The sequence below is a fragment of the Suncus etruscus genome, chromosome 13, assembly GCF_024139225.1.
Source record: "Suncus etruscus isolate mSunEtr1 chromosome 13, mSunEtr1.pri.cur, whole genome shotgun sequence".
In the NCBI taxonomy this organism is placed as follows: domain Eukaryota; kingdom Metazoa; phylum Chordata; class Mammalia; order Eulipotyphla; family Soricidae; genus Suncus; species Suncus etruscus.
In genome coordinates, this window is record NC_064860.1 from 61,990,070 (window position 1) to 62,134,248 (window position 144,179).

The following is a 144,179-nucleotide window of genomic DNA, read 5'->3' on the forward strand; positions in this document are numbered from 1 at the left end:
CAGAACTATAGCTCTTGCTCAATAAAAATTGAAACTCCGACTATTATGGTTTTAATTTTTCTAAAAAGTGACCAGTTGCATGTGTGCCTCCCCCCATATCCCCCTTCCCAATAATATGAGACTATGGAGTTAACAATAAACGGATCTTTGTAATACAGAAAGGAAGTTAACAATTTATTTGCAGATTTATTGTAAGGAACATTAAGTTATTGGAACATTACTTGGGAGTAAACTACTGGGAATCAGCAAATTTGGGGGGAGGGGAATAGACTGGTAAGGAAAGAAAAACTGATAGTGAAGTTTGTGGCACATGGTGTACACATGAGGCATTTCTTTTTCTCCCCAAAGCTATGAGAAATGGAGTTACAAACCTTTCCACCTCTTTTTACTTACCTCATTAAAAATGCATAGAAATTTGAACTCCAAGGCATCAAAATTAGTGGTTCCCATTACATCAGAAGCTAGTCAAATTGGAATCATATTGGGAACACAAGGATGAATAGTTAAGGTTCAGTGCTTAATCTTTGTAGTGTGCTTTGGAGTTTGAATTGCCAAGAAAGTTCTAGATAAACGCCAGTGTTTGTAAAAAAAGCTGCATTTGATCTATTAAGAGTGAATCTATTCACTTGAATAACGTGAGGGAGACTCTTTGTCAGTTTAAATATATTTTAAAATTATTTCCCCACTCATTCATGTTTTAAGAAATTTTAAGAAAAATCTTTAATTTGCATGGGGAAAGAAGTTGCGATGGGAAAGTTCTTTGTCCTCTTTTCCTCCCTCTACATCACCCTCAAAACAGGATTAGGTGGTTTTGAGGGAGAACTCAAAGGAGTTCATAGTTAGCTCTGTTAGTGAAACCCTATTCTTAAAGTTTTACCTATCCTAGAAATCTTTGACCTGAATAAAAATAATGTTTTCATCCATGGATTTTTCCCACTTGTCTTTTTGTTTTGTTTTGTTTTGTTGGGGCCACACCCTGTGATGCTCAGGGGTTACTCCTGGCTATGCACTTAGAAATTGCTCCTGTCTTGGGGACAGGAGCATGCCAAATGGGATGTGGAGGGGGGAACGAACCTCGGTCTGTCCTAGGCTAGCGCTGGCAAGGCAGATGCCACTGCTCCGGCCCCTCCCACTTGTCTTTAACTTTGATTTCTATTGCATTGACTTTCACAAATTGAAGTCCTGAATCCTCAGATTTTCAGAACTGTAGAAAATTTGTTAAATGTTTTAAATGCACAGAATTATACCTACGTGTCTCTCATACTTCCTCATTTTTTTTCCTTTTATTTAACACAGTGATTAGAAAGTTGTTCATGATTGTGTTTCAGTCTTACTGTACATCACCCTTCATCAATGGACATTTCCTGCCACCAATGTCCCCAGTTTCTCTCCCGTTCTCCCCCTGTGTGCCTTTGGGGCAATCATTTTATACCCTTCCCCTTCCTCTTTCCCTTTTTTCCCTTTTAGACACTATGGTTTGCATTATTGTTAATGAAAGGGTACTGTGCATATCACTTTATTTCCATTCAACCCAAGATTCTGTCCAGAGTAATCAGTTCCAACTATCATTATCATACTTGTTCCTTCTCTACGCTAACTGCACTGCTCCACTATCTGTAGTAAGCTTCCTTCCATGGACTGGTCCTTCTAGCTCTCATCTCTCTTGTTTCTGATATTACCATGCTATCTTTTTCTTATAACCCACAAATGAATGAGATTATTATTTGCCTATCTCTCTTCCTTTGACTCATTTCACTCAGCACAATATAGTCTACATATCTACCTATGTATAAGAAAATTTCATGACTTCATTTTTCCTATTAGCTGCACAGTATTCTATTGTGTAGATCAGAGTTTCTTTCCTATTTATAAATACTTCCCCAATTTTCAAAAAGTCAGTTTATAGAGACAGCTTGCTTAATGTAAAAGCATATGACTTGCTGAATTTTCTAAATTTTATTTAAAACCTGATTACGGGGCCAGAATATAGTACAGACGGGAGTACACTTGCCTTGCACATGGCCAAACTGATGGGTTCAATCCTTGGCATCCCATCTGGTCACCCGAGCATTGCCAGGAGTAATTTCTGAGTCCAGAGCCAAGAGTAACCCCTACACATTGCCAGATGTGAGTGAAAAAAATAAGAAAATAATAATTGCTTCTTTAAACAATTGATTTACAAAATTATGGATAAATGTATTAAAACTTGATGGCTAGACATAGTAAAACCAGTTTTAGACATTCTAAATTCTAGTGAATTGGTCTGGTGCCAGTCTCACTACTAGTGTTAACTTTCTTTGACTCATGTTCCCAGATCCCCTTCCACCTGTCTAGTCTGCCACCTCCACAAGCACATTTTTGAGTGTTGTAACTTGGATCTTGTGTTTTTAAAGTGCTGTGGACTCCGGTTTGGGTTATAAGTGCTGATGTACACCAGGCCCTTGACCCCTCACATCCTCCTTCCTGCCTCTTGCTTCCCCTCCTTGATTTCTTTCCTTTGTCCTTATCCTTCCTATACTCTGGGGTCAAGGGACACCTAGATATCCTAAGTTTTTTATAGGTTGCATTCAGTAGTCCAGTTACTCTGTATATAACAGATAAAAGATCATCCCATGTTAGTCTTTCTTGTGACTTCACTTAACATGATATCTTTCAGTTCTACCCAAATTGCAGTCAATTGCATGATTTCATTGTTCCTTGCAACTGTATCATTTTCTGTGTGTATCTGTACCGCATCTTTTTAATCCATTCACTTTGTTGACTTTTTAAAACATTTATTGTCTACAATTTACAGAGGAGGATATTTGTCAGCTGGCAATTCAGAATGAGAAGTCATTTCACACTTTTTAAAAAAAATTTTTTTTTTGCTAAGGCATCTTTAGAAGCTTATATATGGAGTAGTTAAGAACTTTTGAAATACAATCTAACTCTAAGAAGGACCGATGATAACTAGAGACTATCTTGCTGAGCAGCCTAACAGTGGACCTAACAGAGGACCAACAGTGTATGTCTCTGTATTTGTAGCCCATCTCTTTATTTATCCAAGCTATTTAAATGTAGTATTCAATGTGATACCATTCTTAGGCACTTACCTGAAATATATGACAACACAAATTTTGGGGGTTGTTTTCTTTTCTTTTGGGGCTACACCCAGCGGCACTTGGGTTATTCTTGGCTCTGTGCTCAGAAATTGATCCTGGCTGTCTTGGGGGACCATATGGGGTGTCAGGGATCGAACCCAGGACAGTACCAGGTCAGCAGCTGCATGCAAGGCAAACACCCAACCACTGTGCAAACAATCTGGTCTTGAAAACACAAATTTGATAAGATGCTTGCTCTTCCGTGCTCATAGTAGTGTTATTCAGAAAGGCTCATTCACAGAATCAGTCTAAATACCCATTGATGAAAATTGTGTGCCTTCAACAAAATGGGTGAATCTTGAGGTAATTTTGCTAAGTGTATTAGATTAAGTGAGGGAATGACAATTACATGATGGTGTGACTCATGAGTAGGGTATAAACAATTGGAGAAAATGAATTGGCAACAAACAACACAACTAGAGTGGGTGAAAATTGTTACCTAAGGGAAGGGGAGTCAGGAGATAAAAGGGGTTAACAGAGGGATCTTTTGTGTTTGAGCACTTTGGTGGTGGAAATGCAGAAAACCACCCTCAGTGATGAGTAGATAACACCCTGAAATTGCACTATGTAAGCCTCCAGTAAATTAGGGAAAAATAGAAATTAGTAAATATATTATTCACAACAGTCCTGATTCATTTGATGAGTAATTGGAACAATTTCTGGGCTGAGAATTTTGCAAGAACTTTTTTTTTTTCAGCACAGGAGTGTATCTCTGTTGATTGTTTCTACACGTTTTTGTGCATGTCAAATTCTATGTACAAAGTCAGTAAAGGAACTTCTGTTTGTAAGCAGATACCTTTAATTCTCATCTAGTAAGATTAGAACAGTTATAAACAAGCTCTGAACTCAAGAGTCACTGTTCTGAAACTTTACAATGAGGCATTATTGAACATTTTGGTTCAACCAGCACATACAGTAGAGGTTATGAATCCCAATCCAGTATTAGACTGTGGGATGGCATAAAATAAGATCAGAGAACTCTGTGTGCACTCATGATGATAATGTACCCAGAACTAGGTACACCCTAATTCACCCCTCTAGAAAGCAAGAGAAGTAAAACTTATCCCCATGTGATTATGTGGGTAACAGACTGGCCATATTCTACTCAGGAGGCAGTCAACAATAGAGGGCAGCTAGATGCTTATTACAGTACCCCAGTCTCCAGCAAGACAAAAATTTTCAGCTCTCTTTCCCCATTGATTATAATAATTACACTTATTTCAAGTATGGCCTCCTCACTGGACAGTAAACCCTATGAATGGGAGTTTATTCATAAATGTATTTGCTGGTAGTCTAGATACCTTGAAAAGACTTTTACTCCAGTTCCAACTATTAGTAAAGTCTGCCTTTTGGGGGTCAGAAATAGAGATTTTGTTTTTATATGTAATAGCTAGTAATTAGTATGCATGACCTATGCAGAAAATGCTGTTATGCATTTTCCTCCTTTGTTTAAATTAGGACTTCTGAAAGAAAAAACTCCTTCCTCAAAATCCATCATCTTCTTTTCCAGTCATATTAATCATGAGGCAAAAAGTGAAATTGATTTTGACATAATTACTTTTCACTTAAAGTTATCTTATAATGACTTGTCTCCTAAAATCATACAAATCATGTATTAGAAGGTACTCAACAAAGATCATTGGGGTCACCTTTAATTTTTTTGTAAGGAAACCAAACAAACCGTTCTAGAGCCTTCCTTGTAGGCAGCTGCCAAACAGTCACAAGGACCCATCAGTTCACACATTGAAGTGCATTGGTTGACTACTTGGGTAGGTGGATCACATCAAAATTTCAAATTCGGAGTTAAATTTGGCACTCTGTCTTAAAAACTCGAGGGTATAAAAAATAACTCAATGACTCAAAAACCTATAAGTTACAGGACTTACAGTTATTATATGAAATTCTTTGGTTTCATTTAATAGCTTTGAATTTGCTTTTTACTACAGGTGAATCCTTTGACTGGGAGAATACTGTTGTGTTTGACTAAGTGAATAACATGAAATCAGTAAAGAAAAACAATTTAAAATAAATCTCGGAAGTTCCTATGTTAGCCAGTTAAGTTTCAAGTTATTTATATACACGTAATTAAGATGTGTATATTGACTATATTTGAAGTATTGAGATTTAACAGTTGCTCATTAATCTCTTGATAATGTATACCCAGTTTCTTGCTTTGTTACAAAATTTTTTAACTGCATCCTTGCCAGTATGTCTTCTAAACACAGAGAGCATCTCATAGTTGAGGTTTGTGTGTCTTCTAAACACAGAAAACACAGTTGATGTTTATGTAGTCACGTGATTATAAAGCATAGAAAAATTATGGAAGCTAATGGGCTTATTGTCCCAAGTAAAATAATAGAGAACTTAGCATATTTCCTGCTTTTATGATTTATTCTAGTTGGTGCTTTCAGCAACACTTAACCTGTGTATCTCCATGCGAATGGTTTTTTTGTTTTGTTGTTCATTAGTGTCAGTCTGTTGAGTGCATACATTCTGTTCTGTCAATTTCCTTGGATTTCTCAGCAAAGAGCTACATAAGCTTAGATTGTATTTTAGTGGATGGACTTGTAATTAGGAATGATGTCTCACTTAAACTAAAATTATTTTATTTTATTGTGGGTATGAAAAAAGATATAGACTCTGAATCATTTATTCTCTAGAATTGTCCAGCCTACAAGTATTTGCTTTTTTGGGGGGTTGGGGGTGGGAAGATGCACCCGATGGTGCTCAGGGCTTATTACTGGCTCTGCTCTCAAGGATCAACCTAGTGACACTTGGAGGATTATAAGGGGTGCCAGGAATCACAACCTGGTAGTCATATGCTGGGCAAGTGTCCTGCCCACGCTATCTCTCTGCATCTACAAGTACTTATTTTAGCATTGATTACTCATCTATACAGATATTTCATATTTATACTTATTTTGGCATATTACTCTTGATAACCTTAGGAGATAATTTTACTTAAAAGTAGAGTTTCTGCAAAGTGGGTACTACAGTCCCCTGTACAGTGCAGGAATGATTCAATTTGTGTGTGGAGAATTACACCTTGTGTGTGGCGTTGCACCTTATTCTCTGAGTTGCACTCAGTTGCACTGAGTGACTTTTTACTTTCCCTGAAAAGGAAGACATAGCCACGTAAGTTTTGGTAACCTCTGCTTTATGGGTAGGCATGGTTCTACTAATATAAATACATTCACCTTGAGTTTTCAGACTTGCATTGCATTCTTATTATCCCTTACACAGTAATAAAAATCTGTCATTGAAGATATTTATCACTTGTGCATAACTCTGAATGATGATTGTTATTGTTGAAAGTTTTAATTTAATGGCATAGTGTTTGTAAGGTTCCAGGATACTGAAGGCAAAATAATAAAAAAAAGACAGTAATGATAAATACCAAAAAATAATTTAAAATAAATAAAAAGATAAAATTTTATTATTTATATTTTTCTTAACATTTTATTAATTTACCATTGGGGTAAACTGCTATAACACATGGTGGTTCTCTTGAAAATGTGCTTTTTTTTTACCTGAATCATAGAAATATAAATTTTATTTTGTTATTCATCTTTAAATTATTATATTTGTCAAAGTGAGAGTAGTAAAAACAAAAACAATTGTGTGGCTAAAGTAAATGGAGTAATAACATCATGCTTGCACTAAAATATCCTTATGGTTATAGCATGTTTATGAATTTATTTTACAATAATTTTAAAGGGATATTTTAAATCTTGATAAATGTGACTAGCCATCTGTAAAAAAAAAAGGAGATTGAAATTAAAAAAAATTATATTTTAGTTTAGGCATCACAGTTATAAAAGAGTTAACATCTGCAGTTTTGATGTGCAAAGTACTTCACCAAGGAGGTGTTTTCAAGATTATGTGCTTTATTGAATACTTAATAAAACAGGAAGGGATTGTGCATTTTCAATGTTGCCTGGTGAATGCTGCAGAACTTGTCTTTCTCAATCACCATTGTTATTTTTAAAAAGAAGGGGACTGGAAAGATAGTACAGGGGGTTAGACACGTGTCTAGTATGCTGCTGACTCTGGTTTGATCTCTCGGCATCACATATGCTGTTCTGAGCATCTCCAGGACTGATCTCTGAACACAGATCCAGGAGTAGCTAATAGTAGTGCTGATGTCTCACCCTGTTCTAGACCATACTAGATATGGTCTAGAAAGTTTTGAAGAGGAAAGGAACAATTCTAAAATATGATTATAATGCCCAGTTTACTATGCTTCTTAAGCCCCTTTGTGTAATGTAATCTAGAGGCTGGTGAAAGGTCATAATCTGTTGTGAAAATGTCAATGTATTTGACACTGCTGAAAGGCTTAAATATTAATCAAAGATACCTTGGAGATTAAAGAACTAGACATTGAATAAGTATTAATGTCTGGCAGTGAAATGGGTGGTTTGTTTCATGTTTTCTGACCCTACTGTCCTTTGTAAAAAACCAGGGAGTTTGACCCCAATGATAATTTGGTTCTTGACTCTGAAATTCAGTATCACTTCAGTAGTGAGGTTTTACTATTGTGTCTGATGGGTAGCAGGACATATATAGAGCTAAGGGTTGAGATGATATTCTTACAATTTTTTGAGCTAGGCATTTAATATTTTACAGCAAAGTTTTTTGTTTAACATAATTGAACTTGTACTAGATAGGGTTAATAGGCTAGAACAAAAGGTCAAAGCATAAGGCATTAGGCTTAATTAAGGGAGAGCAGGAGTGGCAGGAGTGTGTGACAGTTAAATGGGTTTCCCACAGACTAATGTCGGTTACAGTGCAACCATGCCTCAACTTAAGTGGGTTATTTTGTGCAAAGGGCAGCAGTGATTAGCAGTTTGACATGCCAGACACTTCTGGCCAATCCCATCTGTTTTAGAGGTTAAAAAAGCACACCTTTATGAGCTGATGGATTGATTTGTGTGCCCGTCTGGTAAAGATTAAGAAGTCCAAGGCCAATGCAGTAAATGTCAGTTATAGAATATTGTACTTTCTTACTTGGCTCATTGTTTTAACCGTCAACTGTTTTATAATAGGGGATAACTGCTCTTTATGGAGTTGAATGCAGATGGGTGGGGAACAGGTGAGAGAGGAAGAGAAATGATCCTAGAGCGGAATTGTGAAGTAGAATGTTCTGTAGCAGGTGTTTCACGTGGAGAGACTGCCTGCTGTAGGTACTCTTGATTTTTATGGGTTATTTCGGCCTTTTCTCACAACCCAAGACACAGTATTCAATTACATGTTACTTAGCAGCCCATGCAGTCCAAGATTTCATTTTATATGCAGAATTTTAGGTTACTTTTATTAGTTCCTTTCTCAGACCAGTGGACAAGTGAGCATACACACACACACACACACACACACACACACACACACACACACACACACACACACACACTTTGCTTTATGATTAGAACTTTCCATGTGCACTTGATAGTGATTTATATTTTTAAAATGAAGTCTAAACGAGCCTGAGACTTAATTCTTTCTTTAACATTGTGAGCTGTAAAAATGATATCTTTAATAGTTCATTTTTTTGTCTTAAGGTTGTAACCTATTAAAATATACACAGCGGCTAATAAAAGTTATAAAAATTGACATTGATATTTAAGGAAAGGAAAATCCTAATTTTATGAACATAAAATTAGATAGTATCATACTCTAAGCTTACATTCCTAAAACATTAATCACAAGAAACCTAAAGCACTCAGCATTTGCTGGATGGAGGGGAATATCTGAGAAATAACAAAAAGTTTACTTTCGGGGAGCACCCCCCAGTGATGCTCAGACCTTACTTCTGGCTTTGGGCTCACAAAAAGGAGGGTTCACTCCTTATGCTGCCTGGGCCATATGCAAAATTGAGGATAAAACCTTGGGTCACCCACATGCAAAGCACCAACTTTGTCTATAGCCACTCAGAGATGACTTTTTTTTTTTGTTAGAAAATTACCATTAATGTGACCAAAAACAATGCTTATCATTGTGCATACGCAATTCTGATTGATTCCAGTCATTGTTAGAAAATGTGGTCCATGGATTGCTTATTATGTGGTTACACCAATTTTATGTGTCATTTTAGACTATATTTCTTGTATGAAGAAAGTAAAAAATATCTAAAAAGATTTGACTACTGAAATTTGCATATAGATCATAATAGTAGTAAGTACTTTTAAAATAATGTATGCATAGCATATATTTCTTTACTATGCTATTACTAGGTAATTTACTTGTAGGGAAATTAGATATTTCTCCTTTAGAAGGAACAAAATTATATCATGATATTGGAATTGATTTAGGAATATAGTATTGACATAGGTGTGGATACTTGCATTCTTTATAGAATAGCATTATTTGAAATAATTAGCACTAATTTAAACTTTTATGAAATAAGTCTTGCCCTTCTAAGTAGGGAGAAGTTGAAGAAGCATAAATTTTACACTATCATTGATTCTCTTTCACTAAATCATTTCCACATTGCCAAAGATCAACTAGAATAACATGAAGGTGCTTGGATAGTAAGTTAAAATACAAAAGATTTATCTAAAGAACAGAGTTTTGGCAGAGTTACATTAAACCTAAAACAAGTACTTGATTCTCTGCAGTTGGTTGAAATTTTTAAAACTTCAAGATACTATTTCTGTTCTCTAATTTTCTTCAGTAAATTCAAGTGCCATTGAGGTCCACTTGTATTAAAATTCTGTTAAAGGGAACCGCTTTGTAGTGACAGACAAGGATACAAATTTTTTAATGTACTTTTATATTTTTTAAAGTTTTGAAAATTCACATTTCCCTTGAAATCCATAGCAATATGTTTATTTCAACCCACAATACTTTTACTAATATGGTGTTATTGGCTTTCAGGCAAAGTTTGCTTTCTAAGCAGATTAATTTAGCACACTTTCATATCAAAAAATGAAGGCAGCAATTCTTAAGTTATTTTAAAAATTACGTTTATAGTACTTAGTATAAAAATGTTGACAATTTTGTAGACTGAATTTAGTTGTTAGAAATTTTTATGAGACAGTTAAAAAGATTACTGATTCATGTTTTGATTGTTATTTGTTTGGTGGCTTAATATTGCTCTCGTCTTTTCAGGCATATTAACTTAAATGAGAAAATCACGAAACATTATGAATTAATTTAGATATATATTTTAGTATATTAAATTATATTTATAAAATCAAAGTGTGTATATATAGTGTTCTGTATTCCAGATAGAGTATCTGCACCCAGTGGTGCAGATTTCATTAATGAAGGAGAAGGGAGTGTGCTACCACACCATCTCTTGTGGATCATTCTTCCTCCATAAATTGCTTACATTTTTACTTTTTTCTGTATTCTGTGACCTTGCATTCAGTAACTTCAGCTCAGAATAGTTTCAAAGTCATGTAAATGAATGCAATTAAGGTATTGCTTATCATCTTGCACAATTCAGATGCAACCTTATTGGGTAGACAGATTTGTTTGCATTATAAGAAAGGTCAGAAGAAGGTTAAATGTTATTACAATGAATTGGTAATATTTTTATTTAGCTACTGAAAACAAGGGCCATATAGGAGATGATTGCACTTTGATTTTTAATTGCTAGATCTTTGAAGGATTTTTTTTCTTTGCTTTGTTTGTTTTGGGTCCACACCCTGCTGTGCACAGGGTTTATTCATGGCTCTATGCTCAGGGCTACTGGCAGAGCTCTGGGGACCATATGTAGTAATGGTGTCTAGGATCAAAGGGTCCTATCATAGTTGGTAAGGCAAATGCCTTAGGCCTGCTTTCTCTCTGGTCCATTTGATTTAAATGTTGTAATATTTATAATTTGAGTGTAAAACAATGCCTTTGTATTCTTCTTCTATCTGGGAAATGTTCTGATTTTAGGTTATCTTTGACCTGAACATATAGCTGATTTTTCTTGCTGATGGAGAGTAGTTTGGAATTGCTAATGTATGTCAATAAAGTATTTGTAATAATTAATGGTCAGTTGTCAAGACACTTGGTGAAGGCTTTAGACCAGACTAGCGTCCCTCCATTATGACAATGATAGTTCAAAATGATAATTCTGAACAAGAACTGGGTGTTGAAAACAGATAAAGTGATATAGAAAAATGGGGGGGGGGGAGGATGATTTGAGGCAGGCTGGGGGGAGGGAAAAGGAATATTGGTAGCAGGAAGTGTGCTCTGGTGAAGGGTGTTGTACATTGTATGACTGAAAAATCAATCATGAACATCTTTGTAACTATCTCGTGGTTATTCAATTAAATAATTTATTTATTTAAAAACAAAGTAGGTTACCTCTGTAGAAAGGAGACCTGCTGTTTAAGTGGACTGTTAATCATTGTTACATTACTGAAGGAGCCTAGCTGATGAGAAATTGAGTTGTATGCGTGTGTGAAATCATTAAAAGAAAGGATTCTTCACTGCAGTTATTTCAAATATCTGCTTTTATTTGAGTAGTATTTTTACTGTATCATGCTATGCTGATAAAAGTATCTTTGAGTCACTGACCTATTTAGTGGACATTACTGACCATCAGTTTTGTGCCTTGTACTGTGCTCTATTTGGAACTGTTGGGAGATTTTTCCAATGACTTAAAGTCAGAAGGAGAATAACAATGACCAAGACAGATAAATGACCAAAAACAAAAAACAAAACAAAACAAAAAAACTGTCAGGCCAGAACTCTATTATAGCAATTCGGCTGTTTGTCTTGCACACAGTAGACCCTGTTTTGATAACAAGCTTCCCATTTGGTCCCCCCAAGCACTGTCTTTAGTAATTTGTGAGTACAGAACAATGAATAAGTGCTGAGCATAACCAGGCATGCCCTCCCCCCAAAAGGCACACTTGTCTAGAAACCTACTTCACTAGAATATAGAGGAAACATCTTTTGAAAGAAATATGGCCTCTTTCTCTTTGATTTTTAGATCAAAAATGAAGTGATAAAAATAGCTGCTTTAAATTTGAGGAGTTTAAAGCAAACTTATTGAGTATGGAGAGATGGCACAGAGGGTTGGGTGCTTGCCTTGCATGACTTTACCAACCTGGGTACGATCCCTGGAACACTACGTCCCTAATCTCTGCAGGGAGTGATATCAGAGTACAGAGCCATGAGTAAATTCTGAATACTGCCTGGTGGGGCCCCCAAACCAAAATAAAGTTTAGATTTGTGAATACAGTTTGGGGCTAAGTTATAAATTATTGAGAACAAATTGTGGGTAGTAATTAAGAATTCTAGAAATTTAAATCAGTAAGTGCAGTGGCTGCCATATAGTGTCATCATTTGCATCATCTGTTATTACCAATTGGGGTAGCCCTAACATTTATCAGCCTATTGATCAATATGTTTTCCAGCCAAATTAATTGGTTTAGAAATCGTACTTTCTTTACATTAAAGTTCAGGTATGTCTCTTGCTGGCCCCAAACTTTCCACCTACTTTATTCTGTACCCGAAAATACAAACTTTGCCACATGGTAATATCATTCTATATCTATTCTAAATTTTGACAGTTTTTGTTCATAGTGGTTTTGAATAAAAATAATATGTTTCAAACTCTGTTCATTTTGAAATAATTCTAATGCTTTTTCTCTTAGAATCCCTTTGATTAGAATTTCTCTTCATCTTTGATATTAAAGTCTCACATGTCTTAAAAAATTAGATACAATTTTTATATTGTATAAAGACAGATTGGCAGTGTATTAATTCTATAAAGGATTTTAAACCGCACAATTTTTTGTCGATGTAGAAAAGACCCAAGAAAAAAGCATGAATAATAAGGAATATTTTCTGGTTTACAGTACATTTATTTGGTTGGATTTTGACATGTTTTATTTTAGTCTAGTTAAAGTGTCCATTGTATAACATGCTATTGAAGTTATTTTAGATAAGATACACTTGAAGTAACACTTATTTCTTTTACTTTTCAGGAAGTGTTTGGATTGTGAGCTATTTCTGTACTCAGAACCCGTTATTTAAACATTTGCGAGAAACATATCCAGAAGGTATTGTAATTTGTCTTACTACATTTTTAAAAAATAAATTTAGCTATTTCTTTTCAGATAAGGAAAGGAGAAAATCATGTCATAATTTTATTATTTTTCTTTACATTTTCGATATTGACAATTTGTTTATTAATAGTTGTCATACCTTTGTAAGAAAGGTAAGGACCTAATATGCAGTGATAGAGCGCCTGCCTTGCATGCAGCCTGTCATATGATTCCTGGTATCTGTATGGTCCCTGAGCATAGAGCCAGGAGTAAGCCCTGAGCACAGCTGGGTGGGGCCCCAAAACAAAACAAGTCAAAACAAAGAAAGAAACGTATGGAATATATTTTAGTGTTAGTAAATTTTGAGTTTGCATAAATCAGAAATCTGACTTTAAATGGAACCATTTTTACCTATCAGGAACACTTGAAATATTTATCCTTTCAGGATAAAATCATCTTAAAGGATGTCTTATTGAATCTAAGATATTAAAGATTTCTATTTACCTAAGACAGTGTAAAATATATTAAGCAATCAAGCAGTCTTAAAGTCCTTCCTGCCTTTTCAGCTCTACTGTTGGGATGAGCTACCAACAGTGTGTCATCAGGATCCAAGGACATAGTCAGGACATAGTAAGCATAGTAACCTTATTGCCTGTAAATGCCAATCTTATAAATTCCCTCTTTGCATTATCACATGTAGTTGGATTGGTTTAAGGTAATTCATCTTCTTGTATATTCTGAATCTCAAGACATGTGATGCATTATGAGGACAGAGTGATATTAATATCATCAGTAGAAAAACTTATCTATGTGCTTTTTTTTATAATTCCAAGACTTTATTGAATGCATCAGCTGATGTGATGTATTAAATCAAGTACAAAAGTAAGCAGTAAACATAGTCCCAGTTAGTCATTATCTAAGATTTCCTTTCATTCCTTTCTTTTCTAAGTTTTGTGTTTTGTTCTTAAAATACTATTCTACTGTCCTCCTTTGAAGTAGAAATAGATACAGGAAAAATACACAAATATACTTACATAAAATATTTGTTGAAAGTTTCAATATACATACATACTTTATATAGCTGTACAGATATGAAATAATTTAAAAAGTCTTATTAAGGGCCCGGAGAGATAGCACAGCGGCGTTTGCCTTGCAAGCAGCCGATCCAGGACCAAAGGTGGTTGGATCGAATCCCGGTGTCCCATATGGTCCCTCCTGCCTGCCCGGAGCTATTTCTGAGCAGCCGGGAGTAACCCCTGAGCACTGCCGGGTGTGACCCAAAAACTAAAGAAAAAAAAAGTCTTATTAAAGTTTCTTTAAGAATAACTTGCCCAGTCTGAATTTTTTTAGGACTGCATGTATATAGTCTCATATTTCTGTATTGGATTACATTGAAATGTTGAAGTAGAAACTTAATGTTCTAGATAATTGACTGTTAGCATTTTCTCCTTCATCAGTGATCAGGGGGCACTTAGTTTTTTTTATAAAGAATTTGTAAGCAAGCCATCAGATATTGAAACTAATTTTTTTCTGTATATTTATTGGTGAAAAACTGACATGATGAAAAACTAGACGTTAATTATTTATTTTTTGGCTTTTGGACTATACCCATGGCACTCAGGGTTACTCCTGGCTTTGTGCTCAGAAAACAGTTCTGATTTCTGAGAGGGGACTATATGGAATACCAGGGACTGAACCTGTGTTGGCTATGTGCAAGGCAAATGCCTACCCACTATGCTATTGTTCAGGCCCCTAGAAGCTTTATAAAACTGCAGAGGCTTTTTGTTAATAACTGAGCTACTACTATATCAAGGGAAATTTTTTTCTTGTTTTTTTTCTTTACCTGAATCTGTTAAGTAAGATTATTTGTATTATTATTATTATTATTATTTGTATTTGTATTTGCTATTTAAAGATGAACTCTAAAAAGCTTTTAGAAAGTTATATTTTAGACTAAAAATAGGATTTATTATTACAATTAAATATTTGAAGACAGAGATTCAAATATCTTTAATCTATTAGTTATAAATAGGATTCACTTTAAAAACCCTGAACCATCTGACTGGCCTAGTTGGAGATTCTTGCCAGGAGTGGCCCCAAAGCTATTTGAGCACTACTTGGCAGGCCAAGAAAAAGAAATGAAAAGGAAAGATGCCATGTCAGTTGCTAATATACCACTGCTTAGTAGATCTCAAACAAGCTATTTTTTTCTTTAATGTTGGAATCAATGGCATTTTCTTTAGGTGAATACCTGATGAACCATTGTTTGGGGGCATTTGTATGAAAACATTTTAAAATGTAAAATCAAAATTTGTAAAACCAGAGATTCACATCCTCTGTCTTCCTCTGGGGTATGTGCTACACTGAATAGTTTTTGCTTTTTGTGTGGTTTCTTTTTCCCTTTTTCTAAAGGAATCAGATAAGTATAATTTTTAACATGAGCAGTTGTCCTAATATTCCACTACCTTTCAATCAGAGTTAGTTAAGAAAGTATTGTACAGATGCATATAATAAACACGATTTATAAGTAGGATAGTTAAAGATCACCTACATTTTTATGTATATATTAGCCATATGGGATAATTAAGAAAAACTACCTGCCGTCATCCATGAAATTGGGTCAGACTTTGCTAATAAATTGATTTTCTTGATACGTCTTGGTTAATAGAATTTGGAATATATTTAAAATATCACGGTTGTGAGGTGAATAGTGTTACAAGCAATATATAATAAGAGACATCATCAGATTTTATCTTTATTATAGATACAAAGTGATTGTTATTTTGTTTGTTTGTTTTTTGGGGGGGTCACATCTGGCAATGTTCAGGGGTTACTCCTGGCACTGTGCTCAGAAATCACTCCTGGCAGGCTTGGGGGACCATATGAGATGCCGGGATTCAAACCACCTTTGGTCCCTGGTTGGCTGCATGCACAGCAAATGCCCACTGCTGTGCTATCTCTCAGGCCCCTGAAGTAATTGTTTTATAACCCTCTGAGCTAACACATTTTTTGATACTTCTCCCATCCCCTTTGGGTGGTGGCTATACCTGACTATGCTCATGGCTTACTCCTAGTGATGCTTGGGATACTTGTGGGGTACCAGAGAATGAGTGAAGGTTGACTTCATGCAAGGTAGATTCCTTTACCCTTATTCATTCTCTCTAGGCTATACTGCTTCACTTTAATTCAGCTACGCTTTTTGAGTTCCAATACTACATCTTACGGTCTGTTTAAAAGATCATTTCCCTTGAAAGAAGCTTTTATGTGAGCTGCTCTAAAACAACTGGCGGTAGCTTAAAAGGCCATGATGCTTTCTGAGACCTAATCTGATAACCATGCAGAATGGAAGCCTCCTCTCACTTTCCTTAAGGGGCTAGAATGATAGCACAGCTAATGGGGCATTTACCTTAGATGCAGCAGTCAACCCAGATTCAATCCCTGGCTCCACATATGGCCACTGAGCTTGTCAGGAATGATCTATGAGTACAGAGCCTTGAGAAATACGGCTGGACCTTTTATGGTTTTTCCAAATCAAAAATTTAATTTTCCCAAAATTAAATAGAATGCCTATGACATTTTAGGGCTAGGAATATTATTCAGTGGGAAAGTGTTTGCCTTATGTATGTGAGGCCCCAAGATTGATGCCAGCACTGAAGTGAAGAAACTAGTCTGATGTTTAAAAAAAAATCACTAATCATTCTCCCTTTCTAAAATGAATGCTCCCTTAAAAAATAAAAATTATTATATTCATAACTAATATATCTGAGGAAATTGTAATAATGCTGGGTATCAGTTTGTACAACAGCTATGAGAAGCAGTGTGGATGTTTCTCAAAAAATTAAAGATGATGGGGCCAGAGCTGTGGTATGGAGCAGTAAGGCATCTAGCTTGCTGGTACTAGCCTAGGACAGACCATGGTTCGATCCCCCAGAGTCCCATATGGTTCCCCAAGCCAGGAACGATTTCTGAGTGCATAGCCAGGATTAACACCTGAGAATTACAAGTGTGGCCCCAAAAAAACAAAAACAAAAATTAAAGATGAAACCATAGTATGATCTAGGAATCCTGCTTCTACATTTTTGAAGTGAAGTCAGGATAAAAAGAAATAGCTACCGTATTTTTCTATGCTTAGTTAATGCTTGATTTATACTCACCAAGACTTGGTTGACTAACCCACAAGTTCATTAGTGCAGAGTTTAAGATCCTTGGTCTTTGTAATGTATGAATAGATGAAGAAAATGTGATATTTATATGCAAAGTTATATTACTCAAAGAATTCCTGTAGTTTTTTTTAACATGTGGATCAACCTATTGTTCATTATGGTTTATGAAATAAGCTAGATACAGAAAAGCAAAAGGTACTTAATCAAATATTGCACTATTCTTTTCAGATGAGGAATCTAAAATAGTTCAAATGATAGAAACTTAAAATAGACCCTAAAGGTCGTATGTATTTGTCTTATTTTGAAGAGCTATTGCTAGCGATGCTCAGGACTATTCCTGTCTCTGTCTTCAGGGATCCCTCCTGGTGGGGATTGAGTGCAGGTCAACTACATGCAAAGCCTGGTTCTAACTACTGTATTATTGCTCCTGCCTCAGATCTTGCATATTTAGATAATACAGAATTTAGTTTTCTATGATATATTTTGCAGGTCTCATGGTTTTGTTGGTGATGTAGAGACTACGTTCTTATGGAGGAAGCTATGATGTGCTGTGCAATTTACATAAATTCTTTTGAGGATAACTTTGGAGGTTTAACTTTATAGACCATTCAGATGTATTTAGGCACACAGCATACAAGGAGCCATTATTTTAGTACTGAGGCCAGCGTTTAGAAAATATTCTCTTTTTAATGATGGCTGAGACTTGTCCCTTTTGTTTTGTGTTGCAAACATTTTGAATGATAAGTGTTATCTATAATGTGACAGTGAATTTTATTATTATTATTATTATTATTAAAATATTATTAGTATCAATGAATTAAAATATATGCTTGGAATTTGTATTAAGACTTGAGTTCATGGGAGTTTGCCTTTTTCATAGTAATTAAAGAAAATAAGAAATTGGTAACATTTTTATTTAAGTGATCTCCAGAGTTTGTATAAGGATTGCATTTTTGCATTATTTGCTGAAAATTCACAAGTTAAACTTAGTTAGATGATCACAAAATGCTGGGGAAGGAGTTAACAATATAAGTCTTTAACAATAGTGTAGCACCTCCAAAATTTATTTTACCTACTGTCCTTTGATTTTTTTTCTGGTGGGGGTGGGTCAGCTCTCAGCCAGGCCTCCATTATTGAATTGTCTTTAGGAGGAGGCTGTCGTAATCACATGTTTTGTGAAACATTTCAGTAGTCTAACACTTTTTTTTCTTCATCTGAACTTTTTTAATTTAAAAGGAGCTCTGTCAGTTTTTATTTTAATTTATTCCAAAATTATATGAAGTAAATGTATTTAACTGAAGTTCAGAACACTCAAGCAGTTAGATTTGTTTCTAATAGACTTAACTCATCATCACTGGCATTAGATCAAAAACTTTGTATTTTAAGTATTTCCTTCTTCAGGGGTTCCTTTTTCTACTGAACAAGAGACAAAAGTAATGGTTTCATTGTTTCAGAATATGTTTTCTTTAACATTTTTGTAGACTAAGAAATAATAACATGAAACATGCAGATCTTATAATAGTACTTATTTAAGTCAAATCTCTATACATAGTTGAGTGGAACTTGAGTCTTAGTTTCTTGCTTGTTAAAATGAAGACAACATGTATCAAAGGAATTTTAGGCAAAGTCAATGGAAAATTAAGATTCACCAGTACAATGTTCTAGAATGTTAACATTGGCAGAGTTGTTCATAACATATTTTTCAAAAGGAACAAAACAGGTTTTTATATCACCACTATAACTCAACTGCAAACTCATTAAATGAAGAGTTGATGTACATTTTATTTTTACATCATCTTTTCGTTATACTATCCTTTAAGAATTTCACAAGCGATGGTTCTTGCTTTCAAACTCAAGTTTGAGTTGGTTGGCATGTGCCATCCACTGAACCATTTCTCTCCACCTTCTCATAACTCTGATATTGCATTTATATGTGTGCTTTCCTCTTCTGGTATAATGTTGAATTGGCCTTTACTTGATTTTTCCAAAAGTTTGGGTAAATCAGGATAAGAAAATTTAGTTTATGAATGCTTGTCGCTATATATAAAGCACATGCGTAGAAACCAATGATAATTCTAATTTTTTCCCAGTAGGGAACAGTTTTCAAAGAAATAATTATTAAATCTTATATTTGAAACCAGAGGTGTGCTCGAGTGGTGGAATAATGCCATGAATGTGTAAGACCTTGCATTAGATCCCCAGTACAACTAGACACTAACACGCCAGAAGAAAGACTCACTATTAAAAGACAAAGGAACCCTAACACATAAGTTTACTTTTTCTATCATTGAATAGTCATTAGAGTGTTTAAAAGTATATATTTTTTTTTGCCCAGGTATCCAGGTTACAAAAACTTTTCAGTTCTAACATATAAGTTTGTGAAATGACTCACCACATATGCAGTTATTTCAAAATGCATGCCCTTAACTACTATTTGAATTTTTATAGGTTTGTAGTTTTGCTGACTGTGAGAAAATATAAAAGGCCAAGTGCCAGTTCTTACTGGGTCAAGATTTATTTTAAAGTATCAACATTTCCTCAGCTTTTTGAAACTTAAAAAAGTCTTAGAGATTTTGTTACAAAATGGTTTAACCGGCTGAGTAAGGAAAATTCAGGTTGTTTATGTCATGGTGGTTAAGAAAAACATTTTTGAGAAGTTTGATCATAGAAATAAAAAAGAAACCAAATCAATTCTATAAACCTTAGAAATTGAAAAGAAACCAAACACTAGAGATCTTTTGGGGGTTTGTTTCTGTGTTTTGCATTTTGGGGCCACACCTGGCAGAGCTCTGTGCTTAAATCTTGGCTCTGTGCTCAAGGATCACTCCTGGCAGTGCTCAGGGGAAACAAAACCAGCCTGCTGCATCCTGCCAGGCAAGCACCCTGCCTGCTGTGCTATATATCTCTACTCTGTGGAAAAGTATTTTTATTTAAGGAGTCCAAACAAGACTAGATGGATTGGCAGTTATGTTTTAAACATACTTCTAGGCACAAACACTTATTAATTAAAAAAAATAAAAAGAAATAAATTAAAAACAAAACAAAACATAACAAAAACAAAAAACAAAACAAAACAAAAAAAATAAATAAAAATAAAATAAATTAGCGAAGTTTTTAAGGAACCAAAGTGGTGCAGAGGACTACCTTACATTTGGGGGAGAGCAGGTAAGAGGTGGTGTATTACAGGTTTTATGCCTATGTTGGAAGTACAGTTTTTCCCATTGTCTTTTGGGTTTTTCTTGTGGTGTGTGGGTTCCCAGGCATCTTCCTAACACATCCCCTGACCTTCTTCAGATTATTAAAATTTGCGGCAGGGAGGTCTTGGAAGAGTTCTTGCATTGGGGATACTTTTGGAGCTAGGCCCAGTTTCAAGGAACAGTCCGCGTTAGGGAGAGTTAGTAGGGAGGGCCTCGGCAGCATGAGTCTACAGGGGAGTTGGCTGTCTTTTCTTTCAGGAGACGAGGTGTGGGTTTATCTGGGTGTCCCCTCGCCTGGGTGCAGGGTACTGGATCGTTGAGTAGGAGGTCGATCTTGATGCCTAATAGAATAAGGACTGAGGGTGAAAAATTTTAATATGGTGGAAGTTCTGGATGGGATTGAGGGGTAAAGGGATATATTGCCTTTTGGTACCCAATATGATTCCCCCTAAAATTGTAATCAAATTCTTGTCGTTGATTTCTCCTTTCAGTTCATGATTGCCCCCAATTTAACGTTTTTTGCCTGTTTCACTAGTTTATCTCCCCCATTGTTTTACATTTGTTTCTTTAGTCCTAGTACCACTGTGTTTTGGTTGTTTTAATGCCTAAATTGACTGTTAGATCAAAAATTGCCTTATTACCTCTTAAATATAATCTTGTGTCTCTCCCCCGCTGCAGTACAAAAATCAAACACTGTCATCACCCTAGCCTTATTAAAAGGCCTAGGTGTTATTGGTGTAAGCACAAATATTTATTCATTGGTTCATACTCTAGAATCTGCTAATGCCTTATAACTGTTGCTAAAAATGTTTACAAACTTAAAGAAGTTTACACTATTGTTGATTTCCTAGCAAAGAGTGCAGAATAACCGCCGTGGTTCAAAATTAACATTTTTTTTGAGGGAGGGGGGAATTTGTGTCATCCTTAGAGTAAAATGTTGCTTTTTAAAATAAATTCGGCTTAGCTAGAGATAGCATTCAACACATAGAGGATAATTTAGTAAATAGATAAAAAGATATAGAGCAGAGTGAGAGCTGGTACAAAAATTGGTTTTCTACCACTCCATGGATAACAGTAGTGCTCCCAGCCTTTTTGGGGCCCTTCATTGGCTTTATGTTGCTTGTTTCCTTTGGTCCTTGGGCTTTTCGCAAACTCACCACCTTCGTAAAGAATCAAGTGGATGAAGCAACCAGAAAGGACTCAAAGGTTCTGTACCAACAACTATGCACCTCAGAAGACCAGCTGACACCTGACATCTCCCCTCCTGCCAACCCTCCGCCACTTAAGTTTGAAGTTATCGAGGAGCTGGTGCATAGACCTCAATCTGTGCGCTCGCGCCTTGCCAAGCTTTGGAAACGACTGAATCAAGGGTAGCAGATGCGGTGACTGGAAGCCCCACACCTCTTCACCCAGTGTGGCCAGTCCACCGATGCACGTCTGTCCCTTCCATATTGTATACTAAACAGGGGGAGATGTGGGAGATCGAGCACCCCACATATCAAAGGAACTCTGAATGAATTTTCCACTGCCTGCCTGATTCAAGCCACAAAAGTTTGCATAGCCCCGAACCGACAGAAAACTCTGCAAATAAATTTAGCTCAGCACAAAGAATCTGGCTTAACCAGATGCCTTAACCTTTCCATGGAACCTGTTTTTGTAACTGCTCTGAAGCATGTAGTTATAGATATGTTTTTGTAAAGTTTAAATTATGATCCTTATTGCTTGCACAAAAGATAGATCTAAATGGAAAATAGGCTAAACAAATAATTGTATTTGCGTAAATATCAATTAGCTATTTGTTTAAGAATTTGCTTCCCCTCCCCCCATCCTGCCAGGTTCCTCTTTATCCTTCCCGCCATCAAAATGTGTTTATGCTCCCATTGGTCAAAATTGTTGTACTTGTAAAAAAAAAAAAAAAAAAGAATTTCCATACAGTTTCCCCATGGAGTCTGAACCAGATAATATTGTCACTAATTGTGAAAAGGGTTACTTTTGTTACCATATTCCCACCAACATAGGTTGTTTTGTTTGTAATCATTTTTATTTATGCTATTGTCACTGGAGTGCTATGGTTTCTTGTTGTTTTGACTTGTATTTTCCTCATAATAAACAGCATGAACACGTAAAAAAAAAAATAAAATAAAATAAAAAGAGCCACACAGAACATAAAATAATCTGGAGGTGACTTGACCAAGGCAACATGCAGAGGTTTTTTGGGGTTATCATTGGGATGCTTCATGGGAGAACACACTGACTTGAATCTGAAATTTGATCTACCGCTTACTTCTGACTTTCACAAGTCAACTTACCATTCTGAATCTTTTAAAGTTTTTTTTTCACTGATAATACTGTGCACAGTTCATACAAAACATTATTTAAAGACAAGAGAATTCAGTTGTTTAGAAATTGGGATAAATTTAGGTGGATGATAGATGCAAACCAGAATAAATCTTAATTTTGCTACTTAGTGACTCTGGGATAATCATTTTAACTTTCATAAGCTCAGCATTTTCATCTGTAATAGGGGAAAATTTTTATAGTGCTGTTTTGAGAATTGAATAAAACCATAGCAAACACTTACTGTAATTTTTAGCAAACAGTACATATAGTGAATTTTAATTGTTTATTCTAATCTATAGATAAACCTTTGGGATATGGCCTGAGCTCTTGTTTTGGAATTTTTTTTAAGCTACTGGCTAATGTTGGAATGTCGGGATTAAATATCTTCTTAATTTACATGTAGAGAAAAAACAAAAATAGTACAAATATATTGTAGTAAAAACTGAATCTTTTGATATTTTGCAAAAACAGATTTTCTTTTTTTTTTTTTTTTTTTGTTTTTTTTTTTTTGTTTTTTTTTTTTTGTTTTTGGGCCACACCCAGTAACGCTCAGGGGTTACTCCTGGCTATGTGCTCAGAAGTTGCTCCTGGTTTGGGGGACCATATGGGACACCGGGGGATCGAACCGCGGTCCGTCCAAGCTAGCGCAGGCAAGGCAGGCACCTTACCTTTAGCGCCACCGCCCGGCCCCGCAAAAACAGATTTTCACATGGCACCTACTATCATGTCTCCTACATGTTTGTGTGACCTTGTGGAATGTATTTAAATCTCACTCCCTAAGTAAAGATATTAGGAGGGATGATTAACTTATAAATACAGAACATTAATAAACAGGATAAATACACTTATTAATCAAAAAGTCTGAGAAACTTCTTTCTTTCTCCACTGAATATAAAGTTTAGTGAAAAGGTGGCTATCTGTGAACTAGAACACCAGAATCTCAGTGTCTCAGAATGCAGTCTCTGCCCACAACTTGATTTTTAACTTCCTAGTCTTTAAAAATGTTGGAGAATTACTTCTGTTGTTTACAAGCCACCTGGTCCAGGCTATTCTAACAACCAAAACAGATCAAGACATTTTCTGTTTCCCCACTCTTTCTTTACATGCCTTTCTCTTGTAGAATAAATAGCCCTTATACCTGCTTTATCAACTGTTTCATTTCCTAGTCATGAGTGACTCTAGAAGCAGGGTAGAACAGGAGGCAAGGATTATGTCTGAGGTGAATGAAGTAATAAGCCTTATAAAAAGGCAAACTAATATCCACATGTAAGTTGATTCATGATACATATTAGAATCTTCTGAGTTTTAATTGCTTTTGCTCTACTATTATTCTAGAGTATTATGAAAAAATTATGATGGAGTCAGTGGCTTTTTAAAGTATTTGTCACAGTCATAAGTGAAAGCAGAGAAGGGAACGTTGAAGATCTGGTGATGGCAATGTGTGACGAAGGTGTCACCTTCAGAATGATAACTTGAGTAAAGGCCGAGTTGATGTGTGGCTGCCCAAGGAGAAAAGTATTCTAGTCAAAAGCATGCTGTCTAGACTGGGGTGAATAAGGATGAGTCATAGGAAGTGAGGTCAGAGGGCAAAGCCCTGGGACAATTTTGAGCAGAGGATATCCTAGTATGACATTTTCACAGGATCACTCTGGATTAGATTGACCAAACAGCATTGAAAACAGAAACATGGAAATGGGTTAAAAGGATATTTTTCAGAATCCAGTGAAGATATGGTGACTCGAATTACAGTGAGAAGTAAGTAGTTAGTGTGATTATTTCCAAGGTGAAGCCTATAGGATTTGCTGACAAATTGGATGTGGACTTTGAGAGGAAGAGACATCTAGGAAGGCAGCCAGGTTTTTGACCTAAACGATGAGAAGAATGGAATTGATATTATCTGAGATTAGAAAGGACAGGGACTCAGTTATTGACATGTTAAATTTGGAATGTCAAATAAGCAATTTATAGATGTCAGATGAAGCTGTCAAAGAAACAACTGGATGTGTCTTTAAGAAATAAAGACAGATCAATATGTTTTTAAGAAGGATGACATTGACCATTCATTATAGGATATGGCTTTTAAAGGAATATAGATTGAAAAAATGAAACAAAATGGAGCAGGTAAATCTAGAGAGGGGTATCTGTTTCATTGAATGAAATAGCAAAATACTGGAAGTAATTATAAAATAGAGTATTCAAAGAGTATTTATATACTCGACATTTAATGCATACCTTATTCTAATTTTTAAAGTTGCATCTTTAATAATGCCTGTTTTTTTAATCAGTGTCTTATTTTTGAAGCCACAGACCTTGTTAATAGTATACAAAGATAAATGCACAATAGAGATCCATAATATGAATTTAGTTATGTCTGCTTTCTATGTAACAAGATGCACTAATCCTAAAGAACAGACATTAACAAATAGATCATCTCCTCCTACCCTCAACTTGTGTAACCTATAATGAATGCTTAGATTTATTCAGTAGCTATCCAGGCCAGGAGAACCAATAGAGTATATCTATGGAATTTATCAAGATGCATGCCTTTTCTTTAAAGTATTAGTCCAAGATGCTTTTGAGTTAGGTTTTTACAAATGTTTACATTTCAAAAGACTGCAGCATAGATTCAGTCTGTGTATATTATATTAATGTTTAAAAGCACCTTTCATATCAGATATTTGAGAAATTATTTAATAGAAAATCTTGTTCAGAACATTGCTAACATTTCTAATCTACTTTTAAAATATTCTACATCAAGCACTATTGCTTGCTAATAGGTGTCTGTATATAATTCAAAAGTGTCGCAAAGTTTGAGGAACTATTTATTGAGGAAAGTGAATTAACTCTTTAAGATTGGGTTAGACTTCTATTGTCATACTTTTATTTAGTCTGGCTGAATATATACTACTGGCCTATCTGATCGGTGAGTGGGAATACCTGAATAGCTTCTAAAGTATGTAGAATTGCTATAGTGTCGTTCTTAATGTTAAGTAATTTTTACACACTCACTGGAACTATTTGAAAATTCTTCAGATTTTCAGTAATTCAGCAAACATTTGTACTTGCTTTATTTGAGAACAAATTAATGGTAGATATAAATAAACCTCATTTTTGATTCATCAAACTATTGGTTTCTATCTATAAGCTGCCTTTTCCTTTTTTTGCTAGTTATATATATATATACATATATTTATACATACACACCTTTTATGTTAATTTTCAGAAAAGTTATTTGTTTACTAGCAGTTAACATTTATTCTTATGTACAGATTATTAAAATGTTTATCTAATTATGATTCTTTTCAAAGTAAAGCTGTGGTTTTCAGTGTATAACGATTTATTTATAGGAAGCAAAAGGATTATATTTAAATTATGTAGCAGAGTATTAAGATCATTTCCCAGCACCTAGCAGCCAAAGTGGAATCAGAATATAAGTTACATTAATTAGCATGTGTGACTCCGTGCTTATAACTTTGCATATGGCTCTCTGTGACCCCCAGTGAGTCCTCTGTTTTATATTAATCGTTTCTTTTAAATACCAATGGTTTTTCTCACTTCAATTATTTAATACACTTTCATTTCTTGTTTAGTATAGACTTCTAAGACTTGATTTTTCAATTCCTTATTGTTTTGAAATTGTTTTTATAGTTAAATATATAATATAGTTCATTATTTTTACTATAACTGAATAATATTCCATTGTATATTTACTTATTTGGCTGTTTGATGGTTTTTGTTTTGTTTTGTTTGGGCCACACCCAGAAGCACTTAGGAGTTACTCCTGGCTCTGCACTCAGAATTTGCTACTGGCAGGCTCAGGGAACTATATGGGATGCCAGGGATCAAACCCAGTTCTGTTAAGAGTTGGCTGCATGCAGGGCCCTACTGCTGTGCTATCACTCTAGCTTCTGTTTGATGTTTTGTTGCCTTTTTTGTGGGGATGAATTTACTGATGTAATCTAACTATAGGTTTATGTGATATCAGTATTCTTTTATAGAGTTTCTGGCATACATGTATAAGGATATAATGTATATGTATATATATCTGAAAATAGAAATGTAGAATATTTTTGTTAGATGAGATACTGTTGAATTGTTTCCCAGTGTTACTGAGCCAGTTGACATTTCATTAGTAGTATAACAGATGTGCCATTGAACCAAATTATTGACAACATTTGAAAATAGCTGCCCTCCTAATTTTCTCTACTGAATTACTGCAAAATATATCATTGCATTCTTACTATGCTTTTTCCTTAAATAATCCCTAATGAGGTTGTTATTTTTCTTTCAAAGAATAACCATTTATGTCCTTTGTCCATTATGCACTTAAAACTGTTGTAAGTGCTCTTACAAATATTTTTACATTAGGAAAACGGCACACAGAAGTTTCAACTACAACAAAAACAAATTTTCCCACTGAAGATTTTATTTAAAATCTATTTGTTTTATAAATCACAGTAAAACCCATCAAAATCAAGACGTTTGCATTGATGCGTTACTATCAAGTAATTCTTACTTTTCACAAGTCTTCCAATTAGTATTTCCCAGTAATCTTTATTGCCAAAGAATGCCTTTTACAATTGTACTTTGCATTTTCCTGCTAAGTATCTTTGGTTTCTTTAGTGCAAAATAATCCTTAGTTTTGTGTGTGTGTGTGTGTGTGTGTGTGTGTGTGTGTGTGTGTGTGTTTAAAGCTCTGGCACTTTTAGATAAGACTGTAGACCAATTTCTGTTGTTGTTAAATGTCTCTTAAGTTTTTCATTTTCCTGATGTTAATGTATAAATAGTTGGCAGGAATATCATATTATTATAGCTTTTCTTTGTACTTTCTGGTAGCACGTTCATTCATTTTGATCCATTATTGTTGATGTTTACCTGGATTGCTTGACTGAGAAGGTGTCTGCCATGTTTCTTTACTGTGGAATTACTTATTTCTTCCTCTAATAAATAATTAATTAATTACTGTATTGAAGGAGGTTTTTGGAAACGGTAAATACCCCTTCCTGATCAATTTTTCTTTGACTAATGAATTTATATCTGAATGAGCTCATGATTCTGTATTTGATTCAGTGTGCTATCATCTATTACTGTCATTACTTTTAAAACTCATCTTGCCCCAAATTTAGCCTGTGGATTTTCTTCAAGTTGACCTCTGTGTCTTTTTGACATGCCATTAATCAATCATGTTTTTACCTCGAGTTTCATGCTCTCTTTATAGAGTCCGTCATTTTCATTGCATCCATCTCCACTTTTCAACTTGTAGCTGAGCTGTGAAACATTCATATGGAAACCCTTCACTCCCCACTTGCATTTTTTTTTTTGTTGTTGTTTTTGGGCCACACCCAGTATTGCTCAGGGGTTACTCCTGGCTGTCTGCTCAGAAATAGCTCCTGGCAGGCACAGAGGACCATATGGGACACCGGGATTCGAACCAACCACCTTTGGTCCTGGATCAGCTGCTTGCAAGGCAAACTCCGCTGTGCTATTTCTCTGCCCACTTGCATTTTTATATTACACAGTTTGCTTTCTTTCTTGTGGATTCCCCCCCGCCCCCCCAGTGTAATCATTGACCATTTAGTTTGGGGCCACCTCTGTACTGAGTCCCTTTCACCACACACCATCCTTACCTCCCACATTTCAACTCAGCTATGGCCACTTATCTCATCCAATTTGGATAGAGGTATCTTGTGGTGTACCCCAAGACCCACCCATATCTGGGAGGAGTTTTGGGAACCGGATAATAGGTGTAACTACCTGCAAGACCTCCCATTTCTGGGAGGGGTCTGGAAAAGGATAGATAAACCTCTGAGCCAGGGGATTCGGCCTTTTTGCCGTTTCTCTTTTGGCCCGGCTTGGCTTCCTGGCTTTTGGATCTTTGGGCCGCATGGAGCCCAAAGGGAAGATGGCTAACAGGAGATAAGATGCAGGGCTAGCAAAATATAGCTGTGCTTAAAAGGTTGACATAGGCCACACACCTGTGGTGGCAAGGGCATGAATAAAGATGATTCTTCCTGATGGCTGCGTGTGAGTGAGTAATTTCACCTGGGCCTGGAACTCGCCGGCTGCATGGAGGTTGCAGAGCCATGTGGGCTGGATGGCATCCTTCACCATCCAGCCCCATCCTTAATTATTTAATTCTACAGTATCTCTTTTTGCATTTTGATTATTTTAAGTTAAAATAGTAGAGGGTATATTATGGATGCCAAAATATTTTTTGGCACAACCATAGCTCAGTATTTTTGGTATTGCAGCCAAGTGTCATTTTTTTTTTCCCCTTTGTCTTTTGATATAAAGGTCTGTCAGTGCTCAGGAGGCCTAGGACCTCTGTCAAGATCAGCCCAGTGTACTACCAAAATGTTCACTAGGTGCTTGGGCCACCAGAGCCATAGGAACAATTCTGAAACAGTAAGAACACTGAAGTGCTGGGGATTGAATTCAGAGCCCTGCGTCATGCTAAACTTGTATTCTTCCACTTGAACTATCTCTCTGGCCAATTATTTCTTTGTGTTGTATTGGATGATGAATGGAAATTTACATTTACTTTTTATTGTTGTAATATATTTTAATTTGAGGTAGTATTGGTTTGAAAAATAGTTTTTTGGGTGAAAGGCACACCCAGCAGTATTCAGGACTTACTCCTGGTTCTGCTCTCGAAGACCACTCCTGAATAGGGCTTGGAATAATCTACTATCTATCTTTCCAGCCTCAAGTATGTCATTGAAAGTTTGGGGGCACCCTCCATCACCAAAGTGCCAATGACACACAATCACTATCTTATCCTCTTCCCTCCTTCCTCCTTGTATATAAAACTTCAGTTCTGTGGCCAAGGTCTAAGGTTTGTTTTCATTGACTATTGTGTAATATCTCACTTTAAACACCATATATTAATGAGATTACCCAGTGTTTGTCTTCTGCTTCTGACTTTTTATTTCACATTCTCTAATCAGTGTTATCCAAAGTGAGTGACATTGTCCCTATGGGGAGAGGTGTTGGAATATTGTAGTGTATAGTAATAGCCTGAGTGTAGTTAGGGTTCAGCTTGTTTGCTTAAAGATAGTAGGTTTCCAGGAGGTCACGGAATGTTTGTGGTTTTTTTTTTTTCTGAAAAGAATACAGCAGACCAGATAAATTTGGGGACCACTTCTACTTTAATTTATATTTCAAGGCTTCTTATTTTCCAATAAAGTTGAGTGCCATTCTACCAAATATATGTATACCGTGACTTGTTTATTCACTCGTCTTTGTTGGATTTTTTTTTTTTTCAGACGTTGACTATTGTAAAATAGTGGTGCTGCAGTGAACATAAGTATGAACAAATCTACAAATCTTTTCAGATCAGTGATTTTCTGTTCTTAAGATAGACACCTAGAAGTGGAATGAATACACAGGATCATATGATAGCTCTTTACATTTAATATTTGATAAATCTCCATGTTGATTCCATAAGAGGCTGGACCAAGTTTATATTTCCTGCAGTAAATGAGATTTTAATTACAATACAATTTATTATATTTTTTTGTGTCTTAAGAAAAATAGTCTCTTAATTCGTATTCTCAGATTATATTTTAAAAACATTAAAGACTTGTTTTAATGACTTGAAACTTTAATTTTCCTAGAACTTATTACCTAGTTTTATGTAATACAATTGAGATCGAACGTCTTTTCCTATAAAGAAATAATTGCTTTAGCACTATTGAATGTGCACTTTATATCTTTGTTTTTGGGTTTCAGTGAACAATGCTCAGGGCTTTCTCTTAACTATTTTCAAAAACTATTTCTAGCAAGGTTTGGGGGATAGATTGAGGGGGTCAAAGAATCAAACCTTGACTGGATGGAGTCCTTTTTGAATTTTTTCTTTCTTTATAATAATCTCTGATGTAACTTTTTTGTTGTTGTTGTTTTTATTTCTTGATTTATATATTTATATATTATATATATCATATATATTTATATTTATATCTTGATTACAAATGTATTGTTTTCATATTGTTATAAAACTAAGAGAACCATGAGTTCGGTCCTACAATTTCATTGCCAACATCTGATGTAACTTTTGACAAATCTGTGAAGAATTTCCTTCCCTGCAGTTTTTCTCTTTATTCACTAACACAAATGGTGTAGGTTTAGAATAAAATTTGGTAAAGGTAGAACAAGTTTCCTATCATAATTTTTCTCTTATGATTGTCTTTTATGGTTTTTTGCAGCTCCTTGTAAATTTTAGAATCAACTTATATAATCTTTGCATTTCAGTTGGCATTAAATAATGGGTTCAGTTTGGGTGAAAGGTTTGTTTTATTAATACTTGATGATACTAAGTTTGTTATGAATGTGGTTTGTCATCCCAGCTTTTAGATTACATTTATGTTGTGCATATATTGTATAATCATGATAAATTATGTTTCTTCTTAAAATATATTTGAGTGGCATATTTTAAAAATATTATGTTTGTTACTTGTGTGTAGAAATAGTTGATTCAAAAAATTGATAATATGCTTAGCTACAGTGAAATTAGTACACACCTGTGCAGATAAGTGTTGAGACATGCTGAAAAGCAAAAAACATTTGAACACTTGTTATCTTGAAGTTACTTTGGAAATATCAGCAAATTTTAGAAAAAAATAATTATTATAGTTTTATCGAGATATAGTCACTTACCATAAAAAATAATCATTTAAAATTTTCTTTATAGTCACATGAGTATCTAAACAAGATCACTGTTAAAAAATTAGTTTAACTTTGTGATCTTAGTAGTCACTCCTTAGTCTCATATCCCTGACACCTGCCTTAAATAAATACTAAACTATTCTGTCTCAGAATTTGCCTTCCTGGCCATTTTATATAAACAGAATCATATAACACATGGGTCTTTTGTGACTTGCTTTTTTCATTTAGCATAATTTTTAAGGTTGTTTTATACTTGAGATTCCCAAATGTACTTTGGACAAGACAGGCACAAAATCCCTGACCCTTTTCAGAAAACATAACAACAGGAAAACTGATCAACTCCTCATGGAAATTGACTTCTTTAAGTCACTAAAAAGAAGATATCCCCCAGTCTCGCCTGAGGCTACTAACATCTCCTATAATTCCAGCACTTTCTAGATGGAGAATACCCCACTTTGGAAGACAGCGATCTAGGTTGTAGTAGTTCATTTCTCATTATGGCTGAAACAGCATATTGATATCCATCTATTATATTGGATATATCACAGTTGTTATTTTTTTCATTGGTTGATAAACACAGCTTCTTTCTAATTTGGGGCTGTTAGTAATTGTATTGTTGAAGTTTGCATATGGATTTTTATGTGACATAAGTTTAAATTTTCCCCTTTTTTTGTACATTAATGTGTTTCTGGGTATGTGGAAACTATATTTTAAATATTTTAGGTACTGTCAACGTGTTTTTCTTAGTTTTGTTATTTTATGCTACCTCCAGATGTTTATGAGAAAAGTTTAAAGTTTGCTTTTGCATTCTCTTATTATATGGTATGCTATTTAATTTTGCCTTATGATTATTATTTTAGTAAAATAAAAATCTGATAATCAAATGCATTTTTAGATTTAGTTATAAATCAAATTTTTATACTTAATAAGAATTTAATAATATAATTTTAATATAATTTGTACTGAGGTACAAATTATCAACTATACAAATTCACCTAAGTCCATAAGTATTGCTTATTGCAGCCAGAGTCCAAGTTTTGTTTTTTTGTTTACTTACTGATTTTTTTTTTCTCCTTTGGACCACAATGGTTTGTTTTCAGTGTTCACTAGTTTTGTGCTCAGAGATCACTTGGGTTTTTTGTTTGTTTGTCTTGGTTTTGGGACCTTATCTGGCAGAACTCAAGGATTACTCCTGGAAAGCTCTGGGAACCATATGAGATGCTGGGGATTAAAACAAGGTTGGCCACATGCAAGCAAATACACTCCTTGCTGTGCTATTGCTCCAGCCCCTCAGGGGCCTCACTCTTGATGGGGTTAGGGACCAAATGCTGTACCCAGGAAATCATATATAGTATAAAACTGAACATATGTAGTATAGAATTGAACAGTTTTCACAGTTTCACCTTACTGGCTGTACTAATTCTCTAGTTTTCTAAAGTCCAATTTTAGAACATTTTTTGTCACACTAGAATGTTCCTTTATGCAAGTTTTCATCAACCTTTGCTCCCTCCTTCTATACCGGGAAATGATTTGTTTTTCTCCCTTAAAATTTTGTTTTTTTCCTAGACATTTCATATGTAACAGTCAGACAAATAAAGTTTAAAAAAAATCTACTTTCCTTATTAAACATTTTTCCAAATTTTATCTGCATTGCATAAGTTAGTTGTTTCCTCTTTTTGGTTACCACTTTATTCTTTTACTAGTTTGTATTGTTTATCATTTGGATATTTTGATTAATGCTTCTATGATCGTTTACCTACACATTTTGTGGAAGCATTTCTCTGTATTATGGTTAGATCACCTGAAGTGAGTTTGCTTGCTTCTTTGTTTAGCACATAAGTATCAATGTTTAATTTTTGAAAACTATTTTGTGTGTATTTTAATTTCTGTTTTATATGTTTAGTGTTTTAAGAAATTGCCCAACTTTTCCAGACTGAATTTTCCTTTTATTTGTTACTGACTCTAAGGTTGACGCTTAAAAACATTAAAGCTATTTTTGTGGACATATAGTGAAGTTTCATTGTGATTTTATTGACATTTCTCTCATAGCTAATGATGAACATAATTTTGTTTGCTAAACAATTATGTACCTTTGATGAAGTACTCTTTTTTTCATTTTCTATACATTTGTTTAGGGCCGGTGTTGGTTTTGTTGCTTTGGGACCACTTACAGTTGTGCTCAGGATATCCTTCTGTCTCTGTTCAGAGGTCACTTCTGACATTTCCAACAGAAAACCAAATGCAAGGCAGACACCTTATCCACTATACTATCTCTAATGCCCCTATCTTATTATTCTTAAAGTCTTAAGACAATTTTCTGGATGCCATTTTTACATAGGCGATTTTCAAATAGTTTTACTTTTGAATTTTTATATTATTTAAAAAAATGTTTATATTAAAACTAGGGGTCACATCCCAGGTGTGCTCAGGGACTGTTTTTTGGCTTCACTCTTAGGGATTACTCCTGGCTGATGGGGTTCTGGAGATCGAACCTGAGTTGACCAAATGCAAGCAAGAGCCTTACTCACTGTAATTTCTTTCCAGTCCCTCTAATTGTGTCTTTTAGAAAATTTGGGGAAGTGTGCTTTTCCAGCTTTTCAATAGATTAAACTTTTGTTATATTTGTTTTATTTATTTATTGTGACCTTAAGATAGAAAGGTCTGTTTTATTTTAGAAACTTCAAAGTTGTAAGTTTGTACATTCAAAGAAATGTGCATTTTACATTACTTTTTATATGTTGTGAGATAAGCTTGCATTTGAGTTTTGTCGTAGAATATCTATCTCCTCAGCACCATTGTCAAAAATTAAAATTTCAATCTATGAATTTGAGAGTTTATTCTGACCTTTCTGTTATATTTCATTTTGTATAGTCTATTTCTTTTTTGGGGGGGAGTCACACCCTGCAGTGCTCAGGGGTTACTCCTGACTGTCTGCTCAGAAATAGCTCCTGGCAGGCACGGGGGACCATATGGGACACAGGGATTCGAACCAACCACCTTTGGTCCTGGATCGGCTGCTTACAAGGCAAACACCGCTGTGCTATCTTTCCGGGCCCGTATACATCTATTTCTCTGCCTTATGTGTTGCCAACCCAGGTTCAGTGGGTTCAAAAGAACACCATATGTGGTCCCCTAATCACTGCCAGGACTGTTAAGACTGACTGATTTGCTAATATAAAAAAAATATTAGTCATTTACCTGTGAAAGCATTTTATATTTTATTGGAGATGCTTTGTTTATATTTATGGTCGTGGTTATATAGTTAGTTTAAAAGGGTTTTTTTTTTAATAAAAGAAAGCGCAATAATATAATATAAGAAAGCACAATGATCTAGACAAGTTTAGGCATTCAATCTAGGTGACCTTGGTTCAATCCCTGGTATCACATTAATCCCTTACATTGTTGAGAGTTACCCTCATGCACTTAGCTAAAAGGTATTCAGTGAGCACTAATGGATATGACTTACCCCACTTCAACCCCAGCAATATTTTTAAGAAAAACAAACAACTCTAAAATGTGGCACAATATAAGATATAAATTGTGGACTTTAATATTTTTCAGTATATACATGGAAAATACAGAATTGTGCACTTTAGGTAAACTACATGCAATTCATGTGTTAAGGCATTATTTGAATTGAGACCATTTTAAGTAGACAGTGCTAGAGAAAAATTAAGATTAATATTCAAATGGTAGAGTTTGAATTTTATTTTAATGTCTTTTTAGTTTTGTGATTTAGGTTTACTTAAAACTTCTTGGAGCAGGCTGATAGCTTTATACTAATACTTTGCATGTGAGAGCCCATGTTTAGATCATGCCCCCCTCCCTCCCAGACTGCCAGGAGTGTGACCCATGAGCAGTGAACTGAGGAGTGTTCCGAAGTGTTGCCAGGTGTGACCAAGAAGTAACCACCCACCCCCCCAGCAAGTTTCTACACGTCAATAAATTTAGATAATCATCATCATCTTAGAGGGTTATTTTAAAAATCCTGGGTGCATTCTCCTCCTTAAACATAGGACCTTGTCTGGACCTAAGATGTAAGATTCCTTTCTATTTTTTTTTTTTTGCGCCACACCCCTTGCCCTCAGAAATAGCTCCTGGTAGGTGTGAAGGACCATATGGGTTGCCAGGGATCCGGGCCCATGTGCAAGGCAAATGCCCTACCACAATACCATTGCTCCTGCCCACGATTCCCTTCTTTTAATATGTGCACTCAGAGACTTGTTGGCATTTTAAGCTAAGATGTCTACTTTGCTGTTCTTCTTTTGAAAAGTAGATGTTCCTCTTAAACTCCTCTCTCCCTCCCTTCCCCTCTACTATCTTTTCTTCCCGTCCCTCCACTCCAGTATTTAAGTAAATTTATTTATCATTGTTTGTTTCTGGACCACACTGTTTGGTACTAAGGTTTATTCCTTGCACTGCATTCAGAAATCACCCCTGGCTTGAAAAACAACAAAGGGTGCCTGGGATCAAACCCAGGGCAACCATGTGCAACACGAGTGTCCTACTCACTGTACTTTTGCTCTGGCCACTAAGTAAATTTCTTTTAATAAACTTGACTTTTAAAGCATCTTACATGTACAATTTCTGACAGAGTGATTGCTCAGTTAATGATTGATTGATTGATTTGGTCACCTTTTAGTTCTGATTTTCAGTTTTGGAATCAGTGTGCTGGGCTTTGTGCTTAGGGAACATTCCTGGTTGTGCTTCAGAGACCAAATGTGGTACTGAGTATCAAACCTAGGTTGTCCTCATACAAGTCAAGTGTGCTATCATAATGTACAGTTGCTCTAGTCTCTGGCATTAGATGCTTCAGGTTCTCATCTCAGATATATTCCTCATAATATTCCTCTGAAGACGTATTACATCCTTTTTAGGACTTAATAATTTTCTTCTAAGAGTATGACTGCATGTTATCTATCAGTGGTCTGTTTCTTATATCCACTTATGTCTAACTCAGATGGAAAGGTGATATTTTAAGTATGGTTGCATCAGACTATTTAACATCTGTTTGTAGCTTGCCCTTTGCATCATTCTTTAATTTAGTATATGGTTGCTTTATTTTTGTGCTTTAAAAGAAGAAGTAACTTTTTTTCTAAGAAAAGTGTATTTGAGAATGGACTCATTAAATTCTGGTTGAATTTTAGTGGTTTAGGTGATGATGTTCAAAGGACAAGATGGGGCTTGCTTTGAAAAAGGATTCTGAGCCTGCTTCTTAGGAGTCTGGGAAGTTTCCAGGACTTTTGGTCCATTCTTTGAGGGATAATAACATGATTTTAAATGCAATTATTTTTAAGTTCACGTGGAAGTCATTGCTTTCTTGTAATATATAATCATGAAACATGACTAATTGTCCCCTCCTCCTTGTGGAGTTCTTATCAGAATCCATAGTCAAGTTCCAGTTTTAATCCAAGATCTATTTTGGGGGGACATGATACCTAATTCGTCCCTTTCCTTCGTGACTTTTTCCCCTCTCTAAAATGGGATAGTGCCTTCTCTGCTTGTTTCCTTGAGTTACGAAGATCAAATGAGGTCATGTTTATGAAAGTGCTTTGTCACTGGTAAAGTATGTTTACTAATAATTACTCCAGTTCATCATGTCTGACCTGCCCTTTTCTCACTACTATTTGGTAGGTCACTGGCGGAGGTGACATGATAGCCCAGAATTTTGTAATGTGCACCACCTCTGAGGAGAGTTTTTTTTTTTTTATTTTATTTTTGTGCTAGGAATGGATAGTTGTAGACTGTCGTTATTTTTAATCCTTTAATTTGTTTTAATTACAAAAAAAGCAATACATGTTTATTGTCAAGAAGCTAGGAAATATAAATCGGCAAAATGGAAAAATAAAAATTACCTCCAAGTGCACAAAGGGTTACTTTTAATTTTTGTATAATTTAGAAATAATCCTGAATATACTGAACCTATTGTTTCTTATTATCACCCAGTAAATGTTACAAATGATTTCATAACTTTCTTCAGAATTTAATGGCTACATGGCATCCAGCCATAAACTGTAAGGCTCTATAATTTATATAAATCGTCCCCTTTTTTTGACATGCTTGGATGAGAGAGGCCTGAGCCACATCATCTTTGGGCTTAAAGTTTCAACTACTACAAGTATTTTACGCTTATGCTAATTTTTTTCACTTGGATAAATCTTAGAATTGCTATATCAAAGGGTATATTAATGCTTTCGGGTATGTGATTTTGTTTGCAGCTTTCTTAATATGGTTGGTTTATAAATAAATAACATGCAAGGTACACAGTTGAATTAGTGTTGACATATGTATTGGCCTATGAAACCACCACCACAATGAAGATCAAGCCCTTTTTGCTGCTCTTCCTGTCTCTAGGCAAACACTGTTTCCTTGCCCTATAGATTAATGTGCATTATCTTTAATTTTATGCAAATGGAGTCACACATTATACATTCCTTTTTTGTTTAATTTCTTGCATTCTGCATGGTTCTTAAAAATGTATTTATAACTTTTACTGTTGCATAGTAATTTATTATGCAGTGTCATTGCGGAGGGGAGGCTTTCCTACTTCTATCTCCATACACATGGTAAAAACTTAGCAAAAATGACTAATACAATAGACAGTCTAATGTCTACACCAAAAGTCCCTCTGCTAGAGATGAAGCAAGTTGGGAAGGGGGAAGCTCTGTCAGGAGAAGTCACCTGAAATGCGCCATGAGTAAGGCCATGGCTGTGTTTCCAGCTGTGCTTTCCTGTGATGTTTAAAAAGAGCTTGGGATTTCTACGTAAGGGAGCAGAGTTTGGAAGGGGAGATTGTCTTTATACATGTTAATTTCTCATTGATGGGCAATTTGTATAGTAGAGACCAACACAATTATCCTTTGCCAGAGATCTTTGTGGAGGGATGGTATATCTTAATTTTCTTATACTAGACACACCATAACTCACTTATTGTTGATGGCATTTGTGTTTCTAATTTTTGACTGTTAAAACTAAAATTAAAACAACTGGACCTCAAGAGATAGTAGAGTGAGGCACTTGCCTTTCATGTGGCAAATTTTGATTCAAGTCTCTGAATATTGTCTCCTGAACACTGACTAGAAATGATCCCTGAGAACAGAGCCAGTAGTAAGCCCAAAACAAAAAATGGAAAACTTCTTTGGACATTGGTATAAAATACTTTCTATGATTAAAAAAAAAAAAAAAAAACATTTGAAAGTTACTGGCAAAATTTGTGCTGGAAAGGTCACATGTATTTGAAGAAGGCAGGTTTTTTTGTTTGTTTGTTTTCTAAGTCATAGCAATTTTTCTTTTGGTAATAAACCTGTTGGAGGATCTACTTTTTTTTTTCTTTTTTGGACCACACCTGGCAGTGCTCTGGCTATTTCTGACACTGCACTCAGAAATTGTTCTAATCAGTGCACAGAGGGGCCATATGGGAAGCTGAGGATTGAGTCCATGTCAGTAGCCTTCAAGGCAAGTGCCCTGTGGTACTATTGCTCAGCCCCCAGATCTAGAAATTAATTAATATGATAGAATTCTATAACAAACAGAAATTATACTTCATCTGCTTTATTTTTATAAAACACCTACTTTTATTTATTGAGTAGACACATGATCTAGAAAGCCAGGATGCTTTTCTTGAACAGATTATGTACATTTCATTAGTGTTCCATTTTCTTTTGATGGTTACTTCAGTATTGGATTTGCACAGAAAAGGTACTAAAATTGTCTTCAGAACTTTACAAATAATATTTTAGAATCTGTATTGAAATAGGCAATCAGATGCTAACCTATCTTTTCATTTACTTCTTAAGATACACAATACACTGAAGAGTGGTGGAAGATCTGAAGACATCGCATGACATCAGAGTTCTCAAAACAAAGATTTTCTCAGTACTCTTCTCAAAAAGCAGATAGTCAAAAGCTGCATATAATGGTGAGAATGTTTTTTCCTGAGTTCTTACGATTTAATCATTGTGACTAATCTACTTCAGACAGTTCTGTCTTAGTTATATATTAGTTTATAATCACCATATATTTTGTGGTGGGTTATCTTCAAATTATTATCTCGGCACTGTTGTTTTCTAAAAACAAATGACTAAAATGCAGTCCTATAAAATATACTTGTAAGGAAAGAATGAATATAGATTTTAATATAATCAAATTGAGGGAAGGGAAAAAAAATTAGCCAAGAGTTTAAAACTTATTTCTTGTCTTCTTGAGAAAGAGATTGGGAAACTAAGTATTTATGTCAATGATACTTTGTTTTAACAAAGTTGACATGAATACCAAACCTGAAATAACAATCTGATTACAGATAAAAAGTTAATTATTTTGAGGAACAATATAAGTGTGGCTATTGAGGGCTTATTATAATCTTGTCAGTGATTACGTTTTACTTATATGCAAGACAAATAACATAATAGCATTTCTGAGAAATGATAAAATAATCTGATTAAATTAACACAAGTGGGTGGTAAATGTGACAAAGAGATGAGTGAGTGATTAATTCTCCTGGATTAACACTTGTGTTTTCTAGTATAGCTACAACCTCAATGAATTTGTCATGTCTTGAGCTCTTGGAGCTTGAGCTGCTTATTCCACGGCAGGAACACTGCAAGTAAACTGAGAAAAAGTGGTGATTGATTGTTATGCCCATAATTAGATTTGAAGAGGTCATTTTTAAGATACTGGTTGAAAGCAGAAGGGAGGATAATGGGTTGAATATCCTGAACATTTGCCGTATTTCTGTGGCCCAATGATGTTTAAGATGAGGCATGGCACCACAAACCAGATGGGTGCTGATGTAGGTAAAATAGGTTTGACCTGCCAGTAATGATATTTTGAACTTCTTTATTCTCTTTTTTTTTTTTTTTTTTTTGGTTTTTGGTTTTTGGGCCACACCCGGTGACGCACAGGGGTTACTCCTGGCTATGCGCTCAGAAGTTCCTCCTGGCTTGGGGGACCATATGGGACACCGGGGGATCGAACCGCGGACCGTCCAAGGCTAGCGCAGGCAAGGCAGGCACCTTACCTCTAGCGCCATCGCCCGGCCCCAACTTTATTCTCTTTTTATAAAGATCTGTTTTAAATATATGCAGCAAACATAGTGTTGACATTTTTTCAACTCTGTTTTTTTAATTCTTTCTGCTTATGTTTTTGTAATTTTTGCAAACAAATTTAAGTTATATTTATTAAATGAAAAAACTATCAGTTGTTAGGATTTGATTTCTTGCTAGTCATTCACATATTTATTTATTTATTTATTTATTTATTTATTTATTTATTTATTTATTTATTTATTTATTTATTTATTGTGTTTTTGGGTCACACCCACAAGAGCTCAGGGGTTACTCCTGGCTTTATGCTCAGAAATCATTCCTGGCAGGCTCTGGGGACTTGAGATGCCGGGTTTCCAACCACCAACCTTCTGCATGCAAGGAAACGCCTTACCTCCATGCATCTTTCTGACCCCGTTCTACACATATTTATACTTTGTTCTGTACTGAAATTTTTAAATCAATTAGAATTAGATTTCATACTTAAAATATTTGTTTCATACTCAATTATAGTTATTCAAATATAATTATGTATAAGAGAAATATCCTGAGATTTGAGGGGCACAGGGAACAAAATGAGGCTCCAAGGATGATCCAGCTTAGCTCCATAGAATGCAAATATTCTACCCACTGTACTATCACTTCAGGCCACATTAATATTTATTATAAAGTATTTTGAAATTTAAAATAATTAATTATGCATTTTCAAAAATGAGTTATCATACTTTTCTTTTTTTTCAGTAGCCATTGCCAAATAAATAAATAAGAGGTGTAGACATTTAATAGCCCATAGATTCACATTCTCTGGAAATAGATCTTGTGTATATTTTAGCAGACTAGTATGTGGAATTCACTTGAAGACTGTGGACTAGTATATTATGTATGGTTTTGTTACAGATTCTCTGTCATGCTACATTTTTAAATTTAGTAATGTCCTTTTCAGAGAGAGATCAAAAAGGATATTTGTGAAGGAAAGTATTTGATTCATTGAATATTACAAACTACAAAAAGAAAATCATGACATCTGATTTTTTTTGTTTTGGGGAACTTTTTGGGGTGAAGGCCATATGCACACCTAGCAGTATTCAAGCTTATACCTAGCTCTGTTTAGGATTCACTCATGCCAGTTTCTCAGGGGACCATATGTGGTGCTGAGTTCAAATGAGGCTGACCACATGCAGGACAAACATCTTAAACACTATTACCTCTCCTTCCCCCAAACATGAAATATTTACAAAGCTGCTTAGTATCTTAGGCTAAAGATTTTTTTACTCTCGTCAAAAATTTGGAAGACAAAACACTACATAACTAACAAGATACAATTATAGAAATCCTTATATGGTCTGTGTTCTGTTCATCTTTTAGTATGTTGTAGTGACTAACTTCTTGTGATAAATAATAATATAAAACCCACCTAATACCTTGGATAAAATTGGTTTGTTGGCTGAATCAATTTAACATAAACATTTTAATAGATTTATTTAATTACTAAACTATTGTTATAGCTTATGTATATCTCACTGGTTTGTGTATGTTTTAGTTTTATTAATAGTTATTCAAATATATTAACTGTTAAATGTTTATATCAGATATAGAGACTTAAGTATAAAAAAGTGAAAAGGGTGATTCAGCTGTCTTTAATGAGAGCATTAGAGATTTTATAGCAGGAAGGGAGCTTGCCTAGTTCATGGCCTGCCTGAGTTCAGTCCAATGCATCCCATATGGTGGCCAAAGCACTGCTAGAAGTGAGTGCTGAGTACAGAATCAGGTATAGCCCCTAAGCATCACTAGGGGTGGTCCCCAAACAAACAAAAAATAAATAAAACAAAAAAATATATACAAAAAGCAACTGGTTCTAATGAATAAGTTACCATATTAATAAAATGAAACTAATTCTCTCTGTGAAGACCCCATTTCTCTTCCTACTCTCCCAAAAGAACTGGAAAGTATGTTCAATAATTTTTTTTTAACTTATTGACTATTTTTGGTTTGGAGGCCACTTCCAGTGATATTCAGATCATAGCGCCTTGCTTTGTGCTCAGGGATAACTCTTGGCAGGGCTTAGGATTTATAGTGGAGGAGGGGGATGGGGGCATTGGTGGTGCGAATGTTGCACTGGTGGGGTGGGGTGTTCTTTTTATGACTGAAGTCCAAATACAAACATGTTTGTAATCATGGTGCTTAAGTAAAGATATTAATTTAAAAAAAACTAAGATTTATATGAGGTTTTGCGAATTTAACCCCTAGTCTGTTGCACGTAAATCAAGTACCTTACCTGGTGTACTGTCACTCTATCTCTAATGTATTTAAAAAATAGTACGTTTTAAACTTCTACACATAGTTTTTAATAAGAACATGGTACTACTAAAATCAGTTAATCCATTATCTGGGTTAAGTCCTTTTAATTGGTATTCATTGCCCAAAACTAGCTTAGCTGTATGGGGCAAGAACATTTAAATACTCAGCTCAAATAAATTACATGATTTTTACCCTCTCTTGATCTCTCCTTCCCATGACCAGCATCTTAGTTTAGAGTTATTTCTCATCTAGCATTCTTGTACTGTTTGGCTTCTTTTTTTGTTTGTTTTTGGTTTTGGGGCCACACAAGTGAGCGATCAGAGGTAACTCTTGGCTCTCTGCTCAGAAATCACTCCTGGCAGGAAAGGGGGACCATATGGGATGCCGGGATTCGAACCACCTTTGGTCCTGGGTCGGCGCTTGCAAGGCAAATGCCCTACCACTGTGTTCTCTCTCTGGTCCCACTGTTGGCTTCTTACCTTAATATGTCTCTTACAATTCTCTACCTTAGGTACATCTTTTAGAATTCTCTATCTCGGTCTCTTTAAGCCACGAGATACTCCAGAAATTCCAATTTGTTTATGTGCTCTGATCAGACTAATTTATCAATCCCAATAGAATAATACTCATAGAAAAGTAATAAAGCTTCCTTAATCAGGCTAATTTACCATTATATTGAGAAACAATATAATTAGCATTTTTCTGAATTTGGTGTCTTTAAAAAATTGATTTTCCTTAAGCCTTTTACTTAATACTTTAATTGATATAAACAACATCATTTTGGAAAGAAAATTCCCACTATGCCTTTATCAGCTTGCATATTTTTTTATCAATGAAATAATTCAAATGAAATGATTAAAAGGATTTTAAAATGTTGATCAACGTTGTCAGTTCATTTTCTCATATAAAGGCCCAGTCTTTTTCAGTGTATTAAACGTAGTGAACCTGTTATTCTAGATTATTTTTACATTTGCTCTTCAGTCATGTGGCCTGTGGTTTATACAACTGAAGTTGTTAAAATGCTAATAAGCTTGTTATGCATTTTATTTATAGAATTGCAATCTCACTATTATGTACTAGAGATAATACTGATTTTTCAGACCACATTTATTATATTAGTTTGCATTTACTATAAAAAGTTTGATAGTATAATATATGTAAGCTTCCTGTTTTCATGATTTTATTAACTGCTGTTGGCACTCCTATTATCATGCAGTCTAAGCCTCCAAAAATATCAGTGAAGTATTAGTTCTTGTTTTTATCTTATTTATTTTTTGGGGGGGCTGGGGTTGGATCACACCCAGCAGCACTCAGGGGTTACTCCTGGCTCTATGCTCAGAAATTGCTCCTGGCAGATTTGGGGGACCATATGGGGTGCCAGGATTCGAACCACCTTCTTTCTACATGCAAAGCAAATGCCTTACCTCCATGCTATCTCTCCAGCCCTGAGTTTATTTTTTAATAGATTTAATTTTGCTGCATTTCTAAAAAGACTATCTACAATAGATTGGAAGTCGGGAAAAAAAGCTTACAGGTCATAAATACAAATCTTTAAGCATTTGTTTCTAAGAAAGAGCAAATACTTGGTCAGACTTTATAAGTGCTTCTAATCTGAACTATTTCTTTTTTTTCTTTTTTCTTTTTTTTTTTTTACTTAGGGATCACTCATTCCCACTGTACTCAGGGTACCATATGTGATGCCCAGAATCACACCCTCATCCTCAGCATGCAAGAGAAACACTCTACCCATTGTATTATCACTCTGGCCCAGTTCTTTAAGATATTAAAATTTCTAGAACATATGGTCTACTACCAAGTATCTCTAATGGGATTGGTTCTTCTCTCCTACTGCCTAATGCTTCTTGTGACCCCTCCTCCCAGTATCAAAGCCTTGATTGTTGCTACAGGCAGTACCCATGACAACTCTAGAGTACTTTCTCTAAGGAAAGTACCTTTATTTACCTTTTTCAAAACCCTTTCCCATTTCAATAATTTACTTTATCACATTCTTCCTATTTTGTTCATATTCTCTCTTAAAATTGTACTGCTGCCAAAGGCTGGTCTCAGGAGGCCATTGGAATAAAAGAGGATGTAATGAGTTAGTTCCTTGTCATTGAAGACAACTGCCTGACAGTCCGTTAAAAGCAGCCACCAAACCATACTCTTTCCCACTTGATCTGCATGGCCTGGAAGTTTTTCCCTTTCACCATGCAACTTAGGATTCAGGCTACCTGTTGAACTTAAGTTGATGTGGAATTTTACTCTTTTAGGACAAAAGAAAGGGAAACCAGAATCCTTAGACTTTAACATCAAAAGACTATCATCATTAACCATAGAAGAAATAATTTGAGGAAACATTAGGTAGATAACAGAAAAGTTTATCAAATATACATCCAAGTTGTGGGTACAGGAGTTCTGAAGGATGAGTATTTGAGTTAGGGGATGATGAGTTTGTACTGAAAAGATTCAAACTAGCCAGTAAGGTTTTTTTTTTTTTCTGATAAATCATGGTGTGCTGGGATTGCACAGGTGTGTAGAGATGACAAGCTTATAAATCACCTCTATCACCTGTATATTCAGGAGCTAGGGAAGAATGTAAGTTAATATGTATTTAGATCATAATGAAGAAAAAAAAAGTAAAATCAAAGTCAGGAGGGTCTTTGTATAGATTGTATAGGTAGCAGAAGCTTTTTTTTTTTTTTATAAGAAGCTGATAACAGAAAGAAGGGCAGAAATATCAGTTCTAGGGCAAGCCTAGAGTGCTTTTACCTTTCTGCACTACCTCTCCACTTCAGTATCACATCACTGTACTGTTTCTTTTTTTCCTCTGACAAGATTTTGAGCCTATTAAAGTTTGTCATGTAGTCATCCTTTATCACATGTAGCAGCTTCTTTATAAATATTCAGGAATTTCTTACTTGTAGGATATATTCAGAATAATACTATGAGAACAGAATTTATCTGGCATAATTATAGTGCAATTTCTTGCAAATTTAAAAGTGCTGATTTTATTTGAGTAAAAATTAGATTCCATTTAATGATCACTCTACTCAACTCTAAACCAGACTTGATTCTTTTTCTTCCCTCTCCCCCTTCCTTGCTACACTCTTTCCTCCATCTTTTTCCCCTCCCTCCTTTCCTCTCTTCCCTCCTCCCTCCCCCTTTCCCTCCCTCCCTTCTTCCCTCCCTTCCTCCCTTCTTCACTTCTTCCTTCCCTCCCTCCTTCCCCCTCCCTCCTTTCTTCCTTCCTCCCTGCCTCCCTTCCTCTCTCCCTCCTCTACCTTCCTTCCTTCCTTCCTTCCTTCCTTCCTTCCTCCCACCCTCCCTCCCTTCCTTCCTCCCTTCCTTCCTTCCTTCCTTCCTTCCTTCCTTCCTTCCTTCCTTCCTTCCTTCTTTCCTTCCTTTCTTCCTTCCTTCCTTCCTTCCTTCCTTCCTTTCCTCCCTCCCTCCCTCCCTTCCTCCCTTCTTTCCTTTCCTTTCCTCCCTTCCTTCTTTTCCTCCCTCCCTCCTTCCCTCCCTCCCTCCCTTCCTTCCCTCCCTCCCTTCCTTCCTTCCTTCCTTCCTTCCTTCCTTCCTTCCTTCCTTCCTTCCTTCCTTCCTTCCTTCCTTCCTTCCTTCCTTTCCTCCCTTCCTCTCTTCCTTCCTTTCCTCCCTCCCTCCTTCCCTTCCTTCCTTCCTTCCTTCCTTCCTTCCTTCCTTCCTTCCTTCCTTCCTTCCTTCCTTCCTTCCTTCCTTCCCTTTCTTCCTTCCTTCCCTTTCTTCCTTCCTTCCCTTTCTTCCTTCCCTTCCTTCCTTCCTTCCTTCCTTCCTTCCTTCCTTCCTTCCTTCCTTCCTTCCTTCCTTCCTTCCTTCCTTCCTTCCTTCCTTCCTTCCTTCCTTTCGTCAACCATACCAGTTATGTTCATAACATACACTCTCCACAATGCTTCGAGATCACTTCTAATGTACTCAAGTCAATACACCCCTAGGGATTTAACTAGGAAGGCTGGTGTGCTCAGGACAGTACACACCCAGGGATTTAACTGGGAAGGCTGCATGCCAGATAGAAGCCTAACCCCTGTTACATCTGTCCATCTTCAGCCTCATTTCTAAAGCTACATGGTCACAGGATGCTTTTATAGTGGTAAATTTTGAAAGACACGAGAGAGTTTTTATTTATTTATTTATTTATTTATTTATTTATTTATTCAATTTTTTTGGTGTCAGGGATTAAACCTAGGGCGTCATATGTGATGCAAGCACTTTCCAACTGAGCTGTGTTTCCAGTGAAGTGAGGTTTTGTTTATTAAGATCACATAAATGGGAATGTATCATATTAGCTAGTAGAACTGAGAGAAAAAAATAGAACACTAGAATATACAAGTATGCATTCCATTTGTAGTACTATATGCCATGCAGCCTCTGAGTAACACCACTGGGTTCTCAGGAGAGAAGGACTAAAAAAGCAGGTAACTGCTTAGGAGTATGAAGAGTCTTGACCTCATGTGCCTTCTGAGTGAATCAAGATAACCCTAAAGGTTTCTGAACTAAAATTTGAAAATTGCTTCTTAATTGGAATTTACTTATTCAGTAATCGCTGATAGAATAATCCATAATTTTATCTCATGACATTTAGCCTAACTTTTATGTATGTAGATTAGCAAATTGTTTAGGATTTTTTTTTCTTTAATATCTGCAAGGCTTATCACATTACCTACCCTTCTATTAATGTCTAGACGTAGAATGTGCTGGAACATATCACTAGTGTTGGCTTGGCAGCTGTAAGTCAGAGATGCTTACTCAAGGAGAAGTCATTTTATTTGTGGATACTCGGTAAGTCATTCCTAGTTGTGCCCTGTCAATAACCCAGGCTTTCAAGTTCTAGCCTTTTTGTTTCTATCACCAGTGAACCATCAAATATTTTTCAAGGGATGATGATGTGTTTGTGGGTTTGGGTGTTTGGTCATTTTCATTATAATTTCAAAGTAGAGTTCTCTTCCTTGGGAGAATGAAAAGAAAAGTCTTTCTTTAACCTCTCTTCTCCTCTCCTTTATTTGACCTTCTCCTCTGCTTGCCTCAACATGATCCCTGATGCAGGCTCTCCTTTTCTGAAAGTACAATCTGCTCTCTGGCAGATAGTTCCTTGGCCCAGGTGACTCCTGTTCTTTTTCACTCTACCCTCTTACCTTGGCTGATACTGTGTTAAATTTTTTTCTGAAATCTTAGCAGGACAATCAGACTCTTGAGTATTTGACAGCACTCAAATGACATGGGGACGAGGGCTTCCCAAAGAACTCTGGGAATGCATTGTATATCTACAAACTGTATGGGGATACCCAGATGACTGCTATGTCGGACTCCTTAGTCACAGGCAAACTGTTCAATTTTTTTTTTATTCATGATATTTTCATTGTGCAATAGTCAATGGTATAAGCTGCCATGGTCTCATCATTATGAGTAATAAACTAAAAATTACCAGTTGTTAGATTTTTGGAACATTTTATTTATTAGAACTATAGTAGTAGATACTCAGTAATTTTGTTCTGATTTAATTTGATCATCATTTCTTAGTAGAACTTCAGATAGCGAGTTATTATAACTTAAATGAGATACTAATCTCTTATAGCCAAAGGAAATATGCCCTTATAGTTCTGAGAAGGTATCTGTTGTTGCCCTTATTCTACTTACCTGATATAAAGTAGAAAAAAGTTTTTGAAATGTATAAAACTTATATTTGACTGATTCTGTTAAATACTTTTACAGGAGTTTTTAATTTGACTTGAAACTTGGTACAAATCATGTCAACCATAAACTTACTCGAGATAGCAGTGATTTTTATCAAATGGATTGCTATAGAAAATGTCTATTTATGTTAAAATCATCTATATTATAGAGTACCATTTAAAATTTTAGAACAACTTTGAATTCTTTTTACGTTTTTTTCAACTCCTGCCCCTACCTTATTTGACCATGTTTTTCTTTTCTGATAAGAAACAAATGTCAACATTAAATTATAAAGATCATCTAGTTTTATTCAGTGTTTATGAAATTGTGCAGTATCTCATCAAGTAAATAAAGGAGCTCTGATGAGTTGTTCAAAATGAAGGACTACAGGCATTGAAAAATGGATTGGTGGAGGCTAGGTCACCTTCTTTTAGGGGACCACTATAGTGGCTCAGATTACCTCACTACTACCACGTAATTCAGGTAGACTGGTTTAAAATTCCATTCTTTGGAGAGGCAGACACTGTAAGTTAGACATTAAGTCTTGGTTTATAACATGGTATTGAGCTTAAGTGACCTCACTTGGGGCCTTTTACTGCTGCTTTTAATGCTTCACTACTGCACTGATACATCCCAGTTTCTTAATTCCTCCAAGTGTTAACACTAAGCACATATTCTTGGTTTTGTTTTGTTTCCTATGCATTTAATCATAGCATTGCCTGTATACCTTCCACTAACCACCAAGTCTTTCCAAAGGCCTTGTTTCTTATTGTATTTCCAGCCACAATCTCCAGTCACATTTTAGTCAACATTTGCTGTCACATCCAGCGCTTTCCTACCTCTGGTTGTGATTTCTGTGGCCTAGAGTAACTGCCATTATTTTTCTTGATTAGCCTTTAGTCATTGTTTCTAGTTGTCACAGACTACCTCATAGGACTCAGACATACTAAAACTGAAAATTGTAACTGCTGAATATGTATTTTGAAGAACACTTTTAGCCTTTAGCCTCTTACATTTTAAGGGTGTAGAGTAAAATGTCCCTTCCATGTCCCTTCCCAGTCTGTGTTCTTGGGCTGGTTGAACAAAAACATCAGGCAGATTAGTAAAACCAAAGAACAAATTTAATTATATACCTATGAAGAATTTACATTTACATGTCTGTCAATCCTAGAATGAGGCAGGCTAAGGGTTGTGTTTTTTATTTTGTTTTGTTTTTAATTCCTGTGTTAAAAAGTGAGATGTGGGCTTGGAGTCCTGGGTGAAGAGAGGAAGAGGGTCTTCCATGATGAAGAGAGGGTGGGTGACTCAGGCTAAAACTAGATGCTTTTTATATTTGTCTTTCTGTAAAGTAGGTTTCACTGATTAAAGGGGTATTTCTGGAGTTAACCCTAAATCTAGGTCATCTTCATTCTTTAATGTAATCACAGCAGTTTTTCTTGAAGCCCAGGGCATAAATTGACCTTAGCTCTACATACCTATTTGACATATAAATTGGAAAAACCTTTTTGGATTTTTTGGGGATGCCTATCATTAAGCATTTCCTAATGTTTTATAAACTTCCTTTTACAATGTTAAATTACATGCACCTTCATTTTCATGTTAGGTACCAACATTTTACTTTACTCCTTTGCTGGCCCTGTTGGGAAAGAATACTTGAACTCTAGTGGAAAGTGTAGGTGTAACTGTTCTGCATAGTCTTATATTTACTAATCATTGTTAATAGTGTTAATGTTGACGCTTTTGTTGCACAAAGTTACTGCAGCTTCAACCCTCCAAAGTGCCAAAGACTCTTAGCACTGGAGCATCTTGGTGTCACTTCTGTCTCATCCCTTTCTCTTCCTACATAGCACTATTTTTTAGGAGACCTTAATTTGCAACCTTTTGAGCTTTAGAAATGATATACCTTAATGCTAAATAAATACTCTTTACAGTTGTCTTAAATTTTTGTTTTGTTTTTGTTTTGGGGCCACACCCATTGACACTCAGGTGTTACTCCTGACCATATGCTCAGAAATCATATGGGAGGCAGGGGAATCGAACTTCCGTCCATCCTAGGCTAGCGCTTGCAAGGCAGGCCTTACCTCTAGCACCACTGCTCCAACCCCATCTTATATCTTAATGTTGATAAATCTGTTATAAATGGATAAGTATGTATTATAGAATATTCTTTTACATATTATATATGATTGCTCCTCTATACTATTTTTTTGAGAACTGTACAAAAAGAATTAAACTTTGAGGTCATTTCCAGGAAGAGTGACACTTTGCTACCATTAAGCCATTCTCTTTTTGCCCATCCATGGGGAATACTATAATACAGTTAAAAATGTCATACTAATTTCTTATAAAATGTCTGAAATTTTTTCATCTTCTGCTCACTTTCACTATTCCATTTCTCCCTATTAACAATGTTATCATCATGTGAAGAATGGAAATCTACCAAACAAATGATGTTGTTTTCATTACCTATTGTAATTTTAGTAACATTTATGCAATTGCAGGATGTTTGTGATTTAACTAGCTAGAGCCTTATTTCTTTATAAAGAAAATTCTGCATCAATGTTACTGGTCACATTTACTTTTAGCTTTAGCCTGTCATTGACTGCCAGTCTAAAGATACAAAGAGACCTTCAAGTTTTACATTCACTACACCCAAAATCAGTTCAAAAATATTGGCCTGAATTCTTGGAGAAGGGCAATGGGAGGATTTAGTTTGGAGTACACTTATCATGGCTCCTTCCTTGGTGATTGCTTGCTTACATAATTTGTTCTGAAGGAGTGTTTTTAGGTAAGCCATCTCTTCAGAATGATTACATTGTGGTCTATTCTGCTTGGGAAGGGTTAAAAGAAGACAACATCCTGTCAAAGACCTTGTTTTTAATTTTGCTTCTCACACTGGCACAGATCCTGCTAAGAGCATCCCAGATTAGTTCCTAAAACCTTTGAAGAGATTTAAGATGTCCTTCAGCCAGTTTGAAGGTTTTTGTCTTGCAAATCCAGTACAAGGGCGCCTGCAGGCATCTCGACCCTTGCTGTGCTGCTGATGCAGCTCAAGGTCACACTAACCCGCCCTGTGACATTCAACAACAACAAAAAATTATGCAGTGAAACTGCTTCAGCATTCAGCCAACCAACAACTTCCTTTAGTAAGGAACTGGGGGGAAAAGTCTTTCCTCCCTCTTTTTCTTGGGGGGGGGGCACTCTGATTTTTTTTTTGCTGTAGGAAATAATCCCGGATTTCTGGTGTGTGTGATGACAAGGTCATTTCTTAATTAGAACACATGTAAAGAACAAAGCTAAATGGCTTCAAAACAGCTTTGTAGTTGATGGAGAGGATTTAAATTATTTAAAGAGATAGTCACCCATGTATGATGGAAGCTGAATTCTAAAGGCTTTAACTCCTTCATTCCTACTTGCCATTTCTTTCTCTGAATTTCAGATGTCTGACATTAGTGGATTGCCTTGTAAACTTATGGATATTTATAAATACCTATCAATTTTTAAAAAAGAGTGAAGCATGATATATATATACATATATATGTATACACACATTTATATATATATATATATCTTTAAAATTTCTGGATAAACTTTTAACAGAGACATTTTCTCCCCATGACATTTATCTCCTGGGAATTTTAACACATGACTTGATTTAGAAACTAAAAATTAGAAACTTTTTCTTTTGGAAACTCAGATCTGTTAAAATATTTTTAAAAATGTATGAGTAAATTGCTTCTTTATTATTTTACTTTTACTTTAATTCATTTGTGATTTAGAATTTTAGTGGAATGTTTTTCTCTTTTCCTTTTAAGATTGTTGCATATGTCCATTCAAGTTTTTCAACTTACAAATATAGATGCAAATAATCAATTTACAAATAATCTCCCTTTCCCTAAGAATAGATGCAACTTCAGTTTAAAGTGGCCTTGAAAAAGTTATTTCTCAACATTGAATGTTTTTAAGGCACAGAGAAAGCATGACTCCACACACTTAACGAACAGCTTAAATTCCTTCTTCATATTTCTTCTCATTTTATTCTGGCTTCATTGTCTGGAACTACTTACTACCAAAAACATTAGTTGAACAGTGCTAAATTGAATAGGTTTTCTAAAGATGAGACTTAATGTGTCACCTTTGTCAAATTAAAATTTAATTTAAAATAGCAGTTTTATAGTTGGTCATTTTTTTTTTGCCTATGTACTACTTAGAAACATAAATTGGCAGTAATTTCTCTATACACACAACCACTTCCTAAGGAGCTCAGGATTATATTAGCATAACAGTTTTCTTAGAATTCAACCCAGTTATCATCTTAAAGAGATGTTACTCTATAAATGTAACCTATGTAGAAGCTAGGTAAGTGCTTTAAGAATATAGTATTGTCTGATTATCTGAATTATTTCTTTGGGCTTTATGGGCTGCACTTTAAAAGATGTTAAGTTTGAGGAATGCATGGTGAATCATATAAGAGGAACAAAGTAAAATTAACTAAACTTATTCAAACATTTTCCTTCTGTTAAGAGACAATTTAATGTGTTACTTCATGAAATAAAAATGGTATGTCTCCTTTTAGCCATGGGTATTTAAAAGGATTTTTTAAGTTTTTCAAAAGAGAAATGCTGAAGGGGAAATCTATATGCAAAGGAATGGTTGGTGTATGATGCTGTGCATCCTGCCCTTGCCTGGAGTCTGGTATGCCCTTATGTCATGTATGACCCATGCTCACCTGCTACTAATTTCTAATTTACTGTCCTAATTCATCGATTTGTTATCACTAATTGTTCTTCATTTACTTCTGTGTAGTTTCCAGTACCTAAAGGGTTGAAAGGTTGCTGTAATTGGCACCCGCAGCTGCTCTTTCTTTTGACAAGGGATAATTTTGCAGCCTATGCTTTGTGTGACAGCTGCCTAATTGGGCATTCTCCCCTTGTAGCAAGCCTGCCTCCTCCAGCCTCCCTGCTGACAAATGGTGGTGGATTATAGATGAGGACACACTGACCCATTCGACCTTGCTGAGACAGCGGGAGGGGCCTCCTGCTACTTGAGGGAAGCTTTAGGTCATTTAGAGGACAAGGTCATGAGCCAGGTGGGGAAATGACATGATATCACATGACAGTAGCCTGATGACATGGTCAGCGTGTCAAGGACAATTGCATAGGTATTGATTAAACATTATTGCAATACTTCATTGAAGGGACTAGTATTTCTTAATTGTTCATGCCTATTTATTTTAATGGAAAAGTACAAAATAAGACATGTACCTTAGCAGTTATTAAAAGAGTTGTTTCTATGAAAGTAGACCCAGTCTTTGATGTCAAACTTCTCATAAGTTTCTTAAGTTATCTGGCATATTTTGTTCTTAATTGCTTAGTTCTGTAGCTCCTTGCATATCAGTACTTTTTAAAAGCTATTTGAAAATTAAGACAGGTTAATTAAAATGAGATTGTGTATGTTATTAGAAATATTTTATTCTGCCATCACTATATTCAGTGATAGGAGTTTCATTTCATGTTTTTAAATAAAACAAACTAAGTGACACTGAAATGAAAGACCTGAAAATTCTGTATTTTAGAAATCAAATATCACCATATCATGATATAATGTGTTAAGATTTTTTTCTAATAATATTTGAAATCTCCGTTTCTAATAGCTTAGTATAATAGAAAAATGTAAAAATTTTGAAGGTAGATGGAAATCTTTTGGTCCTCTTTGGACAAGCTTTTCTGGAAGAAGTAGACTTAAGTGATATTACACATTATTTTATTGCAAAATTTGAAGATCCTTGCCCATTTGATAAAGCCCTATATTAATACTTGAAAGCAGAAGTCCATGCAAACTCTATTAGAGAGTTCAGTTTCCATGCTTTACTCTTTAGGGCCGACAGATCATTTAATGCAGAGAATGATAGTCTTCATTCTCATTTCTAGGAAAACATCATTATTGTTGGGTATACTATTTGGATATATTTCTCAGTTTAATAGGATCTTATATTCCAAAGATTAAAAAAAAAGTTGGTGTTTAAAGTGGATGAATTAGTTCACAGAGTAGATCTGTGTGTGTGTGTGTGTGTGTGTGTGTGTGTGTGTGTGTGTGTGTGTGTGTGTGTGTGAGTGAGAGTGTGTTTGATTTCAGCTGCACTGTGAATGTGTTTAGCTGCTCTCAAACCCTGACTCAAGCTTGGTGGAGGTTTAATCCTGTGCCCTTGTACACGTAGACTTGATTAGTAGTTGTGGTTATCTCAGCAGAAGATATACCGCCCTCCTCCTTGTATTGGTCAGGACCCAGGCATTGGGGAGTCAAGGCAAAGGAAAAAAAAAGAGATTTTACATTAGTATTCTATGAAAGCCTTACTGTCTGCAGAACAAATTGATTGCTCCGGTGTACCTGTGCTTGGCACCACTGCTGTGAAAGAAAGGTAGGGTTGTAATCTGTTTTATTGTATTACATATCGTGACACTCTAGGAATATTTAACATGTACTCTTTCTATGACACGTGTTATAAGTCTAAGTAAAGAAAATGCAAATAAATGAATGCAAAATATGCAAGAGCAATGGGCTATAGCTTTGTTTACTTCAATCCTTGAGAGTTCATTTGAATAAGAAAATTTTGCTGAAAGAGAACATAACCTGATTGATAACGCAACCCTTTAATGTGTTCTGAGGCACTAATCTGCTTCACTGCTTGAAATGTGTCAGGCAGAGATGAAATTCAAGCTAATGTAAAATTTTAACCACAAGATGAATGGGAGAAGTCCTGGAGGTTGTAATAGAACTAATTAGTTAGCAAATGATTTTTAATTATTTTTCACTTCATTTTATTATTAAAAGTCTCACCTAACATGATGCAGCGCATAAGAAAAAAGATTTTTATGGAAAAAGAAAAGTAGACACTCTACCACCTTAAATTATATTAAAGAAATATTAGAAATGTTTTCTTTATTGTATAATTCTAGTTAAATAGGATTACTCATAAAATTTTATTATATATTTCTCTAAAGTTCATTTATATAAACAATTCTGTTTGTTGTGGGAAAGGAAATGGCATCTCTTCTAGTTGTTCTCTTTGATTTTTAATTTTTGGATAGAGATTTGTAATGAGCAATTTAGGATTGTATGGCACGAATTAAATACATACTGTAACTATTTTACAAAATGATTGCAGTATCTGCTATTGAAAATTGACCTTTGCCTTTTTTCAGGTATTCTTGAAATGTGGTCGTAGCTAGACTTTTTTAGGTTCTGTATAAATCTTTACTAAGAAAGGAGACAAGGAGAAATTTCTCCTGCCCAAACCTCTTGCCACATGTGAACTGCAAGTGCCCTTTGCCTCGTCTATCTCCGTCCTGATTCTTTGATTATAATCAAGTCCCAGTTGACTTAGGAGAAATTGGAAGCAGCTCATTGATGAAAGTAAAGCTATTCCTTATTATGTATGTGTATATTTTATGAAATTAGCATGTAACTTTACATTTTCTAAATAACATTACTCTTTAAGTATGTAAACAAATTTTCTCCATATAGTAACTCTAGACTGCAAAGTTATCTATTCTGCAAAAGAAATCAGGTGTAATGAAAGGCCATAAACATAGGCTGATCTTTGCCCATATACTTTTATAGAAAATGGGTGAATAGAGAAGTAAGTTAAAGTTTTTGAAAAATAACAAATACTAAATTCTAGTACTAACAATATTATGTGAAGTTATTATGAAAAGTTATTAGGAAAAGAAGTTTTTATGGTGTTATTTTAACTTGGTATAATGAAGCTTATTTTCATTGGAATATAAGTATTCAAAATTAATAGTATTATTCTTTTATATTTTATTTTATGAGACTTCCTTCTAAATGGAAATATATATAAACTGAACAAATGTAAATTGTAGAATTTGTCTTATTTTTAATTAGGATAAACATGTTCTAATTATTTACTACTTTTAAATTTGGATTCACCTTTCACATAGAAAACTTTTTAAAATCTTTCGCCTCAAAAAGAAATGAAAAGTATGCATATGCTTAATATTTAATCAATGTAGAATTGTAAAGATATATGAGAAAATGTCAAATAGAGAAATTTAGTGTTTATGTTTTATTGTTATTGTTCTTTTGTCCACAATGCTTAACACATTGCTTGGTGCATTCCTGCTTATTACTAAATGATCAAATGAGTGAAGAGGATGCAACCAGTCCCTTGCCTTCTAGTACACACTTTTAAAAAATATATTTGGTCTGTTTACAGTTTCATTTACTTGCTGTGGGTCAGAATTTTGAACATATTCTGGAACTATATTCAACACATGCTGAAAAATATACATAGGTGCAGAGGTGTTTGAGAACCAACCTATGAGCCATCATTTTTCAGAATGTTCAAATGTCTTACTTCCTTAAACTGTTCTTCCTGGACACAGAGAAACATGAAAAGACAAACATGTTTATTATATTCCACTTTGAATTGCCTCTACATTTTTCCCCTCAACTCACTTATGATGTTGAAAATTTTAAATTGTGAAGTTTCTTTGTTATTCATTTCTTAAATCTAGACATATGAACTAGTTCCAAAATTTATTTTAAAATCCAAGAAGTCTACATGTTAATTTTAGAGAGATCCAGGTACATCACATAGCTGGAGAAATCGAAACTTTTGACTTGTTATTTATTCATTCTGTCAGGGAGTGAAAGTCATTTATTAGGGTAACTTTAAATATGTAGATGATAATTCTCAAGTTCAGGTAATTAGCAGATGTTCTTATAGTTTATTAACTGGGTTTGGAGCAGAGTCTGAGTAGTAGGCATCTTAAAAATCTCCTAATTTAAAGAATAATTTTAACAGGTGATAAAACTGTCCTTTAGAACAGTTGTTACTTGCTCACTGTTATACTAATAAATAAGCTGAGGCTAAAATACAAATTAGCCAATAAAAACTAATAATTTTTCATGACATCAACTTTTTTCAGTCTTATGCTTCTAGAATAATAACTTATATTGATGCTAGTTAAGCCATACATGCAGTCATAATAAAATTTACTTCATTACTTAGTAGAATAGAAATTAAATTGGCTCACTATGGACTGACACATGACATCTGTTATAAATCGCTTTGTATGAATGGCAACCCAGTGCATTTTATATTAACATAATGAAATATTTAATATCACCAAGGAATTAAAACAGAATAAACCTTATATGAAATTACAGTGTACATTTAGAATAAATTCACAAATAGTAAAACTACATACAGTAGTCTGTTAAATGATATTTTATGACATTTTTAATAGTTTAATTATGGATAAGCAGAAAAGGAAAGCAGCAGTCAACTGAGACTTACTGGGTATGGTGCTACAAGTTTGCACACCATCCAGGCATAGCCTCCTTCAAGCATAATTAAATGCTAAATTATCTAATTCAAGAAATATTTAAGTTTAGACTGCAGGAGTGGAGAGATAAGTTTGCAGATAGATTTCCAAGTGCTTGTCAGATGGGGTTTCGGTTCCTCCAAAGATCTGTGCCCAACAAGATTAGACTTGCCTTTACCTAGTTGGGCTGAGATTCATGACTAATTTTTATTTTCATTGATGAAATGATCAATGAACTTGACACTGTCAAAAATGAAATTACCTTATATGCAGCAAGGAAACTAGTGGACAGTGGAGGTGTAGTTGGTGGAGTGTCATTTTCTTGTATTCAACTTTAAAGTACACCTTTCTTTCACATTAGTGGGAGGAAAGTCTCTGGACCTAATATTTTGGATCAACAGTTGAACAGAACAGAGATTACAGACAAATTAGCCTCTATAGACTTCTGACAATCCATTTCCAAATGAAGCTCTAATAAAGTCTACAACTTGAATTTATTATTAAATTCAATGAGAAGACTCATCTAACAGTGCCTGGCATTATGTTATATTTTTTGGTGTTCAGGTACCTGAGAATTAAATATCCATAGCCTTTGTGTATAAATTCTTTGTACCATTATTAATAACACTGCATGATTATAATATTAGATAGTGAAGATATTATAAGATGATGTAGTTGAATTATTTGTGTATTTGAAAATAAATGGTAGTTTTTCTTCTTTTTTAATGTATGAACATAATGGGGTTATGACCAAACTTTTTACTTGTCAATATAGTCTCAGCTTTATATCTGAAAAATTATTTGTAGCTTTAGTAATATGTTAACTCCCTAAAGTATATACTTTCTCCTGAAAAGCTAATGTAATTTTTATTTGCATTTACTTTATAGTACAATCAAAACCATGCATCATATTCAGTGACTTCTTTTCCACCTAACATGAAAGAATGCTTGAATGAATTTTAGCTCACATTTTAGAATTTCAATAAACAATTTACAGTTTGAAGCTAGAGCAGAGAAGGTGAAGTTCAATTTGCTTAAATCTTAGGTATGTTTGCCTTTCTTCAGGTGCTATTTATAGTTCTCTCTATGTAGTAGAAATAGCAATCATTGACTTTTGTAAATCATCATAAATTGGGGTTCTTAAAATTCATAATTGTAAATACTAAATAATATGTATTTCTTTGGAAAACAGAAAAAGAAATATTAGAAATGTCTTACTTGGTTTGTATTTAAAGTTTTGCATTTTTATTAGTAATTTGAATGAAGCTATTTTGATTTTACAAGTGTAAAATTATTTTAGACTTGTTCTTGCTTTGGCATCACATACACAACATTTTGTAGACCTTGTAAGCATTTTACTTGGCTTACATATAATTGAAAATGTGTATTTTCTGTTTCTAGTTAAGTATTACATGTGAAATTGAATAGTAAGTGAGAAATGAAGATTATAGATATTCAGTTATTTAGGAAAACTGCCCGTGGCAAGCAATAAAATTGATCATTTTTTACTTGGAGCAATAATTAACAGTATAATGATAGAAGACAGACAATAAAATATGCAAAGAAAAGCAAGTATACCAAAAAAAGTTATATAATGCTAGAAATCAAAAGAAAGAATTGTGGGGACCAGAGATAGCATGGAGGTAAGGCATTTGCCTTGCATGCAGAAGGACAGTGGTTTGAATCCCAGCATTTCATAAGGTCCCCTAAGCCTGCCAGGACCAGTTTCTGAGTGTAGAGCCAGGAGTAACCCCGGAGAGCTGCCAGGTATGACCCAAAAACTGAAGGAAAAAAAAAAAGAATTATGATAACCTGGTTACCTCCTTGAGTGGAGGTCCTTTGGAGTATGAAGAGAAGGGAAAATATGAATGAGGATGTTGAAGCTTGTTTTAGGAGGTGACCTTTCAGCTCAATTGGGAAGGAAGATAAAGAAGTAGCTGTGAGAAGGAAGATAGAAAAGAAGTTAAAAGAAGAGTCACGAAAGTCTTCCAGGAAGAGGTATCTAGAGATTTGAGGGCAAGAAAGAATTATCTGTCCTGGGAGCAAAGAAACTGTAGACTCATACTTCCAGTCATATCATATGTAACCAGTCTGAATTGTTACCATCTTACTTTGAAAGTTAAAAAAAATGATAATTAAATTTTACTTTATAACTTAGAAATTACTAAAATTATAAATTTGTGGTTCTTATTAAATTTTTGTTGGACAATTGAATGGTAGGTAATGAGGTAATGAGTAAAGGACTAAATGACATGAGATAAAATTATTTAGATTTACTAGATCCTGTTTATGCAGGGTCTTGTAGAATTATTGTAAGAAGATTTAAGAATATATAAAGTTAAATAGAAAATCATTCTGCAGTGTTAGTTGAAGGGATTTGCCTTTCCAATGTAGAAGATGCATTGTAGCTACTAGTTCAGTGTATACATATACCATTCTGGGGGACAGTTTCTGAAATATTTTCATAATACTCAAAATGCAGCATGCAATATACTTAAACATTTTCTTTTTTGATTTTGAAGGTGAAAAAATTGATTTGCCCAAGGGTCTGCTTTTAGTTACAAGTAACAAGAATATACCAGACACAATGCTAAATACTTTACATGTTTTCTTTAATTAAATCTTTTCTTACACCCCTCCTATAAATAGTTATTATTATTTCCAGAATATCAAAAAACTAATATTAGTGTGTGAACTAATGTAAACTTAAGATTATTCAAAGTTGAGGGATGGAGCAGTAATACAACTAGTAAGGTTTTTGTGAGCCTTCTCCTTGCTTTCTTTTTTTGTTTTGTTGGGGTTGGGGCACATCCAGAAATACTCAGGGGTTACTCCTGGCTCTCCATTCAGGAACTACTGCTAAGGCTTGGGAAGATCATATGGGATGTGAGGAATTGTATTTGGATCGGGCATATGCAATACAAACAAGCGCCTTACCTGCTGTATGACCACTCTTGCCCCAAGAGCCTTCTGCCTTTTTTTACTTTAAAGGAAAGTGAGCCACAAAGAGTGAAGTTTGTTTTGGCTTTGGCTTTGGCTTTCTTCAGTATCATTCATAGCCCTAGAATTCCATGGTCTACATGACTAGCTAGGGTGTCATCTCTGTGAGTTCTCTAAACTTCTACTCATTGGAAGTGGCATTTTACATAATATGTGGAGAGGAATTGAGTGAGTAGCTAAAGAACTGTAAGCTGTGGAACATATATCTTATTTATTCTTTCATGGTATAATTATTTCTGATTTTATCCTTTGTTGAAGCTTTTTGGTCCAAGTTTGTAATCTAGGACCAGGAAGTGCCAATGTTTAATTTAGAAGAATTGAAGACAGGTGGAAACCCAATCAATAGTTTATTGCAGGAAATAGAAAAAGAGAAACACCTGGGGTGCCTAGAGTGCCCTTGTCTGACCCAGGATCACCGGGCTTCCTGTACAGCTTGACTTTGATTCCAGGGAAGCCAGGTGTGTTGATGCTGCTGGTATTAGCTGTTATTCCCATTTCTCATTAGAAATAAGGACATATTTTGTTGGAGAGGATAGAAGTTAGTTCAACTCCTTATCTATTATTTTTCTATCTAGCCCTCTGACTAAGAATTGTCTGGTCTTTATTTGCTTGCCAATTTCAACACTCTATTTGTGCTAGGTTCAACTTTTGAAATCCATTTTCCAGGTCTGCTCATGCATATAACTTTAGCACCAGTGTCTCATAAAATTTTACCACCTCTTATCTGGTTCCTGTTGTAACTCCTCGCTTGTAACCATACCCTCTTATAATTAATAGGCCTAGTACCCAGATTATATATTGGATAAAGACATTCCCTCCAAAACTTTTCCTTTTATCCTTTCAGTCCCAAGGCCTTGAACCTTGGTCAAGATTCATTATTTAGGACAACTCTTCGTTATGAGGGATAATTCTAATCTGAACCACAGCTGGCATTTCTCAAAGATAATCTCACTATCTTTCCTTTCTATACAGATCCTCAGTGTCAGGAATATTTTCTTTATAAATCTGAATACCAGTAGGATGCATGGATAGAATGGGTAGAAGTATTTTTACAATTTGATTTTGAAAATTGGAACAAATGAAAGTGAACAACTTGAAGAGGGTAGAGATGGAGGGAGACAGGAAAGAAAAGGGTGGAAGAGATGATATCCAAGTTCTTTAAGCACCAGCAGCTCTTGTCTCTTTCCTCTTCCTAATGTCACTAGATCAAGATTTGAATTTACTTGATAATGTGAATTTGAATCAGAAATCTTAGGAAGTCTACTTGATTTCAGTAGCTGAAGTTATAGACAATTGACAACGTAGAATGAGCAAAGTAGATAGGGAAGTAGGCTGCCAGTATCATCACTCCTATTGAAAGGAAAAACTTTTATTATCCATGTAAAAAATATTGATATTGAAGCGATTTTGGTCTAGGTTAATTGGTCTTTTTTTTTTTGAAATGTCAGAAAATTTTATTCACTTCACACATACGTATCCCAACACAGGAATATTTCTGTCCATTGAATAACTTGTTAAACTGCTTGGCAATATGAAAAAGAGGGGTTTATCTACTTTCAAATTTAATAGACTATAGGGGAAGTGATAAAATGAATTAAGCCGTAAAGTTCTTCAACATCAGTAAGTTTCACACAGCTGCAGGGATAACTTGACGAAAGGACATGTTCAGCCAGATGGCCTGTGCTGGCCTTCTTCCCATTCCTGCAAAAGATATGTTACTCGCTCCCAGGGTAGCTCAGGGAAAGAGCTGATTATGGAATTAAAACTACCAATGTCCAATTAACCCCTGTTTTGGTCAATGTTTTCTACACAGTTTGGATAATTGGCATACTTTAGTTCCATCAAGGGAGGCAGCTGGTTTATTGGTTAGTTCAGGCTCCTGGGAATAAGAAATCTGAAACTCTGTTATCAACTCTGCCCCTACAAACTCCAGGTATGACCTTGCACATCATGTTTACCTTTTCAACTGTCTGCATTAGAACACAGGGAGATAGAACTGTTGCTTTTAAAATACTCAGGAGGTAGAGATACTGTAGTTTTCTTACAAAAGTAAGGTAAAAGGTACCTTTATTCACAGAGCTTTTTAGAACCATGAATTAAAAGATGTGGTTTGTCTTATGTAATATTACTATGATATCTAAGGATTGCTCTGACTGCACAGAACACAAGCCCACCCAACAAAAAAACTTTTGGGAAGAGGGGCAAGAGGGAAGATCATGATTAAAGTATTCATGTGTTTTTTTGGATCCCAGTGATCCAAATCCAGCACACCTTCAAGGTAATTTTTGTGTTCACCTTATTTTTTTTCTCCTTTAATCCCCTCGTTTCTACTTCCCTTGGTCTTTGTTCTTCCCTTCTACTTTTTTTTTTTTTTGGGGGGGGGGTCATACCTGGCAGCACTCAGGGGTTACTCCTGGCTCTGTGCTCAGAAGTTGCTCCTGGCAGGCTTGAGGACCACATAGGGATCAAACCCGAGTCCATCCCAGGGTGGCCTTGCCTGCTATGCTATCACTCTGGCCCTTCTTCTTCATTCTTGAAGATATAAAATAATAATAATAACAATAATAATAATATTAAAATAAGATATCTTTAAGACAACCCCTCAAATTAAAAATGTTCACTCTTAAATTTGTTAAAGATGATCAAGGATAATTTGAACACCACTAGAGTAGCCGTCATGGCGATACACAGGCAAAATACCATTTCAGTTCTCAAAGGTACTTTATGTGGGAAGATAGGCAAGTAAAAAAAAAAAATTAAGGTTTTTTGGTATGATACTATGTCTCATTGTGTAACTGAAGGATAGGTTATCTTAATCAAATGCTTAGAAAATACCAGATATATTCTAGTATTTGACTTGCCTAGTTCTCTTAATTCAGTGGTTCAATATGACAAATTATTTTGTAATCTTTTTTGCTTTTAAAAATAAACCTTGAGGAAAAATAATAAATAATCCCTGGTATTATTTTGTGATTTAAGCAAAGAACCCCACTGATGAGTTAAAGTCAGAATTTAATGCCTGCCCTCTTAACCCTAGTGTGTATTTTGAAGAGCCTTTCTAATAAAAAAGAAATTTACAAGAGATTTTAGAGTGGGAAAAGATTTCCTAAGTGTAGGGAAAAAATAGGGTTTTAGTGTATAAAAAGTAGCCCAAAGTTTCCAAAAAGTTGAAAAAGCTTTTGCCTTACCAGATATTTTCAACTCAACTTTTATTATACTCTGGCAATTTAATAGGAAGAGTTAGAAGTCATAAGACCCAAATTTAAATGAGTCTTTTTTTTGGCTGACCATCCTGTTGCTCAGTTGTTAATATCCTTATTTGTTGCAGTGTGAATGAGGATAATGTAATATTAACCAATCCCATGAGAAGTATTAAAGAAAATGTATCTGGCTATTTCCTTTGAGAAGGAGATATGGTTAAAAACACTTGGGAGAAAGGAGGCCTTTTTAATGTACAGTAAATTCTGGGAGGAGTCTGAGACTGTGGGCAAAGGGCTCCCCGGAGGGTTTTAGACATTACTTTGGCCAGGGAAAAATTGTATCTCTGAGTGTCCCCTAAAAACTCCTGTCCAGACAATTGTCTTACTTTATTTGCTCTTTGCTAGACTGTTGTCAACAATGGAATTTAACTATATTATTTAGACCTCAACAATGTGATAGACTTAGTCAGTGGAATGTGGCAGCTATACCTAATTTTAGAAGATAATGGAAGAATTGCCTTGTTTTCTGAAAGCCTCAAGATCACAGAAAACCAAACAGACCAAGCAGAGACATTTTATAAACCCGGTATAAAAGAATTTTATATTATTGCAGTTGTTCAAATATGTAATAAAGTATTTTAATCATTATAAACCTGTTGAGTAATCTGCTTAGGTGTTATGTTGAGCTCATATGAACATTGTAACACTTATTCCTTAACATGATTCATTGAACATACAGAAAACTTTCTAAAGTGCCCCAATTGCCTAAGATCAAGCAAGTAGAAGAATCAGGAAGTGCACCTAGTGCTCTTTTGTTTCCAAAAAGTCACACCTTGAAAGGTAATCAGGCCATTAAATAGCTTCCAAAGTGAACTGGACAACCAAGTTAGCAAGTGAGGGAAAGATTGTTTGAAGGGATGGCCTTTAAACTTTCCTCTACCCTTCAAATTCTATGTTCCTGTTCATTTGTAGACATAATCTGACTTCATCATAAGAAGGTAGGTTTCTCTCTATTAAAAATTAACTGCGTTGTCTTTTGGGGAGTAGGGGACACACCTACCCACGCTCAGTCCTTAGCTCCCTACTCATGGATCATTCCTGGCAGGACTCAGGAACCACAGGGGGTTCTGGGGATTAAACCCTTGTCTGCTATGTGCAAGACAAGAGCCCTACCTTAAGTGCTCTGGCCATGCTTTGCCAATTTTTTTAGTGCATTTCTAATGTTGTGGACAATGGGATTATTGTTAACTTTTAAGAGAAGCCATTAGTCCAAGTGTCTATGCAAAAAAAAAAAACGAATACTGATAAAAATTTTTTTGATATGACAGTGGGTCTTTTTTTTTTTTTTGGTTTTTTTTTTTTTTTTTTTTGGTTTTTGGACCACACTGGCAGTGCTCAGGGGTTACTCCTGGCTGTCTGCTTAGAAATAGCTCCTGGCAGGCACAGGGGACCATATGGGACACCGGGATTCGAACCAACCACCTTTTGGTCCTGGATCGGCTGCTTGCAAGGCAAACGCCGCTGTGCTATCTCTCCGGGCCGACAGTGTTTTTTTTTTTTTTAATGGGGCAAGGAGTTTGGGTATTTTATCCAGCTCTCAGAGACTACTCCCAGCTTATTCAGAGAACTCTGCAGTGTTGGGAATTTAACCTGGATGTCACATGCGAGGCTAGCACATTATACTCACACAGTATATTCTAGTGTCTTTAAAACCAATTATTTAGTAATGCAATAAGATAAAATAATATTTAATGTATATTTTTAAATACTCTTAAATAATTAAGCACTATTTACTACTCCAGAGCTGTATACAAAATATTCTTTAGAGTGTGCTAAAAACACTCATTAATATGTATTTGATAAAACACTAGAGTATTTTTTTAGCTGTACATTTTCAAAACATGGTTTTCAAAATCTTATCTACATCAAACTTGGTACTTTATGGACCCAAACGATTGCTTAGACTACTCAGGCCTGAAGAACATTCTTTCATTTTAATGCCATGCCACAAAGCAATAGGGGACCTGAAGCTTTCCTCTTCGATGAAGGTCACAGAAGTGTATTTCTTTGATGTTTGTATTGGTTCTAACAGCAACATGCAAATTTGGTAAGATAGAGAAAAGATGTAGCAGCGGTTTAGTGATTCCTTTTTGCTTCATTATTCAAGCCCTACTTGGAAAATATTTGTTTTGGTTGGATTGGTTTTCGTTTTTGAAATCTTTAAAAAGTAACTTGATTTCTATTACATATTCTAATTGAATCCCTTTATGATGAGCTGTTGTTTGTCTTTAGCCCCACACTAAAAGATCAGACTCGAAGCTTTTTAACAAGTGAAGTTCAAAGGAAAAAGATTCTAAGAATAGCACTGATTAATTTAAGAATGGCTATGATCAATTTAATTTAATCTCTGTCATACATTTTAAAAGTTCATGTTCTTTAGTACAAGATTATTATCTACATCTGAAATTGGCTTTTTTTTTTTATTGGTGGTGAGAAATAATTTTTACTTGTGATTGCCTCTCCAAAGTACTGAGGTCTCAATTTGATGCTTGGAGACAAATCATCACCAGAGATTGAACCCTGGCCTCTCATACAGAACATGTACTACAGCCCTTTGAACCATCTCACCAAACCAATACTTCATTTTGGGGGCCGATTTTGTTTTATTTTGGCCATTCTTAACAGTACCCAGGGTATTATATATGGTGCTGGGGAATTAAACCACAGTTAGCCACTGACTCTGCAAGTACTCTGCTGTTTTATCTCTCCAGCCACCAATATTTCATTTTTCACATAACTTCCACTAGAAAATTTAGCAAAGTAATATTTTAATGTCAAATAGTAGTTTTAGCATATTAGATTTTACACACCTTCACTAAGGAGACACAAAGGGAATTTATATATATGATTACACGTTTTTGTAATGAGCTAATAGAAAGGTCAACATAAGTACCAGTGGAATTTCAATGATGAAAAAATAGCAAGTTAGAAAAAATCTGCCCAAGGAGGGAGATGATTGCTAAGTTGAAACATAAAAAATAAATAATCATCAGGGCCAGGATAGTGGCGCTAGAGGTAAGGTGTCTGCCTTGCAAGCTCTAGCATAGGACGGACCGCGGTTCGATCCCCCGGCGTCCCATATTGTCCCCCCAAGCCAGGGACTATTTCTGAACGCTTAGCCAAGGTAAATCCTGAGCGTCAAACGGGTGTGGCCCAAAAACCAAAAAAAAAAAAAAAAAAATCAATTATAGACAAGTGGGATAAATTACTTGATTCACAAATATTTTACATGATTCATTTTCTTTCTGTCTTGTTTTTTGTTTTTTGGGGGGTCACACCTGGCAGCGCTCAGGGTTTACTCCTGGCTCTATGCTCAGAAATCGCTCCTGGCAGGCTCCAGGGACCATATGGGATGTGAGGATTTGAACCTCCGTCCTTCTGCATGCAAGGCAAATGCCTTACCTTCATGCTATCTCTTCAGCCCCCCATGATAAATTTTCAATGTGTTATTTTAATCGAGTTATGTTGCTGGTAGGTATGTTTATAATGAGTCAAATAGGAGATCTGCACAATTTTTTTTTACTTTTTGCACTAAATTATTTACCTTATTCATTATTCATATCCATATATGAGTGACAAGAATTCAAGTATAAAACCAAATTATTGCTTTTTAGATACTGTAACTAAAAGTATATGTGCCAAACATCAAATCAGAATATAAACAAAGCATTGATGTCTAATTTCAGTAACTAATACTAAACAGAAGTGATCATACATGTATTCTATATGTACCATAAATACCATTCTTTATAATTCTGTTTAAAGATAGGCTATAATAGATTGAGATTCTCATAAAACTAATTTTTTGTTGCTAAATGTTTTAAATAGTATAAATAATTTTAAAAATGTTTAAATTAACTTTGGGCTTCTCAAGTAGAGCTCAGGGAGCCTAGGAGTCATGAAGTCCCAGGGATTGAACTTGGGCTCCTGTGCATGCCAGGCCTGTGCCCCTTACCAGAGTGCTCTCTCCCCAATCAAAAGTAATTGGTTTCAGTACTACAGTTGCTTAAAGAAAAGTTCTGAAGCATTTTTTATCTAAGAAATGAAATCAGAAAAGCCTTACACAATGCTTCCTGTTGTTTTTCCCAACTCACAGGAGCCATTTCTAAATGTCCCTTATTACCCCCTTCCCCAACACACAGTCTGTATCTTTGTCAACATACCAAGTGCCTGGTGAGGCCATATGAGGGCCCGCTTACCCAACTTACTGCAGATACTGAACTTGCCAGTGACCTGAACCAGAGCAGAAACGAGTCTTAGATTGGCAGTTACTGGTCAAGTTACTAAGACAATTACATCAGACATTTAAGATCTTAGGAATTCTTTAGATATTTTTTAAACACTATTTTTTTAAGTGCACAGGGATGAGACCCTGTTATGTTTGTTGATTTTTTTTTTCCCCCTTGCAGATATTTCACTATATCTGTAGTGAAATTTGTCTGTCACTCACTGGCAGATATTCAAGACAGACAGATGTTCATTTTATAAAGCTTTGTGATCTGGGACAGTATGGACAAGAATGATGTCATAGTGTGTTCTGTTTTGGAGAATCAAAACATGAACTGTTCATGTTCCATTCACAGCGAGGTAGTAGCACTGGACCCTGGCAATACATAGTAAAATATATGTTACTGACATGAATTTTTTTTTAGAAATTATCATGCATTAAATATAAGAAACTATATTTATTGTAAAAAATTGTGATGAATTCTTTTGTACATGTTAGTGCATATTGCTAAAAATTTGAATATACTCACAATTTACTTCAGTTTGGTAAAGGAAACTTTATTTCCAGTGATATCTAACTAGGTAATTATATGGATAATTCCCCTTCTCATCGAAAGGAACTAGCTATCTCTAGAATTGTACAGGTTTGTTATTTTCATCAAACCTTACTTATTTAAACAATGATTTTGCAAAATAATTCATTAATGAGATTATATATGTGTGTGTTATATGCATGTATGCCAAACTAGAAATATAAAGCTATAACAGAATTTTTGATGTAACATGTTGATAACCAGAATTTATTCCCCTAAGAATAATTTGGAAATTGTTATGGAAGACTGGGAACAATAACATTGTAAAACTTTCTGATTGAAACAGTATTTAGCATTAAATTTGTGTTTTCAACAAGAGGTACCCGAGATATTAAATATACACTTTCCATATCAAGTAGGCCAAAAATTTGGAGGAATGAAGGCCTATTGGCAGTGCAGTTACCTGCAAGTAGAATTTATTTCAAATTACCCACATAGAAAAGATCAGCTATAACAAGTAAATTAATATGCAAGCATAATTAATATACATATAATGTATGTATTATACATTGATTTGCTTAATAAATTAATACACAAGTGACACAGAAACCCATTAACTCCTGATTCTGAAACACACTCGTTTCTTCTTTTATTCTGTGGAACATTTTCTCAGAATGTGCTTTATAACAAAAAGTGCATGAAGATCTTGTCTTCAAAGAGGGGGAACATTTTTAAAACAGAGTGTACCCTCTGAGTAAATGCAGAGTGTCTGGTAAGTGTACTAAAAACCCTAGGAGCTTTGATCAAATGCCAGCGATTACATCAGTTCTGCTGGTAATCTTTCTTACTGATCTGTGACCTTGACCTTGTGCCTGTCTGTATGTCAAATCTATTTTAAGTGACCATATTTGAACTTAATAAGATTTATACTCCAGTCTCAAATATGTGTGTTTGTGTGTTTATGTCTATGTACAAATACTTGAACAGTTCTTGAAGTACTTTTTTGTTACATTTCACATTTTAATAGAGAATTGGAAATAATTCTGCTTTTAAAAAATAATAGGAAGTGCCCGTTACTTTGAAGAGCTATTAAAGAAAGCTGAAGCCTCGGTTAATTTTTATATTTACATCCTTTTCCTCACTATATTTGCTACTGAAACAATATTTTGTTTCATCAAATTTGTTTTCTTGAAAATAATTAGAACACAGTGAACAAACATTAACCCTAAAGAAATTATGGTACTCTGTCTGATAGTAATTTTTTCTAACTTTTCAAAATAGTTAAGAGTTAATCCCATTTAACAAACTATAGTTTGTGTTTCAAGATAATACAACCGTGGCCTCCAGGAAGGAACAATATTTATGGAATTCCAGTTATGTTAAAACTTAGGATATTTTTTAAAGCTTCTTTGATACTACAAGGCTATTTGATTTAATATGCCCACCTTTTCATCTTAATTTTGACTTAATAGTGAGTTTTGGAGGAGGTGAGAGGTACATAGTTTACTCTTGTCATCCAGAATTTACTGCTTGGTTCTGCTTAGAGATAACTTCTGGAGTTTCTTAAGGACCATTTTTGGTGCCAGAGATTTGAACTGGACCTACTGGGTATGCAGGGCAAGCACCTTAACCTCTGTATTCTGTTTCCAACACCTGAGATGATTAATTTTTATGTAAAATTTAAAGGTAAGTATATATATTTAATCCAAATTTGTGCACATGAATTTTTTAAAAATAGATGTTTCAAAATGAAGAAATTCCTTTGTTTTGTACTCAGTTATAGGAGATACTTATTTGTTGCTAGAACTATACATACTTCACCTTTATTAATCACTTATGTTTTCAACAGTTAGTATTTCTTATGGGATAAGCAAAAGTTGCAGTTCTAATATAAGCCCATAGTAAACTTTTAAGTAAAACATTTGTTAGTCTCTGATCTCAATGAAGACAAATAATTTTGAAAATTGGTTAAAAACTTTCAAAATCATTTTCTTTACCTTAGAATTCACTGAAGAAAATTAAGTCATACTAAGCAGTAATAACCACAACTTTATAACAACATAAATATGCCAGTGACAGTGTTTTCACTTTTATAAATTGTGATTTGATCATTTGAATTATAGTAATAAAATTGTAGAGTTGAAAATCCTCATAAAGTATTATAGTATCTTTTAGTAGGTTTATCTTTTAATAGGAAACAGGAATGCCACTATTTTACTTCTCTGGAAGCAGCTGACAACAGGTTACACATGGACCTGGAAGTTTGAAGCAAATTTGGCCTTGAGTAAAAATATTTAAATCCCTCGGTTTGCAAGGGAGAGTAATCTAATGGCAGCTATTTTACTCATGCACTATAAATGACTTTTGTTCCCAATATCTGAAGGGGAAAAAGTGAAGTGATTTGTCTAAATTGAGGACCCATAGGAGATAAAGAGAGGCTGTTAGGTTAAACTCATATTTTGAGATCCTCACTGTTTGTGTGTACGTTTAGAGAAATTTGTTTTCTCAGCTTGCTGTTAAATCATATCCACTTTTTAATAAAACAATACTACAAAGAAAGTTACTATTTGGAGTTCAAATTATATCAAAGGACATAACTAATATATTTTGGTTTCATTTTTATTCCCAATAAATTAAATACATATTTTAAAAGTTTGGGTTTATTCCTATACTATGCCTTTATTTTTCTGTGCTATGAAATGGCAAATTTTAAATTTATAATAGGAGATTCACTACAGTCTAAAGACTTGTCAAGTATCAGGACCTTATCTGAAATGTTATTTTTCTTTTTTTATATAAATTATCTTTATTTAAACACAGGGAGGACCTGGAGTACAGGGGAAAAAGAGGGGTTAGGCTATGTGGTCTGCCAAGCTTCCCAGCGCTCCCCAGCCTAGGGAGAAAGCCTCTGGCATGAGGTCTCCCCAAACCCCGTGCCTTGGCAACAGTTGCATAAGCTCAGTTTTTCTGATCTGTTAGTTCAGTGTGAAAATTTCTAATTTCAGTTGACAAATCCTCTTGATGCTTAATTATGCCCCAGTCAAGTCTATCGATGCTTTTTAGAGCTCCCTGAACATTTTCTATAATTTTACTCTAAACATCTTATTTGAGAGTATACCTTGCTGTTTCTTACGTTTTAGATTATTAGAGGAGCCATCTTGATCTCTGTAAATATGGGGGTGTACTGCAAAATTACTCCATTGGTAAGGCTGTAGATTGCTTCTTACAATGTGCAGAAATGGAATTCAGGGGTTACAAGATAAGCGTGGCCACAGAACGAAGCAGAGGGGCCGCGCTTTTCGGGTGTGGGTCATTGGAGAGATTATAGTCCTTGGTGTGTCTAGGCTGGCTCAGCAGAAAAGAGGCAGAGAGCATGGCCGCTGTTCTTTTAAGTCTCTGGGTACCCAATCATAGGGCAGGAATCAGCCCCACATTCGTTGGGTGGGGACCTCTTACCGGGTGTGGGTCCTGGAGAGATTATGGTCCTTGTTGTGTCTAGGCTGGCTTAGCAGGAAAAAGGCAGAGAGTATGGCCGCCGTCCCTTTTATGTCTCTGGGTGCCCAATCACACGGCAGGAATCGGCCCCACATTCCTTGGGTGGGGACATCTTACCAGGTGTGGGTCCTGGAGAGATTATGGTCCTTGGTGTGTCTAGGCTGGTTTAGCAGGAAAAAAGGTTGAAATGTTAGTTTTCTTATTCAATGAAGTAATTTTTGAATTTTAAGGATTTCTTTCTTGATCATTAGTTTTATAAAACTTATTACATTTATTTAGGTGAAATATTTAGTGTTATATCTTCATGGTAAAATTTACTTGAATTTGCATTGCTTAAATAAGAGACTCAGTAGATAAGAGTATGGGATCTTCTTAGCATTAAAATATTTTTCATCTACTCTTTTAATTGTAACAATTGTGATTTAAAAAGTCCTTCATAGATGGTAGATCTAGATGTTTCATAGATCATAGATGTTTCAAACATACAATGAATTAGGGTCAATCCCTCCACTTTATTTCCAGAGCATATCTCAACTACCATACTTTGCCCCCCAGACTGAAACTAACAGGCCCTTTTTAGATTGTTAATTCCATTGCTGTTGACTTTGGCTTGGGTATTAGTTCTGCCCCTCTCCCTTTTTTAAAAAATCTCCACCAATGGGATCACTTGGCCTTGGGCTGCCATCCTTTCAAATTTGTGTTTTCCTCCTCCACTCAGTTTTTTTCCTTCCTCCTCCCTGTACTCTGGGGCCAAGGATGTTCGAGACAACTCCCATTTGGACCATTGCATTTCTTCATGCAATTATTCTATACACCATACATAAATATTATCATTCTGTATTTATCCTCCTTCTGGCATACTTCATTTAACATAATATCTTCAAGTTCCATCATCTTAGTGTATTTCTCATTCTTTGGTATAAAAGAAATATACGAGTACACAGTGGAATTTAGACCTTTATTATTTCAATGGGAGGTCGTGGGGGTGGGGGGATGTGTGTGTGTGTTTAATTCCACAATTAAGCAGCCTTTCAAGTCCTTATTTTGAGGAACTAGCACCAAGAGCCCACATGCTTATTACATACGCTACATTGTCAAAATAGCATTAAATTCAGTATTCAAGCAGGCATTCTACTTATATAAAAATGTTATAAAGATATAAAGATTTACTTTTCTCTGTATTCTTTTACATCTTGTTTCCTGTTCTTGATAATATCCATTCTAACAGATACGAAGTGATCTTATTATTTTGATTTGCATGTCTTTGTTAGTGAGAGGAGCATCTTTGTGCCTGGTGACTATCTGTATGTCACTGGAGAAATGTCTTTAAATCATCTGCCCATTTTTTAAGATATGTTGTTTGCTTTGTTGCTGAGTTGAGTAAGGTCTGTATATCTTTTCCATATTTGTCCCTTGTGAAATGTATGATTTACAAGAAGTTGATGTTCTGTTTTGTGGATGGTTTCTTTCATTGTGCAGATTTTTTTTAACTTTTGTTTCTCTTGAATTTTACCTTGAGGTGGAGTTCACAAAGAATGATTAAAACTAATGTCAAAGAACTTGCTATCCATATATATTTTTTGTATGTTTAAAATTTAAAGCTTTTAAATCTTCAAATCAAGATCTTTTAAAATCAAATCTTAAGTCTCTTTTTGAATTTTTATTCTAATTGTTTTGTATTTTTTGCTATAATATGAGTGTGGTCTATATTCTATTCTTTGAGATTATCCAGAATCATTAAACAAGTTTTCTATATTGAAAAGATAGTACAGAAATTAAGACACTTGTGTTAAAAGTAGCAGAAATCAGTTCATTCCCTGGCATTGGGTGTGGCTGTGGAGCCTTTGTCGGGAGTTAAGAAAGACCTCAGTACCTCTTTTTTTATCCTGTAGAAGATTCAGTACTTCTCCTTTTCTCTTCATACTGTAAAATAAAGTTGTTATGTAAAGATGCTTTAGTACAATGAATCAGAGGATGAATAGTAGGAGTACTAAAAGTTAAATTATGTTGGTTGCACAGATTGTATTAGAAACATTACTATTTCTTTTTTTTTTTTTGAAATATATTTTTTATTTAAGTAACATGATCATAGTTGGGTTACAGTCATAACAAGAACACCCCTTCACCAGTGTAACATTACCCCCTCCCCGTTCTCATCCCCTGCCTGTATTTGAAACAGGCATTCTACTACAGTTATTTGTTTTTAAGTTCAGTAAGTTGTATTTTTTTTCTTAAAAGATAAGAGTAAAAAAATATAGTAAAGATGTGATAGTGGCAATCGCCATTGTTTGCATAGGTCCAGAAAAATGGGGAAAATGGAAAAAAAATCCTTGACCTGATTACAAAAAGGCCTCACCCCAGAAGTTTATTGGCGTAATATCGACTCTGGGTTCCAGGCATACCAGTCCATCCAACCTGAGTCATTCTCTGTGGTCCCAGTGAAAATTTTTCACACTTTAGCTATTGTTGGTATCAGATTCTTATATTTAAAGACTCTGGATTCTGTGCATTTCTTTCATCGATGTCAGGCTGATGTGGAGCATCCTCTAGTTTCAGCATACCATTAAATGTGGAGCGATCTGCCCTGCATGCAGACTGTTGCTGAGTCGTCTGGGTGTTGGGAGCACTCTTTGGAATAAATCAATGCCAAAGCAGTGGTAGGTCTTACCTGGTAGAGGCTTGGATCCTGATAATGTTATAGACAATTGTGGTTGTTTCCATAGATGGTATCCATTGTTCAGGTGTGTGTGGGCGATGCCCATTCTTCTAAGGCCTAAGCCAAATCATTATGCCAATGTTCAGGGTAAAAGGCCTAATTACATTACCAAATTTGTGTTCCCATCTCTATTAGGTAAGAACTTGTTTGCATATGTATCATTTTCCCATTTTAATGTGCCTATGCAAAAGAGAAGCAATGCCACAAGATATTGTTGGTGCATCTGGGGGCCAATGAATGAAGTTCAACATTCCCCGTAATTTGGTTTAAACATGAAATCTATACAGAGATACTCTTCTACCAGTATTTCTTATAAAACAGATCTCAAAGGGGGAAAATCAAACAATCAAATAACAAATCCAGTGGGGAAAATTGTCACATTACTATTTCTAAGTAAATGTCTAAATAACTTTCAGATTACTGTAGCCTACATAAATATTATCAAACTTAAAAAATTAGTGTGTGGACCGGAGCAGTAGCGCAGTAGTAGGATGCTTGCCTTGCACAGTTGACCTAGGATAGAACTCGGTCCGATCTCCACCTTCCCATGTGGTCCCCCAAGCCAGATGTGAGTTCTGAATGCAGAGCCAGGAGTAACCCCTGAGTGTCACCAGCCCAAAAGCAAAACAAACAACAAAATATTTAGTTTGAGAGATATGTAGTTTCTTTTTCAGCTCTAATGAGATATAATTGGTTAAAACCATGTAAAGTTAAGGTTTTTAATGTGATATATAAATAGTTGTATTGGAAACAGCTGTGGAAAGGTTAGCTAACAAATCCAACACTTCATGTAGTTATCACGATGATATAGTTTTTTTGTTTGTTTATTTGGTTTTTTTGGCCACATCCAGTGACACTCAGGGGTTACTCCTGTCTATATTCTCAGAAATTGCTCCTGGCTTGGAGGGGGACCATATGGGACGCTGGGGGATCAAACCGAAGTCTGTCCTAGGCTAGTGCTTGCAAGACACTTACCTCTAGTGCCACCACTTCGGCCCCTCAGAATGATATAGTTTTAAAGAGAGAAAGGAAATGCAGTATTTCATCCAGTTATACACTTTAAAGGATTTTAATTACTCATTATTTTGTGACAGGAAACTTGACTACACTTGCTTCACTTAAGCTTTTGTCATACCTAAATTTGAAACAGCTTGTCAGTGGATAAATAGTGAAGACAGGTATGAGCTAAAAGATGTTAGAAATAAATAATTTATTGAATTGATCATTGTATTTGTTATCAAACCTAAAAATTAAAGAAAATGTTTTAGTTAACGAATGAGGAATGTTTCTTTCATCTCTTTATATGTAATTATTTGGGGACCAGAGAGATAGTACTGAAGTTAAGTCTCTAACCTGATAACCCCTTACTACATATTGACCTTGGAGCTCTGCTAGAAATAATCCCTGACCATAGAGCTAGAAGTAAAACCAGTACACAACTGAGTATGCCTCAAAACAAAAAGTAAAAAAGAAAAAAAAAATTAAGGGTAGTTATGGAATGTCAGCATTTTTTAATATAGCATTTTTCAGTTATATAAATAGCTCAAACTTCTTAAACATGCATTTTAAAACTGGTATCAGTTTATACAAAGGACTTCCAGGTCCATGCATAAAATTTTCATGCATGAAAGTTTCAGGATGTCATGACCACAATATATATGAAACACCTGGAATATAAATGAAGAGTTGGACTTTTTGTGTATAAAATCTTACTAAAAATTCTGTTGCATATTATCCCTTTATTCTGTAATGTTCTTAAATTGAGTTAAATACTAGAAAAGTTATTTGAACATAGGTGGCCTGTGGTGATTACCCCCCATACTGAGGATTTAATAAGATTTTAATTGATCTTGATTTAAGATAACAATTCTAGGTTAAAAAATACTTTTTGTTAAACTATTTTGTTAAAATTAAGATTTCATAAAAATTCCATGAATCGTTTTTCAAAATTTAAATTATGTTAAAAATTCTTAAATATTTTTTATTTTATTTATTTATTTATTTATTTTTGTGTTTTGGATCATACCCAGTGGCACTTTTTATGCCTAGCTCTGCACCAAAAATCATTCCTGGCAGGCTAGGAGGACCAGATGACATACGGGTAAATGAATCCAGTTTGTCTGCGTACATGGCAAATGCCCTACTGCTGCGTTATCACTCTGTACCCAAATCATTTTTATTTTATCACTAAGTTTTATGTATATGTAATTTTAGCTTTCATCAAAGAAGCCTTTGTCATCGCTACCAATCTAACATTTAAAGATAGCATATTAATAATTACCTATTTTCTAAAATTTTTTTTCCAAAATCTCCTCAAATTAGCAAAATTTGGGAGGTCTTTTGATCTCAGTAAAAAATTTTTCCTTTGCTTTTTCCCATTCCTAGAATTAGTTAAGAGGCTTGGAACCCCTCCAGTTGATACTGGTGATACTCAGCTCTGTCCCTGGGTATTGGTAGAGGGAGAGGTCATGTAGTGTTAAGATTGACTCTCGCCTCACACATTGTAGACATGTGCTCTATAATTTTAATCCATCCTCCACTATACCACACCCCTCTCCTCCATCAGCTTCATTTATTCTCTGATCTGTCATCCCTTATAACTTAGATGATTTTGATAATTCTGTTATGATTCACAAATCATTTTAAAAGTGTATGCCATACCAAAAAATCATCTTATTTCATGAGAATGTTGAGCAGCTTTAAATTGGCAGGTACGCCAAGTTCTAATAAAATAATTGTTGACTTTGGCTACATTCCAGTGGACTCACTCACAAGCCAAGTGTTTTATAAAAATATTCCAGTTTTAAAAGTATTGTGTGCAAATCTCTTAAGGACACCTAAATCTTAAATGTCTCTTGACAGATATTTTTAACTGAGTATGTTCAAGTAGAGTTAAAACACAAACAGCACTCTTAAATGACAAAATATCAAAGAAGCAAATTATGTCAGTTGGTAACTAAAAACAATGTAATCTCTTTGCTAAATGAAAATGAGTCAGGCTCAAGCAGTGTAACTTTAAATAATTTTAACCAGTTTATTAGATGGTGATGCTATCTTTTTACATAGCAGTCTAATGAACCAGTAGCTCTGAATGAATTGTACTGTACCCAGGTATCTTACCTCATTTTTTTAAATTGTCTTTTCCTTAAGCTACTCAGTTTGTACAGTAGAAATGTGAGAATTCCTCCCATTTCAGTTGTTTAAGGAATGGAAAAGAAATTATCTGAAGAAATTTGGCTCGCTTGAATCCCTGGAGAGCTTTTAATGGGAGGGTTTGAGTGAATGCAGTCCTTAGTCTCAGAACTCCTGCTTCCTTAGGAATGGCTTTTCTTCTAGAGTCATGGTAGGTGTTGCAACTGAGTACCACCTGAAGTAGCATCTCAAAAACCATAATCTTTACATTAAATCTTTAATGATTTACAGATTTATATTTTAAAAATAAAAGTTTTCTCAATAAATTTCTTTTTTCTTACATTGTTTCATGTGTTGATGCTGTTTATAGAATTCCTTTTTAAATACATTAATTGAAAATTGCCACTTGTCTTTGAAGATAATTAAATATCTTCCCTTCAAAGTCTGTTCTAAATATGTTTTTTGCCCATTTTTTTACAGGATAATGAATTACTGAGTGTAAATGCATGCTTATTTTTAAATATATATGGTAATCAGATTTTATAAGTTAAAAATTAGTGCAAATATATTATTTGTTAAATATTTTAAAATATTTCAAAATTGCTATTAAAATGTACTGTTATAATATTTGTTGATAAGTAAAATAATGCAAGTACATTATTTTTAATACTATTGTAAGTCTTTAAATTTTGGGGGGAGTAGTGTTTTTGTTTTGTTTTCTTTTAGGGTAGTGTTCAGGGTTATTCTTGGCTCTGTGTTCAGAAATTACTCCTGGCTGGCTCAGAATCTTATGGGTTCCCGGGGATCAAACCCGGGTCGGCCATGTGCGAGGCAAATGTCCTTTCCATTGTGCTATTGCTCTGGCCTCTCTTAAAAATGTTTTTAATCATGTTTATTGTTTTACTAATTATTTGTTGATCACAAAGTACTGAGAAAAAAATCCAAGGTAGAGATGAGAGACTTATATTAGTAATATTTTTATAACAAGCTGATTTACTCATTTTTTACATTTGTTTAATGATGCATATAAATAAGAATCTTAAAACAGATGCAATAAACCTTTGATAGATCTGAGTTAGTGCTAGAGAATCTTTGTTTCTAATAAGTCATGGTAAATATGGGTAAATAAACTGGTGATTATATTAACATGTTTATGAATTAGTTAAGACTGTCATTTTCCAGAACTAATACTAATCTTTTCAGTGATATCATTTATTTAAAAACAATTTTGTATATTCTATAGAATGGATATCTCATGGTTTGAAAATAGTATCAGAAATGGATCTATTGTATCTGTTGTTTAGATCTTAATGTTATACCAGTTTTTCTAATGCATTCGTGTCATATTGTTTTGTGCCTTCCTAAGTTTCCAATAAATGAGAAAACCAATTTTAGCTCCCTTGTAGGGTAGTATGCTGTAAGAAACTTTGCACTTCTGTTAATTGCAAAAAAAGTGATCCTGAAATTTAAGGATTTGGTGGATTTGTGAACAATTATATAATGTTAAAACATTCACTCAGTTAATATGGTCATTTATTCAGAGGACTTTCTGTAGGGATTTCCAGTTGAATAAGAATGACAAAATATTAAATATAATATAACCATGGCCTATAAGTATATTATATTTGTATATGGATTACATATACAATTTTAGTATTTTTCTTTTGTTTTGTATTGTAGCATAATTCTCATTTTGTACCTCCCTAAATGTTTTTTCTTTTCTTTTTATAGAACACTGATATTTACATTTAATGAGGAATAAAAGATGAAGACGGTGGAGCAACATATTCTCTAAGGATTATATCTTCTTACTACTGCAGGCCTGTGTATTAAGAATTCTGCTGCATCTTTCTTAAGAGTTGACAAACTCCAGGGTCTGCCTACAGTGGAGTTTGCCTTTTCTCTTGTCATTACTAGAAGAAATCCTGGTCGGAATGTAACATTCATATCTGCCTGATTACTATGGAAGTTGCTAGACTGATACTCACTTATTAAAGATACATCTCACTTATCCACAAAAAAAGGAAAAAAAATTCTTGAAAGTGACTAGAAACCAGTCCCTTGTGAACACTTCTATTGAACATGACTCATGGAGAAGAGCTTGGCTCTGATGTGCACCAGGATTCTATTGTTTTAACTTACCTAGAAGGATTACTAATGCATCAGGCAGCGGAGGGATCAGGTACTGCCATTGACAAAAAGTCTGCCAGGCGGAATGAAGAAGATCAGAACTTTAACATTTCTGGTAATGCCTTTCCCTCCTGTCAAAGTAATGGTCCAGTTCTCAATACACACACATATCAGGGATCTGGCATGCTGCATCTCAAAAAAGCCAGACTATTGCAGTCTTCTGAGGACTGGAATGCAGCGAAGCGGAAGAGACTGTCTGAGTCCATCGTAAATTTAAATGTAAAGAAAGAAGCTTTGCTAGCTGGCATGGTTGACACTGTGCCTAAAGGCAAACAGGATAGCACATTACTGGCCTCCTTGCTTCAGTCCTTCAGCTCCAGGCTGCAGACTGTTGCTCTGTCACAGCAAATTAGGCAGAGCCTCAAGGAGCAAGGATATGCCCTCAGTCATGATTCTTTGAAAGTAGAGAAAGATTTAAGGTGCTACGGTGTGGCATCAAGTCACTTAAAAACTCTGTTGAAGAAAAGCAAAGCGAAAGAGCCAAAGCCTGATTCCAGTCTTTCTGATGTGTCTAAAACTCCCATCAGAGATAGGTTCGTAGAGACACCTCATCACGTTGGACAAAGTGGAGCAAAAGTCATCAGTGAACCCTTGTCATGTGCTGCAAGACTACAGGCTGTTGCAAGCATGGTGGAAAAAAGGGCTAGTCCTGCCACGTCACCCAAACCTAGTGTTGCTTGTAGCCAATTAGCATTACTTCTTTCAAGTGAAGCCCATTTACAGCAGTATTCACGGGAACATGCTTTAAAAACACAAAATGCAAACCAGGCAGCAAGTGAAAGACTTGCCGCTATGGCCAGATTACAAGAAAATGGCCAAAAGGATGCTGGTAGTTTCCAGATATCTAAAGGAATGTCAAGCCATCTTAATGGTCAGGCTAGGACATCGGGCAAACTAATGACTAACAGGAGTACAACCTTTCAAAATCCAATGAGTATCATTCCTTCTTCCCCTAAAAACACAAGCTATAAGAATTCACTGGAAAGAAATAATATAAAACAAGCTGCTAATAATAGTTTGCTTCTACACCTGCTTAAAAGCCAGACCATACCGAAACCTATGAACGGACACAGTCAGAGTGAGAGAGGAAGCATTTTTGAGGAGAGTAGTACCCCCACAACTATTGATGAATATTCAGATAACAATCCCAGTTTCACAGATGATAGCAGTGGTGATGAAAGCTCTTATTCCAACTGTGTGCCCATAGACTTATCCTGCAAACACCGAACCGAAAAACCAGAAACTGATCATCCTGTTTCTTTAGATAACTTGACGCAGTCCTTGCTAAATACCTGGGACCCCAAAGTTCCTGATGTCGATGTCAAAGAAGATCAAGATACCTCAAAGAATTCTAAACTAAATTCACACCAGAAAGTAACTCTTCTTCAGTTGCTACTTGGCCATAAAAATGAAGAAACTGTAGAAAGAAATAGCCCTCAGGAAGTAGTACAAAACGAAGTGACAAAGTTCAGTGCACAGAATTATATGAGGACTTCTGTCATCGAAAGCCCCAGTACAGCCAGGACTACTCCAGTGAGCACTCCACCATTACTCGCATCCAGCAAAGCCGAATCTCCAATCAACCTTTCCCAAAACTCTCTTGTCATCAAATGGAGTTCCCCCCCATATGCTTGCAGTGCTCAGTCTGAAAAGCCAACTAATACTGCATCGAGCCACTTAATGGACCTGACAAGAAGCAAAGAACCACAAGGAGAAAAACCAGTCCAGAATGAAGGTACACAAAACTCTGCAACTTTCAGTGCCAGTAAACTGTTACAGAATTTAGCCCAGTGTGGAATGCAGTCTTCTAGTTCAGGTGAAGACCAGAGGCTCAGTAAACAGCTACTCAGTATAAACACAGACAAACCTATAGGTATGGTCGACAGATTAAACAGCCCTCTGCTTACAAATAAAACAAATGCGGTTGAAGAAAACAAAGCCTTTGGTAATCAGTCATCAGGACCTGAACTGGGACTTTCTGGTTCTGAAATAGAAAATCTGCTGGAAAGACGCACCGTTCTCCAGTTGCTCTTGGGAAACCCCAACAAAGGCAAGAGTGAAAAGAAAGAGAAAATTCCCTTACGAGACGACAGTACTCAGGAACAAACAGATAGAGCTTTAAGTGAACAAATATTGATGGTAAAAATAAAATCTGAGCCTTGTGATGACTTACAGAGTCATCATTCAAATGTGCACTTGAGCCATGAGGCTAAGGGTGCCCCCCCATTCGTCGGGATGGGTTCTACTGTGCAGAGAAGTACAGCTGCCTTACCAGCATCCGAGGACTTTAAATCGGAGCCCATTTCACCTCAGGATTTTTCTTTTTCAAAAAACGGTCTGTTGAGTCGATTGTTGAGACAAAACCAAGAGACATACCTGACAGATGATCTGGACAGCAGTCACAGAAATAGTGAACTGACCCTGCTAGAATCAAAGAATCTTTGTGTGGTTCCTAAGAAAAGGAAGCTTTATACTGAGCCATTAGAAAGCCCATTTAAAAAGATAAAAAATAATGTAGACAATGCAAATAGTCAGAGTGCTCCAGAGGTTCTATATGGGTCCTTGCTCAACCAACAAGAGCTGAAACTTAGCAGAAATGAACTTGAATTTAAATATCCTGCCAGTCATGGTTCAACCAGTGAAAGTGAGCATAGGAGTTGGGCCAGAGAGAACAAAAGCTTCAATGTTCTGAAGCAGCTGCTTCTCTCAGAAAATTGTGTGAGAGATTTATCCCAGCACAGGAGTAACTCTGTCATAGATGGTAAAAAGAAGGGACACAAAAATAATGTGACCAATAGCAAACCTGAATTCAGAATTTCTTCTTTAAATGGACTAATGTACAGCTCCACTCAGCCCAACAATTGCACAGATAATAGGACAATTCCATACCAAGGGGTAGCAAAAAATCCCGTGAGTCCGCCTTTCCCTGAGCACTGGGGTTGTGTCGGGTCTAAATCGGAATCTGGACATTTGAATGGCTCTTCCATGCCCAGTGAAAAGGGACCCATGAAGTGGGTTATCGCAGATGGTGATAAGAATGAATATGAGAAAGATTCTCCAAGACTGACCAAAACGAACCCAATACTTTATTACATGCTCCAGAAGGGAGGCAATTCTGTTACTAGTCGAGAAACACAAGAAAAGGACATTTGGAGGGAGCCTTCCTCTGCTGACAGTGTTTCACAGGTTACAGTCAAAGAAGAGTTACTTCCTGCTGCAGAAAATAAGACTTCTTTCTTTAACTTAAGAAGCCCTTATAATAGCCATATGGGAAATAATGCCTCTCTCACACACAGCGCGAATGGAGAAGTCTACGGGCTTCTGGGAAATGTGCTAACAATAAAAAAAGAATCAGAGTAAAATGTACCTGCCATCCAGCTTTGTATCTTTATAAACTAAATTAGTATGAACTTGAGATCTGTATAAATAAGAGCATGATTTGAGAAAAGCATGGTATAATTGAAACTTTTTTCATTTTTGAAAAGTATTGGTTACTGGTGATGTATAAATATGCATACTACTTTTGCTTTATGTTAGATGTCATGAGGAAACTACTGACCTAGCAATTGGTTGTATAACAATTCTGTATGCATCAAGACAACAATTGAGTAGCCTATGGATAAAATTCTTTTATAATGAAATAATAGGCATAAATTAAAACATACATCTCCATAGTGGATTAATGCATTGTGCTGCATTTTAGGGTATTTTATTTTGCTTCTCAGAAGTCAGCATACATAACACACTTTTTAAGGTTCATATTGCTAAATTGTTAAATTCCTTTCAGGATCATTATTGGACTAAAAGCCTAGTGCTAATTCATTTACCATTATTCGATTCAAAAATAAATTTGAAAAAAATGCTTACATTTTTCACTTTTGCTAAAAGAATATATTTATTTTTAACTCTTAGAAGGGGTTTTGTGGCTCCCAGTGTGTCTACCCCACTCCAGTCCTTTTAAATATGTTTATTTAAATCTTGGTACTACTTGGTAAAAATTGATTATACTTGATGGAAGTTTGATAGATCCTTTAAAAATAAAGGCAGATTTCCATTTTTGTATTTTAACTACTTTGCTAAATTAATATTCCTCCTTTTCAGAATTAGGAAAGTTAATAATTATCAGGTGGTTTCCTGAGTAGTCAAATATTTAAGAAGTTGTTTTTAACAGAAGCAAAATGGCTTTTCTTTGGGTGGTTTTTACCATCACTTTAAGAAAAAAAAAAGTTACTTCTTACTTTTCTCTGGTACCTGTGATTCTTAAGACCAGCGTTTCTAAGAGACACAGACAGACCTGCATCAAAACCATCTGGAATGCTTGTTTTAAAACGAGATTCCTCAGCAACATCTCAGAGCTACAGAACAGAAATTTCTTATCTCTCTATGGTTGAAATCTTCTATCAATACCTTAAAACACTCCCTAGGTGTTTCTTCTGTATACAGAAACTTGAGAATCGTTGCTTTAACTTTTCTGAGAACACAGGACTGTTTAAAAAAAAGAAAAAAGAAAAAAATACCCTATTTGATGCCTATATTTCTGCAATGCAATCCAACATCAACCTAAAATTTGCAATCTTATAGTTAATATATTATCGACATGTCTTTGAAAATCGGGTTCAGGATACTTTTTATGACAAAATAAATATTAGGGTGGAGGGGACAACTTTCATATCTGGCTCAACATCTCAGGAAAATCTAGTGATTTGTTTTTTCCAATGAGTAACATCTACTGAATTAGCCTTAGGGATGGAATAACAGGGCCAATTACAAACTCAGGTGATTCCTGGATGGTTTGGAAACTTCTCTTAAATGCATCCTTAATTTCTATTGAAATCATTGTCCTAAGAACAAGACTGAAGAAGATAAAAGCATTTATTTCAAACCTAAGAAAGGCATTAAACTCAGTTCAGTAAACAAAACAACAAAGGGCACATAGACTTGACAGATTTGTACATCATCACTCCATTGGATCTATGATTTTTAAATAACAATTGAAGTAAATGCAGATGGTGTCTTAGAGTTTATTATTGAGCCACTTGGGGTTTCAAATTTAAAACAATCCCTTGTTTTTAAGTTCAGATTTTACAACCTACAGTTCATTTCACCAGATACTATTGTTTTTGTTTTTAATTGTGAACCAGGTTAGCAACTAACCTAGCAAAAATTGTTATATAACCAACTAGTAATTAGAAGGAAATCTATTTGAAGTTCTACTTGAAGTTGTTTCTAAGATTTTTATATTAAAAAATGGGCGTTATTTACTAAGATGATCTAAAACCCTAAATGATTATTTTTTTCTCAAAACGATTTGTAAATAGTTATGGATATATTTAAAATGATTGTCAGGAGTGAATATTACATCATGGGGAGATGAAAGTGTATGCTTTTTTGGAAAAGAAAATTTCACTGGCTAATGAGTATATTTACTCTTGTGACAATTACTTCACCCCATATTCACTCAGTGACAATCTTATTGTCTACACTATGTCAGTAAGCATTTAAACAAGTCTTTTTTTTTTTTTCCTGCCACTATAATTGTCTGGAGCCTTAAAGATATGCTAGAAAGAAATTTCTTCCTTAGTTAGGAGAAATGATGAGCTTTCCAAGGGAGCGAAATTTAGGTCAGGGAAAAGAATATCAAGGGGCCAGAATTAATGTTTAGCTTTTGTTTTTGTTTTGCTGGGTTTTTTTGGTTGTTATTGTTACTGTTTGTTTCAAGGGTTGGTTTTGTTAACAATTAAAGGAAGATATTTGATACATAAATAAACATGACAACAAAGGACGCTGTTCTAATTCACTAGAAAATGTCCCTAATTTGAGTTTAGGGTGATTTTAAAGAACAGTGAGAAAGGGCATATATCCATAAATTCACTCTTTATGTATATGTAGATACGAGGATGCACATACACACATTTTTCAAGGACTATTTTAGATATCTTGACAACTTCCTAATGAAGTTATTTGTGAAAGGGTACTACAGTTCTCATTGACATCAGTAAGGTAGTATTGCCTGTTTATTCTCTGCTGCATCTTACAGAAGAGTAAACTGGTGAGAGTATATATTTTATATATATATATAATGTGTATATATATTGACTTGTTACATGAAGATGTTAAAATCAGTTTTTAAAAGTGATGTAAATAGTGATTTCCTTAATGAAAATACATATTTTGTATTGTTCTAATGCAACAGAAAAAGCCTTTCAATCTCATTGGTTTCTGTATATGCCATGTATAAGTGTAAATATAATCAGACAGTTTAAAAATCGTGCATGTATGTATACAGTTGCAAGTCTGGACAAATGTATAGAATAAACCTTTTATTTAAATTGTGATTACCTGCTGCATGAAAAGTGCATGGGGGACCCTGTGCATCTGTGCATTTGGCAAAACGTCTTAAGTCAAATTGATGGTCATCCAAACATGACAGTATTCCATTTCTGGACATGACTTAGGTGGTTTAAGCGTTGTGAAAGAATATGCTTTGAATCCAAGGGTCTTAAAACTTTTTAAAATCAAGTCAACCACTTTTCAACAAAGAGTTCACACATCTACTTTCATGAAATTTTTAGTCCGATTGGAGACATTATTCCAGGAATATTCCATTATACTGGAATATAGACACATGACCATTCATGGTATGAATTCTGGGGTTTACAGAACCAGTTTTGATGTATTCTCACTGATATAATTTGTCATTTTATTAGAAATTTAATTTCTTCATGTGATGTCAAAACTGTACATACTGCAGTGTGAATTTTTTGTTTTATTTTTTAATCTTTTAGTGTTTACTTTCTGCAGTGAATTTGAATAAATGAGAAAATGCATTGTCTCTGGCTTGAACTGTCTCTTATTTTTGTGGCTTTCTGTTTTTATTTTTTTCTGTTTTCCAAAACATAAAATCTGTTGCATGAAATAGCAATAAATTTTTAAGGATGCTTTCCCTTTTTCAGAAAAATGAAAGAGGGGTGGTGGCCAGAAAGTTAATGTATTTGGAGATGATGAGTGAATAAATAGCTTAAAAAATAAACACAAAAACAATCTAGTACCTAGCCTCAATTCTTAGCTAAATGGTTACACTAAGTATATTGTAAATAAGTAACTGAAGGAAAAAATGTGTTAATAATATAGATCACTTATGGAAAATTTGTGAGAATACATAATTTGGGAGCTTTTTATTTTTTGTAAATCTTGATAACAGGAGAAAAGCATTTCATGATAATTTAATTTTAGTCATGTCTTTTGGGTTTATTTATTATAAAACCTAACTGGAAATTGAACATATTTTCTCCTGAGAACTTTATCAATATTTCAAATATATCCACATAATTATATATCTCCTATTCTAAAGTATTTAAAATATTTAAAGGCTAAACCTTTCATAATTACAAAATTTAGAGTCCAAGAAACATAACCATTTTATTGATGTTTAAGGTGGGTGAAGAAATGTGTCAAGTAGTAAATTAAGTATTTCTAAGAAAAGAGTCATCAATGAGTCTTAATTAGGAAATAGTACCAATGACTTATAGTGTTGAATCATTAATAGTCATCTGATTATGATCATGCTATGCAAAATTTTATTTCAAGCTTGTTAATATGTAAATGTCCATTCGAGGATTTTACTAGATTGTAGTCTGTTCAGTTATAGAAAAATATTTATACTAGTTTACTTCTCATTGTTTTTTCTCATTAGTTACTAAGAAGTATAAGATTTTAAATATGCTATCTTCATAGGTAGGTTAAAGACCTGTGCTCTAAAAATTCAGAATAAATATATTCTAGTTGGTAGCAGTAAAAAATGATAAAATTCAAATCTCACAAAGCTCTTCCCTGGGAAAGTGCCACTTCCCTTAACAATTCTCTCTCTTGAGTGACTAAAAGCAAATACATAAACCATTTCAGCAGTGTCCCAAATTTCAAAATAGTATGCTTCTACATTAAGTCAGAAGAGAATTTTTGAGCCATTTTGAGCACTTTATGGCTTTTTTTTTCTGACACAAAGACAAGCTTGCATTTTTCCTTTGTTGCTTTTTATCAAGTTTTATAGGTCCTCTATATTTTGAGAAAAGTTTATGAGCTTTTTTTTTTTTTTTTTGGGTCACACCCAGCCGTGCTCAGGTGTTACTCCTGGCTCCATGCTCAGAAATTACTCCTGGCAGGCACGGGGGACCATATGGGATGCCGGGATTCGAACCTATGACCTTCTGCATGAAAGGCAAACGCCTTACCTTCTTTTGTATTGTCTGTTTTGCTTACTTTTGCTAATAAGCATTAACTTTCTTAATCACATTTAGGAAAACATATGGTGTAACATTGTGTAGGTGTCATAGCCTATATTTATTATATATATATAATATATATAAGAACAATGCAGTAGAGTCAAGTATGAACACAATGAGACAATTTTAATTTTTAGCTAGTTGTTAGATGATAAAGAATAAAACAATCAGATGTTTGTCTTACAGTTAAAATCTACTGTAGGCTACTCTGATAATTATTTTAGCTTTAGTTTCTATTAACAAACTGCAAATCCTAAAGTCTTAACACCTGGTTGGTTTTGCCAACTAGCCTTGTTTTATCTTGTGTACCTTTTGACTTCTTGCCCTGCCAGTATTTTCACATTTTCCTGCTCTCTTTCCACCTAACCCTTATTAAAGAACAAAAGATATTTGAATAAATGTTGCAATCAAATTTACTTTATTAAGTTATTTGTGAATTAAGCAATAGCATCACACTAGCAAGAGGATTCATGTTTCAGAGACTCCATTGGCCTAAACTATCCAAAATTAACCCCCAACAGATATACTATCTTAGTAAGTGTGGAGAACCTAATGTAATGAATATAAAGACCCTTTATGGGATGGGAACTAGAATTAGTATTTGACTTAACTCCAGGGAATTTTTTGTTACTGTCATTTTGGAAATGCAAGAAGTTAAAATCACACATTACTAGTCCATTAGCCAGAATAATAATTAAAAGATTGTAATAATGGGAACATCTATATAATAAATCATTTTTCTTAAAAATACAATTTGTATATTTAATAATTCAGTAGGTGCTTAATTTGAGCATAATTTTTATCTCTGATAAACATGAGATTAGACTGATGTAATATTTTTTCCAATACCATAAAATTAAACTACTAACAGTTTATAAACTTAGATTAAAATTTTTTTTTTCTTGTCCCCATACCCCATGAAAGCAAATAAGGTCCTGGTTAAAATCATTCTTGATTAATATCCAAACATTTTGTAAAAAAAAAAAAAATTTACAGCTTTTTCAAGATGAAAAGATTGATTTGCAGTAAGAATGGAATAGTCCATTATCAAGTAGGCTAGATAAACATGGTTCATATTGATTTCTGCCTGATATAAGTAAGTCTGGGGAAGAAGAAAACAGGTGGAAACCTCTGACTTCAAAAACTTGCTCTAAAGGGGATGTTTATGTAGAGGGACCCAGAAGTCAAGTAAACATATTCAGAAGGAATTGATTGAGAAGTTTGAGACTGTCCCTAGTTAGAAAAGAAAGATGCCCCTAAGTTTTTTCTCAAGAGTTTCAAGTAAAGAATGCTTCTAACTATATTTAAAGGGTGAGGATAGTTTTACTGAAGATATTTTTAACAAATACTCATTAAAATCAGGGTGTTTCTAGTAAATCTAGATTTAAAATGAGAATATTCCTTGATATCCCTTAAAACTGGGATATGAAATCATGGAATAGAGTAATAAAAACTTAACTTAAAAATCTATCGCCATGGGGCCGGAGAGATAGCATGGAGGTAAGGCGTTTACCTTTCATGCAGGAGGTCATCGGTTCGAATCCCGGCATCCCATATGGTCCCCTGTGCCTGCCAGGAGCAATTTCTGAGCCTGGAGCCAGGAATAACCCCTGAGCACTGCCGGGTGTGACCCAAAAACCACAAAAAAAAAAAATATCGCCATTAAAGAATAATTAAGAACATAACTTATAAACCCTTATCCCAGTACCACTGGACCAAATATCCTAATTAGCACATATCAAAGTATCATGATTATTTTCCCCAAAATTACCTTAAAAATTCAAAAAGTTAAAGGTAAAAGCTGGTCACCATAAAGTTGTACTCTAAGACTCCCTTTCACTCCAAACTGTAAATCATTGTAATATGAGGAAGATTCCAAGAAGCTAAGAGTCTATAGTCAGAGTCAACTTTCTTGCTAATGATGATGACACTGATGTATCTGGGAACGTACAGTACTGAGAGGCTGCTTCTGAACATGACCAAATATACTCTGAATCAGAAACACAGAGTACAAACCCATTATTGCCTTTCTTATAAAATTATTTGCTTACTTTGTCCCACTCTTCTCTCTTCTTTATGCCCTTGTCTTTTCTTCTCCTTGTACCTCTTTAATGTAAAAGATTTATGGGAATGTAATTCACATTGTACATCTTTCTGATTTAAGTTATACAATTCAGTGATTTTTAGGATATTCATGAATTCATTAAAATAGTGATAGGCACATTACCCTCATATTTTAAAATATACTCTTTTTCATTGTATTCTGTAACTACAAATTCAGTGTAGATTAATATGTACTTGATATTTCAGAGAAATGAAATCAGAATAGATGTTTTGTGACTGCCTTTCACTATATTTAAAAGTTCATTTTGTCTCACATATTGGTACTTTATTGTATTTTATGGACTAATTTTTCTTCGATGCATTAGGCACCTTTTCTTTATGTAATAGTTATTAAACTTAGTTGATGATTACTACTACTAATTGTTAAATGGACTTTGTTACCACCCCAAATCAGAACAGATAATCAACCAAAATTTGCTTTGGCTATTGTCACCAATGAGTGCACTAAGAGGTATAAAAAACAATCGAATGTGAGACTTAACTTTAGTTGCTCTACCATTTTATTCCATTGGCTTTTTTACGATTATCTTATGCAAGTTTCTGTCTTCTTGATTCCTATGATTGTGCAGTCTTTTTTTGTTTGTTTGTTTGTTTGTTTTTGGGTCACACCTGGCGGCACTCAGGGGTTACTCCTGGTTCTATGGTCAGAAATCGCTTTTGCTAGACACTGGGGAATGATATTAGATGCTGGGATTCGAACCACCTTCTATCCTGGGTCAGCAGTGTGCAAGGCAAATGTCCTCCAGCTGTGCTATCTCTCTGGCCCCCTTAATTGTGCAGTCATTTTTTGAGATCAAAAATTATCAAGAAAAATGTGCTTAAATATGTATTTATTTTAAAGATTGTTTTCTTCATTTTAGGATTTTAAAATAACATGAATTTTAAAAGAAGGTGGTCAATTTCTGCCAAAAAGTGTCAAATGCAATTTTTTTTTCTTTTTCTTTGGCAAGGTGAGTCATAGAATAATCTTGACTCTGAGGTCAGGGATTAAAAATTAATAATTTTATTTTATACTTGATTTACAATACTATCAGTAATAGGATTTCAAGCACACAAAGTTCCAAAACAGCTCAGTGTCCATTTTCCTCCAGTTTAAGGGCCCCTTTAAAGCTCCCATGCCTGCTGTAGGCGGCTTCTGTCTTACAACCATCAGTGAGATTTTGTTGAATCCACTTTAGGGAGAGTGGGTTGCACGGACAGTGAAATATGAAATATAAAATAATGAAACCACACACAGAGAATGTGGGGTCAACACTTTTTTTCTGGCAGGAGTGCGACAAGTTTAATTTTTTTTTTGAGCAGGGGAATTTATAGGGGTAAAATTAGCCAGAGGTAAAGAGTAATTATAATCACAAAGCATAGTACAACAGTAATAATACCTAAGCTATGGGTGTGACTAAAAATTCTAGGTTAAAAAAGAGAAGGTCACAACTCTTTGCAAGCTTACTTCAAATGTAAAATCAGGATTAGGAGGAAGAAAAAATATCTAGGAACTTGATCTTTACTAGACTGGACTCTATTGTTTTAGAGGTTAAGTAAAGGGAGGAGCCAAATCCCTAAAAATGAGTTATCCTTTTTCTAAAGAAGGGTCAATAGTCAATAGCCAGGATCTGCATTCTGGTTACGCCCTTGATTACCAGAAAATGCAGCTGCAAGGACATATCTGAAAAAGAGAGAAAAAGTATTGTCTTTGCTTTTAGGCCTGGCTATTATCTAGAAAAGGGGTTCTCAAATAAACTTTGGTGCTGGAATTTCTGAGCCAAATTATTTGATAGAGGCCATTATTTTGCCTGATATACAAAGGAGAGATAGTCAAATACTGACTGAAAATGTAATGCCAGGCATCTCTTTGGAAATTCCTCAACCATCCACGCGGGGGAAAAAGGCGTCCACAGCGGGCCTTTTGAGGAACCCCATGGGCGTTAAATTAGTTCTACCCACCAGGAAAATCTGAGGATACATCTGGTGGGCTGAGCCCCCCTAAAAGCTTAGGTATGCCCTGGCACATGCCTATTTCTTCATCATGGTAAACTCAATTTTGAAGAAAGAAAAAGTAGACAGGTTTTGTTGTTTAGGCTATTTTGTTTCTATGCTTCTTTATATCCCAAATATGAGATTAATTATTCTGTATCTGTCTCCTAACTTCACTCAGCATGATGCTCTCCAGAATCACACACGTATGATAAATTAACTGATTTTGTCTTTGAACTGAGTAGTATTCCATTGTGTGCATATAACATAGTTTCTTTATCTAATCATCTGTTCTTGGGCAAATTAGTTGTTTTCAGATTTTGACAGTTGTAAATAATATCATGAACATAGGAGTGAAAATGTCTTTTCAGAGCAGTTTTTGTCCTCTTGGGGTAAATATCAAGAACTGAAATTGCTGAGTCAAATGAAAACTCAAGTCCTAGATTTTTTTTTAGAAGTTTTTATATTTCCAAAAGGGTTGAATTAAGCAACCTTCTTACCAATAATGTAGGAGGAATCTTTTTCTCCACAACCATGCCAACATTGGTTATTTTTGCTTTTTTATTTTTGTTGTTGTTGTGTATCTTACTGATTGAGGATGGTATCTTATTGGTTTGCTTTGAATTTCCCTAATGATCAATGATTCAGAGCATATATATATATATATATATATTTCTTTACACCTCTTAACATGAGATTGAGTTTGTTGTAAGTTTTATAAGTATTTTATAGATCTTGGATACTAAGCCTTTTTCAGATGAATGGTGAGTTTAAAAAATCGTTTCTTATCTTGGGCACCGATTTATTCTGAACATTGTTTCCTTTTCAATGTGAGTTACAAAAATAGTTTCTTATAATCTGGAATTTCTATTTATTCTGTACATTGTTTCCTTTTCAAGGCAGAACTTTATAATTATTGTTGTTGTTGTTGTTGCTTTATTGAGTCACACTTGATGATGCTCAGAGTTTACTTTCGGTTCTGTGCTCTGGATGATGCCAGAAGAATCTCAAGCAATTTTTTAAGGGATTGAATCCAGGTCTATTGCATGCTACTACCAAGATACTGTTTTCAGTATGACCTAAAGCTTGAATGTTGACATGATTCGAAAAGAAATGGCTTCCTTTGGGAGAAAACTTAGAGTTTCTGCTCTTTTGTCCTGCTTCATCCCCTGAACATATTTTCTGAGCCATTGCCCCATGGCTGAGACTAGGATAGTGGTTTGTTTCACTCAGAATATCTCTCCTGCTTTATGAAGTGGCTGCTGAGTGGGGATGATAGCCTCTCGTCCACCTAGATTACCATCCTTATTTCTTCACAGTCAAGTACTCTTGCTCTGCACAATTGAGGAAGATGCTTTAGATTGAAGTGGAAACTGGCAAGAGCAAGAAAGCTTTGGACTTTCAGTGATGTTCACCTGGAGCTGCATCTCTATAATACAGTTTAGTCAGAGATGAGTAATATGATGACCAGATCCTTCTAGGGATGTTATAGATATCCATTGCCTTCTCGCAAAGCTAGACCTATCATCTCAGTCCACCCAACTTGAGTGTTTCTTCCTTTGTACTTAACTGTCATAGATTCATAGATTCACAGGCTTTATGAAGATTTTTGCATAAATGTTCCTTCATTCACTGCACATCCTTAAGAACAATGTCAGAAAAGCTTTAAAGAAATAGCTTTCACCAGTTCTGTTGTTTTCCTGTGTAGTCAGCAGAACTCTTACACTGTCCTTGACAAAGTGAATCTTTCCTTGACTCATTTTGATCAGCAAATAAAGGTACTCAAATCCATTTCTCCATGGTCACCCACATAAGCAATAGTTCTTCAGCATTATTTCTGTCCACAGGATGTTATATTTCTCTTCCTGTGAACCAAATAACAAACTTAAAAATAAGAAGTATTTTTTAAATGAATTTAATTATAGAAGGGGTGATTCTGAGTTGTGCTCAGGAGACTCTAGGAGCTTTTTTCAGTGATTATTAACTAACAAAGCCAGAGATTGAATAGTGTGGGACTACTGGATTACCCCAGCAGTTTTCCTTGACTACCAGGGCTACACCTAGAATTGTGTGGAGCCTCCGGTGCTGTACCCAGTGATGCTCAGGGATCATAGAGTTCTGGAGTCAGAATCAAGATAAGGTGCATACAAGGCATTACCTAAACATCTGTACTCCTATACTGCTATCCTAGCTCTCCAGCTTCTCCTATGCTATTCTGGCTTTTTTCTACCTCATATTAACTATCATTTATCTGGTCTCTTTTTGCCAAGAACTTGATTTAATTTTTTATATCCTCTCCAGATTAATATTTAGGTTCATAACTCTTATTGTTCATCCAATGTTCTACAATTAGATCCACACGATCAACCAACCTCAATGCCACCATCTGCCACCACTGTCACATTCAACTTGAAATAATTTAAACTCATTAAAATTATTTTCTTCACTTTTTTTGGTTTTGGATTTTCAGAAAAATTGAGTAGAAAACACATATCCTCAAATATTTTTCCCTCCAACTCACTGGTTCTCTTAGTTTCACTTATTAACTTCTGTTATTGATGTCATACAATTGATAGTAGATGAACTAATATTGAGACATTATTATCTTATTATCAGGACATTTTTTTTATAATTCTAAGATGTATATAGAGGTTCACTTTTTTACAACTTTGGCTATACTTAGCAATGCTCAGTTGTTACTTTTGCTCTGTTCTCAGAAATTGTTTATTTTGGTGCTTGGGGGGCCATATGGAAATTATTGAAACATGGTCAGCCACATGCAAGGAAAAATATCTGCTTAGCCTAAGGTTCACTTTTTATATCATGTATGCTCTAGATTTTGACCAATGCAAAGTGAAATGTATGCACTATTGAAGCATAATGCAGAATTGTTTCATGGCTTGAAAATACCCTATATACCATTTTATTCTTCATTTCTATCTTCTTTTGCTTCACTGCCATTTCTTCTTGGACCTTGAAACCAATATACTTTTTTCCTTAGCTTTCCTTTTCAGAATGACTTAAAATCATTAAAATCATACTGGCATACTTTAAGACTGGAATTGGAGCTAGATGCCACAAAAGCAGTGTTCAGGAATTACTCCTGAATTCTGTGTTCAGGTGTCACTACTGGTTGTACTCCAGGGACTATATATGGTAGTGCAAGGGCTCACATGGAAGGCAAAAAATCTTGACCTTTGTGCTATCCCTACAATCCTCAGACTAGCATTTTTCACTCATTTTGATAAGCTTAGTTCACTTTTGTTAATACCAAATAATATTCTATTTTATATAGTTGCCACAATTCATCAGTCTGCTAAAGAACATCTTGGTTGCTTACAATTCTGATAATAACGCAGAAAGTTGAATCATACATAGTGTAGGTTTCTTGTGAGACCTCTTTTGTTTACTTGTTTTTATGAAATTAACTTACAGTATTGGAAATTTTCATATAACTTGTGATCAGAAAATATTTATCCATTAATTTGAAACACATCTCAATGGATATGTCAATCAGGACAGGTTAAATTATGTTTTTAGTATTATATAGTCTTGAACTCTTAGTGATTTGAAGCTAAAATGGCCTGTTTTATTGTGCAAGACATCCAACTTCAGTTGTCAGGAATCCTTCCTATGCAGATTCACACTGGAAACCTCCATAATGAAGAAGCCTTAATCCTCTTAAAATGAGTTGGTTGTCATGGCAGAGGGGAAAGAACTTGAGGAATGGGCATGAACACTTTATAGAATCAATATTTGTATTACAAGAACTGAAGCTTTGTCCTGATTAACTTCCAGAAAGTAGGAAATAAAACAATATAGTACCTTTAGAAGAAGATCAGAAATATTGATTAGAATTCAGCCATTTCTATTGTTTGCTTGTTTGGGGACTACAACCAAAAATTCCCAGGGTTTACTCAGGAATACTGGCAGGCTCAGGGGACCATATGGGATAATGGGAATTGAACCTGTTTCTGTCATATGCAAGGCAAATGCACTACCCTCTGTACTATCTCTCTGGACCAAGTTCCGCTTTTTGTAGTCAGTTTATCCAAGCATAAAACAATAATATTTTTGATAACTATGTTTAACTAGATTATATTTTAGTGCTCATTATAGATATTAGCCTCCAATCTAAAATTAACCAGACTTAATGACTCAAACAATATTTACAAATCCAAAAAAAATAAAGGCTTGCATACATTGTATACATTGTAACACAAGTTCTAGGTGGTTGTTATATAAGAAATATAGCAGCATCAGAGCATGAGATCCAGTAGCTGACTGGAAGGTTCAAAATGACTGACGTTGAGTTCTTTTTGATCCAGAATCAGTAAAATAATAGAGGTGTTTACTTTATTTATGAGTATTGATTTTATTTTTTCAGCTTTTTTAAAATATAATTAAGGCTTTTTTTCTTTGCCCAAATGATTTATTTCTCCTGTGTACATAAAAATAATAAAGCAAAACTCAATTTAGAAAACCATTTTTTTCTTTTTTTTAAAAATAACATCTTTATTTAAACATCACAATTACAAGCACGGTTGTATTTGGGTTCCAGTTATAAACAGAACACCACCCCTTTACCAGTGTAACATTCTCACAACCAATGTCCCAGATCTCTCTCCTCCTCCACCACTGCCTGTAATCGAGACAGGCATTCTACATCTCTCACTCATTAACATTGTTATGATAGTTGTTAGTGTAGTTATTTCTCTAACTGTACTCACCACTCTGGGCTTAGCTTCATATTGTGAGCCGGCCCTTCTGGCCCTCATTTCTATTGTCTCTAGGCATTATCACAATAATGTCTTTTATGTTTCTTAAAACCCATAGATGAGTGAGACTATTCTGTGTCTATTGCCCTCTGACTTATTTTAGTCAGCACAATCGTTTCCATGTGCATCCATGTGTAGGAAAATTTCATGAAGTCATCTCTCCTGACGGCTGCATGATATTCCATTGTGTATAGGTACCACACTTTCTTTAGCCGTTCATCAGTTGCAGAGTATTTGGTTGTTTCCAGAGTCTGGCTATTGTAAATAGTGCTGCAATGAATATAGGTGTGAGGAAGGCATTTTTGTATTGTGCTTTTTTTTCTTCCTAGGATATATCCCTAGGTGTTATATAGCTGGATCATATGGGAGTTCAAGTTCCAATTTTTTGAGAAATCTCAGAATGTTTTCCATAAAAGCAGGTCTAGATGGCATTCTCACCCGCAGTGAATGAGAATTCCTTTTCCCCCACATCCACACCAGCACTGATTGTTCTTGTTCTTTATAATGTATACCAGTCTCTGTGGTGTGAGGTGGTACTGTTGTTCTTCTGATTTGCATCTCCCTGTTGATTAGTGATGTGGAGCATTTTTTCATGTGCCTTTTGGCCATTTGTATTTCTTCTTTGAGAAATTGTCTATTCATTTCTTCTCCCAATTTTTTTGATGGGGTTAGATTTTTTTTCTTGTTAAGTTTTGTCAGTACCTTGTATATCTTAGATATTAACCCCTTATCTGATAGGCCTTTGGTAGATAGTTTCTCCCATTCTGTGGGTGACTTTTGTATCCTGAGCACTATTTCCTTTGAGGTGCAGAAGTTTCTCAGCTTAATATAGTCCCAGCTGTTTATCTCCACTTTCACTTGTTTGGAGAGTGATGTCTCCTCCATAAAGATGCCGCTAATCTCAATGTTATGGAGTGTTTTACCTACAAGTTGTTCCCATTTTTTCTTATTTCTATAATTTTTTTAGTTGACCTTGAATTTGTGAACTAACTGAATACTTCTTTTCAAGATTTTCTGCAAATTTCTGACTTATTAGAAACCACGTCATGAAAACTCTTTATGTATGAAGAATTTCTAGAATTAGGTACTTCCTAACTAGTTCATCCCTTCATTACAGAAAATAGTTGACAAAGTTGTCACTGTTTTTTTGTTCTCATTTATTTTGTGTCAGTAATTACTGTGATAAAGGAGATAGACTTACCCTATCATCCTTATATTTGTTACTTGAACACATATACAACAGGAGCAAAAATTATCCTTGTATTCCTACTTTTGAAAAACACAGTGAGGGCCCGGAGAGATAGCACAGCGGCGTTTGCCTTGCAAGCAGCCGATCCAGGACCAAAGGTGGTTGGTTCGAATCCCGGTGTCCCATATGGTCCCCCGTGCCTGCCAGGAGCTATTTCTGAGCAGACAACCAGGAGTAACCCCTGAGCATCGCTGGGTGTGGCCCAAAAACCAAAAAAAAAAAAAAAAAGAAAAACACAGTGAGAGACTTCTCTCAAGCCTTATCTAAAACTTTTGTATTTCTCAGTCTATTTCCCAAAGGGAATTTAATTTGTTTTCTTCCCAATATTTACTTCTAAAGAAATAGAGATTGCATAGAATGGGAAGATGATTTATCTATCTTTATAACAATGGAAGAAAAAGAATATAGCAGAAAAATATGCTCTAGATAATATTGAGGTCTCACTCAATATCATAGAACCATAAAAATGTCACGAGAAATATCAGAAGAAATCATAGAAACTCTTAGACATTAGAATGTAACACTTAGAAATTAAAAGCCTGGGATTTAAAGTCTAAACTTGACTGAATGTGTTAGGTTCAAAATATTTAAACTGAAAATCAGTATATTACTTCTATATATTTTTTATTAAATATTAAGGCACCATGATTTGCAGTTATTCATTGTTGAATTTCATGAGTATGATGCCTCGACACAAAGCCTACCACTAGTGGCAACTTCCATCAATGTTCCTGGGTTCCTTCTCACTTTCCAGTCTGCATCTTTGGCAGGCATATTTTTAAGTATGGTTGTTGTAGTTTGTATTTAATACTTGCCGCACTATTGATCCTGTAGTTTATATATGTGTATATATACCAATACCTCAACACCAATGAGTTTAAGACCTCTCATCACTATCCCCTGTTACCTCTCATCCATTTCTTCATACTACAGCCCTCCTTATTTCTATCCTTCCTGACCTTTTTGTTTATCGAGAGTTGAGGGTTATCTTGATATTCTCCATTTGAAACCATGCTTCCCCTCCTTCTGTATAAACACATCATACTTTCATTATCTAATTATCTGTTTTTGGGAACCTAGGTTGATTCCATATCTTTGCTATTGTGCTAAATTATGCAATGAATAATGGCAGGAATAGCGGTGTCTTTTTAAAGGAATGTTTCTTTATGCTGGTGTAGATACCAAAAAGTGGAATTTCTGGCATGCATGGCAGTTTATTTTTGCTCTTCTGTGGAAACCAATGCTATTTTCCCTAAGGAATAGCCCAGCAACATTCTCACCAGCAGTGGAAAGCAGTTTCTTTTTCAAAACCCCACCAACATATATTGTTCTCAATTTTTTATGTGTACCATTATTATTAGTGTGAGATATCATCTTGCTATCTTGATTTGGAGTTCCCTGATAAGTGATGATGATTTTGTTGTTGTTGTTGTATCTAGTGAACATCTGTCTGTCTTGTTCAGAAGTGTTAATTTCTGCTTTCCCATTTTTTGATAGGGTTTGTGGATTTCTTTCTGTTTTTCTTCGTCAGTGACATATTTTGGATTTTACCTTTATCTGACATGTAGAGTGCAAATATTTTTTCTTATTTGGCTGGGTGTCTTTACATTTTAGCCCTTGTTTTTTTAGCCCTGCAAAACCTTTTTGTTCGATGAAGTCCCAATGGCTTATTTTTGTTTTGTAGAACCTCTTACCTACTTAATTAGGGCTAAGATTTCATGTTGTATTACATATGAGAATACTAAATCAGCGCTAGTCTTGTATAATCTTTTAAAAAGAAACGATATTTATTTCATTCAAAAGAATAATATTTACTGATAAAATGTATGGAGACTTTAAAAAGTACATGAAGATAAAAAGAATCTCTACTTCTACACAGACAAATACTTTCTATTTTAGTTATTAGTATCAAATTTCTTTATTACCTTCTTCGAATATGCTACTAGTTATGTCTTTACATTTACATAAGGTGTGTGCTTTGTGTATAGCTTGTATCCATATGCACCTGGCTATGTCTTTTTTTTATATGATCACAATATTTTCTAGTTCTGGAAGTTTGCCTCTACAGCAAGTAGTAGAACATGTCAGTATAAGACAAAAGTAATAAACACTTTTTACACCTTAATTAAATAGTGGAGCTAATCACACAAAGCACACACCCTTTTTTCCCCAAATCAGATTTTGCTTCCTCTAGCTTCCTCTTTTATTCACTCATGCCTTTTGAGATGAAAAGACCCACCTGGCCTTGATTAGAGACCCATCTAATCAAGCATTAGGTAAGTACCTTTGTTAATGATGTTGGCCCTTCCCCACAGATAGATTTAGTCTGGTCAATACAAATTGTACTGGGAGAACAATCTACAGTTCTTAGTTCTCTAGGCTGGAAGCCCCTGATACCATGCTTTTGTCCCTTAAGTATGTCTTGTTTTTCTAAATTCTTGTGGTGCCCCTGCTTCAGAACCATTCACTCATGGTTGGATTATGGCAAGTGGAGCCTCTGAACACAGGGATAAAACAGTGAGCAAGGTAACAAGTTTTATGGATTACTGGGGAGATACCAGCAGATCAGGGAAGATAATACAGTTCTCTCCTGGATCATTACCATGTTATCCTCCTGTATCAGACTAAACATGCTGTGGCTTTTATCAGAGCATCAGCATACATGGCCTTCTTCCTGAGTTGCTTCAGACTACTTCGGTGCATTTACCAACATTTCTCGCAAGGGACTGAACATGCATGCCCTTTATTGATTTGATTATGCATTTTCCATGGAGAACTGGAAATCTGTACTTCCCAGAAGCAATACTGCCTCAAGTTTTTCTCTGAAATTATTCCTTGATTTCCCCAAAGGAGGGCACCTTAGAGACCAAAATTTGAAAAAAGGATAAGGACAATGTTTATAGGGTACACAAGAAGGGAGATCAAATTTCCTCACAATCTTGAGTAACTTGGGATATTGTTAATTCCATAATCCAACTTTTGTATTGCACTATTAGAGAAGAGGATCCAACTGATTAGCTCACCTACTCCCTTGTCCATGCCCCCAAAAGGAGAGATTCTCCCATGCATATGCCCTGAGAGCTGAAAAGTGCTTCAGAGTGGAGATGCATTCTTAATCTAAGTCTTTCCAGGGCCAATAATTTACCATTCAATACTGGCATCAAACCAGAGAGATCCCCCATCTCCCAAGTATAACTTGACCTCCAATACATTAGATAAAGATGTACATGATGAGTTGGCTACTGCCTCTTCAGATAGAGAGTCTGAACAGGGCTCAGTAGAAATGCTTCCTTTCCCTCCCCAAACTGCTCCTGCATAGAAACTACCTGGGACATAGTTTCCAGTGAAGCTTACAGTTAGAACCCTTTTAGATTCGTAACTGGTCTATTCCACCTAGCCTTAAGAGCTTCACCTCTTCTTCCCTTTTCATATGTTAGATGATTAGTCTTCATCTTATAAAGGGTTGAAAATGGACTCATTCAGCTATCTTAAAAATGTCTGTGCTTCACATGCAGCTACAACTCCATACTGCAATGAATATCTACAGGTTGAAACTAAAGTGCAATTTGGATCCCCCAGGATTTTCATGTGGTTGCTAAAATCTGCCTAAGTCATTCTCAATATACACATTGGAAATGTGATTTAGTGATGAAGCCAAGACAACACTAAACTTCATACCTTAGTTCATTGTAGGAGAAAAATTTTAGGGGCTTAATTAACTTATGAAATGTTAATAGATGTGGGAGAGTGGGAGGACACAAAAAAGAAAGCTGATAGGAGCTGGAGCAATAGCACAACTGTAGGGCATTTGCCTTCATGCCTTGGACATGGGTTTGAACCCCGGTATCCCATAAATTCTCTGAGCCTGTCAGGAGTGATTTCTAAGCACAGAGTCAGGAGTAACCTCTGTGTACCTCCAGGTGTGGCCCCAGCACAAAACAAACAAACAAACAAACAAAAAACAAGCTTCTTTGCCTAGTGCTATTTTAGCTCATGTTTGTGAGGCAGTGTTGTAGGCTTGGGAAAAAATTATGCAGATACTGAATTTAAAGGGAGTTATACAAGAACTTTTCAGGGACTTTCTAAGCTATATCAAGAATTTATTGTGAAATTGACAGATGCAATTCAGAGAAAGGTTAAGTATAAAGAGACTCAACAACACCTGCTGAAAAATATATATTTAGAGAATGCTAATGAAGATTGTCAGGCTATTCTGTGCTCCACCAAAGAAAGGGAAGATGTCATGGGTTATTTAAAGGTATTTCAGAACGTTGGTTCTATTAATTGTCAGCCACATATAAATACTATTATATATGCAATACAGAGGCAAGCTCAGGATAATTGTTTAAATTGTGGTAAACCAGGCCTCTCTGCCACTCCCACCCTTGCCCCATTGAGAGCACCACCACCAGACTATATCCAAGGTGCAGCAGCGGAAATGATTGGGCAGAAAATTGCCTCTAAACCTTTAGTAATCCCATCTTGGGAAACTTGAGAAGTTAGCCCAGGCTAATTCAGAGTAAATATTTTAGTTGTGGTGAATTGGGCCATTTCCTCAGGGAATGTAGAACTCCTCCTGGCCCTGCTCCCTTGAGATCTCCAACCAGACCCCTTGTCTGTGAAGTGATGCGTTAGGGAAAATCATTGGACTAGAGGTGGCTTGCCCAATAATCCTGTCCCAGGAAACTGGAAAAGAAACCAGATCCTGGCCTTATATCATCAGGGGATACTCCTGATTACACTGGTCTTACTGAGCTACAATTGATTCACTACAATCCGCAACAGCAGGGAGTGCTGCCTTGAATATTCCCTGCTCTAACACCTTTATAATAGCACTAGCCCAGTGTCCCTACACATTAAAATAAGGTATAAAAGAACCAATTTTGCCAGGCACTATATGCCTACTCCTAGGGATAAGCAGTCTGACTCTTAAGAGAATCATTGTTCATGTTTGAGTAATTGACTCTGATTATACTGGGTATTAGTAATTGTCATTTTGTTATCAACTGCTTAAACATTTGTAAAAAAAAAAGAGCTCATTTCCTAACTACTCATATTCCCTTTTGTTTTGCCTGGCCACTCCATTCAATCCAGGATTGTAGATTTCAGTAATGCTAAGCTCCACATGATCTTTGTCATTGATAAAAAGGATGACTACTCTCATAATTCTTTAGATTTTGGGGAAGAAATTTCAGTACAGGAGCCTATGTTTCCATCATCTCTTCCCTATACTGGCCCCACAACTGGGCCTTGCAAACATTACCTTATGTCCTGCATGGCGTAAGCACTATTCCTTTATCCTCTGTCTGACAGAGTACCAGATGGCTAAAATGCATTGTGCAGAAGGAATTATAGCTACCTTCCAACCCTATATAGCCCACATGCCCCTGAATCTATGGGCTAAAGTTTTACATCAACAATAGCACTCTCAGTTTATGGTTCTTCCTCCAACTCCTTCTCTGGACCCTAATTCAAAGGCCATGCCTTTTTACTTAGGGCCACTGAAAATCAGCACACACTATACCTTCAGATTCAGTAGAGTGGAAGTCTTACAATCCTGTATGGACACTGCAGTAGCCTCTCAACAACATAAAATTAAAGGCACTGGAAAATTTGGTAGAGAAACAGCTTAAAGTAAGACATATTAAAACTTTGTTTTCAGATTGGAATTCTATCTTTGTTATACAAAAGAAATTGGGCAAGTATCTTCTGTGAATTGACTTGCAGAATAATATTAATTCTACCAAAGTTGCCCTGGATACCCTACAACTCAGCCTTCCTTCCCCTGCAGGAATTCCTAATGAATGGATACTTGTTGTGATAGAGTTGAAAGACTTTTTATCATAAGAATGTACAATTTTGTCTTGCTGGGTATAAAAATGCTTAGCAACTTGTTTTTAAATTAAGTATATCTGATAAAATATTCTAATGTTTCATTCAGATAAGTCTATGGAAAAGAAACTTAGATGCTCTAGACCCTGTTACAGAGTTCTTAGTCTGTGTTAAAGTTAACTTCTTTAAGCTTGCTGCTCCAGGGTATGATCATTTTAAATGACATCCCTATGCCTATTTGTTATTATAAAAATTCTAATCCAAACCAGTTAATTACATGAACCCATTAAATTAAGGTAGCATGAAAATCTCTAACTGGTGCTACTGTTGCTTTAAGACCTAAAATTGTATACTTGATATAGAATCTACTCAGATCATCTGGGTGGGACAATGACTCTTGAATCACAAAAAAAATGGGTGAGTTAAAGAACTTAAACTAGTCTCACTCATCTATGGGTTTTAAGAAAAATAAAAGTCATGTTTGCAACAAATCATCAGAGACAATGAGAGGAGGGCTGGAACTTCCAGTTCACTTCATGAAGCTCACCACAAAGAGTGGTGAGTGCAGCTATAGAAATAACTACACAGAGAACTACCATAATCAAGTGAATAAATGAGGGAACAGGAAAGCCTATCTGGAGTACAAGTGGGGGTGGGGTGGGATGGAGGGAGATTTGAGACATTGGTGGTGGGAATGTTGCACTGGTGAAGGGGGTGTTCTTTACATGACTAAAACCTAATCACAATCATTTATGTAATTAAGATGTTTAAATAAAAAAAAAAGAAAAAGAAAGAAAGAACTTAAACTTTTCCACAGTCTTTGGAATTCCTTAGTTTTTTGATATGTGTAAAGACAAGTATATGGAAAAAAAAAACTGGTCTGAGAATGACGTATGCACAGTTTAACCTATGATACATTTGCAATCCAGTTTACCCTCATAGGAAGTGATTACTAGGAATTAGAAATTATATTAGCTGGTTTAGAATTTTCTTACTATTCCTTTGACAGAGGCTGCTAGGGAAGCCTCTCCCTGTGTCTGAGACTATTAATTCATTCTTTCAAAATAGGAGAATTCACAGTGTCTTTGTCTTAGATTGGCATACATGACCATACTTGCTGGCTTTATATTTATGGAGCACTTAATTCATTTACATGTAATACAGGTTTGTGAGAATGGGAAACGTTGGACAAAGTTTGAATCATCCAACAGGGCTAACTTTGCCTGGGGACTGTCTTTTCCTTTCTTAACTCCATAATCATTTTCATCCCTACTCCCCTTATGGGTCAGAATTACAGTTGAAACAAATCAATCAACTGAATTTGTATGTATGTGTGATGGCTACCTTGTTTTTTTTAGTCAACTCTTATGTCTATCTGAGTTATACATAAGCAAAGCCTTTTCTGTTCCCTTCCAGCCCCCTTCTTGGCAACTGCCAATATCCCAGAAACCTGAGATTGTTTTCCCTGTGCTCCCCTATCCCATATTTGTTGCTGTCTCCCATTAAACTCTACTACCTCTACATTTCAACACTCCTTGTGCCCTTGAATACCGCCCTTAATTATCCTTTCAACCTCGCATCATAGGAATAAGAGAACTGCCACTTGTGACTAGACTGACCATATTGATTGGGTTTTCAAGTGGCTCAGGGACTGATCTTGGTCTGTGACTGCCTAGAGCTACAGAAGATCATTGGCATTTTCATTGCCTCTCTGACTGCTCTCCACTGATCAATTACTTCATTAGCTGAAGTAGTCCTCTAGAACTGACCTACCTTGGACTTGATCAAACAAAAGGGGAAGATAGATATTTCTTGGGTAACTATGTTGTTATTTACTTAAGAATCATGGATAGTGAAGAATGTCATTTACTGAAAAAAAAGATACTACAATCTAGCTATAATTTTCTGGTGCCCCAATAATAAACCCCCATGAACCTACTCCATTATCTCCCCTATGACACCTTGCCTACACCAATTTTCAATCCAAATCTCCCCACTCATGGGTCTTTTGATATATTGAATACTACATGGCAATATTCTTTTTTTATTTTTTGCATAGATCCAGTGAAATGGAATATCTTACTGAAAGAAAGTTCCGATCTATTAGACCTAAGAACTCCAAAATTCAAATGTTACAGGTGGATCCTACAAAACCCTGAACATTTATCACATTGGCTGGACTTGAGCTTCAATTGCTCTAAAATTGGCTGTACTCACCAAAATATGGGGCCCACTGAGGGATTTAGATGCAAGTGGGGTAGACTTTGGGCCACCCTGGAAATGATATGGAATTGGGTGCAGGTTTGCTGCCCTGACAATGACATAGGATATGAGAAACCCAATGGCTCAAGTGTGATATCTTAAAAATAACAGCCACTAACTAGAAGAAAATGAGGGAAAGAGAGCCTTTATATTCTCCCGAGACCTAGAAAAAGGATCCTCTTTTTTTAGGCAAACTAAAAGACTGGTTTGAAATATGTAGTTGATAGGTATGACAAAATGCTTTTGGAAAAGGCCACCCAACTCTAAGTCTAATCTAGGTTAAAAGTATCCAGGGGAGCTGAAGCATTAGCACAGCTGTAGGGCATTTGCCTTGTATGATGCCGACCCTGGATGGACTCAATTCAATTCCCAGCATCCCAGATGGTCTCCTGAGCTTGCCAGGAGTGATTTCTGAGCACAGAGTCAGGGGTAACCCCTGAGCATTGCTGAGTGTGGCCCAAAAATCAATCAGTTAATAAATAAACTTCTCAAAATAAAAATAAAAGTCTTTATCCTAGCGTTTGTGTAATATCACAGCCAATTTTACCTCATTGCAGTAAGCTCTGCTCTGGGTATCTGTTCATCCATGCTGTTGGCAGCACTGGTACTACTGATTCTGGGAACCTGCGTCTTGGAGAGAAAGGTATTACATACAGAGAACACAGCCTATATAGCCCATCTCATTTTTATGTGTTTAGCAAACAGAAAAGGGGAAGATGTAGCTAATCACATAGAGCACACACCCTGCTTTTCTCAAGTCAGAGACTGCCCTAGCTTCCTATTCCATTCACCAAACCCTTTTGAGATGTAAGACCCACCTAAGCTTGAATAGAGACCCTTCCAATGATGATTAGCATTACATAAGTACTTTTGTCTGTTAACTATGTGACCCCTCCCTGCCAGATAGATTGAGTCTGGTCAATAAAAATTTTTCCTGGGAGAGCAGTCAGCAGCTCTCAGTACTTGAGGCTGCAAGTCCCCGACCCCTTGCTTTTCTTCCTTAAGTATATCTTGTTTTTTTCTTAATCCTGTGATGCCCCTGCTTTAGAACTGTTCACCTGGGGTTGAATTACAGCAAGTGAAGTATATACAAAATAGGATTAGTTTTATGTGACTCACTAGAAACTTCCTTAAATATTTTCTCTATTAAAAAGTATTCAAAAACGTGAAGTTTCCACAACTGCTTCACCAGATTTTGGAAGAGTCCTATCTTTTTTTTTTATATTTTTATTTAAACACCTTGATTACAAATATGATTGTAGTTCTGTTTCAGTCATATAAAGAACACCCACCTTCACCAGTACAACATTCTATCATCAATGTTCCAAATTTCCCTCCTTCCCATAGTTCTATTCTAAAATAAGGAAACTCCTTTCCATCTATCATTTCCCTTTAAAGGTGTGTATCTGGGTAGACAATGATTTTTAATCTTGTGGTTCATTCATCACACTGTACTAAATATTTCCCCTCATTCCAATGATATCTATAATATAATACCTAAAATCAGTGAATATTATGTAGTAAAATCAAATTTGGAGATATGATAATGTTAAGGATTCTGAGAAGGGAAGATTACTAGAGATATAATCCAGAATGCAATTAAATAGGTGGAGGTCGAGGAGAAAGTTGATAGAAAAAGAGAAGACAATGTGTTCATTCAGGCAGAAATAGGAATGATACAGTTATAAACCAAGGCAAGTTAGTAGCCACCCAAAATTGGAAGAAGCAAAGAAAATTCTCCTCCCTAGAGTATAAACCCATTGACACCTTGCAATTGACTTAATAAAACTGATTTGGACTTCTAGTGTCCAGAATAGTAGAAAAACAATTTACTGTTGTTGTAGACACCAAGGTTGCTTTGACGTTTTAGAGCAGTCTTGGGAATTTTGGACATCACTTTATGCTGCACATGAAGTAAATGAAATTCATTTCAACTCCTCAGGTCAATACCTGCAATATTTTCCTAGCAAAACTACAATTTCCGATATCCAGTCACAAAATGCATAAGAAATCTTTGCCCTTTGAACTATATGGATATATGTTACATGTTAAGTCTTTACTGTCCATGGAGCATTATAAAGCAAAAAGAAGATACTGACTCTTGAGGTATGTATGATACTTATGCTTGAGGTATTTATATTCTATCACACACCTGGAACAAAGTTCAGAGAGTCCTAAGTCTACCTTAACATCCAGGCCTTAAATTAAGTAGAAATCCAGAGCACATCAACAGGAATGTATAGTTTGGATACTCTACATTTAGACTGATTATTGACATTGTGAGAAAGAAAATAACAAGGTGTCACAGATAACAGAGCCCCAAAGATCTCAAAGAACTAGGTTAACATCTCTGTGGATCCTAGCATGTCAGAAAACATCAGCCTGCACTGGTTTTCCTTTTCCTTCCTTGGTTAAAAATGGCCCTTTATTGTCAAGGTCTAAAAAAAGACAAGACATCATGAATGAATCTGCAGTGATGTTTGAAAAATATGCTCTGACACATTTGGAACATACCCACTGTTTGAAATCTGCTAGCTAAGAGAAGCTGATTAGAACCCCTGATGGCCTGTGGGGCGCCCCATCCAGGTGCTTATTACCTGCTGCTGTCAGCTCTGCCTTGGGTCAGCATGGAGCCACAATATCCAGTTGCCTCTCATCTTTATGTAAAGTCCAAGCCAGGAGGCAGTCTCTGCTGTTGATATAAACTTGAAGGGAAGGTTGTGTTGCTAGGGAATTTGACAAGGCCTTTGCTTATGCCTTCAGAGATCAAGGTTTTATCCTTATTTTGTTTTCATGAAGTGCCTTGACTTTGATCATTTTTTGTGTATCTTTTCCTTTGGTATCAAAAATTATCTGCTCTACACATCGTTCTTTGAATCTCAGAACAAAGAGAACAAAATCATTATCTTTCTTGCTACGTGGCTTTAAAATAGAAAGTATAATTGTGTATTTGCCCCCAAATTCTGTATTTCTTCACAAAAAGGTGAACTTTTAGTTTATATCTCACCCATATTTGCTTCCTAGAGGTAAAAACCTTCCCACCACACTCCTCCTGAAAAAAAAATATGAATAGCAGATTCAATTGAATGTATCATTCTTTATAGTACAACATATTCTGATATAAATCATTAATGTGTTTATAAATAATAAAGCATCTGAAAAGTTCTCTAGGAATGAAATAAGTCAAAATGAAACACTTGATGCTGTAAGCTATGACAAAGCAATCATAATTCGTGGTGTAAGGAAATTCTTGTAGAGGAAAAAACATTTCATACATATATTCATTCATTGAACAATATGTTTATTAGTGTCTAACTCTACAATAATATTGTGTAAGGTTCTAGAAATACAATGAAGACTAAAACAAAGCTTGTGTTTTGCCCGTAAGGAACTACAATGATCACTTGGCGCTCTACTGTGGTGAAATAGAACACTCAACTCAAAGTTGAGAAGCAGTTATTTTAAGAGGAAACAACACTTGTCTTGGAATTTACAGAATAGAAAGAGTAATCAATTTTTTGACGTCTGAGAACACTTGAAACAGTTAAAATAACTTGAATGAGGTCACAGTGACTGAGAGAAGAATCTCTGAAGATAGATAGAAACCTGCTTACATACATTTTATAAGTGACAATGGAAGTTAATCAGTGAGGTTAAGCTAATTAGTGAGATGATCCAATTTACATTCTAGGGGAAAAAAAACCTGTTGACAATGTGAAAGTCCACTATCAGAGCTATCATGGTGAGAGGTGACAATGACCTTGTAATCTTTGTAATACTAAGGAAACAGGTAAGTGGATAATACAAGAACAATTTAGAAGAGAGATTTGTCGATCTTAATGTCTGGATAGTCCAAGAGTAAAAAGGAGGATATATTAAGGATAATTTCTACTTTTCCAAGAATCACCAAGAGGCAAGTAAAATAAATGTGTCCTGTTTCTGACAAATGAGTTGGAGATGTTTAAGCCCGGTACAAGAAAAATATTTGGCAGTGAGTTGAATAAACATTGGATCAAGAAAATATATAGGTCAAGATATAGTTTTAAGAGTTGTCAAAGGCAGCTGATAATTTAAGCAATTAGAGCTAAAGAGGGTGCACTGGGAAACTTATGGGTTGAGATGAATACCCTAGACAGAACCAGGAAATGTAGGGTTTGAATAAATCAGAAGAAAAGATTCCTGAGAGGGAAAAAGAAAAGACTAATAAGGTTGGAAAAATTAGGAGACATGCATGATAGAAGCAAAAAGAAAGTGTTAAAGGAAGATGACATAGTAACAAGTACTGAAGGTTGCCTTCGTTATTATTTACAGGATACAATATCCAGGGAAGTATATAAACCCTCCCTTTGTAGGAAAAAAATTATCCAGTCATTATAATTTACAAGTTAATATTAATTTTATACTTTTTCTTTAGTAATTTTATTTATTTCTTTTTTAATTTTAAAATTTGAACAATTTTTTTTAATTTTAAGTGTATTAGATTAGTCAAACTCGGGAAACTAATGTATAGATTAAAATTTGTACTTTTCCATAGCCAACCCAGATTCAATCCTTATTATCCTATATGATTGCACCAGCATTGCCAGGAATAATTCTTGAGCACAGAGACAGAAGTAAGCCCAGAATACCACTGTTGTGCCCCCTCCCCGAAATTGTCCTTTACAAGCAAATTAATAAAACCTCACAATTCCTACTCTTGTGCCTTTTCTCTTTCTTTTTTGATAATATATTTATTTAAGCACCATGATTACAAACATGATTGTAGTTGGGTTTCAGTCATAAAAAGAACATCTCTCCTCATCAGTGCAACATTCCCATCATCAATGTCCCCCAAATCTCTCCTCCCTCCCGTGTACTTATAAAGTACCTAGAGATAGCATAATTAACAAAACTAAATCAACTAAATCAACTAAATCAACCTCAGCTCAATCCATAGTGATCCCTTATTGTCCTCTGAACACTTCTAAGAGGGATCTCTGAACACAAAGACAGGAATAAATCCTGAGCAATGCAGGTTGTAGCCTAAAAAGCATCTGCCTGCCTCCCCCTGCAAACTAAATCACTATTTCTTTGTCTTTACAAAGGGTGTTTTATTTTGATTCTCTTGATTAAGCATAAGAATACTTGTCCTGTAGGATTATAGATACAAAGCGCAAACAAAGCAAGCTTGAATAATTTTAAATTATAATAAATTTACTCTTAAATGGATCTGTGTAGCTAAACCCATTATGTCGGGAAGAATTATAGAACTGCAAACTACTGGAATGTACTTTGAGGTAGCATATATTTCTTTTTTTTGTTTGTTTGTTTTTTTGTTTTTCGGGCCACACCCGTTTGATTCTCAGGGGTTACTCCTGGCTAAGCTCTCAGAAATTGCCCTGGCTTGGGGGGACCATATGGGACGCCCGGGATCGAAATGCGGTCCTTCTTTGGCTAGCGCTTGCAAGGCAGACACCTTACCTCTAGCGCCATCTCGCCGGCCCCAGCATATGTTTCTTTTTCTTTTTCTTTCTTTTTTCTTTTTCTTTTTCTTTTTTTTTTTTGGTTTTTGGGCCACACCTGGCATAGCTCAGGGGTTACTCCTGGCTGTCTGCTCAGAAATAGCTCCTGGCAGGCACAGGGGACCATATAGGACACCGGGATTCGAACCAACCACCTTTGGTCCTGGATCGGCTGCTTGCAAGGCAAACGCCGTTGTGCTATCTCTCCGGGCCCCCAGCATATATTTCTTAAATGATAAAAATAATGCATGTATTTAAAATACACAAAGATATATTCATTATGTAATGTATAAAATGGCGATATAATTTATTAAAATGCTATAGTGATCAGAGCAATGGCATAGAGCTTATGTTAACAAAAAGTTTGGAGAACAGGAATCTTTAACAATTACATTGTTTGGATTAGAAATAATGAAAAAATAATCAGTTTCTCTCTATCTACTCTTCTGGGATTGCGCTCCACACTGTGGTGCTCAGGGATTACTCCTGGCTTTGTGCTCAGAGATCATTCCTGGCAAACTTTAAGGACCCTACAAGGTGTTGAGAATAGACTTCAAGGCAAGGCAAGCACCTTGCCCAATCTTCTGTAATTCTGGCACCAAGTCTTGCTAGTCTTACTTCTTCCAGCTTCCTGCTGATTCTTATCACTTTCCCATCCTGTCTATATCTACATTTCAAGTTTGCTAAAAATTTTCATTTTTTCTTGAGCATTTCCAGACCTTGCACATTTATTTGTCTTTAACTTACAGTTTCTCTTGCTTCGATGCTCTTTCCTTTAAGTTAATTACTATGGCTTCTCACACCACTTATCAAAGTCATAATTCCTTAGAGTATTCTCAGCTCCCTGCAAAGTTTCCATAGCCCAGTCCGCCCCATCACCTCCCTTTCCATATGCATCCAGGAGGGCATCTACCACCTCATCAGGCAACCTGTTCTACTGTCTCATCTCCATCTGTTAGAACCATGCCTGCTTGGTACTGATAAAGGTTCATTGAGTACATAAGTGTGGGCGGAGAGCAAGAAATTCAATGAGTGAATAAAAGAATATGTAAACGCAGTTGAGGAAAATCTGAGGACTTCAGTTCCACATATGTAAGCATAGGTATGCTCAGTGGTAATATCATGATGAGCTATAGTCCAAAGTCAAATTGCACTCAGCCTATTCTGAAAATTGACATCAGACTACATAAATTACCAATCATTTGTGGCATTAAGATAGGACAGAACTAGATATCTAAAACACCATGGAGTGAACTACACTGAAATCATGTGACAACGTTTTTTTACAACCAAACTTAAAAAGGTGACTGATAAGATGGCAGCTAGGGAGCGGAAGGTATAGGGTGAACTCTGGGAACATTTATGGTGCTGGGACTGGTGCTGGACCATTTGTTTCTAAAACTCAACTATGAATAACTGTATAAATCATGGTGCTTTCAATAAGAAAAAAATTAAATATGAGTCAATGGTGCCAAAGTGATAGCATAGTGGGTTGGGCATTTGACTTGCACACTGCCAACCCAGGTTCATTCCTTGACATCCCATATGGTCCTCCGAGCCCACCTGAAGTGATTTCTGAGCACAGAGCCAGGAGTAATCTCTGAGCATACCAGATGTGACCCCAAAACCAAAAGCCAAACCAAAGCAAAACAACCAAAAATGAATTAATATATAGACTTCCAATGGACCTTTGAGTTTAGGATGCTTTGCCATTTCTAGGATTTCTCTGGCCACCTCACCTGGGTTTCTTCAGCCCTCTAACCAGAAGGGACATTTTCATTCTGGACAGGAAAGGATGCAGGCTACGTTTCTGCAAAAACTGTTAATGAGCTCAATTTAGAATATATCTTGTGTAAAAGAAGAGTTATTGATAGATTAATATCCTATTTGCCCAAAGAGGATTGTTGGTTTTTAAAAATGATTTTAGATGAATCTGCATATTTTTATTTTCTGGGGGAAAGTTTGATAGTTTATTTTGAAATACACCTTTCTGAAAGCAGTCATTCTTTCTCTGTACTTTGTTACCTCTTCAGTGACATGAAACTGGTGGCATTTGACACTGTGAATAGGTATAAGCAGGTCATTGTCAACTCTAAAGCCAATTATTTGCTAGAAGGTCAGGAAGGAAAATTGTATTATAATTATTTTCTATTCTTCTATCTTCTCTTCAGCATTTTCTTAGTCATATTTTGTTATTAAGTTTAACATGGGACTTTTATATGTGAACATATGTAAACACTTATATGTGAAACACTGTGAACTTAGGCTTGATAAATGAACTGCTTGAACTTGGCAACTTGGATGTTCTTTACTCTGAATATTTGTTTTCAGACAGTGCAATGAAGCTCAAGTATAAGTATAAGCTACTTATACTAATTCACTCATCTTCAACAAGAACCGTTTAAATATTTGCAGTGTCGTTCTCTTCAGTGAATTCAGTTGAATGAATAGTGCTGCAACAAATAGAGAACAGATCAATTTCTGGAAAGGCACAGTAGCATGCAGTAATCTTTGTAAGTATTGTAACCTTTTTGACTTTTAAGTATTAGAAAATCTTAATGTATAGCTGGTGAGTGTATGCCCTTTTGATAATTGAATATTTTTTTCTGAAATACACAGCACTAGATTTAACAGCTGCTCAGTCAACAGTGAAGGCTTTACTCACTTTTATAAACACTGACCTTCTCTTATTCATTTTCCCCCAATACATGTCTAAGCATTTCTTTTTACTGTGACCTATTTAATCTTGAACACATTTTTGTTACTCATTAGAAACTTAGTTAGAATTGGATGTGGTAAGACCTGGAGAAAAATAATGGAGACTTGTTATTTAGTGATAGTAACTTGCTTTTTGGGATGTTTGTTTAAGTGTGTTCATAGCTAAAAAATAAACTCCCACTAAATTAGGAATACAGGATATGTAATGTGAAAGAAAATTTCATTAGACCTAGGACTAATGCCATAGTATATTATGCAGGTGTTTATCTTGCATTTAGCTGACCTCGGTTGGATTCCTAGCACCCCATTTGGTCCCCCTATTCTCACCAAAGTAATCTCTGAGCACTGAGCCAGAGTAAACCCTGTGTACCAATGGATGTGGCCCCCAAACAACTGTGAAATAAAATTTCAATCTCAGTTCAGTTTTTCCTTGGCTACTAAAGCTTCCACAATGACCTTATTGAAATAAATAAATAAATGCTTCTGGGACTCTCTTTACTTATGATTATAATAAAAGTGTTGGATTAGGTCACTGGTGTTCAACTGTGTCCCTAACAGAGTAAAAGACATGAAGTCTTTTAGGAGATATTAAGTGTTGTGTCATTTATTTTTTCGATCGTTTTTGCATCACAGGTTTCCTCAAGGGGTGGCATTAATACTCTGCTATAATTGCAACTTGCTATATAATTGATTTGCTGGAATTGTATCACGATTTATGATGGAACTGATGTTTTTGCCTTTCATATTCATTCCTATTCTCAGCCTCATATTTCTGATTTGACTTCTATTCAAGGGTAAATTCTTTCAGAACTTCCTCTTCCACAGTACTATTATTCACTTAACAATTTGTGCATTGTTTTATCTTTGAGCTTTAGGGAAATAAATATTTTGTGTTCACCTTCCTATTGCTTTTTTCTCTTTTAATAATTTGGACATTGCAAGTAGATTGTGAGTTTTCTGAAACCATGATTGCACGGTCTCCTAATTGACACCCTAGTAGTCTTTCCCCTTAGATGAAAGTTGTTTTTTTTTTGTTTTTGGGTCACACCCGGCGGTGCTCAGGGGTTACTCCTGGCTGTCTGCTCAGAAATAGCTCCTGGCAGGCACAGGGGACCATATGGGACACCGGGAGTCGAACCAACCACCTTTGGTGCTGGAATGGCTGCTTGCAAGGCAAACGCTGCTGTGCTATCTCTCCGGGCCCCCCTTAGGTGAAACTTAATAAACCTTCTGGCTAGGTTCTCATATAAAGCTGTTGATTCATAATTAATTTAAATCAACTATGGAAATTTTGTTCACTTTATCAGTTTCCATACTGCATAAGTTGACCTCATAACCCTAATTTGGTTTACAAGACTTAAAACAATGGAAATCTGTAGGAACAAATGAGGCTGGGCACCTTTATTCTTTTGAAGAAGAACTGTATATTCTCCTTTCTCATTTTTCCTACTTCATGTATAGGTTGGATCCCTGGAATTCTACCAGCCATATTGTTGCAATGACGTCACAGAGGTGAAGGACATAAATAGTACCCTGACTTTTTAAATGGTAGAACCAATGACATGAACTTACTTCTAGGGTTGTATAGGACAATTTTTTATTTTGTTAAAATGGTTAACATTTTATATCATTCACTCATTCAATATATATTTGTACCTAATATCCTGAATATGTTATATAAAAATTATGATTTTTTTTTAAAATTTTGAACAGTTTTGGGGCTACACCTGGTGGTGCTCTGGACTTACTCATAGCTCCTCTGTACTCAGAGATTTTTACACACAGGATTTTGGGGTGATATTTGGTGCCAGAGATTGAACCCAGGTTGGTTCTGTGTAAGGATAGCACCTATCCACTGTACTATTACTTCAGTAACCCCAAATTATGTTAATTTTAAAACATTCATGTTTTAGAAAATGAGACATTATACACAATAAACAAGATATTCAGTATTAGAAAAAAATTATGTGTTATGAAGAAAAGGAGGAGCAAGCTATGTAGTTTAGAAAATCTAGATTTGAGGGTCAGAGGTTCTTGCAAATTGGATAGTTCTAGCTACTGAAAGTGACATTTAAGCAGGAACTTGAAGGAGGGCATGACCAGTACAAAGATTCTGATATAGAAGCAAAAACTTTCTGCTTCAAGAAACAATGAGAGTGCCGGAGAGATGTATAGTGGGTAGGGTGCTTGCCTTACACATAGATGTCCAGGATTCAGTTCCATATTAGTCCCCAAATTTACCAAGAGTGATCCCTGAGAAGAGTCAGGACTAAGTGCTGAAATGCACTAAATGTCATTCTTCAAACACCCCCAAGAAAGACCATAAGATGACCAGAGTGGATAGATTAAAGTGAATGGTGTGTGTGTGTGTGTGTGTGTGTGTGTGTGTGTGTGTGTGTGTATTATCATGTAGAACTTTATGGTCATTGGAAAAACTTCACCTTTATTTCTGGTTGAAATGTGTTTGGGGGTGAATTACTTGACTTACATTTAACAAAATAACCTGTCCTGTTCTGTTCAAAGTGGTTATATAAGAAAGCTATATGAGAAAAGGCTGAGAAATTATTATTTTGGCTTGGATTAAGAACATTGGTGAAGGGAATGTTGTGCTGGTGAAGGGGGGTATTCTTTACATGACTGAAACCCAACCACAATCATGTTTGTAATTAAGGTGTTTAAATAAAGATATTAATTCAAAAATGAAGTATCAAAAATGCATGCATAGTCTTTTATTTTAAATATGTGTTATTTATTATTAAAAACATCCTGTTTTGAAAATAACACACATTAAAAGGAAAATAAGCCCCATAAATATAATTTTTTGAAAGCCAATGGTATGGGACTTTTATATTCTCTTGTGTAAGAATATGGAATAGTAATGTACTGATATTACTAACATCTCAGCAACTGTTTATTGATTTTTTAAAAAGTCATCCAGTTATCTATGTTTAATCCTAACAAAGTCACCTCAAGAGTACAGAGAACTTTTTATGCATAAGATTCTATTGAGTGGAGCCTAAGCAATGGTACAGTGGGTAGGGCTAAGTAGCTTGCATGTGGCTGAGCCAGGTTTGATCCCTGACATCCCATATGGTCCCTTGAGCCTGCCAGGAGTAATTCCTGAGTGCAGAGCCAGGAGGAACCTCTGAGTAATGGCAGGTATGTCCCCCAAACAAACAAAAGTAAAAGATTCTATTAAGAAACAATTATTAAATTCATCACTATTCTTTTACTGACACAATTTTATTTTTCTGCTTTCCTATATCTAATTAGATTAAATCCAGGCCAAATTCTTAGTGCTGAGTTTTTGCATAAAATGTAGAACAAAGAAAAACATGCTATATTAATAATTTTTTACTATCTCCCAGAGATTAGATAGGAGTTGTTTAGATTTCACCTAGACACTTTATCAAGTAATTCTATAGATTCCATTTTATATGATCAGGTGGAGTCCTCAAGAAACTAATTTGCTAAGGATCTGTGTTTGTGTGTGTGTGTGTGTGTGTGTGTGTGTGTGTCCACATTTAATGTTGCTGGTTGACATGACATTGCTTTAGTTTAGATAGCATTTTAGCTTACCTTTGCATTCTGTAAGTTTAGACTATAAAATAATGACAGTAGGGTAAGAGCACTTTTTGTGTGTATATCAGATACCTTTATTGGCAAATCTCAAGCTGTCATGAATTAAAGCCACCACAGAAATAAAGCTATATGCCAAATTTAAAAATTAAATGTATTGGAAGACGGGCTCATTATTAGAGCAGCAAAAGAAAGACATTTTTTCCATCTTCATATTGTCACAGACACATAAACTGAAAATTAAGATACAAAAATATACGAACTTTTTTGTAGTTTATTTGGCAACACCTAAAGCTACTCAGCATTTACTCCTGGGTCTATACTCACTCCTGGCAGGAGTTGGGGGACCATATGGGGCTCCAGAGATCTAACCTGGGTTGCCAAGTGCAATGCAAGCACCTACCTTCTGAAAAATATCCAAATTTTATTGAATTTTTATGTCAATATGGGAATCTCCCTCCAAATAATGAAGAGCAGAAGTGACCAGAGCAGAAGTATTTGTACCATTTGAAAACAAAATAAAAGAATGATAGCACAGTGGTAGCGTGTTTGCCAGGTACACAGCTGACCCCAACCTGACTGAGTTCAACCCCCAGTATCCTACATAGTCCCTGATCCTGCTGGAAGTGATTTCTGAGTGCAAATTTTAGGAGTAACTACTGAGTTCTGTCAAGTGTGGCCCAACACCCCCCCCCAAAAAAAAACAAATAAAAGATTTTTGAAGTATGCACAAGACAGAGGATTTTGGATAGTTGAAGTAAATTGTTAAAAGGTGATTACAAATATAAGTCACCAGATGAATGGATCATACAGAGGGTAGGGCAGTTGCCTTGCATGCTGCAAAACCAGGTTCAATCCCTGGCATCCCATATGTTTGCTGGAGCACCACCAGAAGTAATTCCTGAATACAGAGTCAGGAGAAACCCCTGCAAATTGCTGAATGTGCACCCCTCAACAAAACATAGAACGATTATAGTTATTTTAATAAGTTTGTTAGCATAGATATTTTAGTCTTAATTGCCACAATCTTTAGTGGTATGAATTCTTTGTTCCTGCTGATTTAAGGAGGAGAGCTTTAATGAGGGGATTTTTTGAGCTGTTTCAGGGAGGAAGAGCCATGGAAGGAAGCAGTAAGACCATTCTGCTTCTGCTGTTTTCTCAAGTTCCTTCAGTTAAAAATATTCAATATGTATTGATGCATACTTTGGGAAAGCATATTCTGAAACCCATCATATATTTCTCAGGAAAGTATGAATTAGAAATTAAATAATTCTGGTTTTTCTCCACTTGCTGATTTAACTGTAAATCTTTGTTCTGAGACATCCAGTTTGCTTTAAATTTTCATTTAGTACATAAATGTAATCCTTTTACATTTCCAAATATTCAACAAATCTGTAAAAGTAATCTGTCAAAATGATAAGTTGTACATATGCATTGGTGACTAAAATGAACATTACATTTATTCTGACAAAGATTTTCTTCCTCAACTGGAATGCTTGTTGAACCCTTAGAAATCTTTATACAGAATGCAGTGAACTGAAATATCAGCGTTTGGCTCTTATAAGCTCTCATTCTCCCCTGAAGATGAATCTTTGCTTGCTTGCTTTTCCCACTCTGAAGAAGCCTATGTTCTCTCTTAAACATATTTTCCTTTCTTTCTCTCCCCTCATATCTTTCTAATTAAATTTTATTCAATAAAAACCATCTTGCTTAACTTAAAAAAAAAGTTTTAGTCTCAATAAAAAATGTCTTACAATTTATACATGATGAAGCAGGGCACAAAATGGTTAAGTGCTTTGGCTTGTTTTTTAGTAGTAGAGCCAAGATAAGGGTCCAGGCTTCCTAAACTTTCATGTTGCTCACATACTCATCTATGATGTTAATGCTGGATGGAAATAACAAATTTATGGAGAAGGAAGTAAGAGCTATATGGAACCTCTGGAATTAATGAGCTAATTTTCCAGTAGGACAAATCCGATTTTAAAGATTAAATCATGTTAATACATAATAATTTAAATGAATCTTGGAACTGACCCACCTTATTTTCAAAACCTGTTTCTGCGTTGCAACCTAGTATGGTGCAACCTAGTATGGTAATGTGAATCTGATGCAGACATGTCCCAGTATCACGGAACAGCTGCTGAATCTTCATTCTCTAGAGCTGAGATGCAATGTAAAACGCACTTAGGACAGCTATCATGACACTCAAACAGTTTCCAATACGGAAAAGATAACTGCGAATCCCTGTCCAGTGCTTAGCCAAAATTATGTAGACTGTATGTATGAAGACTGTATGCATGAAGACTTTACTTTTCTATGAAGTCTTCCAAGAAGCAGTTTTTCATAAGAGTAAGTAAAGTGGCAACTCTATCAATGTTGGAACCTATATATTTTAGATTTTAGGCTTGACTTTCCACTTACTAGAAATAGTAGATGAAGTTGACTAAGTAATTTAACTTCTCTGAGTTTAAATTTAATGCATTAAAAAGGATCATAATATAATTGTGACAATTTGAGATAAATCACATAGAATTATGTTTGGCTGCTTATAAGCAAAATAACTGCTGTTAAAGATTCATCAGCAGGGTCTGTAAAATAATATAGACTTGTGCTAAAAGTAGATGCCAGTGAGACATTGTGGAGTTGTGAAAACATGCACACACACAAAAATACATGGTTACATGCGTAGCACACAAAAGTTTCAACATTAGAAACAAAGCAAATTCATCTAGAGTCAAACTATTGTTAGACTATTGTCTAACTATTGTTAGAGTGCTCCTCAAAAGCAGCTATTTTTTGTATACTATCAATATAATACCACAAATTAGTAGGCGTAACACAAGTTTTTAGGTTTATCATAAAAGGAAAACCCACTGACCCTTAAAGAAGACAAAAATAAAGTTGCATCCAGATAATTCAATCATCTTGAACTATGTAATGAAATGTAGATTTTGTTTCCTTCTCTGCAGATAAAGTCTCAACATTTGATATTGAATGAGATATAATATTGGAACTCATAATCCTTCCTGAGGATTGTCAAACCAACTGTAGCATCACCCTTTTGGATTACTGCTACTTATGTACTCTGCCTTTTATTTTTTAATAATAATTTTTATTTTGACCAAAGTGGATCACAAATCATTCACAATAGTATTTTAGGTACATAATGATATTGACTCAGGAGTATTCCCACCACCAGTGTTGTTCTCCCTCCACCCCTATTTCCAGCATGTATCCCATATAGCGTACTCTGCCTTTTGATGAAATTATTGGCTATTGGTCATAGAATTTGGTCATTTGAGATAGGATGGTGGTCTTGATGGAAATATCAGTTGCCTAGTTTCTAATTTTACATCTTCTTTCCTAAAGACTGAATTTAAGTATGAAGTCTATATACAGTGGTTTCCTCTGTGTTCTTTGATAAAAATTAAAGTGTATTCATTCTTGTAAGATTCATATTTTCCCTTCTACTTAAGTATTTTCAAGTAAGTATAGAAGAAAATAGATGCCTCTAAATGTGAGGAAGATTTCAACAACACACATCTCACACATCTTACTTAGATTCATTCTGCCAAGGAGTTTATTGTTTTGCTCTGCATGGATTTTATTTTTAAAAATGATGCAAACCAGAGAGATTGAAACTAGTAGTTTTGTCATTCACATTATATGTATCCAGAATATGAAGTTTATTAATAATTACATTTTTAAATATCAGTTATGTTCTGAAGATAACTTCAAAGCATATATCTTTGAAAATATAGTTCATTATCTATCAAAACTTTTATAAATCACCTTAAAATGTGTCATCTCACAAAGGGCATTAGGCTTATTATATTTTAATGACCAATATGTCATAGTTCATGAGCCCTAGTCATACTTTATTTATTTTGTTTTTGAGCCAGACCCACCAGTGCTCATGGGTTACTTTGCCTTTGCTCTCAGGAATCACTTTTTATAGGCATGATAGACCATATAGGATGCCAGGGATCACCACCCTGGTTGGCTGTCTGCAAGGAAAGCACTCTACCTGTTGTACTATCTCTCCATCCCCTCTAGTTATACTTTATGTTGATTCTCACCCCCATTTTCCTCAAGTGCCTTCATTGGACTAACTAAGATGACTTCACTGATGAGCAGCTATCTAGTTGCAAATGACTGAATTTATGATGTAATGCTAGTGAAATTACCTGTGCTTTTCCTTTTCTAAATTAATTTTCTTTTATCTCAATGGACTTGTATTGACAAGTTTCTACATAACAAATTAGATTCTCTGTTCATGAAAAAGCATGAAAATATTTATAGTCTGGAGTTTTTACTAGAATTCATAAATTAGACAGTTGCAAAATTCAGAGAAATGTGCTAGAACCCAATGCTCCAGAAATGACTGGAATGTGAGAGGTTTTTTTTTGTTGTTGTTTTTTAAAGATATTTTTCAAGTAAATATAAGTGAAGTCCCTAATTAAACTTATTTTGAAAAAACTTGAGGTATATGTCAAGCAATACAAGGCAGATCTAATAATGTCATTTAGATTTAGAGAACTGAAAGCTGTTAGGGTTGCCTATTGCAATGTTTCTTAACATTGCAATATGCTGTAGCATATATTGTAAGACTATATACTAATTAATAAATAGCTAGAGAATATTTCTGTAGAGGTACTGTATTCTTGGCAAAAAAAAACTGCATTTGGCATAAACTCAAAGGTACAAGAAGAGAACTGAAAGTATTTTTTGTAAGATCTATTTATTTTTACTTTGTGGTTTAGAAGCTTTAGATCCTATTCTAACACATACTTTTAAAATTTCAATATAATTTTTAAATTTTATGTATTTGTTTTGCTATCTTAAGTATAAAATATTCATATCTCCATCCACCAAAAAGAAAATTATCTTATTTACTTCCAATTTCTTCACTGACTCTACCGCCTTCTATGTTAAGTTTAAATGTACATATTTCTTATTTTTCCAAGTGTTTATTATGCTTTGAGCTTTCATAAATCAAAACTCAAGAAGGTGTTACAAATAATTTTTTATTCCTCTTTTGTATAGTAGGGAAGATACTATGCCCTTTCTTTGGATTCACTACTTATTTGTTAGTGTGTGTCCTTTGCTAACTCTTTGTGAGATTGCTTAGTTTGATAACTGCTGTGGTTTTGGTTCTTTAAATATATTTTTAAATTTTATTTTGTTCCAATGCCAGATCATCTTAAGGTAACATAAGAATATAGGTTTGAATTAATGGTGGATTTAATATGGAAGAGCAGAATATATATTCTCTAATATGTTCAAAGGAAATTATGTTGATGACATTTTGGTTTTTCAAATTTTTAACATTGTTTTTCTGTAAAGCACTTAGATTTTTACTTATACTTGAAATTATTTTATTTTTATTTTGGTATTTAGTCATACAGGACTGTGCTTAAGACTTAGTCCTGGTACTATGCTCAGGGGTCACTTCTGGTGGTGCTGGGGAAACCACAATCCTGGCAAGCAGTGCCAGTGGAACTGGAATCTGTCATGTGCAAATCAAGTGCCCTGTGACCCTAATTCTTGAAATTCTTAAATGTCACAATGATGCATGTAGTTTTGACTCTTTTGTGGCCTAAGATTATACTTTCAATTTGAATGGTCACACTTGCTTCTAATATGAAGATTTTTTAGGTTGTTATTTATTTTATCATGAGCTTTTATGCTTTATATCCTTTCCCCCTCATTCTATCATTTCTATAATCTGGAGCAGCATTTCCCCAAAATGAATATGTCTCATTTCAGCTATACAGCCCATCAGTACACTGTTGTATCTAGATTGCTGCTATTAATACCTGCCCATGAAAATGTTTATTTCTATATTTTTAAGTCTCAGTTATAGGAAGAAATCAATCTTCATATATACAGTAATCTTTCAAAATTTATCACCTTATTTGCATTTACCCTATATCTTCTTCTTACCTTTATTAACTCTTTCTTTGAAGAAAGGCTTCACTCCTATTTTGCCAACCTTCTATATATACTATTGACTTTCTCAAAATGTTCTGTATTTCTTGGCTGCTAATTGCTTTGATTTTGAGTTTTAAAACCAAACAGTACAAATGAAGGTGAAAAGTGTAGCCTACTTCTCCAAATGAACCTCTCCTCTTAAATCTCTTTCAAATGTTTCAGGGTTAATTTTAAATAAAAAATTCTTTAATTTTTGGAATTGTTGATACTTAGTTGAGTTTTGAAAACTTCTAATCTACACTATTTTTCAGACCTGAGAATATTTAATAAAATTCTCTATTTTTTTTTTAGTCTCTAGTCTATCAGTTCCTTCAGTTTTATTTGCTGAAGATCTGATTTTATGAGCTCTATAATTTGTAAAATACAATAAAAACTGTAGGTGCCTGATTCAAGATATTGTAGAAAATTTTTAGTTACCTTTTATTTTATTGAAAAGGAAGATAGAAGAATGTCTATTATATGAAGAACTTAAAAAAGTGAAATGATTTCCCCAAAGTTCAGAGGAAACCTAGAGAACTTATTTGGTCTTCAGTAGAGGACTCTATAAATAAGAGAATGTTGAATAGTGTACCACATGCAATATTGAACCACAAATATTTCCTTAGGTCTTACGGTGAGACTATAAGGTGAAAAGAAGGTTCTTTTTAATTCTCTTTTTGACCTTATACCCTGCTATTTTTGGACTTTTTCCCCTAGCAATGTTCTCATTGTAGTAAAGTTTTACCACAATAAATGTGAGTTCTCCTTATAGTTTATTGCAATTGACAGAGATATTAATTTTTAATGGAGTTCTCACGAGGACAAGGATATGTATCCTTTGGGATCATGTGGTAGTTTTATCCTTTAGAGAACTTGAAGTCATTTAGAATATAGAACATCCCATCACTTGCTTAATGGGATCATTGACCAATAACTTTCTATCAGTGACCTGACTTGACTTCAGTGCTGAATGGTCTGAAATGTATGCAAGACTATGACATTTAATTACAACGCAGTTTTCAGAAATAGTATCATTACATGTTAACTAGTGGATCATGTACTTTGGTTAGTGTGTGTGGACTAATTTCAATAATGCAACCTTTTTTTTTTCAAACCACAGTTATAAGCAGTGAGCACAGAAAGTTTCTGAGCTTCTCTATATAGCTGTATTCTAAGAGTAATGAATGAGAAGCCATGGAAAATAGTTTATGGGACAAATTTCCATAGTAATTTCTCTTTCTTTGCTCTTGACTATCTCTTTCTCATAGCAGGTTGTGAAAATCCAGGTCGTGTTTCTTTCAGCATGATTATGCATTATAATAGATCTTCTAAAGTTCTGGAGGTCACTTTAAAATTGTGAAGAATAAACTCATTTCAGGAACCCATATATCTTTAAATTTGATTAGGTCTCCTTACTGTCTCTTGCAATAATTCAGACTGACTTAATGCTTTCTTATATGTAAGGAGATGGTTCTATAGAGAAAAAAAGGCTACTTACCAACTTAGCAATTTACTCAACATGATTGTATTAATGACAGATAAATCAATCTAAAGTAATATTTGATTTTCTATACCAAATTTTTATTTTGAGTTTCACGTTTGGTACAAATAAGAACACATTATTCTTCTCATATATGCACATTACCACTTTAATGTTAGGTCACCTCTCAATATGCACATCACATTCTATTTTGACAACAAGATAAAAAAAGTTAGTTATTGGTAGGTCCACAGTTAAAATTCAAAAAAATTGGTATAAATGCTAAGGAGTTCCCCAATGACTAAAGAAAAAACCAATCTGGAAACTAGGCTATAAAATAAAAAAGAGAGGGCCCATGGTTCAGAATGCTGGAGAGTGGATGATAATTATGCACAAATCTCCAGAACGTCACTGGTATTGTTATTACTATGCACAATTTAAGGAAAACCCTGATCACATTTTTATATAATTTAAGGCAAGTACTGAACTGAATTTAACTAAACCTATAACTGATGATAGAGTAGACTGACTCAAAGAACTCTCCAAATATATATTTTGAGAGAAGAACAAGCATGTTTTTCCTGTGGAAAATGGTTTATATTAGTCATTCATATTTTTTACACTGTCTATAATAAAAGCTAATGATACAATTGATTAAAAACATAAAAATATAGAGAGGACATAGTCAATAGAAGTAAATGTAGAGATGTTTTAGGTATTGAAATGGTCAGAAATTTTTAATAGTTGTGATCATTATGTGAAAACAATTGATTACACATGTGAGTGAATGGGATTATATATGGGCTTATTTTTTAAAACCTCTATGGAAAGTTATGTACAGGAAATAAAGAATATATTAACTGTATTTATTGATAGCTGAAATAAGAATAAAAATGAATTGATAAGTTTAAAGCTAATTCAAAGAACATTATTCAAAATGAAACACACAGGGTTTAGAGAAACAGTACAGCAGAAAAGGCACTGTACTTGCTTTGCAGAGAACGTGGGTTCAACCCCTGTCACCACATACTATATAATGAGGCCTATCAGGAATGATCTCTGAGGCACAGAGCCAGGAGTAAGCATTCTGGATTGTGACACCAACCCCCCCAAAACAGCAGATAAGGCACAGAAGAAAAATAGCCCTAAAAATAAAAGTAATGGGGTACAAAATTTGAAATATATGGAACAAAATAAAATATTATAACATATGCAAAATTTGTTCCATGAGAGGCAAGAATCAATGAAACAGGATAAACAATTTAAAAAACAAGAAGAATATTTCAAAATTAATAAAATATCTCAAAGAAGAATAACAAATCTCAATGTTAATAAAAAAAAATCTCCATCTAAATACCTCATGGTAAAATTACCATAAACCAAAACCAAAAGAATATCTTAGACAAAATAAATGCAATAATGGTAAAAATAATGGTTTTCTTTTTTTTATTTGTTTGCCATTTGTACAAATATTTGATTTTATTATTTTTTTAAACTTTTTTTCTTTATTTAAAGATCTTGATTACAAATATGATTGTGATTACGTTTCAGTCATGTAAAGAACACCCCCCCCTTCACCAGTGCAACATTCCCACCACCAATGTCCCAAATCTCCCTCCATCCCAACTCACCCCCACCTGTACTCTAGGCAGGTATTCCAGTTCCCTCATTCATTCACATGATTATGGTAGTTCTCAGTGTAGTTATTTCTATAGCTGCACTCACCACTCTTTGTGGTGAGCTTCATGAAATGAGCTGGAATTTCCAGCCCTCCTCTCATTGTCTCTGAGGATGTTGCAAAAATGACTTTTATTTTTTAAAAACCCATAGATGAGTGAGACTATTCTGAGTCTCTCTCTCTCTCCCTCTGACTTATTACACTCAACATGATAGACTCCTTGTACATCCATGTATAGAGAAATTTCATGACTTCATCTCTCCTGATGGCTGCATAATATTCCATTGTGTATATGTACCACAGTTTCTTTAGCCATTTGTCTATTGAAGGGCATCTTGGTTGTTTCCAGAGCCTGGTTATTGTGAATAGTGCTGCAATAAATACAGGTGTGAGGAAGGGGTTTTTCTATTGTATTCTTTTGTTCCTAGGGTATATCCTTAGGAGTGGAATAGCTGGGTTGAATGGGAGCTCAATTTCCAGTTTTTTGAGGACTCTCCATATCACTTTCCATAGAGGTTGGACTAGATGGCATTCTCACCAGCAGTGGATAGGAGTTTCTTTCTCTCCACATCTCCACCAACACTGATTGTTCTCATTCTTTGTGTTGTGTGCCAATCTCTGTGGTGTGAGATGGTATCTCATCGTTGTTTTGATTTGCATCTCACTGATGATCAGTGATAAGGAGCATTTTTCCCAAGAAATAAGAGAGGACACACGGAAATGAAAACACATACCCTGCTCATGGATTGGCAGGATTAATATCATTAAAATGGCAATACTCACCAAAGCATTGTACAGATTTAATGTGATCCCTCTAAAGATACCCATGGCATTCTTCAAAGAAGTGGATCAAACACTCATGAAATTCATCTGGAACAATAAACAACCTTGAATAGCTAAAGACTCCTAGGGAAAAAGGAAAATGGAAGGCATTACTTTCCCCAACTTTAAACTGTAATACAAAGCAATAGTTATCAAAACAGCATGGTATTGAAATAAAGACAGACCCTCAGATCAGTGGAATAGGCTTGAGTTCTCAGACAATGTTCCCCAGACATACAATCACCTAATCTTTGACAAAGGAGCAAGAAATCCTAAGTGGAACAGGGAAAACCTCTTCAACAAGTAGTGCTGGCAGAACTGGTTAGCCACTTGCAAAAAAAGCAATCATAGACCCCCAGTTAACATCATGTAGAAAGGTAAAATCCAAATGGATTAAAGACCTAGATATCAGACCTGATACATAAGGTATATAGAACAACATGTCAGTAAAATACTCCATGACATTCAGACTAAAAGCATCTTCGAGGAGGAAACTGCACTTTCCAAACAAGTGGAAACAGAGATCAACAGATGGGAATACATTAAGCTGAGATGCTTCTGCACCTCAAAAGAAATAGTGCCAAGGATACAAGAGTCACCCACCACGTGGGAGAAACTATTCACCCAACACCCATCAGATAAGGGGCTAATATCCAAAATATACAGGGCACTGACAGAACTTTACAAGAAAAAAACATCTAATGCCATCAAAAGATGGGTAGAAAAAATGAACAGATGCTTTGATAAAAAAGAAATACAAATGGCCAAAAGGGACATGAAAAGAATAATGGTTTTCTTTTTATATCAATGATAAAGACATTTTTTCTTTTTTGGTTTTTGGGCTACACCCAGTGACACTCAGGGGTTACTCCTGACCATTAGCTCAGAAATCGCTCCTGGCTTGGGGGACCATATGTGATGCTGGGGCATCGAACTGTGGTCCATCCTAGGTCAGCACATGCAATGCAAATGCCCTTCCACTGCGCTACCATTCCTGCCTAATAAAGACATTTTTTAAAATAATGAAGATAAAATAAAATGTTCTGGTCCCTTGAACACCACCAGGAATAACTCTAGAGTACAGAACCAGCAGTAATCCTTGGAAACTGCTTGGTAGGCCCCTCAAAAAATAGAAAATGAAGAAGTAGAACTCATTGCATACAGATAATATAGTGGTTTAAATATAAAAGATCAGAAATCCACATGTGCAAATTAGTTTAATTTAATTAATGTGTAAATTTAGCGAAGTCTCAGATACAGGACTATTATTCAAAATTTAATGTTTAACGTTAAATGTTCTCCAAGTCCCACAATGAGTGATCCTTGAATACAAAGCCAGAAGTAAGCCCTGACTGCAAGAGATGTGGCCCAAAAACTAAACAAAAAGGGAAATACTTGAATAGTTCAGAAGAGAAAATGAAAGAATACGTTATCCCATATGGGATGAAGCTAATCATTGCATAGAAACACTAAACATTACAAGTCATCAAGATGATAGAATTTTAATATGAAGTCAATTCACACTTGCTGAATGACTGGTTTGATCATTGATAATATCAAATTTGGAGAAAGGTGCACAAGTTTCTCAAAAGTTACACTTACACTTCAAGTTCCACTCCTAGATACTTATTTAAGTATTAATGAAAACATTTATATACAAGAGACTTTCTATAAGAACTTTCAGAGAAAAACTGGAAACAACATCTGTGCCAGTTTCCAGGTATCTACATAAGAAAACTGTCGTTGGATTTCTGCCGGGAGTCAGAAGGGTGCAGAAGCCAATTGAGCCAAGCGATTTCCAACCCAGAGACTGGATTTCATCAGTGTTCCTGCCAGTGATGCTGCCTGCTTCAGAGCTGCCTGAGACTGAATTTTATCAGTGTTCTTGCTGGTGATCCTGCCTACTTCAGAGCTGCCTGAGACCATCTACGTTCCTGCCAGCGATCCTCCCTGCTTCAGAGGTGGGTTGGGACATACACACACTGTTTCCTGCTGCCAGGAGTCAGAAGGGTGTAGCAGCCATCTTGGGTCATGCTGTTTTCAGCTGCCTGAGACTGGATTTCATCAACATTCCTGCCAGTAATCCTGCCTGCTCAAGAGGTGAATGTGTCAATTTTCTGGGTGACCCTGGAGAACACAGTGAAGGTTTTGGAGGCGTCAAGCTCTTTCACCTTTGTCAGTAAGAGGATGGGAAGCCCCAACCATCTGAGGGGATTACCCATTTCAGACTAGGATTAAAGTTCTAAAGGATTTCTGGGAACTCAGATGCCAGTACCCCATCTGCCTATCTTCTGTGCTGTGCTGCATTTTCAGCCTGATTTCATCCTGTGTGTGGCTAATCTGCTGATGGCTCACCTTCCCTAGAGGTGAGTTTACATGCCCAGAAAGGGGAAGCCACTGAACTCTGCTGGAATTCAGATGCCAGCACCACTATCTGCCTGCCTTCTGTGCTGTGCTGCATTTTTGGCCTGATTTTATCCTGTGTGTGGCTCATTTGCAGATGGCTCGCCTTCCCTGGAGGTGAGTTTACATGCCCAGAAAGGGAGGAGCCAGAGGAGCACAGCCGCTCCGCTTCACTTCCCAGCCATGCACATCATTTAGCTAATGAATACAACCACAACACATAGAAAACCCCACAATACAAGTGTGAAATGGGGAAACAACGCAGGCCAGTGCCAAACATAGAGAATGACGATGGCAACTCTGATGACTTGAACATGACCAACCAACTAGTCAGTCCCTCAGATAAGGAGTTTAGAGTTGCGATATGGAAGATGTTCAAAGAACTCAAAGAAAGTATAGAAGAGAACACTAATAAGAATCAAGAGAATATGAAGATAGAAATCAGAAAACTCCAAACTGAAATTTCAGGTCAAATATCAGGTCTGAAAAACTCAGTAGATAAATAAAAAAAAAAAAAAAACATGGTTGAGCTTTCCAATGGGTTAACAACAGCTGAGGATAGAATTAGTACACTGGATGATGAGATGAATAACAATTTTATACAGTAGAAGAAATAGAAAAAAAGCCTTAAAGCAAATGATTAAACAATGGAAAAATTACTCAAAGAATGGGAACAGATGAAAATAGAAGTCTATGATAAGCTCAACAGAAACAACTTAAGAATCATTTGAGTCCCAGAGACCCAGGAAGAAAATCTCCAGGAAGAATCAATGGTCAAGAACATCATTAAAGAGAAACTACCAGAGCTAAAGAATACATGCGATCAAATCCTGCATGCCCGAAGAGTACCAACTAAAAGAGACCCCAGAAAAAACACCCCAATACACATTCTACTCACAATGATGAATCCCACAGATAGAGACAGAATTCTGAAAGCAGCAGGATCGAAAAGAGAAATTATATTCAAGGGAACATCCTTGAGATTTACAGCAGACCTGTCACCGGAAACACTCAAAGCCAGAAGGTAATGGTGGGACATAGTGACAAAACTCAATGAAATAAATGCTTCGCCTAGAATACTGCACCCAGCAAAACTCACTTTCAGGTTTGAAGGAACAATACATGGTTTCAAAGACAAACAACAGCTCAGAAACTTTACAGACTCAAAACTATTCTTAATAGAAAAACTGAACGGCCTACTTTAAAACAAGACTGACCAACAGACACACCAAACTTCAATATAAAGATGGCACTAACTCCCAGGACAATTCCTTCTCTCAATGTCAATGGACTAAATGCACCAGTTAAGAGACACAGAGTGGCTAAATGGATCAAAAAACTCAATCCAACCTTCTGCCGCCTATAAGAAACACACCTGAATAGTCAGAACAAACATATACTCAAAATAAAAGGCTGGAGGAAAGTCATCCAAGCAAACAACACCCATAAAAAAGCTGGAGTGGCCATACTAATATCAGATGATGCAAACTTTGTACTTAGGAAAGTTGTAAAGGACAAATATGGACATTCTGTATTAATCAAGGGATATGTACAGCAGGAAGAAATTACTCTCCTAAACATATATATACCGAATGAGGGGACAGCAAAATATTTAATACAATTGTGGACAAAACTGAAAAATAATATCAATAACAACACAATAATTGTGGGAGACCTCGACATGGCATTGTCAACACTTGACCGGTCAACCAGACTGAAACACAACAAGAATATACTAGATCTGAAAAGAGAAATGGAAGAAAGAGGCCTAGTAGATATATACGCGACACTCCACCCAGAAGCCTGGATACACATTCTTCTCTAATGTACATGGGACATTCTCCAGGATAGACTACATACTAGCACATAAAACATACCTCCATAATATCAAGAGGATAGAAATTTTGCAGGCTAACTTTGCTGACCACAAGGCCCTGAAATTATATGTGAACTACCAAGGGACATAGAAGAAAAACTTTAATACCTGGAAGTTAAACAGCCTAATACTGAATAATCAGTGGGTCCGAGAGGAAATCAAAATGGAAATCAAAATCTTCCCGAAAACAAAAATACAATGGAGACACAAACTATCAGAACCTATGGGACACAGCAAAAGCAGTACTGAGAGGAAAATTTATAGCTTTGCAAGCACACATCAGGAAAGAAGAAGGGGCATACCTAAATAGCTTAATGATGCAGCTCATAGAATTAGAAAGTACTCAACAAAAGGACCCAAAAATAGGGAGACAGAAGGAAATAACAAAGCTGAGAGCACAAATCAATGAAGTGGAAACCCGAAAAACAATCCAAAAGATCAATGAAAACAGAAGTTGGTTCTTTGAAAAAAATAAACAAGATTGATAGACCACTGGCAAAACTAACAAAGAAAGAGAGAGAGAGAAAAAAAACTTGATAACTTCTATTAGGAATGAAAAAGGAGAGATCACTACTGATATGGCAGAGATTCAAAGGGTAATCAGAAACTACTTTGAGAAAATCTATGCCACTAAAAATGAAAATCTGGAAGAAATGGATAAATTTTTGGACACTTATAATCTTCCACAGTTGAATGAAGAGGATGTAGCATATATAAACACACCCATCACTATTGAGGAAATTAAGACAGTAATGAAATGTCTGCCCCAAAACAAAAGCCCAGGCCCAGATGGATTTTTCTAATGAATTCTTTCAAACCTTTCAAGCGGAACTTCTACCAATCCTGGCAAGACTCTGTCATGAAATCGAAAAAACAAGAACACTTCCAAATAGCTTTTATGAAGCCAACATCACCTTGATACCTAAACCAGACAGAGATGCTAAAAAAAAAAAAAAAGAAAGAAAGAAAATTACAGGCCAATATCGCTGATGAACACAGATGCAAATATCCTCAACAAAATCCTGGCAAATAGTATTCAATGCCTCATTAAGAAGATCATCCACTATGATCAAGTAGGTTTTATCCCAGGAATGCAAGGCTGGTTTAACATCCATAAATCTATCAATATAATACACAACATCAACAACAGGAAAAATAAAAATCACATGATCATATCAATAGACGCAGAGAAAGCATTTGATAAGTTTCAACACCCATTTCTGATTAAATCTCTCAGCAAGATGTGAATGGATGGAACCTTTCCCAATATAGTTAAGGCCATCTACCACAAGCCAGAGGCAAATATTGTCCTCAATGGAGAAAAACTGAAAGCCTTTCCTCTAAATTCTGGCAAAAGACAAGACTGTCCTCTCTCACCACTCCTATTCAACATAGCACTGGATGTACTTGCTATAGCTATTAGGCAAGAAAAAGATATCAAGGGAATCCAGACAGAAAAGGAAGAAGTCAAGCTCTCGCTCTTTGTAGATGACATGATACTCTACTTAGAAAACCCTAAAGTCTCTACGAAAAAACTTCTAGAAACAATAGACTCATATAGCAAGGTGGCAGGTTACAAAATTAACACAAAAAAATCAATGTCCTTTCTATACACCAATAGTAATAAGGAAGAAAAGGACATTAGGAAAACAACCCCATTCACAATAGTGCCACACAAACTCAAATATCTTGGGATCAACTTGACTAAATATGTGAAGGATCTATACAAAGAAAATTATAAAACTCTGCTCCAAGAAATAAGGGAGGACATGCAGAAATGGAAGCATATATCCTGGTCATGGATTGGCAGGATTAACATCATTAAAATGGCAATACTCCCCAAAGCATTGTACAGATTTAATGCGATCCCTCTAAAGATACCCAAGATATTCTTCAAGGAATTGCATCAGGCACTTTTGAAATTCATATGGAACAATAAACACCCTAGAATAGCTAAAGCAATCATTGAGAAAGAGAATATGGGAGGAATTACTTTCCCCAACTGTAAACTGTACTACAAAGCAATAGCTATCAAAACACCATGGTATTGGAATAAAGACAGGCCCTCAGATCAGTGGAATAGGCTTGAATACTCAGAGAATGTTCTCCAGGCATACAATCACCTAATTTTTAATAAAGGAGCAAGAAATCCTAAATGGAGCAAAGAAAGCCTCTTCAACAAGTGGTGTTGGCACAACTGACTAGCCACTTACAAAAAATTGAATGTAGACCCCCAGCTAACATCATGTACGAAGTTTAAATCCAAATGGATGAAAGACCTCGATATCAGACTTGAAACCATAAGATATATAGAACAACATGTAGGCAAAACACTCCAGGACATTGAGACTAATGGCTTCTTCAAGGAGAAAACTGCACTCTACAAGCAAGTGAAAGCAGAGATTAACAGATGGGAATATATTAAGCTGAGAAGCCTCTGCACCTCAAAAGAAATAGTGCCCAGGATACTAGAGCCCCCCACTGAGTGGGAGAAACTATTCACCCAATACCCATCAGACAAGGGGCTAATCTCCAAAATATACAAGGCACTGACAGAAATTTACAAGAAAAAAAATATCTAATTCCATCAAAAAATGGGGAGAAGAAATGGACAGGCACTATGACAAAGAAGAAATACAAATTGCCAGAAGACACATGAAAAAAATGCTCCACATCACTAATCATCAGGGAGATGCAAATCAAAACAACTATGTGGTACCACCTCACACCCCAAATATTGGCACACATCACAAAGAATGAGAACAAGCAGTGTTTTAGGGGATGTGGAGAGAAAGGAACTCTTATCCACTCCTGGAGTGAATAATGTCTACTTCAACCTTTATGGAAAGCAATATGGAGATTCCTCCAAAAACTGGAAATCAAGCTCCCATACGACCCAGCTATACCACTCCTAGGAATATACCCTAGGAACACAAAAATACAATACAAAAAATCTCTTCCTTACACCTATATTCATTGCAGCACTATTTACCATAGCAAGACTCTGGAAACAGCCAAGATATCCTTCAACAGATGAATGGCTAAAGAAACTATGGTCCATATACACAATAGAATATTATGCAGCTGTCAGGAGAAATGAAGTCATGAAATTTTCCTATACATGATGTACATGGAATTTATTATGCTGAGTGAAATAAGTCAAAGAGAGAGAAAGATGCATAATGGTCTCACTCATCTATGGGTTTTAAGAAAAATGAAAGACATTCTTGCAATAACAATTTTCAGACACAAAAGAGAAAAGAGCTGGAATTTACAAATCACCTCATGAAGCTCACCACAAACAGGGATGAGTTTAGTTAGAGAAATAACTACGTTTTGAACTATCCTAACAATGAGAATGCATGAGGGAAATAGAAAGCCTGTCTAGAGTACAGGCGGGGATAGGGTGGGGAGGAGGGAGATTTGGGACATTGGTGATGGGAATGTTGCACTGGTGATGGGTGGTATTCTTTACATGACTGAAACCCAAACAAAATCATGTATGTAATAAAGTTGTTTAAATAAAGTTAAAAATGATAATTTGTTAGGTTTTCCAAAAAAAAACTGTCATTTATTTATAATAAAATGTTTCTCAGTAATTAATAAAAATATGTTAGTAAAATAATTAGTAATATTTGCATAATGTTAATGAATCTCAAAATATAATTTGAACATAGGAAGTCATATACAAAAGGTCATATGCATACATATAATATATAATGCATATACATATCATATATAGTATATTACTTTAACCATGAACCAAACATCTTTGATAATAGGAATCTGTTTAGTGGAGTTTTCAGGGAAAGAGAAATAAGGAAAAACTAGAACTATTTAAATTTTCAGATCTTCTTTTAGGTGGTGTTGCACTGATACATGTATTTATTGTCAAACTGATGACTAACATTAAAGATGTGTGCATTTAATTTAATTTTCAAATGCATAATTTTACAATGTATGAGAAAATAAAAATAAATGCAGGAATCGTAATTCCTTATAAGCCATCATTTTAAAACATTTGTCTTTCATTAAACAAATGTGTTATTAAGCAGTGCTGTGATGAGTAGAATTTGCTAGGAGTATCTATGGTGGAAGGAAAAGGTTAGGTCGGCACCACCTGTTTCTGGCACTCTTCTGACTAGATACCAGATTGCCTACTGTCTTATTCCAGCTTTTCTGAACACAGAGAGAATGGCAATACCAGGGAGCCGTATGCTTGCAAGATGGACACCATATGTTTTCACCATAGTTTCATAGTCCTTCTCATCTATTTCTTTCTTCTCCCCCTTTAGCATCAGAGTTCTAGTGACCCCAAGAATCTTAAAATCAGAAGGTTTCATGAATAGCAGGTCTCTTTAAAAATCAAACACATGTGTGTTTATTCTTTTTAATTCTCCAAATCTGTTCCTCTCAAATTCTCTCCCAAACTTTGAAAACTATATTTTTCTGAAAAAAGAAATATCTGCACTTTATGTGAATATTTGTGAATATTTTTAAGAATTTCAGTACATATTGTTTCAATATACTATGTATACATTATAGAATACATGCAATACATATAAATATATAGTGTATCAATATTATTAGGATGTGGGATAATTTTCAGAAAAGGAATAAAATCAGGGCCTCAATTAAATTCTCAGATAAGCCAACTGCTTTTTCAAGGTAGGTTTCACATGGTTTATTAGGTTCTAAGCTATTAACAACCTAAAAATTTAAGGACAACTGATGCCAAATATCAGTTGTTAATTTTTGTATACTTCAATTTTCTATGTATAATTTTTTAAAAATTTGTTTTACAAAAACTGCTCATTTGGACACAAGCATCTATTTCTAGGGTGGGATCCCTTACATACTCGAAGTGCCTTGAAGAGGAAAGTAGAAAGGTTAGAGGTACTAATGAGAATAGCTAGAAGGAGCTCAGTGTTTTCAGACTTGCTATATGGGTTTAGGCATGTGTAAGAATTGAACTCTAAGTGCAGACCTAGTACCATGTAATCCTGTTGGTATTATTTTTTATTATTGTTATTAAATATTATTATGAGTATTACATTAACAAATATCTGTGGCTCTTATCTCTACTCAGTCACTAAATTTAATCATTTTTAAAACACATTGTAAATATAAAACATTGTCTTTTATGAATGGTGGTAAGAATCATATAGTTGTGATATTGCATTTACAGCCTTTAGTTTCAAAACCCTTGGGAAGGAGTAAAGATCAATCTGTTTGGTATTCTTTATATTCCTATCATTTATGTGGGAAATTCACCTTCCCCAAAGCTATAAGAAATAGGTCCATTCATATGCGATACAAAGAAAATATTTCTTTTACTTGTCAGTTTATAATTGTAGCCAACCTCCTATTCTTGCTAACTCCTACTGTTATTTTCAACTCACTCATACTTTCAACTTTTTGATGTATGTGATAATAGCTATTCATAAATTTTACTTTTAGATTAGCATGTTCTTAGGTAGTTACAAAATATGCTATATGCAAGAATATTTAATTATGAAGAAATAATGTTCCATGAAAATAAATAGTATTTGGGAAAAATAAATATTAGGGCATTGAAAACAAGTTTCCATGCCATGGTTTCAAATAAGATATTATTGTGATTAAATGGAACAGATAAAACAACTTTCACAACTTGGGATAAAATATGGGATGCATGCTGGGAACAGGGGTGGAGAGAGGACAACATTGGTGGTGGGGATGCCCCTGATTCAATGCACTATGTATCTGAAATACTACTGTGAATGATTTATAATTCCACTTTGGTCAAAATAAAAATTATTAATAAAAACAAGCAAACAAACAAAATCTTAGGTCTTCCCTTGGTACTTTAAATTCAATGTGACCAAACTCTCTTAGTTTAGGAAGTAGGTGCTATATAAAAGCCAACGCAAGTCACATAGCTTGCATACATTCATGTTCATTGTATCCCTGATTTTCAACATTTCTTAAAGCAGCAATTTTCCTTTGACCATCTTCTGAGGAGCAGGAGCTTTTCAAGGGTCATAAATTTAGATAACTCTGGTAATATTAAGCCAGTTCCCCCCTCCTCCAGCAATATTACTAACTTTCACACAGTTCACTGTGACCTTTATTATACATGGATAGTTCTACTTATTAAAACATCAAGAGTAGAATAACTGGTTTTGGACTTGCCAAGCTGGAGTGAGTTTATCTTTGCTTTGTCACTCAGCAGATTATCATCTTCACTGTTCAAGTATTTGTGAGCATCAAGTGTGTCCTGTGTGTGTACGCGGGTATGTGTGTTTCAATTCATTGTGCTTTCAAATACTATCTTGTCAAAGAAGTTGGAGGGTGACTAGGGTCTTTTATTCATTTTCTATCAAAGTTTGTTTACGATTTAAAGTTTACTATGGTTCTGACTTAGTCTTAGGTTCTGTAAAATTTGTTACTTCTCACAGTGAGATTATGAAGCTCCTGTTTGTTTTTGCTTTTTGCTTAGTAAAATTTCAAGACTGAGCAAGAATAGATCTTCTGCTCGCTTGGATAATTCTGCTAGTATTACATATAGAATCAAGCTTGTCCTCAGAGTATTTGAAGTTTTACTAGAGGTTCGCTTGGCTAACTCAGACCAATGTTTCTTGCAAATGTTGCTTTACTGGTGAAACTTTAGCTGCCTCAAAGGAGTGACTCTCAAATCTAATGAGCTTTGCTTGCTTTGGTTCAGCCTATAATATTCCAAAGGTATTTTGGGTCCTTCTTCACTGATGGAATTTCTGGCTCACTTGCTGTTTAGCAAATTTTTTGTTGCAGAGAGCTGCAGAAGATATATAGAATATACTTTATAATGTTCATAAATGCAGTATTTGGATAAATTAATTTTTAACTATCTAGTAAGAGTACATTTCTCCTTTTGCAAACATTTCAGGAAACTTCAGGAATATCATGGTGGAAATGGACATGAGAGCAAAGGAACATCACTGATGCATATTTATATGGCATGGGTTAGGATATTTTACACTGATTTTAGCAACATTGTAAGGTAACATGTAAACAGCATACTTTCCCCAAGTAACACCATTGATAAGAAACTTAATCTTGGGGAGATGGAGAAAAAAAAGAAAATTAATCTCAAAAGGAAAATAGTTATAATACCTTAGTATTTCTCAACTCAGGTGCAAGAGAAGTGGTGTAGAAGGACCCCAGCAATGTAGTTCACATGTTTGGACAGATTCTTAATCATCACTATTGGGTATATGGTTGTCAATGTAGAGGGCAAAGGCCAGGAAGTTGCTACATATTTAACAATACACAACATGGCCCTGCATTTATTTTATCCCAAGCAGAAAATGTCTACCCTAAATGCCAATAATATTGGAGCAACAACTTCGTTCTAAGAGTATTTATCTTGTAGAAATGGTAAGTGCAAAAGTAAGGCTCTCACTTTGCATATGGGTAATCCTGTTTTAATCATTGGGGTCACCACAATTTTACATATTTTTGCAAAATTATTGAATTCAAGAAAATTATGAAAGAAAATACATTTCCAAAATCCACCATTTGACCATAACCAGGTCTAATTGTGTTCTAAACTTTAATAATGTTCTGTCCTACAATTTTTCTCTGAATCACTAATAGTAGACCCACCACTTTTGACTTTGGTATAATTATGTTGTGAATCATATTCTACATTTTAGAAAGCAAGTCCAGAAAGTTACCAGTCTCAAGCTTAAACATGGTAATGCAGAAAGAGTGGGATGTAATTTCCATGACTTCAGGGATCTGTGACCACATTCATCTAACCTCATATTGAGTATTTTTCAAAACTATAAGCATTCAAATCAACAATGAACACTGTGGTAGATAGTTACATATGCATATTTTATTGAATTGAAATAACTTAAAGGCCACTGAATGGTTTTCCTTCTAATTTAATTTCTAACGTTTAAAACAAAAGATTGCTGCATTTGCTACCAAAATGCCCTACATAGATTGCAGAAAAATTTGCAAAGCTAAGTGGTTAAATTTATATAGCACAGTAAAAGATTATAAAGTTATGTTTTCAAAAGGAAGAAATACTTCATAGAATGCTATAGATATGAAAAGTCATGTTGGTGTACTGAGTGTACTTTCAAATAAAAGATGAAAATTGTAATTATTTTATTTAATTTTAGTATTTTCGCATTCACTCACAATAGTTGCAATCACATATTTTATTTATTTATTATTTTATATATTTATTTATTTAAGCACTGTGGTTACAAAACTATTCATAATTGGGTTTTAGTCATCAAATGAATACCACCCTCACCAGTATAACTTTTTTCTGCCACCAATGTTACCCATTTCTCTCCTTCTCTGCCCCTCACTGTCTTTGAGACAGGCATTATATATACATATATATATATATATATATTCTAACATTAGAATATATATTCTATTTATAGTATCTCTCACTATCATTGTCATGGTAGTAGTTAGTACAGTTACTTCTAAATGCGCTCACAACTCTTTGTAGTGGGCTTCATATCATGGGAATGTCCTTCAAAATTGTAATTATTTTAATCTAAATCCCCTTCCCAGTGATTGATATTGGATGTAGGGCTTTACATGATTGGATGACGCACTTCCTGCTGATCCACTTCTCCAACATCATGAATCTTTTACATAGGGCATTCTTGAGTTAGTCTCAAATATTTTGTTTAGTGACCATTGGCAGACTATACTAAATATGCAATCAAATTATATCAAAACAACATTCTTTCTACTAAATGTAAAGGACTGCATTCTATAGATTCTTAAATTTCATTCTGCAAAAATAAAATACGCACATATGAACAATTCTCCATGTCAACAAGATGTTCAAGATGTTACTAACTTTGAGACAGAAAACAGCCAATAATTAAAAAAAAAAAAGACTTGGAAGTATAAAGGCTAACAATATTCACAACTCCTGAAACATAAGTATAGCTGAGTGACTCAACTAAGCAAAGCTTTCCTAGTGTTCATCTTGTCTCTTTATGATATTACCTAATTTGTTTTTCTTAAATTAAAAGCATTCTTCTGAGTTATTTTCAATACCTTGAAGTAAAATTTTCAAGTAGAGGATAAGGGTACATTAACATACAGACATTAAAAAATACCATGGAGAGTGAAGACTATCTTTAACAAGAGGCTGTGAAAATTGGCATGTATGTGTAAATTCAGATTTTTTTTGAAATAATACTTTATAATTTTCCAAGAAGTATGCTTATTTTTTTGGGAGTCTTTCTAGACTAAAGGCTGTGTGTGATTCCACCAGCAAACATGTTTACATGAACACTTGTGGAATTTAGGAAGGCCAATTAATTTTTAAAAGTAGGCCAACATAATATTGTGAGGCATTGGAGGTATGGTAGTATTGTTTCCCAAAAAGGGATGGCACCCTTTCAGACTGAAATTCAGGGAGCCTGATGATCCAGTTTGTATTTTAGATGTCAATTATTTTCTATTCAATCAAGCAGAATTTTACATCTGAAAGAATATGCAGTTTCATCTTTATCAAGCTACAACCAGAAAGAAGTCAGAGTTTTTATTTAGAAAAATGTATTTCATATGAAGCTACTAGTCTAGATATTTAATAAGATTTAGTAAAAAATATTTTCCTATTAGTTGCGATAAGTGAGCATTTATAGAGCATACATGCCACTTAAAACGTTAGTTTTTTTCTCTACTCAGAGAACCCTTTTCTAAAACATACTTTTTCTTTTTCTTTTTTTCTTTCATACAACTATTTTTCCATAAGACTTTATATGCTTTTAAAAGCACATACTGGTGAAGTGGGGGTGTCCTTTTCTAAAACTGAAACCCAACTACAAACATATTTGTAATCATGGTGCTTAAATAAATATATTATTAAAATAATATAAGCATATACTTTCATTTTATGTTTTAGTTCTCACTGTGCAAGTCTTTAGTTGGGTCACTCTTGTCCTGGGTAATGCCTAGGTCACCTACTTGGCAATCAGTAAGCTAACTCACATGTTGAAAAATTTTTATCTATTTCTAAGTTCCGTGTACTCTATCTACCATACAAACAATCAATGTCATAAGTCTATCTGGTAAAATAGATTATGTTGTGGTGATATCACTGTCTACTCTAGCTCACTGCTTTAATGTATAATATCCATTAAATCTCTCTGTTGAGTTCACAACTGGTGTTCATTCTACCATTTTTCTCTTTTTTCTATCCATGCCTATTCCATCTGTTTAACAAGATGGAAAATCTTTGTTTGCCATTATTTTCTGTGAACAATAACATCACATGCGATTTTACCTAGCCAGCAGTTTTGTTCTTACTTCAGCACATTTCCATTAAATTTTCTTGGCAAACTAGGAAGACCATGATGTTCATCTTACCAAAAATACAAAAGACTAAGGTACAAAGGTGACTCTTCATCTCAACTCTATTAACTAGTTTAGCTTTCTGTTTAAAAGGAATAAATATAGATGTAGATCGTGGTCTTTTCTTAGCCTCACTAGAGAACAGATTTTTGGAATCAGCATCTTCTCAGGCATATATTTGCATACCTGATTTGCATTTGGAGAAGGGAGCTGAGAGGAGGGAGGAGGATATTTCATGTTTAAAGGCCCGAGAGTGCTTTGGGAGAATAGAAAGAGGGAAATACAGTGAATAATGTGGTCTTTCATTCCTGGATAGAGTGAGTGCCATGAATAGTTCTGAGCCCTATTCAGGACTAAACCATTCCCCCATTTCTGCCTACCATAAGGGAAGGAAAGACAGTGCTGGAATGGCTACACAGTGTTGTGATGATTTGGATTCACCTGACTTGGTCTGAGTTCAAGTAATAACCTTACTAAGACCAGTGGCCTGATATACTGAATCCCAGATGCCCCGTGGCACTGGCAAAAAGCCAGGAGCCTGACTCAGCACAATCAGCTGACTTCTCAGCATACCAGACACTGAAAAGTGCCAGAGTTTCTTTGAATGGTGGGGGAAACGCTTGGGGTCCTGAGATTCTTTATAAGTAGGTAGTAGAAAGAAGCCTGTACCTTTGTGTTTAGACATAAATGCAGCTTTATTCCAGTTGTGACCTGGGCTCATTGGAGTTGCATTTTCTTATGAAATAAAAATGAAAGAGAATGCCAGGTTTCTTACAGAAGAAATGGAAACATTTGTCAATAGGCAATTCTCCTTTGTTTCTATGGCGTTATTTGAAACTAGATACATGTAGTACATC

General features: G+C 35.2%; 1 protein-coding gene across 1 annotated transcript; it reads left to right on the plus strand.

Annotated features, from left to right (window-relative positions):
• Window positions 1-39,292: 39,292 nt before the first annotated feature.
• On the plus strand, window positions 39,293-84,120 carry NRIP1 (nuclear receptor interacting protein 1). The gene is made up of 2 exons (XM_049785494.1): window positions 39,293-39,408; window positions 79,977-84,120. Exon 2 carries the CDS (start codon window positions 80,328-80,330, stop codon window positions 83,793-83,795), a length of 3,468 nt encoding a protein of 1,155 aa, XP_049641451.1. The 5' UTR covers window positions 39,293-39,408; window positions 79,977-80,327; the 3' UTR covers window positions 83,796-84,120.
• The last annotated feature ends 60,059 nt before the right edge of the window (window positions 84,121-144,179 follow it).

Coding starts and splice junctions, on each gene's coding strand:
- NRIP1 (XM_049785494.1), top strand. CDS start 80,328: ATGACTCATGGAGAAGAGCTTGGCTCTGATGTGCACCAGGATTCTATT.